Here is a 106798-nt window from a genome sequence, read left to right as displayed (position 1 = left end):
ACAAAATAGTTTCCCTCCAATTATTCAAAGAATTCAAAATTCCAGCAACTCCAAATACTAAGAATATCACTGAACACAATTCGCAATAAAAGTGTACAAATTATCATGTCTTAGTGGGAGGCATATATATATCTATAATCTGAAAAACTTAGGAGGGAAGTAAACTAACATGTTGAAATATCTATGTGTTAATGAGAATTTAGTTTTTACCTTCTACTTTTCTGGTTGCTTACATTTTATTTATTTATTTATGTATTTTTTTACAGTTCAACTTCTTTATATTACAAGATGAGGACCTGAGACACAACTGGAGGAACTATCCAGTGTCCCAGCATTCAGTGGTTGTTTACATTTTAAATGTATCATAAACATCATATAGTTGGCTTTTTTTAATTTAATAATCATATTTATTTCTTTTCATTGAAGCAATTATTCATTTATATTTGTGTAATTACTCGTTTGGTCTTAAAGCTCTTCTATTTTGCCTATTTGTCTCATCTATTTAATTTTCTCTCCTTTCTTGCCTGCTTTCTAATCATCCATTCTAGTAATTTGGAAGTTTCATTTTATTTTTATTCTTTTAGTAGTTACCCTAAAAGTTAAAATAGGCATTCTTAATACCTTTTCACTTCCTCCAGATAACACAAAGAAGACTCCTTTTAACCTCTCCTGAAGTCTTATGCCCGTTATCATATGTGTTTTAGTTCTGTGTTTTTTGAAGCTAAACTTCACGTAATGCTCATCTATTTAGCACTTTCTTTTTTCTTCATTCCTTCTGGAATCTCTGCCTTTCCATCTGGAATCATTTCCCTTTTGTCTGAAGTTTAAACTTTAGGACAGGAGTCAGCAATCTACAGCCCACAGGCCAAATCCAGCCCACTGCCCATTTTTCTGAATAGTTCATTGGAATGCTGCCAGGCTCATTCATTTACTATTGTCTATGGTTGCTGTTGCACTACGACAGCATTGTTTGAGTAGTTGTGACAGAGAACATACTGTATGGCCAGCAAGACTGAAATATTTACTATCTAGCATTTTACTGGAGTTTGCCTAACCTCTTCAGAGTTTGCTTTTGTGTTGGTCTGCTAGTGGGGAACTGTCCCATTTTTTACCTTAAAAGCTTGCTCTTTTGCTTTTCTTAATTCTAGATGGGTATTTTTATTGGGTATAGAATTCTAGGTTTGAAGTTTCTTCAACATGTGCACACCGTCTTCCTGCTTAACTTTGCTCCTGTGAAGTCAGTTTTCAGCCTCTTACTCCTTTGCAGGTAGTTGGCTGCTTTAAAATTTTGTTCTTTTTGCTCTTGGTTTTCTGCAATTTTACTATAATGTCTCTGGGTGTGGAGATTTATATATATATATATATATATATATATATATATATATATATGTTTTTTTTTTTTTCTGCTTTTAGGATTCATTGAGCTTTTAGAATCTGTAAACTTGTCTTTTGTCAATTCCAAGAAGTGTTTAGCTGTTCTTAAATACTGTTTCTCACTCATCAATTTGTAGACCTCCAAATAAGTGTTTATTAGACAATTTTCACTGTATCGTCTAGATTTCTTTACTCTGCATTTTCTACCTTGTCTTGACAAGCTGCCTTCTGGTACTTTTGTTTTCTGACAAATTTTATAGTTCACTAGTCTCCTTTCAGCTGAATCTAGCCTGCTGCTAAATCCATAAATTGAATTATTTTTTTCAGTTCTATAGTTTTTATTGAGTTCTTTCTCAAGTCTTCTGTGTCTTTTTTTTTTTTTAAATAGTTTCTGGTTGTTTGATAAAATTTTCAAGCCTGGCTATTCTTTGAACTTAGTGAACATAATTGTTTTGTAATCTGAGTTTACTAAATCTAATTATCTGAAGTTTTTTGTAGTTTTGTTTCTGTTGTCTATTATTTCTGCTGTTTTTCACTTTTGGAGTCTTGTTTTCTTGTGTGTCTGGTTATCTTTATGTGCTGAACACGTATCTGAAAAAATATGTATGGGAATAGTATAAGCCTAAGTAAGATCTAAAAAAAAAAAAATTTTAATGTTTATTTTCTTGAGACAGAGCATGAACAGGGGAGGGTCAGAGAGACAGGGAGACATAGAATCCTAAGCAGGCTCCAGGCTCTGAGCTGTCAGCACAGAGCCTGACGCAGGGCTCGAACTCACAGACTGTGAGATCATGACCCGAGCCGAAGTCGGACACTTAACCGACTGAGCCACCCAGGGGCCCCTTGCCTAAGATCTAATATCTTCCTCCAGAGAAGATTTTTATTTTTCTCTGTCGGTCACTGAAGACCTTACCGGTCAAGGACCACCGTAATACAAGCTCAAGGTCTCAATTCCTCTTGACCACCAAAATGACAAAAATCTGGGCTGAAAACCTGGCAAGGACTTTTTGCTTACAGTTCATCCTTTAGGGTGAACTTGAGGATTCTAGATGCAAGTGGATGTGGATTTTTAGAGTGCCTACCTTGAAGGGCCCTAGACTTTGCCTTTTGCATCCCTAACCCTACAAACCCACCAAAACTACAGCTCAGTTTTAATACTGAAGCTGTTACTACAAAACTGGCAAATGCCCTGAAGCCAAATATGTGTCTTTATGTGCTACATTTATAAGGGACAAAAGTGGTTCTGGAAAGAGATGCAAGAGGTACGAAGCCTGGACCTAGAGTATTAGAGATTCAAGAGATTCTTAGGAGGTAGAATCTAACTCAGTGGTGATTTAACTGAGGGTATGAAGGAGCAGAAGCAATCAAGAATGACTCCCATTTTCTGGCTTGAGCAACTGGCACAAGTGGCAGTGGCAGAGAGATTTATAGGGGAAGATGATGAAGTTCTATTTTGAATGCATTGAATTTGAGATGCCTTTGAATCATCTAAGTAGTGTTGTCTGTGAAGCAGCTGGACATACAGGTTTACAGCAGGGCTTGGCTGGAGTTAGCCTGTTGTTGATAATTGAAGCCAGGGAAAACATACCAAGTTTGAGGTAACCTAGATTTGAACCTGAGGAACATCCTAGATTTGAACCTGAGGAACAACCTAGATTTGAACCTGAGGAACATCAACATATATAAGGGATATGCAGAAGACGAAACTGAAGACAAATGGCTAGAGCAAGAGAAGAAAACAAGAATGTGAGGTCCTCGAAGCCATGAGAAAATAATGGTGAATAGTGTCAAGTGCTTCCTAGAGGGGCACATGGCTGGCTCAGTAGAACATGGGAATCTTCTTCTCAGGGTCATGAATTCATGACCCATGTTGAGAGTTTACTTAAGAAAAAATATGCTCCCTAGAGATCAAACAAGATAAGGAATGATCCACTGAGTTTAGTGACCTGAAGGTCATTTGGAAGCTTGCAAGGCAGTTCTGGTAGAGGGGCAGAAACCAGACTACAGTGGATTGAGGATAATTGGGCAGTGAAAAATGCAGAAAATGGACACATGCAACATGGATTATTAACCTCAAAATCAGTATGCTACTCAAAAGAGTGTATACTATATGACTGCATTTGGATTAAATCCCTGAGCAGGCCAAACTAATTTCTGCTGACAGCAAGCAAGTCAGTGGTTGCCTGGGAGGTGTGGGGAAAGGGAACTGGATTGACTTCAGAGGGGCACAGGGCAACTTTTGGGGGTTACAGAAAGGTTCTTTAAATTTCATGGGGTGGTTCTTACACAGATGTATTCACTTGTCATTATTCATTGGCCTGCACACTTAAAATGGGTATATTTATTATATTATACTTCAATACAGCTTATTTCATATTTTAAATGAAGAGGTAGTAACTGAAAAGGCATTTGTGTAAGAGGTTGAGTATGTTTTTAGATGAAAGAGCCTGGAGCGTATTTAAATGCTACTATATAATTCAGTGAGAGGAAGCAGTTGAAAATAAAGGAGCGAGGGTAAAAGAGACAGCAAAGTAAAGGAATGTGACAAAGCATGTAGCACATCATACACTAGAGCAGCAAATTAACACAGTGCAAAAACCTCAGTTCTTGGAACTCCCAAGATAGAAAGTTGAATAGCTTGTGGTCCAAAATCATTTCCTTCTATTTCTAAAACTGAGTTCAACTAATTCTTTTTGGTAAGACCATTAGTAAAAGGTACAGGTTTGAACATACATGGATAGAAATGGCCTGAGCAGGGGCACCTGGCTGGCTCAGTCAGAAGAACGTGCGGCTCTTGATCTCAGGGTTGTGAGTTTGAGTCCCATGTTGGACATGGAGAATACTTAAAAATAAAATCTTAAAAATCTATTTAAAAAAGATTTGCCTGAGTGAATCAAAGTAAAAAAAACCCTGTCTATAATCCAGAAGATAGGTGGCAATGGGGTTTAGAGAAGGGTTCATGACAAAAGAAGGAAAGTGTAGTAAAATGATTAAAATAGTAAGATTTTCTTTTTGTCAAGTACTCCTTATTTACTGTGCAAGTATTTTATGTATTTATTACATACAACCACCTTGTTGGCATTCCCATTTTACAAAAGAGGGAACAAACTCAGGTCAACTAATCTGCCCAAGATAACAGCTGGTGAATTACAAAAGTGGGTTAAAACCTAGGTCTCTATCACTTCAAACCCATAATAAATATCTTACCCTGGTTAGGCAATTCTGCCTCAAACTTTATTTTTTTTATAACTTTAATGTTTATTTATTTAGAGAGAACACAAGCAGGAGAGGGGCAGAGAAAGAGGGAGACACAGAATCCAAAGCAGACTCCAGGCTCTGAGCTGTCAGCAGAGAGCCTGACGTGGGGCTCGAACTCAATAGCTGTGATATCATGACCTGGGCCGAAGTCGGATGCTCCGCTGAGCCACCCAGGCACCCCAAACTTTATTGTATATAGGATACCGTAACAACAAAGGAAATCAAAACATCAACATACCCTAGTCCTTTTGCTTTCTTTATTTTATAAAAGTAAGACATCTTCAGATAATGTACTCATACCTGGTGTGCCTGGGCGGCTCAGTAGTTGAGACTCTGACTTCAGCTCTGGTCATGATCTTGCGGTTTGTGGGTTTAAGCCCCGCACCGGACACTGGGCTAACAGCATGGAGCCTGCTGCAGATTCTCTCCCTCCCTCTCTCTCTCTCTGCCCCTCCCCCACTCATACTTTCTATCTCAAAAATGAACATTAAAATAATAATACACTCATGCTCATGAAATAAAATGGGAAACAAAGTGTGTTAAATTTTTCCAGTTTTTTGATCTGTTAATTGAATAAATGCTTGTTTGACCTCTTAATACTATTGTTTTTATGTTGATCTCTTAGAAGAGATGGTGTTTGGAATGATTTATGAATAGTTCTGTTCAGATTGTACTCCTAGCGAGTAGTCCTGAGCTATGTATTCAGAATATGGAATAATGCTACGTGTAAGTCACCATGGATGGTGCTTTGGAGCCTACAAAGATGCATGAGACTGGCCCTTACTCTTCAGGAGCTTGAGTCCAGGGAAAAAGAAGCTGTAAGACGTGCCTACAAGAAACCAACCTAGGCCACAAAGTGGTCACAGATAACCACTGGTAGTTCACAGAAAGAGTAATTTCTATTCAAGAATGTTAGAAGCAAAAAGACCATTTAGGAGACTAGTTTAGTAGTTCAGGCAAAAGACTGCTAGTGCTTGAACAAGAAGAGAGGCAATGAAGAGACGGGGGGGGGGGGGGTGGTGGGATGTCAGAGCCATTGCAGAAGCAAAAACTGCTGATTGACTAGATATGGAGACTTAAGAAGAGTCGGGAATACTGAATGAAGCCCAAGTAGTTTACTCGGTCAGCCAAGTGTGTGGTTGGGAGCCCTTTACCCTGATAGAGAATTCAAGATGAGTAACAATTTGACAGATTAGAAGGCATAAGTCACTATGCTCATTCCATCTCCCTCTCCCTGGACTTCCTCTCTGCAGCCTGCAGTTGAGTGGTGGTCATATTCCTACACCTAAGGGTCAACTCAGCCTATGTTGCTAGCCTCTAGGAGCAGCGCATCTTTATCTACCCCTTCATTAACTCTCCTCAGCAACCCTATTTAATTGAGTATGCCACCTGTTTCCTGTCAGGAACTTAAAACACATCATATTTTGGTGTTTTGTACTAAAGTATGCGTGTGTGTGCGCGTGTGCGGGCATGCATAAATATAACTGTATGCTTGTATAAGGACAGGAAATAGCTGGAAAGACACACACCAAACTGTTAGCAACATTTCTCACCAGTTAACAGGGATGGGAGAGGGGAGGGACAAGGGAAAAGAAAAGGAGGCTTTTATTTTATATTCTATACCATTTGAATTACTTAACACAATAGGTTTGTATACTTTAAAAATAAAAATAATAAAGTTTTAAAAAAATGAAGAGCATCAATCAGCCTAATGTAAGAAGTTCAGTAAATTCACTGAGTAAGAATAAAACCTAAGAAACACTCAGTTGACAAAATTACAGAGAAAAACCCTACACTTAGAAACAAATTTAATGATAAATACATAGAAATGATTAAGTTCTTGTATGAAGGCAGCATCCAAGGAATCTCTCCATTCTCATGGCTCCCAGCCCTTCCCTCCAGGTTGCTGGGGCAACTTGAGACCCACCAAGCCAGCAGACTCCTCCACTGAGCGCTCACCCTTGCCATGAAATTCCTGATGAAGGGTCACATGTTCTCGAATGCTGCGTAGGAGGCAGAGATAGGTGGCAGCTTGGAAATGAAGCTCATGTTGGGCTCTGCACAACTTCTCACTGGTAACCTGGAGAAGCAGCAAGGTCACATACTTTATTAACAGCCCAGCTACAGATACAGAGCCAGAGAGATCTAATAAGCATTCTCTAGAATGGAAGTAAACTGCACAGAGGAAATATAAACATGCGTATGTGTATACTAATTACATATGTAGAGACACTCTAATTGTTGATTAGGGAACCTGACCTCTAATTAACTGAAGAGGAAGTTTACAAGGAGTTTCACAGAGGAGTTTCATTGAGTGTCCTCATATTTTAATAACTGAAAAAGTCATTTCAACACTCTTGTTTTACAAATGAGGAAACTAAAGCCCAGAGGGGCTCAATAGTTGGTTACTGGCAGAGATAGGAAACTATAATCATTAATGTCGCCTAAGGTGTATAGAACTTTCTCCCCTTCAAACAAATGAGTCTGATTTTTATATTTCTGACTTTGGTCAAGGTGGTATATGATTATCATTTCAATGAAAAGTAAAACCATTTTGTCTGAAAAATAATAGCTTTGTCCTCAACGTAACAAAATGAAGCCTTTATATATAAAATTAATATGCATCTATTCATTATAATTTACTTATCCATCTGAAAAACCCATATTCTGATAACTGTTAAGTAGCTAGAAATGATATCCATTCACAAGTCGCCAATAATTCCAAACTTGTTTTTTCTTCATCACAATTAATTCCCAGATTTAGTACACTGTCCTTTATTTGACTAACTTTGCGTTCTGAAGTTGTGAGAAAAGGAAGAAAAGGTGAGACAGAGATGTGTACATAGCTTAAAATACTTAAGGAGCCCCGTGTTTCTCTAAATGTAGATTAACCTCTGTGTACCACTGCCTATGTCAACCCCTTTGACCTTTCTTTACTTGAATATGTAGAGTTGGAATCTGAAACCTAGAAAGTGTGGTTTAAGATCTGCACATCACACATACAAAAAAAGATCTGCAGATCACATATGTGAAAATAACACTCATAAGCTGCTCAAAAAAAGAACTATCTGCTTTAATCAGTTAACTTTTTATAAGTAAAAATTTGTGAATGACCAACACCAATGTCAAACTTTTAAAAAAGGTTAACATCCATTTCTATAATAAACACCAAAACTGATAAAGATTGGAAACAAGAATTCTGTTAGTGTAGGCCATGATTCAGCTAAGCCTGAATCATGAGTCAGGACAGAAGGGTCAGCAATATATAAACAGTATATGAATCACAAGAGACCAAATGAAATCAAATGAAAAAAAAAATTTTTTTTTCTCTAAGGGAAAGGCAGAGGTTCCTCCCTAACTGAACCCCTTCAGTTAAGAAAATGGGCATAGATGGTTATTGAGCTAGCTCTGAGCCAGCAGGAAACAAACCATTCCTCATATCCTTGCTGTGTTTCTGAAACTTGTAACATGAATTTACACAAAATTTGAGAGCCTCTCTTAAGAGCAATAATGCCCCCATAAGGTGGTACAGCTATAATCATGTCATCTTAAAAATCTTAGAATGACCTTCCATTACATTTACAATGAAGTTTAATAAGTTCCTGCCTACCACAACTTCTACTTCACCTACCACACCTTAAGCTTCAACCAGTGTCAAATGTCTGTTCTCACCTCTGGGCTTTTCAGTTGTGCAGCTTCTCGACCTGGACCTCATCTTCCCCAACCCCCATTTGCTTGCAAACTCCAATTTACACACATCAGGTCCCTGCTTAGTTTCCTCCTGAAATCCTGCTTAATTTCCTCCTGAAATCCTTCTTTATACAAGGACCTCCTGTTTATGCTCTTAGCACTTTCTTATTCCAAGTGCTTTGTTGTAGGGTTCTTCGTAAACTTCTTAAAAGACAGGACCCGTGTGCATCTGATTCATCATTTTAGCCAAGTTCCCAGAAGTCCCTAACACTGTGGCCTTTAAAAAGTTTTTGAATTTTAGCCCCACGTTGGGTATAGAGCTTACTTGATAAAATTATATATATATATCTTGATATATATATCTCTTAATATATATCTCTTGGTATATATATATCTCTTGATATATATATCTCTTGATATATATATATATATCTCTTGATATATATATATATATCTCTTGATATATATATATATCTCGATATATATCTCTTTATATATATATATATATATCTCTTGATATATATATATATATCGATAAAAAGATAAAAATGTTTGAATTTTAGTTCTAACATAATGCATTCTAACTTCCATAGCTTAAAGATTCAACAGGATCCTGGTTCTCCTTTTTCCCACATTGCTCAAAAGACAGTTTCCTACCCTAAAGCCCAAGATGACTCTCCAACGTACCATTTTGGAGATAGCTTGCAACTTCCTTCAAAGCCCAATCCGTAACTCTAAAGACAGCTATTAAATGGAAGACCGATTATTTGGGAACCTAGCTTCTAGTTCTATACAAGTCCTTGCACGGGGTCCCTGAGCCTCAGTTGCCCCATTTGAAAAATAAAACATCTTCCACCCGATCTTGCCTAACGGGAATATGGAGTGTGGAGTTCACAAAGGAATTTCCCAAGGATGGCTTCCCATATGTTCATATTTATCTGCTACAGAAGGAAAAAATATATCTGGTCAGATATCACATTAATGTTGTGATAGCGCAATGTCATTACAGATCTCTAGTTCAGCTCCACAGGCACCATTTCCTTTAAATGGGGAATGAGATACAACATAAGTGAAACACGGTTCCCGCCAAATTCTTAATATTCCTCATCTTATTACAGTTATTTTCCGCCTCAAAAAATGGTTTTTAGAATAACTACCATGGGAAGGATGAGGAGAGTGGTTGATAGATGCTGCAGCTAGTGACCCTACACTCTCCATCAAGTGCATCTCTCCTTTACCAACCTCCGCCCCATCCCCTCCACTTCCCACGGCTCTGACTTTGTCCTCTGCACCTGCAAAAGACCAGCCAATGAAATCCCCGCTCCTTGGTTAGTCCCCGGGCTTAGGCGATAGACCAAGGACTAGGGCCTGGGTAAGCTTGGCCAGAACCAGGGCTGGGTGGGAGGGCCGGTTTCAGAAACGCAGGGGCTGAGGCCAGACGCTCCCTACCCCCCAGCTAGATCTCCCCCCTCTTCCCCCTTCCTTCCTCAGGGAACGGCCGCTGGAGCACCCGGACACGGGCTTCCGTACCCGATGCGCACGGAAAGCCTTCACGAGGTACCTATAGGCTGCAGTGTCGCGATAGGGTCGGCCAGTGGCCGCGTTCATGTAGCGCAACTCCCGTAGAAGGCCTCGTAAAGTGCGTGCCGGCGACCCTAAGGCCGCCATTTTCATGTCCTCGGAGCGTGGTGCCCAATGGCGCCCTACGCCCCTCTAACTCCCTCACCCCCGCCCAGCTGCTTAATGGTACGGTCGGACCCACACTGCCGGGTCCCCCCTTCGATCGCCGAGTAGTGGAATGTCTCGCTTCCCTTCTCCGCACAGCTTTACTAATCAAACGCCGAGAGGCGCCCTCAGGAGTTAAGACGGAAGCAAACGAAAGCCGAGTGTAACTGACTCGCAGGTCCTTAAGAAACACCGAGAAAGGCCGGGCTAGGGGAAAGGAGGGTCTTTGGTGACTGCGTCATTTAAGACGTCATTAACTGACCGCGGAGTCTCGAGAATAAGTGGGCCTGGTGGGAATGGATGTTGATTTGAAATACAACACGAAAGATACCCAGAGGGGATATCAGAATTCAGAGCACTGACTTTCCAGAAATCTTACGGCACTGTGGTGGCTCAGAAGAAGGAAATGGAATATGCTTTTTCTCTCAAGCAGTAGCCCAACACTTAGGAAAACGACACGTATACTTCCCATTTTTAAAAGGTAAAATTAAGTTAGCATATTTCGGTATAGTTCTTTAAGAATAGCAAAAATCCTTTTCAAGGCAAAAGTCTCACCACCCCAGATGGGACTCGAACCCACAATCCCTGGCTTAGGAGGCCAATGCCTTATCCATTAGGCCACTGGGGCTTCTGTGAGCGAGGCGCTGCAGCAACGTATTCAATTTTTTTTCCTCTTTGGTACGTCATCGTCACTTAGGTCTCCTTTTAACCTATCCTGAGAAACCACACCTAGTACCCCTATGAGTTGTGAGGCATGCTGGGAGTTGTAGTTCAGAGAACAAGAGTCCGCGTTCCAGCTCCAAAGGCTTTACCCTCGAATCAGCACCGATGCGCCGGACGGAGGACGGGCGCGCGCACGGTTTTGCGTACGCGTTTGCCTGCCCGGTAACCCCGCGCCTGCGCAAAAGCGGGCATACGATGTCGCGGAGCCGAGCGCTCGGGGCACATTGGACGAATCTCGGAGACTCGCCCTCTGAGTTGCGGCTGGGTCGGATTTTTACCGGAAACAGCCGGCCCCTTCCGGTGGTGCGGCTTTCCCACTTAGCTTGGCTCCAACACGCCGTTAGGTGGCGTCCGCAGCGGTCACTTTCTGTTTCCGGTTGTAGGGGTGAGGCCGTTTCCGCAGAGGCATTGGCGAGTTGTGAATGTGTAGCTTACCTTCTGAATTGCCCCGTCAGAGATAAATGTAGGACAGCGGGAATTTATTATTTAATTCGCTAGGAATTAGTTAATTAGAAATAATTAGTAGTTCTTTTTCTGATTCTGTTTCTAATTGTATAACTTGGGTTTCTTGAGTTATCAGCGACCTTAATTCCTCTTAAATTCCTCTTAATTCCTTAAAATTAAGATTTTAATTCCTTAAAATGTCGCAGTGGCTCTCCATTGCCCCGGAGACTTGCCTGTATCGTAACTGTCATCTCTCACTAGTCGTTTCCTCACACTCTTTCTGCGCCAGGTATCTCAACTTCTCTGTCTTCCTCGCCTCCCTTTGTCTTATTTTCTCCACCTGAAGTTTAGCCATTTGTATTAATATTTACCTTTCGGGCTTCCAGTTTCCTTGAGAAGTCTAGGTCAGACACTGCTTTCGGCCTTTGTGGTCAGTATGGTAAAGCGAAAATGATTTATTTCACCTCTGCATTCCTCTAGATTCTCTAGATGACATGTTAATCTTTCCTTTTACGTGTGGATTACCTGTGTCTCCGTTTCATTATCTTTCCCGTGAATCAGTATGCAACCGCGCAGACTCCAACTTCCCACTCTTAATAGGTCCCTCCTCCTAGGTCCCTGCCTGGAGAACAGTGGCCAACTTTAAGGTAACTTTAAGGTTCATACTCTGGCTGGAATCCTGACACCTCCAGAATCGACCTTAGAGGAAACCAGACTAGAATGACTTCATATGAGTGAATTAATTTCTCCCTGTGGCATTCATAAAATATTTATCAACCTACAATTCACAAGTATCTGATTTTAAAAGGCACATCTGATGGGGGATGGGAGAAAGGGGAGGGTGGGTTATGGGTATTGAAGAGGGCATTTTTTGGGATGAGCACTGGGTGTTGTATGGAAACCAATTTGACAATAAATTTCATTTAAATAAATAAATAAATAAATAAATATAAAAGGCACATCTCATCTGCAGTAGGGGCTGGGGAGAATGCTATCAGTTTTTCTTCTCTGAACATTGTTAAAGAGAAAAACCACAGGCCAAAAATGGTGTCGTTTAGTTAAGCCCGCAAGTCAGTAAACCAAGAATTAACACCTAGCCCCTCCCCCCCCCCAAATGGAACCTATAGCCAGTCAATGCAGAAATTTCCTGGTCAGCATTGAGACATTTACTGATAGACCCCATCCGTTCCCCTTAGGAGGGCAACCTTGCCTAAAACAATGGATTCTTAGCTAATAATTTCCTTTTTTCAACTCTCTACCTTTAAAAACCTTTCCTTTTCTGTAGCCCTTTGGAACTCCCCTATACTTGCTAGAGGGGATGCTGCCTGATTCCTAAGTTGATTAGATCTTTCAAATTTACTCGGCTGAATTTTTGTTATTTACCAATATAAATTTGTTTAACCAGCTTTCTAAAATGTAGCGAATTTAAACCAGCTCTGAGGAATTGGGAGAATGTTTTGGAAGTAGGTCTTCAATAACTTGATATGTTGTGATACGGGCAATAACTAATTGTGAATTCCTTTTTACTGCATGGCCAGGAGACTCTTCTTCTCCAGGCCATTCTTACACTAGGAAAGGGTGAATACTCATGAAATGTTTATGTATATGTATATGTAGCCATTAGTCTCCAAAGATGGCCCTCCAGCAGTCTTCTCTTCTCTTTTTATACATATGTTGCTCCCTACATCAAGAGGTGAAGCTTATTTCCTGTCCCATGTACCCTTCGCTCTCTTGAATCTGAGCTGGCTTTGTGACTACCTTGGACCAATAGAATGTAGCAGAAGTGACATTCTGGAACTTCTGTAGAACACCAGGTCTTAAAACCGGCAACTTTCACTTCCTGCTTCTTGTCTAGCTACCGTGCTATGAAAACCCCATGGCACAAGGAGGGGTACTGGGATAGACCCAGGTGAGCTCTCGTCTGACGGCACCGATTGCCGACTATGTGAATAAACCATCTCGAATGTCCAGATGTCCACAGTTTCTGCCAGTGTCAGCTGAAGCAGAGATTTGCCCTGCTAAACCCAGTCAACCCGAAGAATCATTGAAGATGATAAGATGGCTGTTGTGTGGGAATAATTCCACCAAGTTTTGGGATTACTGTGCAGCAACAAAACACCGAATCACTCTGGAAAAGTTTGTAGAGCCGATTTAGCCAAATTTCTCAGTTTTGCAGCTTTAGAAAATCTTTCTATTCCTAGTTACAGGGCTACAACCCCGAAACCCTACAGCAGAGACCAGGCAGGTAACACAAGAATAAATCAGGCCAGGTGGGCGGCTACTTCCCGCAAAGGAGCTGGACGCTTTCAGCTCGGTCTCATTGGTGTGAAGTCGGCACGTGGACCCAGTGTTGCCAGAGCTTCTGATTTTTCAATAGTTGTAAATCCAGCATTTTTATGCAGTGCCCTGACTCTTCAACGTTAGCAATCAAGTTAAAAACAATAAATTACCAAACAGAACACTTCCGTTGGCCTTACACAGCTTAGGGTTGCGAATGTATGAACTGCGTCCCGGAGGACTTCGCGGGCGATGTCCCATTTGACCTTCGCCACGATCCTATGAGGTAGTACTGATTTTTCCCACTTAGAAATGTGGGAATAATCTCAGAATAGCTCCATGGGTTAGTCAACATTATTAACTGGTCTGTGGAAAACCGGTATTCGGCCTCGGGCAATCTGACTCCAAAGCATATTAAATCATTTTTAAAGTTACAGCAGAAAAAGGATTTTTATTAAAAAGATGCTGGGTGGGGCGCCTGGGTGGCTCAGTCGGTTGAGTGACCGACTTCGGCTCAGGTCATGATCTCACGGTTTGCGAGTTTGAGCCCTGCGTCGGGCTCTGTGCTGAGAGCTCAGAGCCCGGAACCTGCTTCTGATTTTGTGTTTCCCTCTCTCTCTCTCTCTCTGCCGCTCCCCCTCTCATGCTCTGTCTCTCTCTGTCTCAGCAATAAATAAACAAACAAAAAAAAAGATGCTGGATAATTTTCAGAATTTCCTAGTAAGGCCAGAGACCAGGCTCAGAAACCTCACCCACTATCCTGCCCCAGATCTGATCCAGTGAAAACACCAGCAGGCATAATTGCCACAGCTTCACAATGCAGACACAATGACCATGGACAGGGACTGGGCGCCAGCACCAAAGCCGCTGCTCCGGGACACTGGTTTTGGCTGGTTTCTCTGCTCTCACTTGTGCCGGAATGGATGAAGTATTTTCCTAAGAGTCCCATTCTGGGGTGAGTACTTCTGATGAGCATGGCCTGGGTCATGTCCCCCTGTTTTGGTCAAGGGTGGCTGGGAAAAGCGAGTATTTTATCATTCTTTGAATTTTTAGTGAGCATCTGCCATGAGTCAGTCACTCTTCCAAATGCTGAGGAAGCAAAAGCAAGCGGAGTAGGTAAAGCTTTGATACTCAGTGAAGTTTCCGTTCTAGAAAGGGGAAGACAGACAATAATCCGGTAAAGCAAAACTTACCAAATGGTGATGAGTGCTATGGAGAAAAGTAAAACTGGGGCAGAGGATTGGGACCTGCTGCTTTATAATGTGTTCAGGGATGTCTTGACTGACTTGGTGACATTTGAGCAGAAACACAAATGGTGTAAGCATAGTCAGCTTGTGTGTGTGCATGTGTTGGGGTGGGACAGTGCCCATACTTTCTTTAAAGTCGGCTCCATGCTAAGCATGGAGCCCAACATGGGGCTTGAACTCATGACCCCAAGATGGGGACCTGAGGTGAAATCAAGAGTCAGCCACTTAACCAACTGGGCCACGCAGGCACCCTAGTGCCCATGCTTTTAAGTAGAGACCCAACCTCCATTCCCCAACCATTGTGAGGATACCATTCTGGTCCTTCAAGCTCTGTGAAGGAGGAAGGGATTCTAGGATGTTTTCTGTGGCCAGTGAAACTGTGGGAACAGACCCAGAGCGTTCAGTCTTAACTTTGCAACTGTAGCTGGGTAGCCAAGCCAGTCAGCCACATGGGAATCCGGGGAAATTATTGGTGGGAAAGAGCCAGGACCAATGAAAGAGGGTATATCTGAGAGAATATATATGTGTAGCTGCTGGCTTCCATCAGTTGTGATACTTTAGATGTGTGTCCCAAGCACTGATTTCTAATTTTTTAATGATAGTACTTTATTATTTATTCATTCATTCATTCATTCATTTATGTAAGTAAGTAAACCCTATACCCAACATGGGGCTTGAACTCACGACTGTGAGATCAAGAGTCGCATGCTCTACTGACTGAGCCAGCCAGGCAACCCCTCTAAACTTTTTTGATGGTGTATCCATAGTGGTAAAAATCTTGTGCCTCCCCCATAAGTCTTTGTATTTACTTTTAAACCATACAAATGCACTACTGCATGAATGTAGTATGTACATTAAAACTATGCACAAAACAGAATTAAAAGGATGCTTTTAAAAAATGAAATATACAATATTTGGAAAATATTTTTATTTTATTTATTAACAGTAAAAAAAGTCCTAACTTCTCTCAGTAAAGAAAGATTATTGTTTCCTTTATTGAAAACAATGCAATTCAATACGTTTCAATATTTTGAAAATGTTGGTTTAACACATTATTTGGGGCCACAGAATCACATAGTGATAAATATTTCTCAAGATCGATTCTTAAATTTCTCTCTTCATAGCATGAATTTCTTTTAAAGAGGCAGCCTGGGCCTCGTTCATCACTTTAAAAACTTACTTTTAACTCAACGAGACCCATTAGGCATGTTCGTTTCTTTCACAATATCAGCTAGGTAGGCGCTGTGACCATCAGGGGTCAGTCACCAAGAGAGAACCCACTGCAGGCTGTTCAAGCAAACAGGAACTGAGTGCAGGGCACTGGGATGCTTGCGGCACTATGGGAAGGACTGCCGGAGTTTGGGGAAGTTGCCACTAATGTTCAGCAGTTCTAAGCAGTCACTAGAAGGTCGCTGCCGTCACCCAGGTCAGAAGAATGCAGGGCGCCCCCTTTGCTCATCAGAGCCGAGCCGAGTACTGACGCGCCGGCTGACAGGTCACCTAGAGGCTGGGGCGGAGCTTCGGGTCTCCCGGGACCTACCCACTTTGCAAGGTGCTGCCAGAGAAAAAAAATAACACCACTTTCTCCTCCCACCTACAAAAATCTCACATGAATACCCTGGCAGAAAGAAATGACATCCAGAACCTGGAAGGCAAAGGAGTTTGGGAGATGTAGTTCCCGTAAGTCCAGTCCCTGTGACACAGAGAGAGCATGACACAGAGGGATATGGGAATGAGTGCGGGCTGTCAAAAAACAGACTGCAGACCTCACGGGCAGCACACTCCTGATAGCCTCCTGTCATCACAGAAAAGGAGAGCAATTGAGAAACACTTCTGTAAACGAAAAATAGCCATTTTTAAGTTTGGCCACTCTGGTAGATACTTTGCAGCAAGCGAATCACTCGGTCTCTTTGTGGTGTACGGGATTTTCATGACTACTCTGCATTACGTAATAGTTTCTTCCATGTAAAGGTATTACTTTTCATCAAATTAACCTAACTGATGACATCCTGTAGCATATCAGCTCAGTACGTTATAATACTCAGGAGCAAATGTGGCTGTTAACAGGTGAGCTGACCCGTAGATGCAGGCAGAGAGAGCCGCGATGTATCCCTCTCAACCCCTGCTGCTTGCGGACCTCCTGGCCGAAGGCTTCCTTTCCAGCATGAGATCGGTGGCAGTTCACGCAGCTCTTCCAAGAGATAACAGGACAATTGGCGGTTTTTCTTTGGTTTGGAAAAAAAAAAATAAAAGTCCAGTCTGTAAAACATTAAAACCCCGGACTTTACCCAATAAGACTCCTCACTGACAAGGTGAGACTGCCGTCAGCTGGAAAATGAGCCTCGAGGGCTGGAGGACCTGGCCAACCTCTCCATCCCCCGATCGGCTGGTCACCTCTTCAAAGGCAACCTGTTCCTGCAACAAGCCAGACTTGTATAAAAAGAAAGTAACTTTGTTTTCTCATGAATGCCCGGACAAACCTGAGGTCATGGTTTGGTCTCCCGTGAGCCTGGATGAAATTTACAGCTTTTCCAGTCTCTGCAAAGTAACAAACAGGCTGAAGAGTTGTCATCATCATCATTTCAGAAATAGTCTCTTGTTCTGGCTATCAACAGGTCTCATCGAGTGATCGATCAAAACTTCAAATGTCAGTTAATTTTAAAACTTCTTCCCTTCCCCGGCCCGGAAATCTGAGGGAGAACGGGGGTCACGGTCAGCGTCATTTTGATTTCTCACACAGGACCTCTTCCCACTCGTGGCTGTTCCGGGCCTGCTTTCGTGTGGCCGCAGGGGAAGGAGAAGGGGTAAGTCTCACGTGAGTGGCTGAGTTGTAAGCTGGCGCCGGTGTCCCCTGGGAGTAGGAGAAGCCATGGCTGCTTGTCCCACAGGCGCTTCCTCACGGGTTCTCGAGTCTCCGTCCATCACTGGGGATCTCGCACCTGTCGTCCCCCTGTGGGCCATGCCGTCTCTAGTTCCTTAGGGTGCCTGCCCCGGCCCCTCGGTCTCCAGCAGCCTCCCTGCCACTGATGTCATCTCCTCCCTCCAGGTGTTCCCTTTGGCTGGACTCCTTCTTGAAATGGCCAAACCTGCCTCCCTCTCTCAAGAAGCACAGCAAGCCTTCGGGAACCCAGGAACTTGGGGCGTGCAAGCCATTTGGAGCGCAGTCTTCTCTCCTCTTCTGTCTTCTCAAGGACCTAGCCACCGACAGTTTGTCTTCAGACTTTAGGAAGAAGTCAGACACCAGTCCCTTTGTCCCTGAAACTCCACAAGCTGTACCAAACTCCCCAGGTGGTCCTCTTGAAGCGCCCCCTCATTTGGCATGAAGCAAAGAGGGAGCACCCCCCACCCTCCCCTGCTTGGGGAGAGGGGGAAATGTCCAGCATACAGACAGCTACTTCCAAAGAAATCCTCTCACATTCTCTTCCATAGCCTTAGGTGGGTGCCGAGCTAATCCTTCCCAGTATTGAGCTAGTGCTTCCCGGGGTCCATTTCACAACCTCTTAGGGTGGGTGCATAGGTGATCTGGCTCCTCCTCCCTTTAGAATGTGGACAGATTGGCGCCTATGGTTTTGTTCTCAGCCTTTGGGGTTTCTGGTGAAACTGACACAGAAAGAGTCCCGTTTTAGTAAATGAAGTCACCACTGTCAACCCCTCCTCCTTATGGAACTCCTGTTCTTACATCAGGACACCTGATACGCTGTAGGTGATCTGCAAGAGTCTGACTTATGAAATGGACTGTGAATGTACAGTTCATATAGAATTAAGTACTAAGTAGCATATATATTATAATTTCATATTCAATATTAATGTTTGCATACTATATATTTACATAGAGAGATAATTAGCTTATGTGAATGTACAGTTCATATAGAATTAAATACTAAGTAGCATATATATTATAATTTCATATTCAATACTAATGTTTGCATATTATATATTTACATAGAGAGATAATGAGCTTACACAAAATACATACAGGACTTTTGTTTTTGACATTATGAAAGATTAGACGTGCAGAGAAATCTCTCAATATAAAACGCCTTAAGCACTGAGTGAAATTTTAACAAACACATAAAAACACTTTTTCAGAGCATGACAGAGCTGACAGCCAAGGGAGCCAGAGTAGCCAGAGGTGAGGAAGGAGGAGGAATAGGAAAATGAGCACTGATTTGCCCTGAAGATATCTATCTGTTGGGGCGCCTGGGTGGCGCAGTCGGTTAAGCGTCCGACTTCAGCCAGGTCACGATCTCACGGTCCGTGAGTTCGAGCCCCGCGTCAGGCTCTGGGCTGATGGCTCGGAGCCTGGAGCCTGTTTCCGATTCTGTGTCTCCCTCTCTCTCTGCCCCTCCCCCGTTCATGCTCTGTCTCTCTCTGTCCCAAAAATAAAAAAAAACAAAAAACAAGATATCTATCTGTTGATCCCTGGTGGCCTACAGTCGGGATTTCAATTTACTGTAGACAGTCAGAAGGGAAAAAAAGCCTCAGACTAGCATGGTGGGAGTCAGATCAAAAAGTCTTACAAAATGATGGAACCCCTAACATTGGCCTCGTTGGTGGGAATGAAAAAAATATCCCTGACTTCACCAAGAAGAGACTTTTCTGCGTGTGTGTGTGTGTGTGTGTGTTTAAGATTTTATTGTTTAAATAATCTCTACATCCAATGTGGGACTCAAACTCACAACCCTAAGTCAGAGAGTAGCATGCTCTACTGACTGAGCCAGCCAGGAGCCCTGAGACCCTTTGGTTTTAATCTCAGCTCAGGGTAGGGTAGCAGGGTGGAGAGCCTTCTTCTAAAGTTCCTAACTACTAGCAATAACCATTCACATGCATTTGTGGCTGAAATTCATCCTATCTCTGAGGCCCTGAAATCCCTAAGCTAACATTTAGTTTGAAGTGGTCCTGGGTTGGTAATGTTCCTAGGAGCTGGGAAGAAGCAAACTCAAATGCCCTTTAGAGGAACATACTTTATAAAAATCTAGGCCTTGAAGAATGCCCATAGCTGAAGTTATAAAGTGCAGGGATATATACTAAAAAATCACCAAATATACAGAAATAAGCCACTGTGAGCAAGTTTGCAGAAAATAATGACCCATGTGACTGGACCCACAGTGGGTCAAAATCTGACTCTGGTACCTGGGACTTTGCTCTGGGAAATGCTCCTGAGGCTCCCAACCCACTTCTTAAAAGCACATGCTAGGGTGCTTGGCCTCTCCCCTTGGTATATACATCACCAGCTAAAAAAGCTGTTTATAAGCCCAGGACAAAACAAGCTCCCAAGTGAAAATCATCAGATATTTGAGGAGTAGAGTCACAACAAAAGAGACGATAACTGGGACGAATCGTGCTAGACAAGCCAGAATGGAACAAGACAAAACAAGAACTTAAAAGAAGCACGGGAAAGATCCTTACTAAGATAGGAGAACAATAATAACAAACAAGCAGCTATAAGAACCAAATGGAAATAGTGGGTATGAAATACGTGATAGGTGAATAAAGCCAAAAGATTGGATAAAAACAAGAATGACTACATAGCTGGAAAATGAATAATGATCCAGATCAGCTCAAGGAATTTTCTCAGAAGGTACTGGAAGGAGATGGAAAATATGAGAGAACATTAAAGAGATGATGATGATGATGATGATGATGGTGATATGATGTAAATATATGTATGATATGTGTCCCAGGAAGAGAGGAAATAGATTTAGGAAAGGGAATATTTACAGAAATCCTAAGAACTTCTTTAAAAAAATTTTAAAGTCTATTTATTTTGAGAGAGAGAGAGAGCACAGATCACAAGTGGGGGAGGAACAGAGACGGGGAGGGGGGGGAGAGAGAGAATCCCAAGCAGGCTCCACACTGTCAGCACAGAGCCCGATGTAGGGCTCAAACTCACAAACCATGAGATCACGACCTGAGCTGAAATCAAGAGTCGGTCACTCAACCGACTGAGCCACCCAGGCGCCCCAGAACTTTCAAAAATTAAAGATAAAAAAGATTCCAATACAAAGATCTCATGGTGCACCACACAGGGTAAATATGGAAAAACTAAAACTTTGACACGTTCTAGTGAAATTTAAGACCATTAAAGACAAAAATGAAATTCTAAAAGCTAGAGAGAAGGAGCAGCTAGTCCACAAAAAAGTAAGAATTAGATTGACATCGATGTTTCTAATAAACACTGGAGACAAAACGCAATCAAGTTATGTTTTCTAAGTGATGAAGGAAAATAACCTGGAATATTATATCCAGCTAAACTCTTATTGAAATGTGAGAATGCAAAGATAATATGTTCAGACACGCAAGGCCTCAGAGAGTTTACAGCACACGGTCTCTTTGGGAACTCGCCTCGAAAAAGTACTTTTATACTTAATGTACTAAGCTACATACTATTAATTATACTAATATACTAACCACTTAATAAGCACATGAAAAGATACTCAACACCGTGAGTCATTAGGGAGATGCAAATCAAAAGAATGAGGTACCACTTCATACCTACCAGGATGGCTATCATCAAACAAACGGAAAATATCAAGTGCTGGCAAGGATGCAGAGAAATTTAAGCTCTCACATATTGCTAGTAGGGTGCAAAATGTTTCAGCTACTGTGGGAAACAGTTTTGTGGTTCCTCAAGAAGTTACGCAGAGTTACCATATGGCCTCTTAGGTACACACCTGAGAGAAGTGAAAACATCCATCCACACAAAAACCTGTCCAGTGGTCCCCCTTATCCGCAATTTCAGTCACCCACGGTCAACCATGGGCTGGAAGCAGATGATCTGCCTTCGGACAGAGTCAGAAGGTGAGGGGTAGTCGAATGCTATGCTACACTGCCTACGTCATTCACCTCACTTCATCTCATCATGCAGGCATTTGGTCATCTCCCGTCACCACAAGAAGGGTGAGGGCTGGGCAATAAGATATTTTGAGAGAGAGCATCTTCACATAACTTTTATTACAGTATATTGTTATAATTGTTCTGTTTTTAGTTATTATTGACAATCTCTTACTGTGCCTAATTTACAAATTAAACGTTATCATCGGTACGTATGCATAGGAAAACACATAGGATCTAGAGGGTTCAGTAGTATCCACGGTTTCAGGCATCCCCTGGGGGTCTCGGAATGTGTGCCACTTGGATCAGGGCTGGGGATCAGCACCGAACATGGTACCTAAATGTTCATAGCAGCATTATCCGCAATATCCAAAATGTACAAACAGCCTACGTGTCTATCAACTGATAAATGGATAAATTAAAAATGTGATATATTCATACAATGGGATATTATTCAGAATATAGATAACTGCGATATCAGGGCAAAACACATCATAAAGAAAAATGAGGGACATTCTATATTGGTGGAAAAAATAGATTAAAGAGATATCACCATAACGAACATATGTGCACCCAATAAAATTCATGATTCCTTGAAAAATTAGTAAGACTGAAGAAAACTGGCAAGACTGAAGGAGGACAAGGGAGAAGATGCGTATAAATGAAACAGAATGCAAGAGGAAAACAAAGAAAATGAAGATTATAAGAATGAAAAAATTATGAATACATTTCTCAGAAATTTTCTGGAAGTGCTGACCATGTGTCAGGGTTAGGGGGAATGTACTTGCTATAATCCAGTTCACACTTATGATCAGCATTCCCAGATAATTAGGAATAGAACTTTCTTAACTTCTTAAAATCTAAAAAAAAAAAAAAAATCTATATATCAACAACCTAGAATAAACAGCACACTTGAGAAAATTGAGACAAGGAACAAAGGAACAAAGATGTCACTTTCACCACTACTGTTTAAATAGTATTAAAGGACCAGTCTAATGCTCTAAGATAAGACGAAAGTGAAAGAATTGGGAAGGGAGATTAAACTGTCATTTTGAAAAGGTTATGTATTGATTTCAGTAATTTCGACACCCGACATGGGCTTGAATTCACAACCCCAAGATCAAGAGTCGCATGCTCTTCAAGTGAACCAGCCAGGCGCCCTGTCATTTTTTTGTAGATGATATGATCATCTTCATTGAAAAGCTAATAAAATAATCAGATGAGTTACTGGAATAGGAGAGTTCAGCAAAGTTGCTGGACACAAACTCAACTTTCAGAAATCAACAGCGTTCCTCGTTACCCACAAAAACCATGAGAGTATCGAATGGAGAAGAATATACCACCCATAAAAGCGACAACTATAAAGTACCTAGAAATCAATACACGAACAATACCTTTACGGAGAAAATTTAAAACTATAAAGTTAATAGAAGAAAGAGCAGGAAGATACATTTGTGGCACAGGGATAGGGAAGTATCTCCTAACAAGCGCCTCAACATACATGTAGACAAATAGATCAATTTGACTATTAAAAGTTAACATTTTCTGTTCAATTCAGGATGTCCTCCACAAAGTTGAAAGGGGGGTTACAGACTAAAATATCAAGCACACCTACAACTGGTAAGAGAGTATTATCTATAACAAAAGGATACAACGCGATCGAATAATAAGCGGAGATGAACAGGCAATCGGCAGAAGACGGCCTATAGCCTTTCTTGCAATAACAGGGAATTAGAGGCAACCTAGGTATCCACCTCCAGAGAAACGGGTATCTAGAACGTGGTGGATACATAGTATGGAATACTACACGGTGATAAGCAGCAACACACAGGATGTACACATAGCAACATGGACAAATTTAAGAAAAGTGAGAGAAGTAGGAAAGAGCAAAATTTATAGGCCCAGACCGTTCGTACAAATGAAATTTGTACATGCACTAAATAGCACTATTTTAGACGTGAACATGCATAACAAGGGGCACATATCAAGAGGGCACCTATGAGACACAGGGCGCTGGGGACTAAGGAAGGAAGGAGGAGCTGAATGTATAATAAAATGAGGGAATGAGTTGCTGTACTGAGTGATGGTGAACCACGTACTATGAATGGAGGCACGTGATTAACGCACTGCTTTGCATGTGAGGTACAATAAGGCAAAAAGAAACTGACACACGACACACACATGGAGTTTGGAAGTGCAGCGGCCACTTGGCCACGAAGGGAGAGCCTGAGGCTGTCAGAGGGCTATCTGTGAAATCTTGGCACTTCGAATGCCAGGGCAGAGACACGGCTAGACGGTGAGGACACCGAGTCACTGGATAAAGCTTCCCCTACTCGAGGCTCACTCTACACTACTCAGTTCTACGAACCAAAAGATTCTCTTTACTGTTGTGTTTAACAGACTTTACTTTTTAGACAAGGTTCTGGTTACTTTTTAAGCCAGGGGTTTGACATCTGCAATGAAAGAATTCTGATATTTATCCACTCCTGTACTGTAAGCTTTTTTTTTTTTTTTTTAAGAAAGATTAAAAAAAAAACAAAACCACTATGGTTTCACCTCTATAGTTTGGGAAGTTAGGAGAGCAAGAGGAAGTATGAATTTAAGAAGAAAAAAGGCAGAAGAGAGAGAGAGAATAATGTAGCCACCATTAATTAGCTCTTATGTGCTAGGCACGATGCTAGGTGCTTTCCATATCCAGTCTCTTAATTCAACCACACACCCCTCGTTGCTATCATCACTGTAGAAATAAGTTAACAGGCTAAAAGGTAAGCATCTTGTCTAAATTAGTGTCACAGCTTCAGAGCAGGGACTCGTGAACCCATCTAATGTCAGCCTGTTTTCCTTCATGCTATGCCACCTACTAGAAAAAAGATAGTGGGGAAATGGTAAAGGGACAGACACAGGGCACAGAAGAGGTAAATATACAGACAGAAAAAAACAAGCCATGTCAAGGCACACACTGACGAGGAAGGGCCATCGTTTTTGAGGCAAGGACACGCACGACACATCAGAGGGGGCATTCCTTTGAAGAAACTCATGGTCTCCCTCGCGTGTGACTCCACCCTTGGTGTACCCAGAGTCACCTCTTCTGCTTTTATTTCCAATTTTCCAAATTCCTTTAAACAAGAGATTGATTTTCCCAGGCATTTCTCAAAACTTTACTTGGATGAGAAGCAACGTCAGAGATTCCAGACCCTGACTTTGAAATCTAGGGTGTTAGGTCATTACTACCCACGCCAAAACGAACTTCCGTGTGATGTACATACACGGGATGTTACAGTTTGCCTTGTGATAGTAATCTAAGTGCTCATCAATAAAAATAAATACAATAAACCGTGATGATACCGTAAGTATGGAAGACTGTGAGCTGTCAAAAAGAACAGAACAGACCCCTATGTACTGATGTGGAATGATCTCCGAGACAACTGGAAAAAATGCTAGGTACTGTGCAGCAAAGTGCGTATGCTGAATTTATGTTAAAGAGTCAGGTACATATTTATACTTATAGCTGGAGAAATTTGTAGCAGTGGTTGCTCTGAGCAAAGAAAACAGGGACTATAGCCAGGAAAGACACGCTTTGCACTCTGTATGCCCATGTACTTGGTACTTTTTTTTTTTTTTAACCAAGTACAAGGATAATCTTTTCCAAAGAAAATTTTTATTTTAAATCAAGCAGTTCATTGTGCCTTCCCTCCAAAACAGAGCCAATTTGGGGCTCTAGCAGGATCTGAGTAGAAGAAATAAGGTCTTTTCCCTTTTCCCAGTGATGAGACAGGGAAGAGCCTCTTTCCCATTTTTCTTTCTTCCACCAAGCCCACCTGTTTCTTAAAAACAAACCAACAAAAGCCCTTTCTCACATCATCCACGTTTGTTGAAAATACATTTAAGTAAAAGGATACAGAACAAGCACTCACACCACGCCTCTGGACTTGGGAGTGTTGGTTTTTCTATTTTTCTGCGCCAGTGTGCATTTATATTTATGTCTGCTCTTTCTTAATGCCTGGATATCTTGGTCATTTCTTATTAAAAATTTTTTTTTACTTAGTATTATTTTTGTTTACTTAACCAAATCCTAACATGGCATTAGGCTGTTTCAATCGTTTACCACTGTACAGAAATCCTTGTACCATCCATTTCTCCCTTTGAATAAACTTATAAAAGCAAAGTAACTAACTCCAGCACCAATTGGTTCACTTTGCCTTTGAACTCCATCACTAGGAACTGTTCCATGCACCCGTTTCCTAACCAACCACTCTCCTGTGGCAAAGCTCAGGCCTGAGACAATTTCTTGCCTCCATGGACAGTGTCAGAAGTACTTCCTGCTGCATATATTCCACTATACTCCTTTGAAGAACCCCTTCTGGACACCTGGCCCTCGTTCAACTCTGGAAGGCTGGGAGCATTTCTGGATTACTTGTTGGCTCTCTAAAGGTTATTCTGAAATCCTTAACTCCTTGGGCCAAGTATCTTCTTAGAAACTTTTCCAAACTACAGAAATAATAATAAAACAGAACTAGGTTGAATGATGATAAAAGCTAACATTTACCTAGTACTTACTACGCGTCACCGTGATAATAAGTGCTTTACATGCCTAATGTTAATTGGAGTTACACGGAAAAAATTCCATGGTCAAAGAAACTCGGGGAAATTACAGATTTAAAAATATCTTGCTTACGATAACACCTTTAAATATGTTAATATACAAGATGGTGACAACATAGGTGAATGTAGTTGAATAACGATAGATACCTTTAGGGGCTATTACTACCAAGAATCTGCTTTGGCGTATCTGTCTTTAAATATTGTTTTTTAGTGAGGGCATTTGCAGCCTACGCTCTCCCCCATGCATGAGGACCATCCCTTTTAAAAATTCTTCCTCTTAATGATAACGCGCCAAAAATATGCATAAGTAAAAGGAAAAAAACACTCATATAATCACTCTATACTTTGGGGTATATGTCTTTTCTGTATTTTCTATGCATATATACATATTCGTTTATAAATGACAAACTGTTCAATTTCTCTCACATGTTGCTTTCTATGTCATCTTTTCCCCACTCTTTGTCACCAGAGTTCTAAGATTGAATTCTTTTTCTACTCTTTATCTTAATAATATTTTCTCCAGAGGTCTTCTACAAGTAAGGATTGAAAAGGTGATCACTTCTTGTTTGGGGGTCTTTTTTTTTCTTTTTTTTAAGTAATCTCTATCCCCAACATGAGCCTTGAGCCCATGACCCTGAGATCAAGTTGCACATTCTACCAGCAACTGAGCCAGCCAGACACCCCAAAGATGATCAGTTCTGCCGAATTCCCATATCTACATTTCAAACTTTGACCCTAGTAGTAGTATTCCTTGCTTTCTGTCACTCACACACACACACACACACACACACACACACACACACACACACACCCTATAACCCGGAGGAAGAACCTAGCAAGCCTACATTCCAGGACTTCCACAGTCTGGCTTCTACCAATCCCAGTATACACCTCACACCAGCCTCGTCTATTTCCTGACTCTGCTCGGGACATTCCCCTTTCCTTCTTCCTAGCCAAATCCCAGTATCCTGAGACCCAGCTCAGTGCCATCCAATTGACAAAATCTTCCCAGATCGCTCCAGTCCAATTTCTTCCCTGTTCTGAACTCACATGTCAGGCAGCAATGGACCACACCCTTGTGACAAATTTCGAATTGTTACCTTTTAACTTGTCATGAGACTGCAAAGTGTTTTGTCAATACCCTGAAGGTGGGGCCCCTGCCCTTTACTTCTGTATCCGATAGCGCTCAGCACAGTACAATACAGACAACATATACTCAACCACTACTAAAAGAATGAGGTATTAAAATCCAAGTTAGCCCAATAATACAACAGACACAAGAGTAATATGTACATTCCTCTTTATTTAATACAACACATAACACATACAAAAAGAAAAAAACACTCATGTAAAAGGTCCTGTCACAAAGGATAGACAGGAAACATCTACACGGAATCAAATAAGGCTCCTGCTTTAAAACAGGGATTTGCTAACTATACCTGGAATATGAGCAAGGCTGTTGCAACAAAACAAAAAAAAAAAAAAAAAAAAAAAAAAAAAATTTTTTTTCCCTGCACTGAAGGCGTATATCCACGGGGCTGATTTTCTCAATTCACAGATCCACATTTAGGAATGTTTAAGCCCTCTCACATGTCCAGAATTCATCAGGGTTTTCTGAAATGTGTGATCATTTTTTGGTTACGAAATTTACCTGTCCTTCTTTCTTCTTAGAAAATAGTGACAAGAGCTCTCTGAAAACTACAGACCGACAAGCCACCCAGAGTTTGGAAAGCTTTGCCACGGAAGTTCAAAGGGTGTGCAGAACCGAGAATGCAAAGGCAAGGTGGCAGTGGGAAGAAGAGTTTAGCTTCTGAGTCATTTCCTGGTGGCCCGCGTCCAATCAAGCACTGGGAAAGACAAAATGGAAACACCTGGGCTCAGTGCAGGGTCGGTAGCAGCAGTTTGGCCATATTCCTGCTCTCCTCAGAGCCGGAAATTAAACAAGCACCAGTTCGTCTCAAAAGAGCCTTATACAAACACACACACATACATACCCACACCCATTCACATGTCATCACCACCCCCTTTTATTTAAATTTATTATTTTTTTTACTAAAATAATACAAAAAAGGGAGACAGGTATATTTACAAAAATCCATGGCTGGTACAGTACATAATTTTTAAGACACACTAAATGCTACAATCTTTCAGGTCCTGAGATTATTACAAATATCAACTCAAAGCTGTGTTCAGGTCCAGTTTTAAAGGAGGAAAAAAAAAATCCCCAAATATTAAGTCACACACTTATTTAAAATACAGTATATCCCTTCAAGTGAGCAAAAACGCACCTCCCTACAAACAAACGCGATACAGTAATCAGTGCCTTTCACCCAGAGGAGCAGCAATTCTTTAGGCTCCTTCCTTCAAGATCGGTTGTGAAACATGTTGGCATCTCTACCAAGTGCGGAGGCGGCTAAGGTAAGAGGAAGATGTGTACCTGGAGGGAAGTTCCTCTACAGAGTGAACGTTCACTGTATAAATAAGTCCTGTTTTCTCCTTCTGTTACCAAACAAAAGTCTCTCCCTTATCAAAATGCATACCACAAGTGTTGGAAATATGTGCTTACCCAGACTAAAAATCAGAATCTTTATTTCCAATCAGTTATAGCAAATAGGTCTGCAGTTCCGCTATAATTTTACAACTGCGAATAAACTTTCTTGCTTGTAATGAAAGAGAGAAAACACCCATCACTTAGTTACCTTGGTAGACTTTGATTAACGTATTGTTTGGGGCACAAAATTTTCACCAGCCACAGATTTCATTTCCTTTTCTTTTAAGCTTGACAACGTTTAGTGAGCAAAACACAAAGGCAAGCCCCACATTATATACTCTTCTTAAGAACAGTTTGATATTTTTGATACTTTCTATAATATAATTTTTCAACGACAGCCAACAAAAGGACAGTACAAAGTTTGAATCTTTTCTATGGCTGGCCAGAGGAAATTATCTGTAGGTTGCAAACCTGCCTCTACTGGTGGAAGGGCCCCTTACTTATCAGAAGGTCTCAGACGGGATATGTAATTAATTATGTAGGCATAGCCAGGATTTAAAAAGTTGGCCATCTTTGGCCAATTTTCTAAACTCACTACATAAAAACAGCAATACTTTTATCAGCTGAGAATAACTTCTTTGTCTTTTAATGCCCCTTGCCCAAACCGGGGTCATCCTTGGTAAATTTGCAGGTTTGGGAAAGAAAAATCCTATGTGCTGCCACAGGGCACGTCCACCCTGCAAACAGCACACGACAGCCAAAAATGAGAAAAGTTTATGGTTGCGAGGACAGAAAATACAAGGTAGGTAAGATCTGACAAATTAAAGGCAGGTTGTCACACGGAAAAAGATGCCAAGTGGCTGGTCTTCGTTACTGCTGACTCTGAAATGTGCTTGGGGGTAGGTGGAGCTGTTAACTTCAAAAACAAAAGTATTTCCAAGTTATCTTGAGGAATAGTTATCTTTTTTGTATTTCAATTAGGTTTCCATTAGTGCTCTATTACGAAATATTTTAAAACTAGATTTAAGGTAAAATAGAATTATATTATTCTTAGCAAAATGGGAGAAAATAATGGGCAGAGTCTTCTGAGGAACATTAAAACTGGCAAGAATTTATATGGCCTGTGTGACTCAGGCCTTTGCAAAAGTAGGTTTATTCCAGGGGCGGTATGAAAATAAGCAAGGAAGAGTATTAGGAGAAATAAGAGCCCTGGATAAAAGTCTGCATCTTTTTTGAATAGCCTTGAAAAGTATCAAGAGGAGGCCATGAATTACAGCTACCACACTGTGTAGCAGGAGAGTAATCTAGTTTTTAATACAAGGGAGAAGAGAAAAAAAAATTCCAGTCACCAGTGATGATTCCAAATCCTGGAAATACAGACCCCCTTAACTATACTACTGAGATTTCTGGAAGTATTCTTGACCTGTTTGGGAAACAGTTCAGAAAACTGCTAACCTATTCTAAATAGAAATAGGTAAGAAAGACTGAGAAGTTCAAGAATTACAGTATGAGGAAATTAAATAAAGGTCACAAATAGCTACTTTCAAGCAAACAGTACTTTGGGAGTATCTGAGAAAAATGTCATTTACTGTCAAGTTGTTCAAAGACAGTCTCATTAAACTCCTCTGAGTTCCTGTCTGAGTCTGTGCTAGGATATAAACAGTCTCCTGGACGATGCCTGTACCGTAGTCTTCCCTTCTGAATTCAGTGGAGACACAGGAAAGATGGGCCAGGTGAGTGAGAAAAGGAGGTGAAAGTCTAACCTTTTTGCCCCAGACTCTTGACAACATGCAAGTGATATTCTAGTGTAGCAACTAGCTGATGAAATGGTTAACTTAAGAGCTCAAACTAGAGGTAAGAAGAATGAGGAAAGAAGGAATTCAACATTAAACATTCAAAGCTATTTTTAATTAGAGTCTGACCAACTGTTCAGCTCTATAAACCTGAACACTGTGCCACAGAATCTAAAACGTTCTCAGAACTGAACACTGGGACTATTTTATCTTAACAACCCAAAGACACTCCATGATTCTAACTACAGTTTTGCACCAGTAAAAGGATCTGTACTTAAGTTTTTGAATATAAAGTTCACATTTTAGGATAGAGGAACACACAAAATATCTCTGTGTTATGCTTCTGTTAATTTTCCCTACAGGAACAAACACACATTCAACAAAACCCTTATGCCTTATTTCTTTGGGTAGAAGTCATTTAACATCTATTATCTGAAGCATGGAAAAAGAGGGAAATGTGGAAAATAAAGAGTACGTTTATCTGCATAGCTGATATTTAGAGGTTACTAACTAAGGCCTTATCTGGAAAAAGCAGTAAACAACCAAAAAGTGATTTTTAAGGAAAAACATCCTATCACTAGATATTAAATGGGCCTTGGCCAGTTGTGGGAATTAACCCAGATGCTCGGTCTGCTTGGGCATGGTGCTTTCTCTTGACTCACTTGAGCTGGATAATTTCTTCCTTACGGTCTACATTCTCTTTCCTGACCCTGAATCTGTGCTGTAATTTAATTCTGCACACACTCTCTAATAATTGTTGCTTAGCATTTAGCCCTAACTAAAAATGCAGCATCCATTTTTTCCCGCTGTTGCTGTTGTTTGAAACGATAAAGGAAAATTGTAAGCCTCACTACTTAATATGCCAGGATGGAAAGTGGGATAAAATGATCTTCGTTTCTTCCTTAGAGATGAGCAAAAACCGGTTTCCTTCTACCCCCACCCTTCCCACCCGTGTCCCAGCTAAGAAGTGAATCCTGCCTCCCCTCTCCCCATTCTTCTGTAACCTGAGTGGCAGATGACTCCGCCTCCGTCGTGGGTGGAAGGAGCCTGAATTACACAGAGGTCGCCGGGCTAACGGTACACCCGGCTGACGGCGTGTAGCGCCTGCTCCTTCAGGGCAAAGCCAGAGAAGCCAGTAGTGACATGAATAGTACACAGTCTCTGATTTACAAGAATGAGGAGTTGTCCATTCCTGCTTAGAAGCTAAAAGCTTAGCTTTCCATCACCAAACAAGAGCTCTAAGGAAAGCAGACTGAGAAGATGGAAAAGTGAGACGGAAAAAACTTTCAGGATCATTTATCAACTTCAGTAGCCAATCACCCAACCTTTACCTAGCTGCAGCTCCACGGCCTTGGCAAAAATCACACATGTATTAACACCATAAAAGGCTAAAAAAGAAAATCTACTTACAATTAAGCAACTTAGTGTTATTCCCCCTCCCCACTTGTTAACCTGAAACTAACCATTTTCATCCCACCACAAATATGTTTAAATAATATGCATCTGAATTAGAATTCCAGTGATTCTTCTTTAAACTTAAAAATCATATGGTGCTTTTTATACCCATCATGGGGACACATTTTTTTAGCCTCTGCGGGAAGATGGTGATACTTTTTAAATCTATAGGACATTTAGAAAAACTCAAAGTATTTTTGAAATAGTAAAGTCTCTGATATCCCTGGGAGGTAGGTGAATATTATTATACCCAATTTTCGAATGGGTAGTCTGAGGCACGAAGGTTAAATGATATTCCCCCTGTTAAATATAGTAATTCAAGAATGACTCGCCCGAACTGAGGCTGCCAGATAAGCGCTGTGCTCTCAGGTAGCGCTACCAGGAGCCGCTGCTTGCTTGTTCGCCACCCGTCTCCTCTTCCCAATTAAAATGTCTTTAAAAGGGGGCACTTATTAGATATATTTGTACTGGGCTTTGAGGATTGGTTCAACTTAGTCTCCCTTAATGTATCATACCTGTTTTTAACAAGAAACAGATGAATCTTAGATACCGAAAATTAGGCCAGTTTGTTCAAGGGAGAAATCTAAATAACCATAAAATCAGAGTAAGCCAGATGTAATTATCTGGCAAATAAAAAGAAAACTGAAGATCTCTCAAGAATGCTATAGGTTATATGAGTGTTTACATGAGTATCTGAAGTCTTTCTGAGTTTATCAACCTTTTCACAGATATGCAGCTATATGAATTCTTCAAAAATAATTTCCCAGAGAAAAATCTGATGAACGTTTAATGTTGACAAAGTTGCCATCTTTGTTCAAAACTTATTCAGATACAACACCGAGCTTCTGACTCTAGCTGCCCATGTCTTTAGTCTTGCCTGCCATAACTTGATAAGTGCTCCTTATCAACTTGACCCACAAAAGACTGTTATTCCAATGCTTTCTCCAATAGTACTCATGCCAAGTTTGAAGGGCACAGAGCAGTGGGTTACATCCAGGATGGTCAATGAGTCCACTAAATTTATTTTACTTGAAATAAATGACTTATTATATTTAGGTATTTTTGTTAACTTCTACAAACAGATACTCAAAGGGGGAAGATAGCATCTTGTATAAAGACAGTTTCCCAATCTACCCATTTGAATTGACTAAAACAATGGAATAAACAAGCCAGAAGTTTTGCAAACACTGAAAGGAGTGTGTTTGGAAAGGATGCAATGGTACAGCAGCTACTAGTTATACACACACACACACACACACACACACACACACACACACATATGTATATGTATATATATGTATATGTATATATATGTATATATATGGATATGTATATTACATATGTATACATATATATGTATGTATGTATCTTATACATATATCCTTATACTTATAAAACAAAAAAAGGAAGAATAATATTACAGCATGACATGATGTTGGCAAGTATGAGATTCTTCCTCCTGAATCCCCTGACTTATTAGCCTGTACTTTAGGATATCTGAGAACACTTTCAAGAGGGGGAAAAAGAAAGAAAAAAAAGGCACTTAACGAAGACAAAGGCCTGAATTGAGCGTGTTTTAGAGGAATAAGCATTTTACCAGAGCTAAGAAGTGATTTACAGAGAGTTAAACTTTTCCCCTTAAATTTTATAAAATAAAATTGCAGAACATGTTTGTAATCATTTACCTACTACTGCATTTTTCTTCTGCTTATTACAAAAGCAAAAAACATAACAAAACAATCATACATGCACAAGAGAAAGTAAAAGTGCCCCTTTTGAGAACATATGGTCAGCAGAAACTATAGTGCTGAAGCACAAGGGAAAGTTCTCAAGTTTGGCCTGATTATAGATTTTTCTCACTCTTCTATTTCTAATTTAAAACAAAGCAAAACAAAACATCAACGAACCAAAAAGGCAAACATAAATTCAAAACCTAAGTGATAATAAAAAGAATACAGGGACCAACCAGTGTGCTTTTACGGTACACTCCTAAAATAAAGTATCCTAACTCTATACATGGGTCAAGTTATATGACAAAACCTCCTAGAAATGAAGAACTGTAAATTAGATTAAAATCGACCAATACAGGCAAAGTTCATGTTACAAATGTAGCAGCAAATATGATAGATAACTGGAGTTCTAAGAGATGATCCCAAGGGACATAGAGTTCTCACAATCAATGGCAGTTTGATTAACAGCAGAATTTCCATTTCAGAAAACGTCTTGAACCAAGTAGAGGTGGAAAGGGGAGTGGTAAGGGCAACCGGAACAGACTAGACGTGTCTGCCCTTTCCAACCCTGGGTAGTAAACAATTTAGATCTGCTTTGGAGGGGGTGGGGTGGGGTGGGGTGGGGTGGGTGGTTGGGGATCCTGGGTTAAAAATCTTTCCCAATACGTTGTTTTCAAACAGGTGTCAAACCCACAGTATCCAAACATGTATGTGCCCGGTTCTTCCTCCTACCTCGGTGATGCAATACACCCTATTCAACTTCTAGGATATAAAAAAAATGTAATTTGGGGTAACAACATCCATCAAAGGGGTGGCAGGCATGACAGAATGTACTAACACAATCCTCTGATTTCCTCAGAATATCGGGATTTTGTGACTTCAGATTAACTTCACTTCTTTTTCCAAAACGTTTTTCTTCAGGCTGTTTTAAAACCATGATTTCTTTTACACTTGGATTTGAGAAGCATGTGAGAAAGAATTAGAATTGAGTTATAGTGGAATTATTGCTTGCATTGACTTTGGAGGCTCTGAATGAGCTTGACACTTTGCTCCCAAACAGTCTCCAACTGAGGCTCAGCACTGCTATCTCTGAAGACAACTCTGCTGACCGTTATTGCTTGTGAATACTGAGGATTAACTTGTATGTACAGTAACAGCTTATACATCAGTGAAGGCAATTTAAAATACACGACAGTTGAAAACAAAACAGCTTAATTTTCCTGAATCAAGAATCCCGCTGACTGGGACATAATTAAGTGTGCTGATTATTTTTGCATTGGGATGTTGCTAATGCTCTTCAGAAATACACATTGCTCTATATCCTTTCCAATTACTCACCGTTTTAAAAAATAACACGATTTGACTTTTAAGTGCAAAAATACAGTATGAGTCACAAGTCTCTGTGCTAAAAAATAACCAATTTATATGGTTGTATTTAGTAAGAAAAACTGTAAAGACAGGCACCCATAAAGTATGGACACCATTTTCAATGTTATGATCTAGAAAAGAAACAGTTCTGTATTTACATCTAGGAGCTCTCTGGTCATACTTATCTATTAAGAAATATAAAGATGTTTGTTTCATTTGTACAACATAAAAGGGTCGTCTTGATTGAAATGGACGAAAGTTAGTGAAAATGTGGTGGGGGGCTGAGGGGGGGGACCAGGTAGCAGTCCTCAAGGAATCAAGAGTGAAGAGAATAGAATATCATCTCCATATATATGGACTTTTCAGAGCCAAGAGCCTTCAGATAATTTTAATGGTTAGTTATAAAATAATACTTGGGGGAAGAATTGATAATCCTGTTCTTCTCTAATGACAACCAAGAATTGTCAGGGATCTTCACGTAGCATGATTCAGAACTGATGGATTTAAGAAACCGAAATTATTCCCTGACTTACATTAGTAATGAATTTATATATAAATAAATCTTCATATGCACACAGATGAACACATACACAATTATCAGCAGGAAGAGAGATTAGTATGCACTATGACTTCTCTCCTGGTGTGGGAAGTAAAACAAAGGCTATTGCTTCCCAAAGGAAAACTCCCATAGAGTATTAGCAAAGACTTCTTTTTCCAAATTAGATAAAAGCAACAAGTATACTACACTCGAATAACTCAAGAATTGGGTAAGCTTCCCTAATTTAAAAAACCAAACAACCTTTAATTAAACATATTCGATTCAAGTCAAGCCTCGCTGCAACATCCCAATATCCTTCCAACTGGGGTTGATACAACATTCTTATGTTTTACTGGTAAACTAAATTCTTAGGGGCAAGTAATTATATCAGTGATTCCTTTGAAATAATCCTTTCCCCTTACTGTAAAAAGTTCTTGGAACTAAAGCTTTCAGTTACTTATTAACTTGTTGCTATGAAGCAAGCCAATGTGACTTTGAAGTCAAAATATAGGTATACAGATCTGAACAGATCTGTGGTAATTTATTCACAGTCCTATAGGCTATTTGGGACTTGTGCTTGTAAAAGGAAAAAAGGGCCAGGTTAATACACTTATTTGAAGAAATGTAAGGGTATAGGGTGACTTGTAATGAAAAAAGATGCAAATCTTGCTACTATCAATTTCATGCTGTTTTTTAGGTTAGTCTATTGTTATAAATGGATCAAGCTTACACCAATCATGGGTATAGTTTGAAAACATTCAGAAGCCTAAATAGGGAGAAAAGGAGACAAGACCAAAGGTGAGGGTAAAAAAAAAAATCAAATCCAATATATTCAAAAAGAACCATAAATTTCTCCCTTAACATCCTTTGTTGAGTATGTATTTGCATAAGGAAGCTATAAGAACTGAGCAGTTTTGTTATCCCGTTATCTGCAGCTTTACTCACATATCAATATTCTCAGTAAATATTAATAAAGCTTGAAGATCCCAAATGCTCCAAATCAATTTCACTACACTGGATACAGGGAGTAAAAATACACTGTGATTGTTATAAAAAATAATCCCTTATACACATAATGATCCTAATGTAATTCCTCCCTTTAAAATACTATCTTAAAAATTCCAAAAATAGATATATGCCATTTGAATGACCAACGAAGAGGCATGTGTAGTACACACTCACGCCTGTCTCTATCAACAATTAAGAATCACCTGAAGTACCACTAGCTACAAGACCAGGAGAAGTTGTGAACCGAGGTGCGGCTGGGGAAGTTTACAGTTCAGGGTGTTGGGCCTGCAGGGGCTAGGAGCACCGAAGTCGCAGCCCTACGTCAAAGATCCCCATTTCTGAAGAGTCACATTTTAACATCAAGAATGGAAGTAAGAATTAACCAGTCAATACCAGATGCACAAATCACCTGAAGGAGAGTTAAGTACCTGCTTCTGAATGGAAGATGAAATTGACCCTTTTACAAAAAGGGGACATCTAAGTTTGTCTGTTAAGAGCAACAGGCTCAATTTCTTCACTTTTAAAAATCTTGATGATTTAATAATATGTATCACTGTGCTAAAATAACTTTCCTGAAACATCTTTAGTCCACTGATTTACATGGGGGGTTGCTACACACTGGAGAAGATTCAAGTTTGTTCAGGACTTGTGAGAGTACAGGATTTCCTCAGCTACTGTCTGGATCAAACACAGGGTCGTTAATTTTGTTGTGTGGCAAATCTGCTGCATAGTCCACTCAGATAAACATGATTGTTACTCCTGACAAACTGGCCTAATTCCAGATAGACTGCCTTTTATTATGCGATTATGTCTACAAGTGTTCAGATCCAACCCCCAGGATGGATGGAGTTTACCCAAATCCTCAGATTCCTTCTTTCTCCCCCGGGGAAAAAAATCAAATTTGTACTTCTGTGGGTTTGACAACTGAGTCTCTTTCAAGTCAGTTAATATGGTCACTTTGTCTTTCTTTAGAGGAGACCACAGGTCACTAACTTTGCACGAAAGCATTTCTTCCTCCTGCACCTGGCTTGACTCAAGTAATGTTCTCTTTTCTTTTTTCCTCCTCACCACAGTGCTTGGGACGAGAGAATGTAAACATCGACAGAACAGCAGCCCTATGACCACATGAGTACTTTCCCATCAGGTAGATTCCATCAGCCAGCTGAGTGTCTCATCTCCATTGCTCGCTGGGAAGTCACTGAGATTTCCGTGGTAATTTAGTGTCCCCTTTACTTTGGCCTCCATCTGAGAAAAGAGATGTTTAATTGGGCTGTGTCGGTGTGTTATAAAAATACATATTAAAAGCAAACAGAGCAATGAGAACAATTAACGTTTAATTTCCACGTGAAATGACACTGCTAAAAAAGATAACCTTTAATAATTTACATGCTATGTATGGCATTACAGAGGTTGAGAAACATAAGAGAACTCAACAAAAAAGATCCTCTTAAGTCAAATGGCTGTGGTTCAATTGGTTTTCAGTTGAAATACTATTATTATCCATCTCAGAACCCACTGTGTCAAATGCTATGAGGATCACAAAGGAACATAAAAAAGACATAATCCCCACCTTCAAGGAACCTACCACATCTTTTGATCCCTTTAGAAGACAAAGTCAATTTCATTTTCTTGCAAGTGAAATTAAATTCCTTGCCATGACATAGCATTTGATAATTAATTCTCGATTATTTATGTAAATAAATGGGATACACTGGTAGTGAAAATTCCAGCTGAGTCTTTGTTTTGGTCCTAACCTGGCAAAAGTTGTAAGTGATAGGAAAGTCTGCTAACTGGGAACAACGGTTTCTAGTTTTACATGTGTGTTGTTTTTTTTTTTAATGTTCATTTATTTTTCAGAGAGAGAGGGAGAGAGAGAGCGTGTGAGCAGGGGAAGGGCAGAGAGAGAGGGAGATACAGAATCCGAAGCAGGCTGTAGGCTCTGAGCTGTCAGCACAGAACCTGAGGCGGGGCTCGAACTCAAGACCATGAGATCATGACCTGAGTCAAAGTCGGACGCTCAACCGACTGAGCCACCCAGGTGCTCCTTACATATGGTTTTTAGCTTTTAATTGGGAAAATGTTGATTATTGTATGTATTTATTTATATGCTGACTTATTTCTTAAATTTTAGTTAGTTGATTACTCTATTTAAAATGGGCAAGACTAGAACCCAGTGACCTTAAGAGCCAACAAAATATAGAGAAAGTTTAACAAGGTACTGCCTTAGCAAGGACAATGAAGCCTCCCACTCCTAAGCCTGAGAGAAAAAGGCAGGGGGAGGCATGAATGGTAGAGACACACAGGTGAAAAGGAACAAACTGCCGTATTACAAGATCAACCTCAAGGCTGGAGGAGACCACGTGTCACACTGCTAGGTTCATTCATGTGGTATCTAAATTACTCTGGTAAAACATAAAACAAAAAACTGCCTCTATTGAAGAAACTGCCTCTGTTGTATCAATGAGAGAGGATGATTGTTTCAAAAGCTGTATAAATAGGACACTATTAAAATAACTTTGGTGACAACATCTAAGGAATTGGTTTTTCCATTCATAATGAGATCTTATGTACTTGTGTTTGCAGGGAGAATGATGTGACCTAAGGTATGATTAAATTCATAAAATGGCAAGGAAGGATTGTGCTCAAAGCAGGTTTGGGAAACTACAAAATAAAATACTCATATTAACTGGACTGTGAGATTGTCTAGACCAAGGTTTGGCCCAAGGGCCAAATGTGGCCCACCACTACTTTAAAAAGTTGTATAGGAACCCAGCCACACTCATGCTACATATTTATCTATGGCTGTTTTCGCAATAGAATGGCAGAGTTGAGTAGTTGTGATAGATACTATATGGCCTGCAAAGCTGAAGATATTTACTGTTGAGGCCTTTACAGAAAAAGTTTGTATTATATATAAAATGAATATAGAGAAGTTATATTCATTCTCTCAAGGAGCTTGATCTTATGAAGCATGAGATCATGACCTGAGCTGAAACCAAGAGCTAGACACTTAACCAACTGAGCCACGCAGGTGTCCCTCAAAGATCATTTTATTTATTTTTTTAAGTTTATTTATTTATTTATTTATTGAGAGAGAGAGAGAGAGGAAGAAAGAGAGGGACAGAAAAAATGAGCAGGGAAGGGGCAGAAAGAGATGGGGAGAGAGGATCTGAAGCAGGCTCTGTGCTGACAGCAGACACCCCAACACAGGGCTCAAACTCACAAACTGTGAGATCACGACCTGAGCTGAAGTCGGATGCTTAACTGACTGAACCACCCAGGTGCCCCTTCAAAGATCATTTTAAATGCAGTGGCCAAAAAGAATAGTGAGATCCCAGTCAACCTGCAAAGTTAAGAGGCCAGTTGAACACTTATTTCTGTTCAAAAGATCCTGAAAATGGCCTTCAAGAATAGTATCAGCAGTCTACTGAGGTCGACTGCTGTTGAAAGCAATAACCTAGAGGTCAATATGTTATGTCCAATGTCCACTATCTAATTTCAGAGTGATCTAGCTGGGCTGCAAGTGTGTAACCCATACAGTTTGGAGGGTATTAACTGAATTACTGCTAAAAGGCAGAAAAGGTACCAAGTCAGACTTCCCAGATTTGTATCTCAGATCACTTACTACTGTATCATCTTGGGCAAGTTGCTTATCTCTAATTCAGTTTCCTGATCTATAACAATGGGGATTGTTATCAGCACACTCACAGGTGTTGTAAGGATTAAATTAGCTAATACACGTCAGTAGTCACAAGACTAACTGGCACTTAGTAAACCTTCAAAATGTGAACTATTGCAACTACTGGACATGACTTTTGTACACTGTTTTACGAGTCCTCTTCTTCGTTATCGTTTCAATATAACAAATACCTTCAAAATGTTTTCTTCAGGGGCGTATGGGTGGCTCGGTGGGTTCAATGTCCTACTCTTGGTTTAGGCTCAGGTCATGATCTCACGTTCCTGAGATCAAGCCCCATGCTGGGCACCGTGCTGGGTGTGGACCTTGCTTAAGATTCTCTCTGTTCCCCTCTCTCTGCCCCTCTTCCACTCGTGCTATTCTGCTCTCAAAAAAAATTTTTTTTTCTCCACATGTAACAAAAGGTCTCTTTACCTATTTCCTCTCCTTACAAGGAGTTTGTTGCTAATGAGGATTCAGTCATGTGAAAATCTGTTTTTTCCAACTTTTGTCATCCCATTTAGTTTCCAGAGATGTTTAATCCAATCTATAAATCTATATAAATATTATGAGATGAAAAAAATAGGTGGCTTTCTTACCATTGAATGTTTGCTGTAAATGTGTAGGCAGAGGTGAGTGGGAAAGTGTTGCTGCATGCTGAGCTCCTGGCTGTAAACCCTTTAGTAAATCTGAGAGAAAAACAGAATTGTCAGTGATCTTCTTCAATCTAACACTTAATTGCTCTTAGATAAAAAATGGAAATAGTTTAATTTATATAATGTTAAGCACAGCCCCTGATTTCAAAGTCCTCCTTAGAGTACATACATTGAAAAAATGTACATATATAAATACGTATATGCAAATAACCCAGCAAATTTGACTGCCTCTTATTATAAATTTCATTAAGATAGCAATGTGGTATAGATGGTTCATTTAAGGACTGTAAATAAATTCTGAATCCACCAATTTGATTTATTCTATATAAATGAAATTAAACTGCATTTCTTAAAGAAAATTCTGTAATCTTCACTAACTCCAAATGGACTACTCTCAATCAGTATAAATTCATGAGTTTTCCCGTTCTGTCAAACTAGGTAGGCAAGTAACTAAAAGAGCCCCACTTACTCTGAGTTAGGCTATGGTGGAAAGCGGCTGAGGTAGATCCCGAGGTGGTTGTCACTCCAGCTGTGTCCGTTCCAAAGCCAAGTAGCTCCAAGGGAAACTGGAAGGGCATGGTCACTGGAACAAGGCCACCCAGCATCCCAAAAGGAGTCACATTTTGATTTGTTACAGACAAAGGTGATGTCATGAGAGTCAGAGGTGAGGCATTAGCCAATAATGATGCTCCTGCTGTGGACTGCAGAAACCAGGGGTCAAAATACATAAGAAATCAAATCTTTAACCTGAATTGATTTATTGTATTTAATATCCTCATGGGCGCAAGACTGTGTCCTAACTCTACTCTAACAGAAACTTCATGAGACAGAAAATAAAGACCGAGGCGAAAAGTGTATTTCTAAGAGCTACCATATTGGTTTTGGAACTAATTCTCTACTCAGCTCTTCATCACCAGTTTAGACTCCTTGACTTATTTTAATGTCTATATTAACACGTCTTTCTCACCTCAGACTTCTACTTTTGCTTCTAAACCCTAGATCTGAGCCACTCACTAGCCATTAATTTCATTTAATTTCAATATGATCTTTGAAAATGATCATAATGTAATTTCAAAAGGTAATTTCATTGTTTTACCACCTTCCTGACACAATCCCCATGGTTATTGTTCCAGACTAGCATTCTCTCAGAGCCCCTAATGCAATACCCTCTGCTTTCATCATAAAGCCTTAAAGAAATGAGGCCATCCCAGATGTTCTTCCTCATCATTAGCCTTACCTGTCTCTTCTCCAAGACTAACCATCTGACCATGCCATGAATCCCACCTATGCAGAACTTTCTGGTACAAATATCTAGTATTACGCCTTTCCCCATGTTTCCTCTGCTTTGTCACATACAGAGTCCTCATGTTTTTGTTTTTTTGTTTTTGTTCTGTTTTGTTTATAACAACAGCTATCCCTGGCTCTTCCTCAACCCCTAGAAACAACCTGACTTATTTGTACTCCTTTTGTTATCAAATTTACTAAATGATACCCTCCATTTCCATATTATTTAGTTTCTCCTTAACCCCTGAAAGCTGGTTTCCATTTTCACTACTTTTCTCAACTTAAGACTCCTTAAGGTAAAAAGGTGTTTTAATACTCCTCTGCCTGGGCTTTGATGCCATGTTTATGAAAAACACATTTAAATCTGAAATATGCAAGCAGTAATTAGCTTTCACTGAGAAATTACTTAAATATACTTCATTAAGCTAATTTAATTCTTTGAACAATTTTCTATTCAGCAATAATCTGTCCCCATTTTGACTTTCTTTTCTATATGTACTTATTAACAAAAATTACAGTAAAATTTTTTCAGTATCAGATATTATTATAGTTTCTGCAACTGTGAATTTTCTTTTGTAGTCTTATCTTTACCGATTCTAAGTTTCCCTGGCCAAAAATTTTACGGTTCTAAATTTAGTCAACAAAACTGAATTCTTTGAATATTTTTTAGTCAGTAATCAATGTCAACTATTATCAGGTCTATCTCTGTGTTAACTACTCTTGCAGTAAACATTACTAATTAATAAAGGGGCTGATCTATTTTTTAGTTAATCCATGAAAAATCCATGTAAATGATCTCCCCATACTTATATGCCAATAACATATATTGATACACCAAATGTTCCATGCCAGTGCTAAACAAAAAATGAAGGATATCCTCAAGAAGGCTTCAATTCTAGTTCTACAACTCTTTCTCCAACAGCCTTCCCTTCTCTTCTTTGTTAGCTCTCAAATTTACATCCATAGTTCTGACTTCGTCACAGTTTCAATCTTGTAAGTCTAAAAGCTCAGTGAGGAATGTCACTTGGATATGGAACACTCATCAACCACAACTGAACTCATCAGCTCCTGCAATCATGCAACCCCGCCCTATTTGTCAACGGCTATCATTAATAGTCTCATTCTTTCTCAACACTCAGGCTTGAAACCTTAGTTTTTAGGCATCATAAAATAACAAGACAAGATGAATTCATTGTCAACATACTCATTCTTTTTCTTAAAAAAACTTTTTTTTTAAACCACCAGTTCCTCCAACACTTAAGTACAAATCTCCATCACGTTTGCTTGGACTTGGCTATTTTTCTTATTTTCAGGTCTTTCCCTTACTGAGCCAACCATGATATACAAAACAGATACAATTTGAAAGAATTACTAAGTTAGAAATAACGCTTGGAAGCAATTTGGATTGAAGGGATCCTGCATCAATTTAAGAATAAGAGTTCTTTTTCAATCATAATTCTATTGTAATCCCAGGATAATATGGTGCACACACTCCAATACCGTTTGCCCCAAGTAAACCCCGTACTAAGGAACATTAGATACTGCTAATAAGGAGAACTCAAGCTTTTCTAGAGGAGGCTAACTGAAGTATTAAAATAGCTGGAAAGTGTAAATTAGAGCAACTTCCAAAATTAAGTAACTGAGCAATTGAAAATGATACCATGCCATAACTAACATTTTGTGCTTTCAAAAAACTTTGATATCCACTTTTGTTTCTAAAATTAAAATGAAACATCAGATTATCTGAATGTTACATGGCATTTATAAATTTCTCTCTCTTATGAGATGGAGACCTTTCAAAAGTTGGGTATCCTATCGTTATGATTCGGAAGCATATAGGAGAAGTTGTCAACATAAAATAGGCAAATGTAAATAGGCAAAGTTCAGGATGATGCTCCATAATCAAAAATACTTCCATGACCTCCACATTTTATTTCCAGGAGAAAATATAAAAGAAAACCTTGCTCTTCCCGTGGTGGGAATTTTATATATATATATATATATATATAAAATTTTTTAACCGCATGTTTTATTTTGGTGAGTGCACCAGTGCCCCCCCCCACCCCCATTCTCCACGACACCCAGTGTAATCTTTTGGAATATAAATCAAACCATACCACTCCCCTGTTGAAGACCCTCTAAAAGCTTCCCACTGAACACATTAACACCCCAAGTTCTCATCGTGGCCTACAAGGTCCTCCATCACATGGTTCTGCTTGATCTCAGATCTCATCACCTCTCCATCTCTCCCTAGTCTAGATGTGCACGCCTACATGTCAGGCTCTTTCCTATCTCAGTGTCTTCACTCTAGTTTGGACTGTTCATTCCCCCCTATCTCCAAATGACTGGCCTGCTTATTCAATTCCCCACTCAAATGTTGCCTCCTGAAAGAGGCTTTTCCCAACTCCCTTATCTATGTTAGCAGCAATCACACTTTATCATATTATTGTTTTAATTTTTCAGAACACTTAAAATATTTTTTAAAAATTTGTGTTTTGTTTCTCTCTCTACCTGGAATATATGTTCCATGAGAAGAGAAATCTTGAGTATGATGTTCACTCTATTTCCCCAGCACCTAGAAGAGTGCCTGGCACATATTAAACATCTCATAAACATTTGCTTAAGGAATGAATTATTTTGGGAATTATAAAGTGGCAAAGACAGAATTCATAGAAAATCGACAGGCTGAAAGGTAAGAAAGAAGAGGAAAGACTTGAGCAGAAAGTTATTAAATAGAAAGAAGGTAGCGGTGATAATCTGAACCCAGAAAGATTTTAACTTCTGTTAAACTCAGGACCTGCCCTTTTCACTCTGCAAACGAACAGATAGCTGGAGATGTCTTTCAGACAGGAACTGAATGTTTTGCAAGCACGGATAGGGAGTCTCTTTTTAGTATCAGAGTGCTAGAGAAACAGGTTATCTAGAGGCCGCCAGGTTTCAATGAGAGGCTACATTAAAAACAAAAAGCCATCGGTTCTCCCCAACTTACCAACAACCTTGTTCAATTATTGACCTTTTCTTCAGTCAAACCAGTAAGACAGAACAAAAAGGGTCAGTCTGAAGGCAGGAACGCTAAGGCCTTCACATCATAAAGTCATTTCAGAAAGGAAGAAAACCAGAAGGAAGCAGTTCTTTTTTGGAAACACAAATTCTGCCATATAGGTTCCCTGATGACAAACCAGTATGCCAAGTATCTAGCTTCTCTCGGGATAAATGATCAAATACAAGAAGGATGGGGGTGGGGGTGGGAAAGAGAACTGATAGACACTGGAGATGACAAAGAATGGAGAAAGATTTAGCTTTAAATTCCTAAGTGAAGGGGGGAAAAAGCGAATTTTTAACTTCAGAAAAAAAGCCAAAAACTTGTAATAAGAAAGCAAATGAAACCATAGTTTATGAGTAGGCTCAACAGAGACAATAGTTTACATGGTCAAAGGCTGTAATTTTACTTTCAGGAGAATGGCAAAGGTATAAAGCGAGCTAAAAGCCTTATCATGACAAGAAGTTAAAAGTTAATACTAAAATGAATAAATTGTCTTCATCCATTTTTCATACTTAAAAACACACAAAAACCTAGGGGAATTAAAAGTAACTGACACTAGGAAGGAGGACCCATTTGGCAGGGAACTGGTATTTCTGTTATAAATCTCTCCTTTACTCAAATTAAAGATTAACATCAAAAAGTAATAAGAATGTGAACTAACTCTTCAGACCTTAGTTTATAACTTGAATTTTAACATGCCATCCCTAATCAGTGTTTGCTAGTTTATTTCTGATAAAAATAAAATTAATAGATAAAACATCAGAGAGTCCAAGATTTCAACTAATGAAGTATCAGTTAACTGAATTTTATTTTCATTAGAATTCTACAATGAATTCATTCCTAGGCCTACAGGGATGGCAGAGTGATGATCTGGGTTTCATTTGTTTATGCATACCGATGCTAACTTGTACTGAATAGCAGAAATATTTACAAACACTAAGGTAAACATTCTTTCATTAGATGTTCCTATTCCACATAAACAGGAAGCAGTACTTTTTTAGACAACAGAATTCTACAAATCAATAAAAGTCTTGTTTTCAAAAAACATTTAAGAACTGAAGAACACATCATAAAATGTTATGTATTTTTTAAAAGCTTGTTATGAAACAGATTATGTAAAACCCATTTTCTTGACAAGAATCTCAAACAGTACCCAGAAAATATAAACAGCGGTGGGAGGATGGTGATTTTTCTTTTTTCTGAATTTGCCTACAGTGAATATGTATTACTTCTGGGGACAGGGAACAGGGAGAAAGAATATTAAAGAAATCAAACTGGTCACATGAAGGACAAATCTGACAAAGTCTCAGAATACAAGGAGTGGCAGCAAGACGAAAACAATGACAGAGAAGATGACATGGAAAGGAGAGAGATGAAATATATGAGTGATAAAGAGTTCTCACAAAACCTAGGCCAAATGGATCAGAAAAGACAATGAAACGCATAGAACAAAATATTCCTGAGCTGAAAAAGCCACCAGGTATAAGACTGAAAGAGGTCACCATGTTTTAGGTACAGTTAACAAAACCTTATACATAAATCTAGTCATAATCCGAGAATACCTGAATTTCAAGTAAAAAAGACAAAATCTTACTAGCATTTAGGCAGAGAAAACACACATAAGGGAACAAAAAATCAGAATGGCCTCTGACTTCTCCATAATCCTAAATACTAAGCAAAGGTCAGTGGAACAGTATTTATAACACTAAGAGGGAGACAGTGACCCAAGAAGTCTATACATACTCAAGCGTGATGGCACAGAAATTATCAGGTACGCTAGAGCTAAGGGAAACTAGGTTTTATGTTAGCCTTCTTGAAAAGACTCCTTTCTTGAGTGAGGCACTCTGCTAACTGCAAGATAAATGTAAAGTAAAAACTCACAAAAGGGGAAACTGGTATATAAAAGGGTTATTGACAGTAATTTGACAGAGAGAATTATGTATGAATAACTGTAAGTTTAAAGCAAAATAAAAATTTTACTTGAAAAGACAAATGGTTAAAGGAAAAGACCCTGACAAATGTATAAATCTGTCTAAATAAAAAAATCAAAGTTAGCAGGAGAGGAGGAACTAGAACAGGGGAGAAAGGAGACAAGTGAGAGTATATTAAACTCCTAAGTTACGGCTTTGTTCTGGACTTTGACAACATACAGTTTTAAATATTCATTCTATGTGTTTTTCAACAACTGTGAAAGTATGTATGTGCTACTTTGCGGGAGGGGGGGGGGGCAGGGGGGGGAGGGGGAATCCACATCCCAACAGAAACCTCATCCACCAAGTATCCCCATTACTGTGATGTCTACATCAGGAACATGCCTTGGCCATAAGCTGTAAGAAACTATTACAAACAACTTCTGTATGTATATGGTTATTAAACTGACTGAAGAGAACAATCAAACGAGCTTACGTTTTATCACGCGAACACACAGAACATACATACCTGCACACTGGCGGTTACCACTGAAGACCCTGAGGCAGAGGATGGTCTATGTGGAGTAGACAACGGTTTAGTAGCACCCTGTGTTCCACTTCCTGTTCCCCCAGAGAGACTAGTCCTATTGGCTCCGCTTGAGTTAAGGTTGCTACCTCTGCTGGCAGGTACATTCACTGCAATTCCACTCAAGCTATTCTTCCCAACAGTTCCAGTGGGTGAGGAATTTGTTAGCTTTGAAGGGGCCTGAAGATTTTTTGTGGATGGAAGGCCCGAAGTACGACTGGAGGGCAGCAAATTCAAGGTGGGAGACTGTCTGCTGAGGTTTATCCCACTGGGCTGTTTATGGACTGGGTTGTTACTGCTGGAGTGGCTGCTCTGGGCTACTAGTGCATTTGGACTGGAAGAGCTTGGGGGTACAGGAGGCTTGGGAGTTGGGTTGGATTTAGAAATAAGTTTAGTTGATACTGAAGGCTTAGTGGACACAGAGGGCTTGGGTGAGGCAGAAGGCTTAGGTGAGGGCAAGGGTTTAGGAGATGTGGCAGGTTTTGGAGATGCGGCAAGTTTGGGGGATGCAGCCATTGAGAAGGGAGATTTGAAACCCTGCGTGGACATCTGTGACACCATAGCCTTGGCTAAATAGTTACTGGAGGTAGTGGTGCTAGGTACTGTCCTAGAAACCAGGGGGTGGGACCCTTGAGAACCATTTCCGGGTGAGGGAGTAGATAAGGGAAGGCGGTACATAAGTGGCTTATCCGAAGTCTTAATAAGCGGGGATGAACAGGAAAGTTGGGGATTATTACTTAATTTCACCACTGGGTTGGTCTGTGATTTACTAATGGTTGCTTGTAATGGAGACACATAGTTTTGTTGGACAGCTGAATGCTGGTGCACCTTTGTTACTTGTGTTAACGAAGAAGCGTCTTGGGCCTCTGATGTTCCCAGAGCGTGAGAGGAGGCAGCAACTTGGGCTTGGGAAGAAGAGGAAACATGGGTCTGTGAAGAGGAAGAAGCATGAATCTGACTCGACCTCTGTAGTCCTTGTTGAAGCAGCCTGGCTGGCAAAGGTTCCAAGGAAACTTTAGGGTTCTGAATTGAAGAACCAGCAATAAGGCCTGAAGAGATGCCAGTATGAGCTAAATCCTGGGGTTTCTTTGGTACCGGCCCTGTGTGACCAGCAATAAGACTTGATGAATGTGCAGTCTGAGAAGAATCTAGTTTTTTAGGAGCAGCCAATGGCAGCTTACTCATGATACTTGCTAACTTTTCTTCTCTCAGTCCTGGACGAGGCTTTGCAGTTGGCACGCTTATCCTTGAGCCAGCCGGAGGGCCCTTGTTCCCATTGTTGATAACAGCTAAAGCTTCAGAAACAAGATCCAGTGCAGGTGGATGGAAAGAAAGGTCTTCGTCTAGTGAGTCATCAAGGCAGATGGTCTCCTGGGCTGGTGTAGAGCTAGAACTGGTAGAGGCCACGGCAGATGTGCTAGAGCTCGTTGAAGGACCACCAACTGAAGCCACCAAGGATGCAGGAGTTTTCTGGTCCTTTTTTGGACTACACTCCTACCATAAACAGCATTATAGTGGAAAAAATTAAATGAATTATTAAGTATCAGTTTTTAAAGGACTAAGAAATTCTCACGATGATTCAAATTCCACTGGAAATCTTTATAGACTGTAAAAACCAAAATGTTTCTGAGGACAGAGCTCCTGACTGAACTGTGCTCATAAGCCAAAGCATCTGATACATTGCAAACAGCTGCCATACCTCAGTAAGCTCTTCTGAGAAGACTTAAAATTAAAACCAAGCCAAAGGAACGTTCACAATATTGTTAGTTACAATATTGGTGAAACCCCGTTCACCCTGCCCACCTACATCAGATCTTCACGTGCTATTCCAAATCCGTCTGTTCAGAGGCTATTCTCTTTTTATTCTCCTTGCACCTAGAAGAAATTCTGCATTTATCCTAAGACTCCACCCTTCTTCTATAGAATGGTTTGCTAGGATACTGACCCTTGCTTTCTGCTTCCTTGTATTTCTGCCCTCTGTACGCCCTGTGCTAGAGCCACCCAGAGCCATACGTAAAGAAAGTAGTCCATCAAACTGGGATTCGTCCGAGCATATGAAATTATGTCTTCTATTTATCATGGTAGAAATCGTTTGTAATGTATTCAACATATATTTACTAAATGTGCACTATGAGCAAGGCCATATACTAAGAAAACAGGGTTATTAGGAATTAAAATTCTGAATACCTAACAGAATATTGTCTGTTTCTTCAAAAAATTAACCTTCTTAAAATTCAAGTAAGAGAAAAGAGAATTAGAGCACAGTTTATTCTTTTTTAAGTTTATATATTTATTTTGAGAGAGAGAGAGAGCACGCGCATACAGGGGAAGGGCAGAGAGAGAGGGAGAGAGAGAATCCAAAGCAGGCTCCGTGCTAATAGTGCGGAGTTCGACTTGGGGCTCAACCTCACGAACCGTGAGATCATGACCGAGCCGAAATCAAGAGTCAGACACTTCACCACTTAACCGTCTGAGCCACCCAAGCACCCCATAAAGCACAGCTTAAAATATTCAAAAAGCAAAAGAATGAAAAAGTAACTGTTTCCCTTAAAAGAGAAATATAAAGTATCTGACTCATGTCATTTTTAAAATTAAGAAGAAATAAAACTATTACATAAAAATCATTTCAAAGTTTCTTTGATTGGTTTCTTAAAAACAAACCCAAATAAACCTAAACCCAAAGTCTTAAATTGTGTATCAATTTATATCACCACAACACTTACCTTAACCACAGTGGGGAAAGAATGGAGAGGAAGTGTCTCTACTATCACCTTCTACTGTATTACAGTAAATCAGCTGTTAAAAATGCTTTAAACTCTAACTTCTTCAGCAATTTTTCTAAGCTGCTACTCCAAAGCCCTGATTGAAAACCCCACTGCCTCTCAGAATTCTGTAGTATAACTGCATTAAGGTCAAAATTGTTAAGATATGAAGGGGTAATGCACATAAAACATGTCTGCTGTGACATGCCATCCCTCTAATTGTGGTTAGTGAAAATTTCATTTTATAAAAAAGTATAGAAACTGATGATGGGAGAATGTATCAGAATAATACTGGTAGTGTTACCAATATAAAACTGCTTTTTGAAGTAACTTTTTATTTTTTAATGAATAAACTGGCTTTATTTTTACTGATTTATCTTTTAATTTTTTATTTATTTTGAGACCGTGCACATGTGAGAGAGAGATAGAGTGCACACACCGCTGGGAGAGGAGAAGAGGAAGAGAGAATCCCAAGTGGGGCTTGATCTCATGAGCCATGAGATCATGACCTGAGCCAGAATTAAAGAGTCAGAGGCTTAATTGACTGAGCCACCCAGGTGCCCCTATTTATTTATTTTGAAAGTAAGCTCTAGGGCCAATGTGGAGCTTGAACACGTAGCCCTGAGATCAAGAGTTGCATGCTCTTCTGAGCCAGCCAGGTGCCCCCAAATTAATTTTTTCTTTATAAAAATAACATTAAATCCACCCAGCAGAGTACTGTGTAAATTTATAGTGGCAGAGATAATTGTTCAGGGTATACACTTGAGTCAAAAAAGCAAACTATCCCATTTATAAAATGTTAAGTCATATGAATAAATGAACAGGTGTTTGGACGGAGGGAAGGGAGGGTGGGTTTGTACCAGAAAGTAGGAGCTTTTTTTTTCCTGGATACTTATACTTTTTGCCTTCTTATTTTTCTGTATTGTTAGCATTTTCTTTCTTTCTTTTTTTTTTTTTTAAAGTAGGCTTCATGCCCAATGTGGGGCTTGAACTCACAACCTTGAGATCAAGAGTCACATGCTTCACCAACTAAGCCAGCCAGGCACCCCTGCATTTTCTAATGCATTTCCTTGTATTACCTTTGTAATTAAAACAGGTATTTGAGGGGTGGAAGGGTAGGAGAAACACAAATTGGCAATATAGTTTTTCCATTTGGGGAAAAGGAAAAAATAATTTAATCACAAAGACACAAACAAGCAAAAACAGGGAATTCCCTATACCATCCTTGTCAACATCAGAATTCTGATAAATTAGTCATATGTTTGAATAGATGTAAAATTTAACAAACACTTTATGAAGGGCATTAGGAGTTTAAAAATAATGTGTCAAAACAAAGCATGAACTCAACAGATGTGATGGAATACTGGCTCACCATTATTTAGATTAGAAGACAAATGAGGTATGTAAGAAAAAGAAGACTATTCGTACTTACAAAGCCTCTAATATTAAAAGTTAAGAAGGCCACAGAGAAGGATGGCCTTCTGGCCATACCTCATAAGCAAAGAAACTCATCTATTCAAAGAGATGAAGTCTATAGGGAAAGTCCAAAAGCTAAATAAAGCGTGTGGGATTTCTCTATAATTTTACTTTTCAAATGATTACAGTTTTCACTTCTAGAGATTATACCTGGTTCTTTTTCAACTGCTTTGTCTGTTGTGATATTTTTTATCCTGTCTTCTCCTTCTTTGAATATTAAACAAGTTAAATTCCTTTATGTTCGAAACCCAGTAAGTCCGTCACTTGGCCCTCTCAGGGATCTAATTCTGTCAGATGTTTCTGCTGACTCTCACTCATAGTAATTCATTTCCTTGTGTAATCTGTATTTTCAGACTGTAAGCTCATGTTTGACACAGTATATATGTGGCAAGCCTTTGAAGCCTGCTATGAGACTGCATTATTTCAAGGAAAATTTGATTTGCCAATTGCCTTGGGTTAATACTAATTCCTTTAAGTTATTTTCAAAGTTTGAGGATTTCCCAGATCTTGCAGGTAGTATAAATTAAACTCCTGAACTCCTTAAATTCTCAGGGAGGACTTCCTTCCCCTAATCTAGGACTCAGGCCAAGACACACAAGTTTCTTACTTTCTGCTGGCGAGTGAATTTTTCTAGTTCTTTCTTTTACCAAAGGTGTTACCCTTTGAAGGTCCGGGTCATGCAGAGTTTGAGTCTAATTCTCAATCTATATAAGCCCAAGAAAACCCTATCTCCTGTGCTCTGAGAAGAAATTTGAAAATAAATCATAAAGTGTTAGATGAAAATCAGCAAGTACCCCTACAGGTAACCAAAGTTTCAAAGTCATATTAACACGCTGGTAGCTTCTTTGCGTTGGGCCCTTGGGATTTCTCTTATACATCTGCAATCTCAGCTGTGCTTTTAAAGGATATTTGTTATATTTTATAGTGTTTCTAACTTGTATGAGGTTAAATCTTACAATTTAATTAATGTGTGCAAATTTCCCACTACCACACAGTCATCTATTCTTGGAAATACAGGGGTTCTAGGATTTTTACAAAGTTTAAAAACACTCTTCTTAAGAGTACACTACCTATTGATCTATGATAAATACCATATATTCTTTTCATCTTATGAATGTATTTCAACATTCCTCAATTATGACCAATTAAAGATTTGGTTCAATACTTACCTTCACTTTGGGTTTAGGTGCAGGAATCACCTTTTTCTTTGCCCTAAGACAACAGATTAAAAAGGAGGTCATTTCAGTAGCAATTAGGTCACTCATTATGAAATTCTAATCTTGCCATTACATGGGTAAATAATTTCTTATGCTATTTGGAAAATTCTATGAAGGAACTATACATATGTGTGTATTTATATATGTGTATACACACACACACACACACACACACACACTCAGTTTATATATGAATATACAGTAACATTTCCTCCAATTTCAATTAACTGGAAGAAAGGCTGAACCATTAGCAAAATATGAACGGTAGATGATAAAAGGTTTTAAAAATTAAATGTAAATAATCAAAATAAAATTAAAAAAATAACTGAAGATAGGGTAACAAAGCTGCCTGAGAAGACCCACTTCAAAGAACTGGTAAGAATTAATAATTATTTATAAGAAAACAGATCTTCAAGAAACCTCAAGCTCAAATTAAACCATAATTTGAGAAGAACCAATGCCAAGAACTTGTAAATAAGGTATTATTTAAAAAAATAAAATTCTTTTAAAGAAAATTATTTTAATATGAGAATTCAAATAAAAAATGTCAAAATGACATGAGGACAAAAGGCAAGTAAAATACCATGCAACCCTGGAAACTTTGGGAACCAGTGTGAAAAAGTTTGAAGACAAAAATCTCATGTGTTCCATAAGAGGAGAAAGTACCCAAATGTCTGTTGAATAACTAAAGGGTTAACAAGCTAAAATACCTCACACTGAGTATGTCTACTTCACTAAATTGAAATGTCATCCATTAAATTAACCAATATCTTGATTAAAACTGCCAATCTACAACTTCATTAAGGCGACAGTAATTTTCCAAGTTTTTTTGATAAAGACCATTGGGGCAAAAGATATCAGGCCCACGCATCCCATAGATTTGTACTTTCTGATACAAAGCAAAACAAGACAAAACAAAACACAAGTTAGTCATAATAATAAAGCCACCTAAAAAACTGAAGAGAGGGTCTATGTAAATATATGCTTTAGATTTAAAGGGATGAATTATTTATACCTGAATTGTAACACATTTGTGATTTTAGAACTATAGGGAAATTAAAGGCCAGAAATATTATCGACACCAATACATACACACACATATATATATACCCCCCACCCCAGGATAATTAAACCACCAGTAACAAAGTAAACCTATGTGTATGAAACCAAACTTATCCCAAATTTATACTCCATAAACAAGAATAGCAAGAACCAAAAACCACAATCAACCCAACATAACTCTGATAGTATACTAACAAAGTGTCCTTCCTAAGAGTTGTAAAAAATTCCATTATAATTGTACACAAGGAGTGGGGAGTTTTGTAATGTTACCCGGTTGTTAACCAGACCTCTTAGAATATTGAATTACAGTGGTCTGTAAATTCTCAGTGACTTGCTAATTGTATATTTTATTAACTCTTACTATTACACTTCTATGGTGCAGAGAAATAGCCCTAAGTTGTAGGTAAATATAAAATTCTTGTTGAGTCAACCAGTATTCACCCAAAAATATAACCACAAAAAACCCAGCTTTTTACTACTGCCTACTAGGATCAGAGACTTTTCTTTAGTAATCATACCACTAGGGAAATACCCAGTTTTGAACAGAAGGGAAGGGCATGAAAAATAGATTAATTTTGTAGAATGAAGCACTCTGCAAGGCAAGGCAGGGTAGGTATGTGTAAGAAACTGTCTTCGAAGGCACAAAGCTACAGGTTAGCTATGCTGATCATCATTAAGAGGGAAAGAAAAAAGACACAAAATAACTGGAGGGAAGAAGGCCCAGGAACAAAGGAAACCATCAGAGGCTTCCTGTCTACACGGCTCCTAGCCGCCAGATCTCAGGCCAGCATAGATTCAGGTGTTTAGAGACTAGCCTGAGAACTATTAAACAGATAAATGTGGTCTCAGGTCAACAGAAAAATGATTCTTTTTGAAAAAAAGGCAGTAGTAAAATGGAGATCGTCTAAATGTACATTTAAGTACTATGTTGCCTAGCATTTAATAAATAGTACTTTTGTTTACTAAAGCACATAATGTGAGTAAAAACAAATGAAGAACTATGGAGTCTGTTTTACTCACGGAGCAGAAGTAAGATGATTATGTACACTCCGACTTTCCTTAAAAAGCATTCTGCAAAAGTTAAAAGGACACAATTATTTTTGTGTAACAGATAATGATAACCACTTTCTCATTTTACTCACATGGTTTTCAACAGTCTATTACTTGCTTATTTATCAAATGGAAGTTATAATGGCACAGAGTAAATTCAGTAATCTGTCTTACAGGGAGTTTTACAGAAGATTTATTTATTTAAATCTTTTAACAGATCAAAAGATGTTTTCTGTTGATTTAACTGGTTGCGACAGCTGCCTATCTTAACATTCTTAACGCTTTATGGTTTAAATTGGATGACTATGCATTTTTGAGACACCACTCTACATTGACTATTGACAACAGAACCCAAGGTTGAGTGTCTCTATTTCTACACTCTCAATTTTGTATTCAGCTCTAGGCTTATCTTCATGATACCTATGTGAAGTCCCCTCCCAAAGTTTATAGCCATCTACCTCTCCACCCATTTTCTCTATTAGCAAAGTCAGGTGCAAAAAAAGAGAAAGTGGTTGGCAAAAAAGTCACCTTTATGTGTATCTCTGTATCTCTACGTCCCTGTGACTAACCATTTTGTCTTTTCAGTGCCTGAAGTTTTCAAAGCAGAGATCATCTGAGAGGACTATAGAGAACGCTAAACACACTAGGTTCTTAGCAAAATGAATGTCACATATCTGTCTCTATACATGTATCTTTAAACACAGCAACAATAAGAAAGTAAAATGAAATCTAGGATGTCATATTTCTTACCTTGCCTGCATCCAGCCCTTAGGCCACAATGGTTTCACCTCTGTCTCCATAAAGGATTTAAGATAATCCTCAGCGGACTGGCTTTTATTTGGCTCTAACTCATAGCATCCCAATTTGATCTCAACAAGGTTACATAACAAAGTTCTAAACAGATTAAAAATATATATTTATATATAAATCTGACTGCAAAATTGTGGAAAAGTAAGTTTGAAACAGATTTTTTTTAAGCACATAAATCTGACAGCAATAATAAAGAATATTATCTCAAGAATTCAGATGACATGAAGATAAATAATTTCTAACACACATCACTCATTGCACTACAGCCAAATCCCCAATATGAAACAATTTCCTTTGATACCTTTCATCTAGGCACCAAAGACTGAAAGGGATAGTCCTGCAACCAAACCCTCTATTTGGGGTACAGAAATATTGGTCAAAAAAGATGACTGATTACAGATGTACACAGAGTACTTCACCTTCTGAAGCCAATATGACTGACTTAATAATTAGAAGATTAGTTTATAGAAAGTAGCATATGAAAATAAAAGTGAGAGCACTCTAAAGATACCAGGACCAAATCAAACTTCTCTTGAATAAATTTTTCCTACACACCAATTTTTGGTTGCTGCCAATCTACTCTTCCATTTACTATATACTCTTTTTATTAGAAACCTTAGTTCCGCATTGTCCATTTGGTTAAAAGTGAAGGCTTTGGTTAAATTTTACCTGATGGTGTCATTCCAGTGGAATTTCTTTCTTGGTCCTATGACACGCTTCCCCGGTTTCTCATCATCATCTTCCTCGGATCCATTTTTCTCTCGTTCTTCGTCTGTCTGCAACCTAAAAATGAAAAAGATTTTATGAAGCCAAGTTCTAACCCAACAGTGCCTATGATATGCTCCAGAGACACCTGTTAAATTGCTTAACTGAATGTTAACTCAAAAGGCAGAGTAAATAATCTACCTTTATACATAATATTTTGAAGAGCATCATAAAGTAGTTTGGTAAATTAGGTCTTCAAGCTGTGTCATTTAAGGGCATGATTACTTATCTTTGAGTTCAGAAAATACTGACTTCAGCCAGTTAAATTGGGTGACATGGGAAATACCTGACCAGTGCCAGCTCTTGCTTTCATCACACCCATCCACTAAATCAACAGAACTTTTGCTTTTGACATCAAAGCAACTGAATGGGAAGTGTTGTGTCATTTAGAAAATATTCAATTATACTGTTTCAGTGGCATATGTGGATTTCTATTTGGTGATAAAGTCCACATAAGACCAATCCCTAAGAGCTAAAAATATTTCTCAAATGCAAAAGCCAGTCCAAACAGAAGAGGTACATACTTGGCACACTTAGCTTGACTGCGAGCTTGGCAGTCCTCCTGGTATTTAAATAGCTGTTCAGGCATGACATTGCTAACAGCCAGTTTCAGTTTTTGCAGAGGTTCTCTTAAACGATCATCCTGAGGGGAAAAAAAAATACTACAAGTTTTTTTAAATACATTTACAAAAAATTATTTTGCAAGCAGATTCTCAAAAGACACTAATTATAGATTTAAAATGTAAGCATATTTAAATATGGACATTTCTTCTACAACACTCAGTCTTCAGGAGGCACATTGGATATAAAATTAGAATGACCATACTTCCCAGGCAGCCAACAAGAATCCTAGTTTGTGCCTGGTAATTACCCCAGCATAATTAATAGTGTTCCTTACACTTGTTTCTTTTAAAAAAATGTTTTATTCGAGTAGAGTTGACACATAACATATTCCTTTACATTCTTAAAAATGCCCCACGTTTGGCCAAGAAATTATACAGACACTTCAAATGTCATAAAAAATTAAGTAAAGAACAAAATCTACACTATGCAGACTACTACCGGTTGATCCCCATTTTGATGGGGTACCATGAGAGGAGATACTGCTTTGCAACACTAGAACACATAATTTGGTTTGGGTGACAACCGACTGGATGTTGGCATCCTGTTCTTTCGTTTATTGTTACCAATTGTGACTTATGCTGCAAGCAAAGTTACACGATCAAGGTCAAAGAGAAAGAGGGAACTGGAAGACTCTTATGTTTTCATGCATACCAGTTAACAAACATTACTGCACACATTACAGTGCCTGCTACAAAATCCTATTAAAAGAAATGTGAACGTCCGGTATCAGGGTTCCTAGGTGATCACTTCCTAATTCTGTAGCTGCGACTATCTGCCTGGGAACAACCCACCTATCCATCAGCAGTAAAACAGACACAATAACTGGGATGTATTAACAGAATGGAGCGGTGTACACACTGTAGAGCAGTACAACTGAAGTTCTCCACAGGTAAAGACATAGCTAAATCTGAGGTACATAATGTTCAGTGTAAAAAAGCAAGCTGCAGAGGAAAAGTATGGAGACAGGATGACTCCATTCATACGGAGCTCAAAAACATGCAAAATCAAATAATATAGTATTTAGGGATTAAAAGTATACATGACGGGGAGCCTGGGTGACTCAGTCAGGTGAGTGTCCAACTTCAGCTCAGGTCATGATCTCACAGACAGTGGGTTCAAGCTCCGCATCGGGCTCTGCGCTGACAGCTTGGAGCCTTGAGCCTGCTTCCGATTCTGTGTCTCCCTCTCTCTCTGCCCCTTCCCCGCTCATGCTCTGTCTCTCTCTCTCAAAAAATTAACATTAAAATAAATAAATAAATAAAGTATACATGATAAAACCACATGAAGAAAATCAAAGGTTAAGATAGATGTCTTCTTCCACAGGAAGAACAGGAATATTAAATAACTTCAAACATCAAATCTGAAATGCCCCTTAGAAAATATTTTATAATGTATGAAAAGTTGTTCTCCTGCCTCTAATTCCTTTTTTTACTGGTACCCATGTCTGTCACCTGAATGTATGGCAGTGAGCTCTAGCAGTCAATGTCTGAAGGAGCCAGGCAAAAAAAAAAAAGGAGCCAGGTCACACAACATCTGTGACCTCGAGTAAATTTCATTTGTTGATTACTCTGCTTTACGTTGAGGAAGAACTTACAGTTTCTGAATTCAAAAGAGTTATTTTATTAACAGAAGTATAATACCTACAATAAAGAATTCTATGCCAATCAGCTCTTAATACTAGTGGCCCTGGGCACCATGTTCATTCCCCCACCAGCTATGGAGGCCCTTGGCTAGCCATGTTGTGCTGTGTGACTCCCAACCTCTGGCCAGAAAAGTTTAGGTTGACCCAACATAGTATAATCAGATTTCCTGATCCAAAAACTTGGATTGGGATGAGAGGGTTGAGTCAGTCTCTGTGTGTGGCCTTTCTATAATATAAAACCTTGAGAATGAAGTAATCTTATTTTCAGATGCACATAAAAGGATAAAAATAAGACACAGGGAGAGAAAAACAAGAGCTAATCCAAATTATCAGTTCCCATCCCTTTCTGGTTGTTTTTTTGTTTTCTTTTGTTTTGTTTTTGAGAGAGAGAGAAAGAGAGAGTGCGTGTGCACATGAGCAGAGGAGGGGGAAAGAGAGAGGAGGACATAGGATCCAAAGCAGGCTCCACGCTGACAGCAGAGAGCCCGATGTGGGGTTCAAACTCACGAACTGTGAGATCGTGGCCTGAGCCGAAGTCAGATGTTCAACTGACTGAGCGACCCACGTGCCCCTTGTATGTACTTTTAATTCCATCAAATACCTTTATTAATAGAAAAAAAAATGCCCTTTCTTGTCTTAAACTGCATTATTTCCTATTACTTGCAAGTTATAAATATTTAAAAAATAAATAATCAAATAAATCATAAGGGAAAAATCATCAGGCAGTGAAGGTACTGAAAACCACCTTATATGGAAGTGAAGGAGGGGACATAATACAAGCTTTCAAAAACATGAAAGCCATGAAGGTGACAAATAATTAGGTTTATGAATGGACTCAAAGGCAGAATCAGGACCAATAGGGTGGAAAGCACCTGGATATGTCTCAGTGCACAGAAGAACTTTCTGATATAATGAAATAAGTTTCTGACCCTGGAAGCATTCAAACTTAGATAATTACTTGGTGGTGTTTTAGGGGAGAAGAATCTAGCAAAATATGGATGATTACACACAAAAAAATCTCCAAGTTTACACGTAACCCTGTGATTCTTTCTCAGTTTTTATAACGTAGGCATGAACAAATCTGTACAGATCCATTTCAGTAATAAGAAAACCGAGTTATAAATCTGTCAGATATTTGTTGAGGGCAAAGTTGTATCACCTGTGGAACTGACATTAATTTACCAGTCCAGGAATCTACGCCTTAGGAAACATTCTCGTCTAGCCTTTTCAACTGTTGAAAAGTAATTTTTTTCAAGAGATTCTCTATGCCTTTAATAACCTCCTATGGTTATTCAATACATACAATTAAGAGTATAAAGAAACTAATATGCAAAAGTCCCAAATAGAAACTAGTCTCTTTATAGGTTATAAAACTCCAGATACGGATATTATTGATCCTCTTCTTACCTGGACGTTGAGATGTAACTTCTTTAGACGTTTCACCAGTGTTTCTTTATTGCATGGCACAAAAGCTTCAAGATGGGAGTAGACACCACTACGAATGACAGGGCCTAGTTCCTGTAGCTGTAACTCAATGCTGAACAAAAACAACAACAAATAAATAGTACAGAATTTCTTTTAGGTACTAATACATAAGCAAGGAGGTAAAAGCAATGACTCTTCTCTCGTTTTATCTTTCCACGATTTCCTAGACAGTATTTTTCAAGGAAAAAAATATACAGAGAATTTATATAAACATAAGTAGTCTGGTGACTAATTTTTTGATGAACAGGGACAAAACCTACATTTTTGGGTAAAGCATAGGAACTCCATTATTAACCAAAACCCCATTTCCTCAAAGAGATAGATATTCACATCCCCTCTCCCCCAACCACAACTGCTAAGCTAGAGAGTCACATAGTTTCAATGAGTTCTTAGAATATTTTTTCCTTAGAGGTGTCTGAAAAAATTGCAGATCCAGAAGAGGTAAAGCTCTTCTGGCTACACATACAGACTGTTTTATCCATTTGTCTCCCTTATTATGCCTGCCTTGCACAAATTAGATACTTAATAGTTGGCTCAATTTATTCCAATTCTTCAGTTCCTGTTTCCATTTATAAATTAGTTTTTTAGATCAAAAATAAATTGTTAAATGGGTATTTAGCCTAACAGTTATTTAAAGAAGGGGGAAAAAAAAAAAAAAAAAAAGGAAAAGAGTTTTAACAGCCACCATATTCCCAGCTGGACAAGTCTACCAAGAAATAACGGAGGTTTCTCCCAAGATGGAAGACACTAAATCTGGCAGCTGCTATTGTAGGAAGATAGGAACAGATACTAATTTGAAGGCCAAGACTTAACTGGAGCTCTTGGCAACAAACTACATCCAAATCATCACATTCTATGATAGGACAACGTATAGATAGATTTAATAAGTAATTCTCATAAATAGATTCAGTTAACAGCTTTTGGGGAAGAAACCCTGCCTATCAAATATATCCATCACTTAGAAGATACACTGCAAGTTCAGAAACAATGAAATGTGGAAAACTATGCCCTTAGCATTGGCAAGAGAAAATGCTTGGTATTAAAGAAGTCAAATACAATATACAAATAGAAAAATGTTTAGGATCTATAAGAACCAGAAGGTCAAATGCACAGGATCATATGGGAAACAACCATTACTGTCATGGTTCTGTGTATAAACATTTGGTTAAATAAATTATGCGTGAAGCTTTATTAGAAGTCTAGACTCTGGGTAGGAGGCTTTCTATGCTTGCCCTGTTATTAAACGATAGTTGAGGCTGAAAATAAAATAGAAACTCCAAGTAGTAAGAGATTTCAATTAAGAATAGATTGACTCAGTGACATACTTAAAAAAATAAGTGGTTTCCAAAGAGGGCGAAACTCGAAAACAGAAGAACTGACTCCCTGCTGCTAAGCCAATACTAGGGAAAAATCAGAGAAGCATATTAACCCTTAAGGTTACAGACTATACTGGTCTATCACAAATATATACAAAATCCTACCTGACAGCAGTATATTTTAAACACACATCCCTCATACAGTTATTTATTTATTTTCCTAAGAATTACAATCTTCTAAGGTCTAAGAAGTATCTGTAGATGACTAAAAACACATGCCAATCAAAGTTTGAATTTCAGGTATTTTCACATTTCAGAAAAATAAAGGTTCTCCCAAAGCAATGAACTTTCCTGAGTCTGACCCCTTCTCTCTACCAGGTTTCTTGTCTTTTCTTTCCTTCTTTAAGTAAAGTCTGTCCCCAAAACAGATATCCATGCAAGAATGTTACAATGACTGGGTCTCAAACCTCTGATAATAAATTATAAGCACAAGATTACTACAGGCTCTAAATGGATAAAAATATACTGGGACCACCTGCTGATAATGCACTGGAGGACAAACACTGGATTTCCTGAGTATATAAGTTTGAAACCCACTTTTATATCCCCATCTGTATGTACAAGGCTCTCATTTGCCTCTGAAGAAGGCTCAAAGAAACACAACATAGGAATCCACAGCTGAAGCAATGGCCAACTTTATAAAAAAGATTCTTCTGGCTCAGGAATGCTTAGTCTTACCTATATTTTCACACAAAATTCTAGAAATACAATCATTTCACCATAATTGATACATAAATAAATCTTCCCATCCCATCAACTCCCTCTTTTTAATAACTGTTTTTTAAGTAAGCTTTACACCCAATGTGGGGCTTGGAATCTTGACCCCAAGACCAAGTCACATGCTCTATCAACTGAGCCAGCCAGGCACCCTTCTCCCTCTTTTTAAAAAACAGAATACAGGGGCTCCTGGGTGGCTCGGTTAGTTAAGCGTCCAACTTTGGCTCAGGTCATGATCTCGCGGTTCCTGAGTTCAAGCTCCATGACGACGTCTCTGCAACAGCATGGAGCCTGCTTTGGATCCTCTGTTTTCCTCCCCCTCTCTGCACCTCCCCGGCTCATGCTCTCTCTCAAAAATAAACATTAAAAAAACCCAACAAAACAGAATACATATCTTAGTCAATCAGTTTAAAAACACTAGTAAAAGAAAACCTAAGTCCAAATAAATTCGGAATCTAGTAAATTTCTTTTTTTCTTTTAATTTTTTACTGTTCATTTATTTTTGAGAGAGAGAGAAAGAGCACACGAGCAGGGGAGGGACAGAGAGAGCGGGAGACACACAATCTGAAGCAGGCTCTAGGCTCTGAGCTGTCAGCACAGAGCCCAATGCGGGGCTCGAACTCACGAACCATGAGATCGTGTGACCTGGGCCGAAGTCAGACGCTTAACCGACTGAGCTACCCAGGAGCCCCCGGAATCTAGTAAATTTCTTGAATTTTTCCTCAAATATTTCAGATACCCTACCGATACTATCCATATAACAGAACCACTGAAACTAGTAACTGAAGAAAGACTTAGGGAACAGTAACCCAAACTCAAAATCGAAAATTTATTTTATAGCAAGAATTCAAAAGATCCCTCCTTCCCTGAATGACTTTATTCAGATGGGCTGGTTCTAGTGTTACCTCAAGAACGCCTGGTGTGGCATAGGTTAAAGATGTGGTTCCAAGTTCGTTTTTCCAAATGCAAAGTAATCCCTCAAGAGAGTTAAGGAAAGCTGTGGCAGAGGATCAACCCCCTCACTTTGGTAACCTTCCTTTATGTCAGAGAGGGTGAGACAGACAGGCCAACTGATAAGTCTCTTCATACTGAGATTCAAAAGTCAATACTCATTCATGAGCTCCTTAAAGGAGCGTCTAACAATGAGGTGGCAGACAACAGGGCTCACTGCAAGTGTCCACTGGGATTGGTAGTGCCTTCCCAGAGCATCTGTTGAACAGAACTCAGGTTGGATTGAGATCACAGGCAAAGAGCATTAAGATTTTGTTAGCAATGTCTGCTTGAGGTAAAGGAGGAAATGGGGAGGATCAAGTCGGCATGCTGTATATTTACTGATCCAAGTCAAACTCAATTAGGCAAAAAGAAAAAGCGTTCCCTATTCCAATAAACTTACCTCCCTTTCTCCCCATCATAAAGAAGCAATGGTGAGGCAGAGCCAATACATGTGAATCATTTCATGGGAATTTACTACTCAAAATAATCACATGCCATATGCCCTTAGAAGATCAACTCTGTCCAAAGAAATCAGGGATATTTAGGAAAGTGAGAACAGAGGCCAGGGGGCATAAATAAGTGACTAAAAGGGAAAAAAAAAATAAACTCTGAGCACTAGGGCTTGTAGAACTGGAGGCACACTCTGTGAAATAAAAATAGGGCTCCAAAAAAATTAGAGGATTTAAGACAGACATGGAGAGATTAAGGAGTCTGCTGGGGGTGGTGGGGGCATCTGGCTGGCTCAGTGGGTAGAGCATGCGACTCTTGATCTTGGGGTCGTGAGTTTGACCCCCACATTGGGTGCAGAGATTACTCAAAAAAAGAAAGAAAGAGCAAGAAAGAGAGAAGCCTGTTAATGGAATGTTGATACTCTGCTTATTTGAGATGTTAGGTCCCAAGGATGGTCCTTTGTTTCTCTCAGGAGAGAAAAAGAGGGTCCCTCTTACAGAAGAGTAAAATAAAAAACAATGGTCTCAGTCACAGGAAAAGGACCTGCTCTAGTAAACTTAGGGCTCTCAAGTGGCAAGAAAAAGAAGAGCTAGTCAGATTCCTGACTGTGGAATCTGGGACAGCTCTGATGAGTAATGGTTACACTCTTCATTGAATCTGGGGTGAAAAGAGAGCCAGGTAAAAGTATCTGGCACAGACAGGAAACATTTGCCTTGCTTCCAGGCAGACAGAATCAGTCTGAAAATCCCTGGCTAAAATGAAGAACAGGAACAAGAAATTCCTGTCACCATACTGGTGGCATACTAGGTTTAGGTGTTTCATGGGTCCATGGGGGACCAGAAAGATCTTTTAAGTATTCCAGAGAAAAGAGAGATTGTACTTAATTAAAAACAGTTATCAAAACAAACCAATCCATCATCTTTTATATGAGAAACTACCTTCATTGTATATTTAAAAGACAAGCCTCACACAAAGTAGTGGAAACACTCCTTGTTTCTTTGTATATAACACTACTGAACCACTAAGAGCAGGCATACATCATTTTCGTGAAAGAGGATTAACGTGTGCTGTTTTCTCCAGGATTGTTTTTTTTGTCCAGTTCTGCTTGCAGCAATCAATTACACACTCAAATGCTATAACCAATGGTCAGAATTCACAAGCCGTTAGATTTATAAGGACAGCTTATTTGGCCACAAACTTAGAACATGCAGCTTTGTTAATATCAAACTCCAGCTGAGAGTAAAAACTGTCACTAATTTAAATACAATCTGTATCATATGTCGGCCTTCAGCCTCCCCCTCCCTCTCTTCCTTTTCTCTTCTCCACACTGCCTCTCCCCTACCTCACAACCAGAATTTCTTTTTTAAACCATACTTTCCATTTGTCTCCAAATGTTTGTCTACAACCTTGCTAGATACCAATGGAATTATTTTTCCCAAGTCTGAATGAAAATAGAAGGAAAATATACCAAAATTAATATGACCACTCAGAGCTGTTCCAGAAAGACACTTTCATAGAAAGTGACAAAAAAATACATTTAAATCTAAAATAGTATTCAACCTGTAAAGTTGTAATCAACTATAGTTTTAAATGAGTTCTTAAAGTTTAAATAATTTTTTAGGTTTTTTAATCAAAGAAGAGAATTACTTACTCCAGAAGAATATTATTCATATCCTGTGTAAAGAATTTTTTCCTTCCTTCTTCATCAAAAAGTTTGGCAGCCTAGAGAAACATAGGATTGTCAATACCGCTTTCAACACATTATTTGTTTCCATATCTATTTAGGAAAGAATAAGCTTCTAAAGGGTGAGGCTACTGTGATTTACTTCCCTTTGGATCATCCATACTCAGTTTAGTACCTGACATGAGTAGGCAATTACAGAGTGTTGAAACAAATTTAGCATATATACCACTGTTTTCTATTATATCTGTACTTAATTTTTCTCAATCTTTATAAATTAACAAAATTATACATACAAGACTTAAAAAAAATTTTTTTTTGTTTTAATTTTGAGAGAGAGAGAGACAGGGAGACAGAGCATGAGCAGAAGAGGGGCAGACACAGAATCCGAAGGAGGCTCCAGGCTCTGAGCTGTCAGCATGGAGCCCTATGCAGGGCTCGAACCCATGAACCGTGAGATCATGACCTGAGCTGAAGTCAGATGCTCAACTGACTGAGCCACCCAGGCATCCCAAACACAAGATTTTTTTGTGCTTTGAGTATCTTGTGCATTTTGACGATCCATTGCTTTATTAATCACTGCTATGATCTCCAACATAACAGAAAGCAGATGGCTCACTTTCTACAGACACTGTCTACAGAAGATCTGTCTGATATCCTCTATTTTATACACATTATCATGTTTAATCCTCATAACAGCCAATGACATTGGTATGACAGCCCCCATTATACAAACAAGGAACCTAAATCTGTCAGAGGGTTACATGACATGCCCCCAATCACACTACTTTTTTTTTTTTTTAATCCTGCCTCCTTCTCCCTCCCAAATCACACTGCTTAATAAGTGGTGGACCCAGGACTCAGACCACAAGCCCTCTGATTTCAATTGTGCAACATGACCATGCTGTACAAAGATACTCAGCTAACTGCAGTCAGTCTAGGTTCTACCTAATTACTAATAACAAAAAAATTTAGCCAAGATTATTATCAAGGGAGAAGCAAATATTAATGCCATGAGCTTAAGAATAATATTTTCATCATTATTGTCACCTTAACCAGGTGCCCAGAAACCAAGGGTACAAACCAAGACACTCTACCATAAGCAAAATTTACTGGGAAAATCACAAAGGATGTTGTTGAGATCCATGAGATGGAAAACATCGAGAAATCTGATCTAATAATCTGAGCAAGCCATATGCTGACCACGTCAACCCATCAAGTTATTTGACAGTTTTACATGTAATAAATAGAAGAAAATTTCTAAGACGTGCCTTAGTACTTATTAGAAAGAATGAAAACTGCGTATATGCAGCGGGCAGAAATACACGAAAGCTATAAGGAAAACTAAATGTCAAGAAAGAGAATCAAAAAAAGTCAAGAAGGTGAACAGTGGAAGAATATTACAAAGTAAGAAAAGAGTCATGAGAAGCAACTCCTTATCATACAGACATAAGCATATAAGCCAAGGATGAAATCTCACCTCCTAAAGAAAAAATACCATCTCATATTTCTTTTTTTTTAAGTTTATTTATTTACTTTTAGAGAGAGAAAGCATGCACGAGCGGGGGAGGGGCAGATAGAGAGAGAGAGAGAGAGAGAGAGAGAGAGAGAATCCCAAGTGGGCTCCGTGCTCTCAGTACAGAGCCCAGACACGCGGCTTGAACTCACGAACCGTGAGATCATGACCTGAGCCAAACTCGAGAGCCGGCTGTTTAACCAACTGAGCCACCCAAGCACCCCTCCATCTCCTATTTCAAAGAAAAAATAGAAGTCACAGATACCAGTAAGTGAAATCAAACTTCTTATTGATAATTTCCTACCAATGGAACAGATACATTAACCCTGGCAGGGCTACCACAGAGACAGAGAATAATTTTTGGTATGGAAGACAATGCTTTTACAAGATCGTAACACACTTATTACTAATCAGTTTTGTTTCTTAAGTGAGAATGAACGGCATATAACACAGAGGCACAGTGCCTGCTACGGAGCTCCATGGTTCTGCCTTCAAATCATGACTCAGACACTTAAAAATTATGTGGCCTTGAGCAAAGCATTTAAACCTTTTGAACCTTGGTTTCCTCGTCCATTAAACGGAAGAACACTACGTACGTCACTGGACTGTGGGAGGACTAGACTGCACAGTAGGTGAAGCACACTGAGCGCACTCACAGGGCTGCCTCCTGACTGGTAACTGCTCTGGGACACCCGGCAGTACCGTCCGTGCTCAGGACAGAGTACAAGTTTTGCTAAATGAACAGCAGCTATTATTATTAATTACATCTTGAAAAATGTGGATCGCATCACTAAGCACTTTTTCAAATTTAGAAGAAACTAAAGATTTTAGGAATGGGCAAAATGGCAGAGCAAAAAGCCCATACTTTGGATTGTAGTTAAATTTCTACCACTTACTACTTGTGTGGACCTGACCAAGCTATAACCTACCTCAAGCTTCTGAACCATAAAAAAGAAATAAGACCCATACTTCCTACACAGAGTAGCTAAAAAGGTTAAATAAAAAACCCATTTATTACCAAAACTATAGAAACTGTATACTTTTCAAAAAATAAGCACAGAAAATAGCAAAAGAATGAAAACAAAGGAGGAAGTAATAAAACAGAATAAAAAAGAAAATGACAAAGATCAATTACATAATTATAACAACTAGAAGAAGTTAAAATCATTTGTTACAGGAAAAAGACTCAAATGAGGTCCATAAACAGATTTCCATTTTTACGCTGCCTTATAAGAGAAAGAGCTAAAATAAAGAAAATCAAAGAGGTTGAAGGTAAATGATAAGAAAAGCTATACTATGTAAAAATAAAAAGTCCACAGTAAATCAGACAAAACTAAATTCAAGATGAAAGGCATTAATAGCACAAAAAGTCACCTCCAAATGATAATTATCACAAAAAAGATCTAGTCATCAAGAATTTTATGGGTCAAACCACACAGCATAGAAATAAACAAAGCAAAAACTATGGTACACACAAGCTATAACCTAAGAAACACTAGCAATAAGGGCGCCTGGGTGGCTTAGTTGGTTAAGTGTGAAATTTTCTCCCTCTCTCGCCCGGTCACGCTCTCTCTCTCAAAATAAATAAATAAACATTTTTAAAAAATTTTTAGAAAGAAATATTGGCAATGAGATACTTTAACACACTTCTCTAGGGGCGCCTGGGTGGCTCAGTGGGTTAAGCGTCTGACTTCAGCTCAGGTCATGATCTAGCAGTCCATGAGTTCAAACCCCGCGTCAGGCTCTGTGCTGACAGCTCAGAGCCTGGAGCCTGCTTTGAATTCTGTGTCTCCCTCTCTCTCTGCCCCTCCCCTGCTCATGCTCTGTCTCTCTCAGTCTCAAAAGTAAATAAAAACATTAAAAAAAAAGTTAAAAAAAAGTAACACACTTCTCTAAGTCTTGGACTAATGAAGTTCATTAAAATAAAATAAGGGTAACTAAATTAACAGGGAATTACAATTAAGTCACAAGTTTAGAAGAAATGCTAAAGAATAAAACAGAAAAAATAACAGAATTACTAAATAAAATCTGTGGGCCAGTTACTGAAAAAAATAGATAAATCTAATATTCCCCTAATCAGATATTTAAATTTTAGGAAAAGTTAAGAGAAATAAATACAATAAAAAGATTATTAGTAAATTTTAAAACATGACTTAAATTGGATTACACTAATCCTAGGAGAAAGAAGCAAGTTTTGAACAGTCCATACATTACAATCCCATTAATTATTTTTTATAATAATATAACGTTTGCAAATGCATGGATTAAAATCCAAAAAAATACATAGTTAATAGTGGTTACCTCTGTTGGGGGGTGGGGAATGAATGTCAGATTATGGGGAATCTTTCCATATGTATGAAATACATATTTGGTGTTTTGGGGTTTTAATTTATTTTTTTAGTAATCTCTACACCCAACACGGGGCTCAAACTCATGACTCCGAGATCAGGAGTTGCATGCTTTTCCGACTGAGCCAGTCAGGTGTTCCTGAAATATGTTTTGTATTGTGTGTTTTACCTTTGTAGTCAGGGAAAAAAGGGGACTAAAATATGGCATGGGCTCAAATATGGCACGGGTTCAAATCCTCAAGTAATCAAGAAGGGCATTTTAAGCTAGATTTGGCGTGTTATTTTTAGTCAAAATACTATCTGCTTGAGATTAACTGGGTAAGTGTGATGACATTTATCTGGATTTGCAGCTAGTTAAAGATTATGAATCCAAGCCAATCTAGAGACGTACCTGATGGGACATGCTAAAACCTCAGCTCTCAAGTACTAGTGGGAACAATGCATGCTTACTAAGGGTGCTGAGTAGCTACAAAGGACTAGTTGGAAAATCAACTATAAAAAAACCAGATGTCAATACAGTCTGGACCACGTTCAGGTACACTCCTGCAGTGTTACTATTTCCCCTACCTTCCCTCTGTTGTGTTTACATGATTTTCTTTTACAATAAAAATTATATTTATGAAAACTATAAGGTGAAATGAAATAATAAAACAATCACCCATATCATGCTAGAACTATAGCTACACCTACTTCTACTTAAAATCAAAGGCCTATAAATATAGCCAATGCCTGAAAGGAAATACAGAAAATTAAAAATTGTTTATATGGGTGTTGGGATTGTGGGTTCGTATTTTTGCCTTATAAAAAGCATTTATTGTTATGTTTGTGTGGCAAATAAGAAACAAGGGAATCATTACACTTACTACACGGAGGTCTTCGATGCGTTTTTCAAGAAGGACAGGCAGACCCTCTGGGAGTGTAGGCACCACCTTGGGCATAACCTGAGAGGCATAGGTTGGCTGGGTGGTGTTTCCATTCTCTCCCCCTGACTCAGAGAGGGGGCTACCATCAGAAGCAGCATCCAGTAATCTGTCAAAGTCGAAATCATCTAGCATCTCTAGGGCATTTTCAGCTTCCCGAAACAGTTCGTGTTCATTTGTGCCAACAAAAATGGGGAGGTCCGGATCAGCAGTGTTCAGATTTAAGTCCGAGACATCACTTCCCAATGCTACGGCAGTGGAGGGGGTCTTATTCAGAGAGGACGTCGTTAAGTTCATTGGGACTTTGGGGTTAGGCTCCTTCTTCAATGCATCCTTCTCTTTCTGAAATTTTCGTATCATGGCAGCTAGAGAAAGAGAATCTTTATAACGTTTCTTCTTTTTTTCAGACTTGTGTGAATTTAGAGCCACAACTCTGTGAAGAAAAAAGGGATCAGTTAGGCTGTGTAGGATTTTACTTTAAAGCCCATGTAAATAAGGAGGCACAGATAATCAAAACGGTCATTTGATGGGTGGGAAAGCAAATTTCTTCTTACATCATCCTTTTACAACAGCACCTTCATCATCATCTGGACTCACTTGGGAAAGGTCAAAAGGCAAATGGCCACCAGAGTGAAGAAAACAAAAGGACAAAAGTCAACAGAAAGAAACAAAACTGAAGGTAACTCAGGATTATTAAAGTCTATGAAGTCAAACTAACTACTCTTTTTGGAATGTTCACATTCTTTAGCACATCTATAAAGTAGTCACCTAAAGAATTAACCAAGTAAAGAAATGCACTTATGAGGTGTGTGGGTGGCTCAGTCGGTTGAGCATCTGACTCTTGATTTCACCTCAGGTCATGATCTCAGAGTCGTGAGATCGAGCCCCGAGTGAGGCTCTGCGCTGGGCATGGAGCAAGCTTAAGATTCTCTCTCTCCCTCTCCCTATGCTCCTTCCCTGCTTGTGTGCAAGTGTGTATGTGCACACGCACGAGAGAGAGAGAGAGAGAGAGAGAGAGAGAGAAGGAGAGGGAGAGGGAGAGAGAGAGAGGGAGAGAGAGAGAGGGAGGGAGAGAGAGAGAGAGAGAGGGAGAGAGAGAGAGAGAGAGAGAGAGAGGGAGAGAGAGAGAGAGAGAGAGAGAGGCAGAGAGGGAGAGAGGGGGGGAGAGAGAGAGAGAGAGAGAGGGAGAGAGAGAGAGAGAGAGGGAGAGAGAGAGAGAAAGAGAGAGAGAAAGACAGAAAGAGAGAAAGAAGAAAGAAAGAAGGAAGGAAGGAAGGAAGAAGAAAGAAAGAAAGAAAAAAGAAAGAGAGAAAGAAATGTACTTGAGAAAACAGAATTGCCTTATAAGCAACCAGAGAAGCTCACACAGTACACCTTCAAACTGGTACCCCAGGTGGTTTGTGCTACAAACTGCCAAAGAAATATAAAATCTTTCTAGACCCTATTCTGCCACTACCTTCTGATCATTTTCACCTTCCATTCTAGGAACAGCCATGTGAGGCAATCACATATGTGTGATTTTCTATGACAACTTTCTCCCTACAGGAACCATGGGGGAAAAGTGTCTCAGTGTAGTTAACACTTTTCTCTAGAAATCTTTTCTACATTCTATGGCATACACGCTTCTAGGTGCACTACAGAATCGAAACTATCACTTGTGCCTTGAGGGCAGGCCCGTGTTTTATCTACTGTTATATACTCCGAAACCAGAACAATGCTTAGTATATAAAAGGTATTTAATAAGTGTGTGTTGCATGAATAAGCTACAGATTTCAGAAAATAACATATCCATTAAAAGGCATTAAAGAAATTTACTTGTAAATAATGAGAATTTAAAACATGCATTAGTAATATATATATGTTTTTTCTTAATTAATGATTCAAGGTTCACTAAAATCTCATGCTTAGGAGAGAATAAATACCTCCCTACATCAAGCTTTTGAATACTGATAGCCCAAAGTTCAGATGCACCTCCCCTGGTGAGGAAGGGAAGAAAATCCAGCCTGTCACAGTTTCTGTCCCTTGGTTCTCCAAAAAAAGGCCATGGAAAAGTAAGACCAACTGGTAATTTTATGGACGCATGGTACAAACATTTCATTCTTATGACTTCAGTCTTTCGAGAAATTCTACTTGGTATTTAGAGGTGATATCATTACCTAAAGTCACAGGTGTTAAAGAAGAGCTAAATAAATGACTTTTTAAATACTAAAACAACTATAAATCATTCACACATAGACTACTGCCAGTCCTCAATCCCCAGGCATCTAATAAGTTTAGTTTTAGCACAAAAAGATGAAAACAACTTGCTCAACGTCTGTACCATCTTTTCAAACTGGTTCTTGTCGGTAAAAAATTTTAACGACCAAAATACTTAATGAACTAATTTGTAAATCTGATCTAAAACACCATGAGTCTCTAACATGACAAAGCCTTCTATTTTTTAATAAAAACTTATACTTAATACATATTAATATTATTAAAATGTAAGTTAATGGTCATTGACACTTTTAAATATAGTATTAAATTAGTCCCAGCTAAGCTGGGTTAATGAATGCTAAATAGATCTTTCCAAAAGGGCAGCTAGTCATGCTCTGACCCTAGTTCCCTTGGGATGTTTAATTTTACATACCCCAGTTGTTTGGGGACTTTTTTCCTTGGTTTCTTCTCCTTTTCCCCTTCCTCTTTCCTCTTCCGCTTCTTCATCTCAATATCATCTTCTTTTATTTTGGGAATCTGCAAATGATAAACAAAGTATCGCTTAACGGAGGATCAATGCTTTACTCGCTAGATTAGCGATCTAGCATCTAGGGCAGTGTTTTTTCTCAAAGTTCAGTGTGCATTAGAAGTGCTTGTTAAAAATGCAGACTCTTGGGGCGCCTGGGTGGCGCAGTCGGTTAAGCGTCCGACTTCAGCCAGGTCACGATCTCGCGGTCCGTGAGTTCGAGCCCCGCGTCAGGCTCTGGGCTGATGGCTCGGAGCCTGGAGCCTGCTTCCGATTCTGTGTCTCCCTCTCTCTCTGCCCCTCCCCCGTTCATGCTCTGTCTCTCTCTGTCCCAAAAATAAATAAAAAAACGTTGAAAAAAAAAAAATAAAAAAAATAAAAAAAATAATAAAAAAAAAAAATAAAAAAATAAAAATGCAGACTCTTGGGGTCTATGAGCACTACCTGTTTTTGTTTTTGAGTACTGCCTAGTTTTTAACAAACATTTTGGTGATTCTGGCACAAGTCAGTCTTTGGATCACGCTTCAAGAAACACCTAAGGACACACTATTCACTTCCTCAAACTATATATATCTTAAATAGAATTAGCTGTCTCGGGAAAGCTAATGTCTACACCAAGTCTTAACCTACCCTAGAAACTTACCCTTATCCCCCAAACAGTAGATTATTTGACCACATATGGAGAGAGAAGTCTTAAAAGAAAATACAATTATACTATGATGTAAATATCAATTTTCCCTATATCTACATAGTTTTACTTCAAAGCAGGTAAATAACTACAGATTTATTAAACAATGGTTAGCATTTTACTTTTCCTCATATCCACAAGTAAATTCAAAAAGTATACCGTATTTATTGAACACTCTCATTACCATTGCAGTGTTGGATAAACTCACTTTGGGGGGCTTGTGCTTTTGGTTGTCTGTAATATCTTCTTCTTCAGTATCTGAAGCTTGGCGAAACTGCAGAGTGCCAGTGTTGATGTAAAAGCCTCCATATTTTGTTGTTAGAGAAGCAGGAACTAATTCGTCATACTATATTTAAAATAAAATGTTTCAGATATATCCCATTATTAATTCTACAAATACATCAAAGAAATCCAATCACTATGTCAGCATCCTTCCTTACATCCTAACTATAAAACTGACTGCAATGAGGATGTTTGTGGAATAAATTTAGAAAAAGTTAGTATCTAGGATAAAAATGAGCCCAGAGTACTCAGTATATATAAAGAAAGGAAATTCTGGAATAATGAAGCAAATCCTCAGTATATCCATCATCTGCTGAGAAAAATTTAAGGATCACTGCTACTATTCTTAATGACAAATTTTTTTTTCAAACCTTTATTTATTTTTTAGGTGATCTCTATGCCCATCGTGGGGCTCGAACTCGCCCCCAGAGATCAAGAGTCATATGCTCTACTGACTGAGCCAGGCAGGTGCCCCAAAGACAAATGATTCTGATGAGAAATTGAAACAAGTTAAAACAGATGACTAAACATACAGAAAAGGAATAAATTTCATTTCCTACCATATCAGTATATAATTTTATTCATAAGATTATAAATAACAAAGTTATTTCTTATGTCTTAGCTCTAAGCTTTTAAATGAAGAAAATTGTTTAAAAGTTTAAAACATAAAATAACATACGTGTTTAAAAACGCAACAGAAAAATAACTGCCCAGTTCAGTAAGCATACACTATAATGAGCCAGGTACTTTGCCTGGATCAAGAGCAAATTGTCTAAGTTAGATAGAAGGTCTGACCTAAAAGAACACTTAAGCTGATGTCCTCTAAGCTTGGATTTTTAAAGTTTATCATTTCTCACCTGATGAAAATGGACAAAAGCAAACATTAAATGAGGGTCAATCTTAACCAAATGTTGGGAGTCCATAGTGGCTGAGAAAAAAGGAGCGAGTTACTTATCTAATAGAAGCAAGATACCTGCTACCTGAGGTCCCCAGAACTCTACTTTATAGGTTCTTCATATTTTATATTTTTAAGAAAGGCAGATTTTAAGCAGATCCTTTGCACTGGACAAGGAATATAGGGAATATACTAGTTACCGTAAGAACATTGAGGCTACATGCAAAAGTTTTTGCTTTTAACCTGTATCCTTTTAAATTAAATGGTAAATAGAAAAAGAATTTCCAGTTTAATCATACTGAGTCAAAAAAAGGAATGAATCCCTTTCCTGTTGCTGCAGTTGACGGGCTACTATAAAGATCTATGGGTAAGACCTTCGGAAAGGGTCCGGTACTATCTGTAAGCAAAGGAGTGAAGAGAAAGAATTAGAAGTGAAAAGACTTTGTAGTAATTATTTTGGAAATGTGTAACTGTGACAAACATTACTTTTTGCTTACACTGCTTTATAATTTACAATGCTTCTTCATATAAATTATTTCACTTGGCCCTCCTGATACCTTTGTGAGGCAAAAAAGGCATTTTATAAGTGAAAAACAAATTTAGAGAGGATAAGAACCCCCAGAGTAATTTTATAAGCTTATGGTAGAGGCTCTGGCTGTATCCCAAACCATCCACTACATCATGCAGTGGGAAACACATTCATCACCACGTTACATAGCAACATGGGTGTGTTCAACATCGGTCTGCTGCAGTGTTTCCTAAGCTCTCCCTATCGGAACACTCTCCAGGAGAACAAGCTCTTTATGCATATTTAATTTAGCCGTCCAAGTAGAATGTGTTAAGAGGCAATGGAACGCTGAACTTGAGAATCAGAAGGCCTGGATTTAGATCCTTTGCCAATGATTAGCAATTGTGACCCAGAGGAAATCACTTAACATGGATATCTTGGGGTTGTCGAACAGTGACAACATCACTTACTTCACAACGTTCTAGTGAAATTTACAAGAGACAAACTAAATAAAAGTGTTATTCATGCCTGGTATTATTATTATTTATTAATAAATAAAGAAAAACATTTTCTTTCAGTCTTCACAAAACGTGGCAGCATAAGTGAGACTAAAAATAATCTTTAAAAGCATTTATTTTCAGGTATTTATAAGTGGTACATGATTCTGAAAATTAATTAGAACCAGATTATTTTCACTATCAAATAATTACAAACAGTGAAAGCTTACAATCAATGAAAAGAACAGAAAATCATTTGGTTGGATAATAATTGTCTTATGTCTGAATTATCTCATAAGAACCCAATAAGCTGTAAGAATAACAATACAAAATTATTTTGCGAGTCAATAAACAACCTGTAATCTAGTTCAATTTCCTCTTACTAAACAGGAACCTACCTTGTCCTCTAAATGTCAGCAACTAATAAAATAATTTTTGTTCAACAACTTTTACATACAAAACTTACCCTTATTTATTAAGGCAGTACTTTTCAAATTTTTTTCACCACAACCCAAGTGGGAAATATGTTACACATCAAATCCCAGTGTGTACACACACACATAAAAAAAACTCACATAATCTACTATGATTTACTATGATAGCTCCTATTCTATTCTACTTCACTTTTGTTAAAAATGCTGGCCACACTCTCTAAAGTGATATGTAATCCAATTATGGGTTGCAAAAGTCAGTATGAAAAACACCATATCCAAATATTCTGACTGTAGCAGAGAAAGCTGAGCAATGCTAAAAGATTTGTCTAGAAATCTTTAGAAACCGAGTTGAGGCTAGAATCTAGGAATTTTGACTTGTATTTCAAATCAAGGTCAAGACTTTTAAAAACATCCCATGCCCTAATCTACAAAAAGGTTTGTCAACCTTTCTGGTAACAAGAAGGCTTCTCTACTCCAAAGGGCATTGTCAATATTTTACTCCTATAGAACAGGCTGCCTGGTATGGTAAACCAGTTTATGTCAGAACACTGAAACAACTCAGGGTATCCAGTATGCCTCCTGCTGGAAGTTCTATGATTCTCCTACCACTATATGCCTTATCATCATCTAGACAACCAAGCACTGTAGTAACAGGAAAAAGAAATACTAATTTGTGGGTAGTACTACAATGTTTACCTTGGTGTCCCTTTCTGTGTATTGTAAGTAATCACTGAACAATGCAGAGGATGCCATAAGTCCAGGGTTTGTTTAGATTTCTCCAGTGCACTGAGAAGAATGTAAGAACATACACCTTACCTACCCCCAAACACAATATGCCTGCATTTGTTTGCTATGTGATCAATGGATTGTTATAGTCCTTAAATGCTCTCCTAAATTCCTCTTCATTTTATAAAAGAAAGAAGATTCCAGGGAAAAAGCTGTAGGGCTTGGAACAAAACAGATAGGGTTTGATAAAGGCTGGCATTCAATCACCACCACTGTACTAAGGCTTGGCAGTAATAAAAAATGAAGCACATTTTAAAGTTGTCTGCCAGATTAACTTCAACCCAGTAGCTCCAATCTTCAAGTTCATATGGGTCTTATCTGGAAGCCATTTGAAATTACACCTGCCCAAGTCTGGGAATATCAATACAAATTCAAGATGTAAATACCCTTAATGAATAAACCCCACTGCTAGAAATTTATCCTGTACATACATTTGCACTCTCTAATTATCTTACATAGTTATTCAAGTACACAAAGATAAACGTACACAGATGCTCAGCTGCTCGTAAGCACATAAAAAAGTAGAAACAATTTAGATGGACGTCAATAGGGGATTAGTTAGTAAAAACAAATACTGAACTATTTTAGTAACTTTATCCTTGACTTCTATCCCAAACAAAGAATTGCTGCTATATTAAAGATACATTACTCACAGCCTCTGAGTTATCAATAAATGGGTCTGTCTCATCATAGCCAAAGCCTATATCAATTAAATCTTGTAGCCGATCCTTCCGGTGTTTACGGGGTTTCCCACCCTGCAAAGAACAGATACGTTAGACTGATATCAGTACTCATGCGGTTTCCATAAACTTTAAAAGTACCTATCAGAAGAACTCTAAATAATTTCTGTAGATAATCCCCCCTCCAAGAAGTTGAATTGAAATCCCCCCCACCTTTGAATATAAGTTGTGCTGAGGGACTTGCTCCCAAAGAATAGAGTATGAAAGTGAGGAGACTAATTATAGTGAAAACCTGGCCAACATGACCTCGGCCAGGTGATCAAGTTCAACATCAACACGGTAAGTCATGTTGATAGCATGTACTCTTGATACGATATGATAAAAAATGGCACCTTTGTGGTCTTCTCTCAAAAGCCTATAATCCGAGCTATAGGTTCATCATGAGAAAAACAACAAACAAACTAAACCATGTCCCATTAAGGGATATTCTACAAATAACTAACCAGGATTCCTCAAACTATGAAGATAATTAAAAACAAGGGAAAATCTGAAAAACTGTCAGAGTTTAGATGAGTCTAAAGAGATGTAATGACTAAATGTGATGTAGTATCCTGTATGGGATCCAGGAACTAAAAAAGGGCACTAGGGGAAAACTAGTAAAATCTGAATAAAATGTGGAGTTTAATTAATAGTAATATACCAAAGTAGGTTTGTTAGCTGTAACAAATCTACTGTATAGATATCATCATTCATAATATGTCATAGGAGAGAGTGGGTGAGAAGTATATGGGAAGCCTCTATTATCTCTGCAACTTTTCTGTAAATCCAAACTATTCTTAAAATTATTTTTGTAAACACCACAGGATTATACACATCAGACATACAAGAAAATGAAACACGAGTGCATGCAAAAACCGGTGAGTGTGAATAAGGACTGAAGGCTAGTTAATTGTAGTGTGCCAATGTCAATCTTCTAGTCTTGATAACTCCAGTTATGTAAGATATTACCACTGGGAGAAACTGGGTGATTGGTACAAGGGACCTCTCTGTATTGTGTGTGCAACTTCATGTGAGTCTACAATCTCTTCAAATAAAAAGTATTTTAGGGACACCTGGCTGGCTCAGTCAGCAGAGTGAATGACTCTTGTTTGTTTGGGTTTTTTTGTTGTTGTTTTATTTGAGAGAGTAAGGGACAGAAGATCTGAAGCTAGCTCTGTCCTGACAACAGTGAGCCTGATGTGGGCTTTAACTCAAGAACCACGAGATCATGACCTGAGCCCAAGTCGGTTGCTCAACCAGCTGAGGCACCCAGGAGCCCAGAGCGTACGACTCTTGATCTCTGGATTGTGAGTTCGAGCCCTACGTTAGGTATAGAGATTACTTAAATAAACAAACAAACAAAAAAAGAAAACAAAAAAAAATTTTTTTTCTTAAAAGAAAAAAAATGTTTTTTTAAAGTAAAACAACAACAAAATAAAAAGAACCAGTTAGTATACATTCCATTATTCATGTCATACTTTCAGGAGGTTTTAAATGGTTGATTACAGTTATAAAGAAAACATTCTACGTCAGGTATAAATGGTACATGTACGGTAAATGGTATAGATAAGCTCGTTTTAAGGAGTTTAAGTGGACAGGAAACCTAATACTATTGTGGCACTGCTGAAACAAGTGTTTAGTTTAGTCTCCAAAACTCATTTTAGATATTCAACCATACTCACTCAAATTTAACTACTCTAAGTATCATCCTAACACCTCCATGACCCCTGATTTTTTTACTGAAGTGGGTCGTGAGTGAGAAGATGCTCAGAAAGAGGAGAGAAAACACCAAGTGGTAAGGATTCTGCCTAACATGCTACCACTGAGCCAGAGTAAGTCCAGCAGAAAGCATGGGATGCAAGACGTAAATCTCTTATTCGGTTTCAATTCTCAGTGAATAGCTCTCAATGGAAAGTGTGATTCTAACAGTGAAAGATGGATAAGTTTTGTGAAACACTGCCCTTAAACAAAAGCAAACTGCTCTATCTTATTTCCATGCAAAGAAATAATCCATTCCAGTGATTCAGGGAAAAAATGGTTATGCTGGACTTGCTGAGAAGTCACCAACGTGGTGACATCCTTTTCTAAGTAATTTGTAAAAGTAATCCTGATTCAATGTTATATTTTTATTACATCCAGATGTTAAAAAACCTAACCCCCATAAGCTGTAACTTCATTGTATGCTTTTCGGTGACCAAGACAGCCCTGTTACTATACCACTACCGCCAAGAAAGTCATTATAGTGTGAGATAAAGTAGCAGTTCCCGTATTTTTAGATTTTTACAATTAGGTAAATTTTAAAAACAATTTTGGAGACCAACACAAGGTGGCAACCCTTCTCCCCCCCACCCCCACCCCCAAATAGAGCCATTAAAGGGCATAATCTCAGAACAACAAAAATCCTTCTCAAGAAATACTAGTTCGCAGGGGCGCCTGGGTGGCTCAGTCAGTTCAGCGTCCAACTGCGGCTCAGGTCATGATCTCACAGTTTGTGGGTTCAAGCCCCGCATCAGGTTTTGTGCTGACACCTCAGAGCCTGGAGCCTGCTTCAGATTCTGTGTCTCCCTCTCACTCTGCCCCTTCCTTGCTGGCTCTCTCTCTCTCAAAAATAAATAAAACCATTTAAATTTTTTTTAAAAAAAGAAAAAAAAAGGAAATACTAGTTGGCAACATTAAACATATACATACATAACACACACACACACACACACACACACACACATATATACACATACACACATATACACAGCATGTGTGTGCTTATATACAACACATGTAATAAATTGTTCTTATTTTTTTCCATTTGTCAGGTCTGCAAACTGGGACCCTTACAACTAGTTTATAGAACTACAGTTAGAAGCAGAAGTTAAAAAAAAAAAAAAAAGACAAACAGAAGGAGGTATTTCTAGGATAGTTACATACATGCAATTAAGCATGAGAGACTATTTCACCCAAAAACCAGACAGAACTCGAAAGAGAATATAAAAACGCACAGATACATGAAAACTAATATAAAAATATAGTATATTTTTATACTATATAAAAAATATAAAAACAAATGAATATTAACCCTGTTACATATTAAATATATTTAAAGTTATGAGAGTTAACAACATAATAAAGGCCATATATGATAAACCTACAGTTAACATCATATTCAGTGGGAAAATATGGAGACCTTTACCCTAAGGTCAGGAACAAGACAAGGAAGTTCACGCTCACCACTTTTACTCAACATAGTACTGGAAGTCCTAGCCACAGCAATCAGAGAAGAAAAAGGAATAAAAAGCATCCAAATCAGTAAGAAGTAAAACTTTCACTATCTGTAGATGGTATGACACCACATATAGAAAACCCCAAAGACTCCACCAAAAAACAACTAGACCTGATAAACAAATTCAGTAAGGTCTCAGGATACAAAATCAACTTATAGAAATACACTGCATTTCTATACACTAATAATGAAGCAGCATAAAGAGAAATTAAGAAAACAATCTCATTTACAATTGCATCAAAAATAATAAAATACCAAAGAATAAACTTAACCAAGGAGGTAAAAGACCCATACTCTGGAAACTATAAAACACTGATGAAAGACACTGAAGATGACACAAATGAAAAGATACGCCTTGCTCATGGACTAGAAGAACAAATATTGTTAAAATGTCCATACTACCCAAAGCAATCTACAGATTTAATACAATTCCTTTCCAAATACCAAAAATATGTTTCACAGAACTACAGTAAACAATCCTAAAATTTGCATGGAACCACAAAAGACTCTGAATGGCCAAAGCAATCTTGAGAAAGAAAAAGCTGGAGGTATCACAATCCCAGATTTCAAGTTATACTACAAAGCTGTACTGATCAAAACAGTATGGTACTGGCACAAAAACAGACACATAGATCACTGGAACAGGATACAAAGCCCAGGAAAAAATCTCACAATTATGTGACCAATAATCTTCAACAAAGGAGGCAAGAATATGCAGTGGGAAAAAGTCTCTTCAACAAATGATACTGGGAAAAATGGACAGCAATATGAAAAGAATAAAGCCAGACCACTTTCTTACACCATACACAAAAATAAACTCTAAATGGATCACAGACCTAAATGTGAGAGCTGAAATCTCAAAATCCTAGAAGACAGCACAGGCAGTAGGTCTCAGACATTTTCCATAGCAGCATTTTTCTAGGTATGTCTTCTGAGACAAGGGCAACAAAAGCAAAGATAAAATACTGGGACTACATCAAAATTAAAAGCTTCTGCACAGCCAAGGAAACAATCAACAAAACAAAACAAAAAACAACCTACTGAATGGGAGAAGATATTGGTAAATGAAATTATACAACTCGACACCATAAATAAATAAATAAATAAATAAATAAATAAATAAATAAAACAATAAATAAATAAAACAAATAATCCAATTAAAAAATAGGCAGATGACACAGACATTTCTCCAAAGAAAACATCAAGATGGCCAACAGACACGTGAAAAGATGCTCAACATCACTCATCATCAGGGAAATGCATATCAAAACCACAATGAGATATCACCTCACACCTGTCAGGATGGCTAAAATCAAAAACACAAGAAACAACAAGTGTTGGCGAGGGTGTGGAGAGAAAAGAACCCTTGTGCACTATTGGTGGGAATGCAAACTGGTACAGCCACTGTGGAAAAGAGTATGGGGGCTACTCAAAAAATTAAAAGTAGAATTACCATATGACCCAGCAATTCCACTACTGGGTATTTACCTGAAGAACATGAAAACATTAATTCAAAAAGATTTATGCACCCCTATGCCTACTGCAGCAGAAGTTAAAAAAAAATTTTTTTTTCGCTATTTTACAATAGCGAAATTATGGAAGCAGTCCAAGTGTCCATTGACAGATGAATGGATAAAGAAGATGTAGAGTGTGTGTTTGTGTGTGTGTGTGTGTACATACATACATATGCTGGGATATTATTCACCCATAAAAAAGAATGAAATCTTGCCATTTTCAACCACGTGGATGAATCTAGAGAGTATAATGCTAAGTAAAATAAGTCAGAGAAAAACAAATACCATATGATTTCACTCATATGTGGAATTTAAGAAACAAAACAAATGAACAAAGGGAAAAAAAAGAGACAAACCAAAAAACAGACTCTTAACTTTACAGAACAAACTGATAGTTACCAGAGGGAAGGAGGGTGGGGGGGATGGGTGAAATAGGTGAAGGGGATTAAGAGTCCACTTATCTTGATGAGCACTGAGTAATATATAGAATTGTTGAATCACTATATTGTACTCCAGAAACTGATATAACACCATATGTTAACTATACTGGAATTAAAATTTAAAAATTAAGTTAAAAATAAAGTTATGGGAGTTAAAATCGACATACCAGGAATGTAAGAATAAACATAAATCAACAACAATGTTCAGAAACCTATCCTAGTAGGTAAGAATTTAACATGAGAAAGGCGGCATTACAACTCAACAGAGAGTAATTAATAAATCAAATAAATGGAATTAAAGATACTACTTTCATCTATCAAATTATAAACTGGCAAAATGGAGAAGAAACAGGACCACTCAAGCACTGCTGGTAACAGTATACCATGAAACTCTTCTGGAAAGCAATCTAAAAGCATCTACCAAGAATTCTGCCATCCTCTTGTGTTTCTTCTTTTTGTTTCTTTATTTTCCAAACTTTCTATAAAGTATTAATGTCATAATGGAAATACAGTAAAATAATTTTTAAAACTCTTTACCTTATTTGACCTGATAATTCTATGTAAGCTTATTTCAAACCACTACTTAGATTCAAGAATATCTGTTAAGAACTTATGCCATAGAAAGTAACACGCTAGAGTGCCTGGCTGCTCCATAGGAAGGGTATACGGCTCTTGATCTTGAGGTCATGAGTTCGAGCCTCATGCTTTAAGTTGTACAGACTACTTAAAATAAATAAATATTTTTTTTGAAAAAGAAAGTAATATGGTAAATGTCAGAAAGAATTTAAAAAATTTTTTTAATTGTAAAAAATTACATAGTATACTGTTACCAGCGGTGCAGAGCCCAATGCAGGGCTCAAATCCAAGAACCAGGGCTCAAATTCATTAACCAGGAGATCGTTACCTGAGCCAAAATCCACAGTCAGATGCTTAACCAACTGAACCACCCAGGTACCCTCAGAAAGAATTTAAATTAAGTAGTAAAAATCCTGTCCTGAACAATCTTAAAACAAGACAATCTACTCAAAAATTAACTGAGTACCTTCCAAGTGCCAGCCTTCGTGGATTTTATAGTACTGTAGACAGGAGACAGATTACACAAATTACAGTAATGATACACAGTAGAAAGGAAAATATAGGTGGTACCAGACTTTTCTAACCGCGGTCTTAATCAAGGCTTTCCGTAGATATTTATGCCCGGACAACATGAGTAGAAGGATCAGAACAGGAAGTGACTAGACAAGATTAGTGCTGAACAAAATCACTCCTGTTGTGGTGGGGGATGAGCAAAGATAGGGAGATGGGTTAGGAAGGGAAGAAATGCAGAGATGTGCAAGAAACTCCTAAGTTACTGGGGGCATAAAATATGTATTTAAGCAGCAAACATGATGATGACGACGACCAAGATGATGATGGCTACCACCCGCTGAGTGCTAACTTTGCACCAGCGCCTCTTCTAAGTGTAACCATCTATTATTTCACATTTGACAAATGGGAAAAGCTAAAGCTTGGAAAGGGCAAATAACTTGGCTAAGATCACACAGAAAGTAATTGAGCTAATCTTCAAACTCATGACTATCTGGCTCCAAAGTGCCATTCCATTAAAAGTTCTATAAGAGAAGTTATAGAATCTCTGGGGTCATTTTCCTACTTGGAGACCCCTTAAAACTCAATACCAGAAACTGAAACCAGTGTCCCCACTGTCAGCCACCTCCAAATTAGCTCCTTCCACTTGAACATTCCCATTTTATTCATCCTGTTTTTCTGCCTTAAAACTTCAGTGAGCTAAAATTAAAAAGACTCATGATACCAAATGTTAACAAGGATGTGGGGCTACTAAAACTCTCCTACACGGCTGGTGCGAAATGAAGACCCATTCTGCAAAACAGTTGACAGTTTCTTATAAGCTTAAACGTACACTTCACATATGACCTAACAATCCCACTCTTCGTATTTACTCAAGAAAAATGGAAATGTATGTTCACCCAAAAAGCTATATGCCAACGTTCAGAACATCTTTATTCATAGCAGCCAAGAACTATGGCTTACTATGCAGCAACACAAGGGAAGGAACCGCTGACAACATGCAACCCATGGATGAATTTCAAAAGCATCATGCTAAGTCAGAGGGGCCAGACACAAAAGACTTTAAGATTCCCAGAAACCACAGAAACGCTAGAAACCACAAAATAAAAACAAATAAAAAACTTATACTGACATGAAGTAGGTCTGAGAATACCAGGGACCAGGAACGAAGGGAGAGGATTATCTATGGAGAGGTAAGAGGGAACTTTCTGGGTTCTGGGGAGAACAATTTAAATGAATGAATTGTAGGTACTTACCTTTCAGAAGTGCTGATTTTTAGAACTCCTCATTATTCTTTCTACTTCAACTCTCTCCCCACAAACCTTTGTTCATGTGGTTTTTCACATCTGCAATTTCCTTTTTATTCCACCTGCCATTGCTATAATCTCGGCCACTATTTTTCACTTAAATGTGGTGAATGCCTTAATTAGCCTCTCTTCCCTCATTTATCTTAGTTTATCCTGCATTATACCATCCAATTAATACTTCTAAAATATCATTTCGTATCATTCCTCTGTTCAAAATGCTTCAGAAGCATCCTATTATAAAATAAATCCAAAACCCTTAATAAGGCATTAAAGGCATTTAAACTACCTTTCCAACTTTTTCTTACAATTTTCCAACTTGAACACTCTGATTCATTCAACCTATCTATCCACTCTCCTCCTAAACACACTGAAGTTCATCTTTCTTCTGCCTTCCCCTTATTGGGAATAATCTCTTACTCCTCTCTGAATTTCCCCACCCTTCCCAGCTAATAAGTTTTAAACCCTTCCTCCTTCATGCTTTCTACTTAAAATCAAAATGATCTTTTTCTACTCTCCTAACATTTTTTATCTAAGGACAGCTAGCTAACTGCCTCTAAGATTTACCTAGGGAAAAACTAAAAAAACAAATAGGTTCTGTTGGAATGGGCATGATTACACATAACTTCTGCATAACTAGCACAAATAACTTCTGCATAACTAGAAAGATCTAGGAACATTTTAGTCTAATCAAGCTGATCAGGAGTTACCACAGGAAGACATAACTGCTATAACTTGTACAAAGGATGTACAGGTGTAAGTTCTTCACCAACCATCCTATCAATCATAGCATCATAACAATAATAAAGGTATAAATTACATATACTGTGACACATCCATTCAATGCTAATGGTCATTTAAAAAATTTTTTTAATGTTTATTTATTTTTGAGAGAGAGAGAGCAGGAGCAGGGGAGGGGCAGAGAGACAGGGAGACACAGAATCTGAAGCAGGTTCCAGGCTCTGAGCTGTCAGCACAGAGCCCAACGCAGGGCTCAAACCCACAAACTATAAGATAGTGACCTGAGCCGAAGTTGGACACTTAACTGACTGAGCCATCCAGATGCCCCACTAACAGCCATTTTAAAACCATGTGGTAGAGGAATATTTAATAGTACGGAAGGCTATAAAAGTAGTTTACCAAATGCTATGTATAGTTCAGGCTAGTCATAGAAAAGACAGTATTCACTAAGCATTTGAAAGTGTTCAGCTTAGGGGTGCCTGGGTGGCTCAGTCAGTTAAGCGGCCGACTTCGGCTCAGGTCATGATCTTGCGGTCCGTGAGCTCAAGCCCCACGTCGGGCTCTGTGTTGACGGCTCAGAGCCTGGAGCCTGTTTCAGATTCTGTGTCTCCCTCTCTCTGACCCTCCCCCGTTCATGCTCTGTCTCTCTCTGTCTCAAAAATAAATAAACGTTAAAAAAAAAAAATTAAAAAAGGAAGTGTTCAGCCTAAACTGGTAATTGTGGAGATGACACTAAAATAACAAGATCTTGTTTTCTTGCTTTTTTTAAAAATAAGATCTTTTTTAATTCTCATACAAACAGTAGGATCTCATTTATGAAAAACACAACAATATATGTCCATAAATATATGTAAAAAGCTCAAAGAATCACAACAAGCAGATAACCATGTTTGCTACAATGGAGAGGGGGATACAATTGGAGACAGTCGTGAAGGAAGATTTTGACTTAATATGTATCGTTTGAATTTCTCCCCCTTTGGTAGGAACTAGAAAACCTGCTGGATGAATTCTCAAAGAGCTGTAACACTGTGAATTTGTTCGTAATAACAGGAATGTATTCATATGCTACTTAGACGATTAAAAATAATTTTCTTAAGTGCAAGAGAGTACATCTGTAAGCAGACAAGCATTTTTAAAAGCCCTGAAAGGGCTACACATCCAACTACTAACAGTGGTTATGCTTGGTAGTGGGATTATAGATGATTAAGTGATTTTTACTTTCTTCCCTTTTTTATCTGTATTTATGTATTCTTTTACACTGAACAAAATCTTTTGAAATATGTAAATGCTTACATAAACACATCTCTAGAACAAGAAACTCAAACAGTGATTATCTCGGGCGGGGGGGTGGGGTGGGGGGGGAACTGGTTAGCTAGGAGTTAGGAGTAGGAGGGAGATTTACTTTACATCATATTCCCTTCATATCTTTTGAGTTTTTGTCAAGTACATGTACTACCTATTCAAAATTTCTTCATCTGGCCCACCAAATGTTCAATACCATTTGGGTTTTCACTCCTTACATGGTTCTGCTTCCTAGTCCCACTTCAGGGAAAGAGCTTTGGACAAACCTGTATTAGACACTGCGGTGCCCAAGTAGCTCTTTCTCAAACCCCTCCCCGATAGCCAGGATTTTAATAGTCTCTCCTCTACCTATCAATGGCCTTCTGCCAAAGCATTTACAGTCAGGCACATCCCAGCTCCTTCCTTCATCACAGAGGCCACCAGAGTACAGTTTTCTGGCCTCAATTCCCTTTTCCTCATCTCCTGGTCTTCCTGGAAACAATTCTCTCTTGGCTTGCCCTCCGCCTCACCTCCTCTTTTCCATTCTCCACCCTCTAGTTCTCTGGCTCCCCAGTTACGCTCAAGTCCAGTGATATGCAAATGGTATAAACTGGAACCAAATACTAGACAATTCACAAATATTAGAATTTCACCTAATTCTAAGGAAATCAAGATACATTGGCAAAGGATTATATTATAGGGTCTTCCTGAATAGGCCTGTTTTGAACTGGTCTCTTTTCCAGCAGCCTTAGAAAGGATCCTCCCTGCAGTAGAATCAAAGTCTTATTTGATAAATTTTCCAGACCTTAGCCGTTGTTAATGTTACACAGTTTACACAATAAATGCATCCTATAAAAACACAAAACTTATTTTCCAAATTAAAAAAAATAATCTTGAGTTTTGCTACATCTAAAATGAAGAATCCCCTTTGAATCTATTCCCCTAGATCACTAGTTTACTATGACTCAGAAGAAAATGACTTACTGAATCATTAGTACCTGTTTAACCTGATAATCAGTATTTCAAGCCAATGCTGTCTGATTACACTGTAACACTAAGCTGGAAAACAAACAAACAAAATGTTCTTAGTACAGGATCCCACCCCGGTCACCTCCCTGCCAATTAACTCCAGGTAATAAGAAACCTAACTAATAAGCAACATTCATTGATCACCTATGGAAGACAGAGGAAGCATGACAGTGAATGCTAAGACTGCAGTCTTTTTTTAATGTTTATTTATTTATTTATTTTGAGAGAGAAGGGGAGAGAGAATATACCACTGAGTGAGGGGCAGAGAGGGAGGGAGGGGGGGGGAAAATGGGGTGGGGGAGAGGGAAAGAGAGAGAAAGAGAGAGCGAGAGAGACAGAAAGAGAGAATCCCAAGCAAGTTTGTACCGCCAGCAGAATCTGATGTGGGGCTCAAACTTACAAACTGAGATCACTGAGCTGTGAGAAACTGAGCTGAAATCAAGAGCCAGACACTTAACCAACTGAGCCACCCAGGTGCAATCTTATAACTGAGAAGAATGTAACTCCTGATCACCAAGCTTCTCTATTTGCCCCAGCCTGGTCACAACCTTATCATTCTCCACTTCCACTGATTTCCTTAACCCGCCCATAGAAAAGAGTAGAAATGTAAGTCAGTGGAAAGACACCCAAGAGCTGACTTAACAGCACAGATATAACGTACACAGATTTCTTGAATCGGCACTTAGGATATTGGGCCTTCCTTCCAAATACCCTAAAACTGCTCATTCTCAATTGTTCCTAATGGTTTCAGGAAGCTGAAGAGAATTTGTTTAGCTCAAAGAGGTCAAGGAACTGAAAAGGCATGTCATGACAAGTGATTCCAATTGGTAACTCCAATAAAGAAAACTATTATTTAAGAATTCTTCCTTGCCCCTCAACACGTCTCCGGAGGCAAGGGAAACAAAAGCAAAAATGAACTACTGGGATCTCATCAAAATACAAAGCTTCTGCACAGCGAAGGAAACAATCAGCAAAACTAAAAGGCAACCGACAGAATGGCAGAAGATATTTGCAAATGACATATCAGATAAAGCGTTAGTATCCAACATCTATAAAGAACTTATCAAACTCAACATCCAAAAAACAAATAATCCAGGGAAGAAATGGGCAAAAGACATGAATAGACACTTCTCCAAGGAAGACATCCAGGTGGCCAACCGACACATGAAAAAATGCTCAACATCACTCATCATCAGGGAAATACAAATCAGAACCCCAATGAGACACCACCTCACACCTGTCAGAATGGCTAACATTAACAACTAAGGCAACGACAGATGTTGGCGAGGATGCAGAGAAAGAGGATCTCTTTTGCATTGTTGGTGGGAATGCAAGATGGTGCAGCCACTCTGGAAAACAGTATGGAAGTTCCTCAAAAAACTAAAAATAGAACTACCCTCCGACCCAGCAATTGCACTACTAGGCATTTATCCACGGGATACAAGCGTGCTGTTTCGAAGGGACACGTGCACCCCCATGTTTATAGCAGCACTATCAACAATAGCCAAAGTATGGAAAGAGCCCAAATGTCCATCGATGGATGAATGGATAAAGAAGATGTGGTTTATATATACAATGGAGTATTACTCGGCAATCAAAAGAATGAAATCATGCCATTTGCAACTACGTGGATGGAACTGGAGGGTATTATGCTAAGTGAAATTAGTCAGAGAAAGACAAAAATCATATGATTTCACTCATATGAGGACTTTAAGAGACAAAACAGATGAACATAAGGGAAGGGAAACAAAAATAGTATAAAAACAGGGAAGGGGACAAAACAGAAGAGACTCAGATATGGAGAACAAACTGAGAGTTACTGGAGGGGTTGTGGGAGGGGGGATGGGCTAAATGGGTTAAGAGGCATTAAGGAATCTACTCCTGGAATCATTGTTGCACCAGATGCCAACTAATTTGGATGTAAATTTTTAAAAATGAAAAATAAAAAAAATTTTTTTTAAGAATTCTTTCTTGCCCTATATTTAAGAATCTCCCAACCTCAGTCTGTTTTAAAAGGTTGTTATTTTATGTTTTTATTACATATGTAGTACCATATATTGTTGGTCTATAGAACCTAAATTTCTGGTACTTGTGCTTCACAAAAAGAATTTATTTTGTGGTAGTACAGCAGATTTATCCAAACTGCTTTACCCAACCCTACCATGTTGATCTTTAGGGACCAGACCTAACAGAAGGCCAAAACAGAGGAAAAACAGCCAAGGAAGTTCCCAAGGAAGCTGTAACCCCTCATAAAGTGTCGATGATTATCAAATAATATGAGTCACTGATAAAATTCTTAAACCTCCCAGAAAGAGTGCATAAATGTTTTCTAACATCCACTTGTGTCCGTCTCATATTTGAGGCCACTTTTTAAGCAATCCATAATTATTTTAAATAATTATGCTTAAAAAAAGCATATTTCCTTTTCACTCAATTGAGTAGTATTTACTAAGAAGTCACTCATTGGAAATTATACAGTTATTCCAAATATTGCCATTCTCTTCTTGCAGCATTATTTATAATAACCAAGTTATGGAAGTAACCTAAGTGTCCACTGATACATACATGGATAAAGAAGATATGGTGTGTGTGTGTGTGTGTGTGTGTGTGTGTGTGCGTGTGTATATGTATATATATACACACACACACGCACACACACAATGGAATATTACTCAGCCATAAAAAATGAAATCTTGCCAGCTGGGACAACATGGATGGAGCTAGAGAGTATAACGCTAAGGGAAGTAAGACAGAGAAAGACATGATTTCACTCAGATGTCGAATTTAAGAAACAAAACAAATGAACAAAGGAAAAAAGAGGCAAACCAACAAGCCTCTTAACAACAGAGAACAAATAGATGGTTACTAAAGGGGAGATAGGTAGGGGGATGTGTGAAATAGATGAAGGGGATTAAGAGTACACTTATCATGGGATGCCTGGGTGGCTCAGTCAGTTGAGCGTTTGACTCTTGATTTTGGCTCAAGTCATGATCCCAGGGTCATGGGATCAAGCCCCACATCGGGCTCTGCCCACAGACCACATGCAGAGCCTGCTTGGGATTCTCCCTCTCGGCCCCTCACCTGCTCACGTTCTCTCTCAAAATAAATAAACTTTAAAAAAAAAAAAAAAAGAGTACACTTACCACGATGAGCACTGAGGAATATATGTAACTGTTGAATCACTATATTGTACACCTAAAACTAATATAATACTGTAAGTTAACTATACTGGAATTAAAATAAAATTTAGAAAAAAAGATGTTGCCATTCTTTAAAACATATCAGGGCAAAATCAATTTTAAAAAGCTTGTATACAAAAAGAAAATCAAGACTTTATAAATATACTTTCTTATTAAAAACAGTATTAACTCCATTTGATCAACTGATTTTATTTTTCAATTGCTTTATTTATAAGATTGCTGAAAACTACTTTCCTATCATCAAATCTACCCTTATCCTCTCTTTTAAAATAAATATGAAGCTATCAGGGCTCCGAGAGTCCAAAATCACATAGAGTTAAATATCAAATGTGGCATTCAAAATCTATATGGTAAAGTAAGTGAATTTTAAAGTCATAATGTGACTTCAGAAATGCTAATAAATGTTTGGCTGAATACAGGTCTTCCTATTCAGAGAGTCATTCAGATTCAAAGAGCTGAGCAGCTGAGCCCCTGCAAGGCACCAGATATTATGCTAAGCACTTCCATTTAGATTATTGAATTTATATCCGATTCTAGGATACCATGATCTTTCAAGATGGCTAGGGTAACAGAGTGAGAAAAACCACTAAAAGAAATCTTCCAACCACCACAGGTTTTCCTATGCCCTCGAAGGCTCAGAGAACAAGTCTGTACCCATCAAAGCGAACCTCATTCACTGATGTAGAGTGTATACAGCCTCAGAAAAAGCATACACAATCTAGAAACCATCTAAAAACTGAGTTGGAAATTCAGGATATTCAGGAAACTAGGACATCTAGCCTAAACATTTGGAGCCTTAAAATTGAGAATGAGGAAAGGAACACAAACCTCTTTAAATTGTATCCTGCTTTCTTCCTATAGTAACCAACAAGAAAAATTTGGAACCTATGGAGAAGTATCAAAGGTTGGACTTAGCTATTTAATAAGATTTATATACAACAACCAATTTAGTATGCTCTAAGTAAAATGAAGCACTGACCAGTTACATTCCTCTTTTCCCAAGATAACATGTAGCAATTAATGCTGAACATTCATTGTTACATTACCTAAAAGGTAACAGGACACAGGCAATAAAAAGAGGACAGAATAGAGGGAAAAAACAAACCATTTGATACAGGGTACTATGTTTACAATTTCACAAGTCCTATAATTTCCATTACTGCTTCTCAACTACTGAAATTGTCTCCATCCCTTCCCCCAAGCAACTGCTGCAAGACAAAGGACACATCCTGAACTCCACATTGTCCCTCCTTTTCCCTCAAGTGGCAGCCAGCTCCACTTCACACAGCTCCTTTCCAGCACAAGGAACCGCCACACACACGCACTCCAGACCACAAGAAGCCCATAAACTTGCCTCAGCCCTCCACCACACCACTCAACTTGTCACTAACGTTGCTTATAGACCCAGCCACCACTCAATGCATCTTATTATTCCCCCGTATCATGGAAACCCCCAACCGAGTTTAACTTGCTCCGTTCTCTGAAACTTCCTACAAATGCATTCTCCTCCACAACGGAAATGGCAGGCCCTCCCACCTGTACCACCAACCACCCAGCTCACAGAAGACAAGGGGCAGATGTGAAAGTACATGGACTGATAAGTTAAATAAATCAGAAAAAAAGAAAGAGTGAAGCAAGTATACCAAGTCTCCAACTAGGGCCTGAGAGCTGGATACGGCCCACAGATGTATTGTTTAGTCTAGTAGGTGTTTTAACTAGAAGCCAACATTTAAGAAATATTAGAGGAAAATCCAGACTTCAGCCTTCTTTTGAGAAATGTAAAGATGTGACAACCCTAAGCCCAAGTCCCCGCAAAGTAAGAAGCGCTACAGCTGACAGGAGCTGTCCCCTATTCCAGACAACCCCCCAACTTTACTGTTCACGTGGCCTGCTTCGCTGGTGGATCAGTGGGCATCTGAATTTGCTACAGGATACTAAAGGAACTATTGGACAGTAAACTACAGTCAATAAAGATCTTCAGTGATTAAGAGTGACCTTTTGCGAGAGCCTAGCACCGTACAACATATCTCCTCCCAGGTCGCTTTGGCCCGATGATTTTCTTAAAGGGTTCCAAATACTTTGTTGCGGTCTTTACGAAGACTGTAATAACTAACTGTCTGTAAATGGTGATTGACCGTTTGGAGAATGACCAAAGATAAAGGCCATTTGGAACAGAATGCCTGAGCTAAAAGATCAAAATCAGTGGGGCAGTCAAATAATAGAGGTTAAAAATCCCATGCATGTTTATATCAAAAAGAATTTATGACATGTACAATGAGACGGAGCAGTTCTCCACGAGACTGACATGTTTAAGTAGTATTTCCTATTGAGATAGCACCTTAAATATTTCCCACATTAAAAATCTATTTTTTCATCTGACGCTGACAAAACCCCTGTGCTATAAATATAAAGTTGGCTACACAGATCTTGTTTTCCCCTGACAGATACCAAAGCATAAAGAAGCCAAGAGGCTTCACTAAGGTCGGCTAGTTAACATGGTAAAGATAGGATGAGAATCCAGCTGTGTTAACTCACAATCCTGTGCTCCTTCCGCTTCTTACCCACTCGATATCCTATGATGGGCAGAAAAGTTATTCCAGGGATTACAGACAAATGTGGTTTGACAGGAGACTGGAAGAATCCATTCAATGACTCTGCACCAAGGTCTCCAAAATTCCTTCCAGTTGCAAGAGCGGAACTGGCCTTTCTACTCACTTTCAGATCCCCAGAGTCAATCACTTCCACAGGCACTGCTTGCTACTCGATGTGTGTGTCTATGTCTTGTCTTCCCAATTATTCTGAAAGTTTCTCCAAGAGAAAGCAACTATCATGCCCCTTTGTATGCCCAACGTAAATCCTCAAGTACTTTATCATTTATACACAAAATTTAACAAAAAAAGTGCATCTCTCGTTCTAAAAAGCAGAGAGCTAGAAGTAACCTTAAGTGATTTTCAGAAATAATGACAAGGACAACTAAATTATATGAAGGAAACAAAAGTTAGAAGGTAGCTAGTTTCATGTTTTATAAACCTCCAAATTAAGTCCTCGTTTTATCACCAAAAAAAGTTTTTTTAAGGACATTAAAAAAAAAAAAAAAGGAAATGTAACCTTGGTGGGTTAACATTTTGCAATATTTTACATATACTATTTAAGGCTTTTTACTTGAAATATAAATATACATAAAACATATACATAAATATAAGTATACATACAGACATCCCAATTTGCTACCTCTCAACACCAAAAAAATCTTTGCTGTTTATTTTTTTTAATTTTTTGTTAATGTTTATCTTATTTTTGAGAGAGACAGAACATGAGCAAGGCAGGAGCAGAGAAAGAGGGAGACATGGAATCCAAAGCAGGCTCCAGGCTCTGAGCTGTCAGCACAGAGTCCAACTCAGGGCTCAAACCCACAGCCGTGAGATAATGACCTGAGCCAAAATCAGACGCTTAACTGACTGAACCTCCCAGGTGCCCCAAATCTTTGCTGTTTAGAAGTGATCTTTTGTGACAGCCCGGGGCCTAGAGGTGGATAAAGTATCTTCTCCCATCACTTTCAACCTGACGATTTTCTTAATTAAAAGGGTCCAAATAATTTGTTAAAACATACATACTGAATACCCGTAATACTCATGGCACATAAAGGCCTCATAGGGTAGGACATTTTAAATCTCTACTTAGAAAGGAAATACGAGGGGTGCCTAGGTGGTGCAGTTGGTTAAGCATCCAACTCTTGATCTCAGCCCAGGTCGTGATCTCGCAGTTCGTGGGTTCAAGCCCCGCACTGGGCTCTGCGCTAATGGTGTAGATCCTGCTTGCGATTCTGTCTCTCCCTCTCTCTGCCCCTCCCCTGCTTGTGCTCTCTCTCTCTCAAAATAAATAAATAAACTAAAAAAGAAAAAAAAATTTTAAAGAAAGGAAATAAGAGAGTAAGTAGCCACAATAAAAATCTAGAGAAGAAATATAGCCCATTAATTTGAATTATAACAAGAGTAATATTTTATCCCTGCATAATTACAGCACCTGGATACAACCCAGTTATTTGGAACTCGATTTTACACATCAACCACCTTCTTCAGAATATTGGTTTTTCCATGGCAAGTACTATCCAAGAGCTCCCCAATAGGATTTAATGCTAACTCTGAGGCAGTACATCATACACTGAGTCACAATACTTATAGGATCATATGCTAGGAATTCTTCCATTTGCAAAGGGCAATTCTAATTCTTAGTTCTATAACCTATGGAAAAAATAGGCACTCCAATGTAGTATTAGAGGAATGGAAACTGGCAACTTAGAAACTGGTAATTTGGTTAATATATACCCAAACTAAATAAATAAATGCATATATCTTTTGACCTAAAAATTCCACTTCTAGGAATCTGCCCAACAGATAAACTTGCAACTCTGTGAAATACCACGCGACTAAGTAATTTACTGTAGCACTATTTACAACAGCAAACTTTTGGAAACAATTTAAATCATTTGGGGACTGGTTAAATAAACTGTGATATGTCCATACAATGGAATACCATGCAACCCTGAAAGAGAGAGAGGGAGGGAGGGAGGGAGGGAGAGAGAGGGAGAGAGAGGGAGGGGGAGGGAGAGAGGGGGGGAGAGAGAGAGAGAGAGAGAGAGAGAGGGGGAGGGGGAGGGGGAGGGAGGGGGAGGGAGAGAGAGAGAGAGAGAGAGAGGGAGGGAGGGGGGAGGGAGGGAGGGAGAGAGAGAGAGAGAGGGAGGGGGAGGGAGGGAGAGAGAGAGAGAGAGGGAGGGGGAGGGAGGGAGAGAGAGAGAGAGAGGGAGGGGGAGGGAGGGAGAGAGAGAGAGAGAGAGAGGGAGGGGGAGGGAGGGAGAGAGAGAGAGAGGGAGGGGGAGGGAGGGAGGGAGAGAGAGAGAGAGAGAGAGAGGGAGGGGGAGGGAGGGAGAGAGAGAGAGAGAGGGAGGGGGAGGGGGAGGGAGGGAGAGAGAGAGAGAGAGAGAGGGAGGGAGGGGGAGGGAGAGAGAGAGAGAGAGAGAAGAAAGTTCTCTTTGTATTGATATGAATAAATCTCCAAGTTAGAGTAAATGAAAAAAACAAAGAACAGAAGGACCCCCAAAAGCATTATGCGCCTCTGGGAGGTGAGATTATGTGGGTGAACAAAAGAATGAAAGATTTTTCACTCTACACTTTTTGAGTTCTGAACCATGTAAATATATTGTCTGGTTAAAACATTAAATTTAACCAATGTATCAACTTGCATAAAAAAGCCATAGGGGGCGCCTGGGTGGCTCATCAGTAGAGCATCTGACTCCTGATTTTGGTTCAGGTCATGATCCCAGGAAGGTGGGATCAAGCCCAGCAGGGAGCCTGCTTAGGATTCATTCATTCTCCCATTCTCTCTCTCTGTCTCTCTCTCCCCCTATGCCCCTCTCCTGTGCTAGCACGCTCTCTCACAAAAAAAAAAAAAAAATCGTTGGGGCACCCGGCTGGCTCAGTCAGTAAACCATGGGACTCTTGATCTCAGGGTCATGAATTCAAGTCCCACTTTGGGTACAGAGATTACTTAAAAAATCAAGCCATAGTACGTCAGAATATATAACGAGAACACCATATTTTAATTAAACACTACAGTTTACATAACGACTTTTGCTATTCTTTCCATCAAAACGCCCGCCAGTCCATCCCCAAATTATTATATAATTACAGAATATAAAGCCAGAAGGAGCTTCAAAGAGTCTTCAAAAAAAGAAAACTGTGGCCCACAAAGGTTAAATAATCTCACCAAAGGACAATTTGTAGGTGGCAAAGTAGGGCCTACAACCTGATCCACATCCCAAAGCATTCTCATACATTTCCCTCACCCCAAATACATTCTTCATTAGCACAAGGAGCCAACTAGTGTCAACCAAGATCCTAATTGAATCTGGATAACATGAATGACAGGGCTAGCACCACCTGACCTCCTATCTCTGTGAGACAGTTTTCAGTGCTTACAGGGGAACCCGAAAGGGGTCTTGCTTTTCATGGGTTATGTTTTAGCAAAGTGCCATGAAGTCAAGTCATAGGATAAACATCAGGAGTGAGGAGGGGAGAGGGCTTTCCTACAAACCCAGTTACTAGAAAACTTGAGGAAAATGTTAAGCAATTTCACAATCAGGTCATTAGAATTTATTTTTACATTAAAACCAATACCAATCTATTCATGGCACAGAATTTAAAATGTACATGAATGTTTAAGGTAAACAAGAGACTTTCAAAGAAATTTCATGCTGCTTCTGATTGATTCTGATCCCCAGGGCCTAGAAGTACACACATTCATTCTCTTAAAGTCTAAAGAGGCATGAAAACTGGAGACATACTACACCAAGGGAATTAAAGTGGTCTTTTCAATGGCAGTGGAAAGACAAAGGATCAGAGCTGGACACACATGGATATGTAGCTTAGTTCCTGCCACTGTGTGATCTTGAGCTCAGAGCCTCAGTTTCTTCATGTGTAAAACGCACTCAGTATTACTTAGTATGTGGTGTTATTATAAGGATGGGAGAAAATATAAGTTAAGCAGGGTACCTGGACTCTATAAGGAGTGCAATTTATAAGAGCAAAATAAGGTTTGCAGTGGGTATTATAAGCCCTCCCAACCAGTCACAGGTGGAAAAAAGGCCAACAGGGTAAAATGACCTAGTGAAGAGTATATTGTACTCACATATTTCATTTCAAACTTCTTAGCCAACATTTCCACTTCTTGCCTCTCTTGCTGCTCGTCATTAAATGGGTCTTCTGTGTGAATGGGCTTCTTCTGATTCAAAGAAAATGGGAAAAGAAATAAAAGTATTAGTACTGCTTCAACCAGAGGCAAATACATCCTTAAATTTAATAATGAGAGTCAAAATTTCCAAATATTAACAAATGAGTTAGAAGCATTAAAAGTAACCAGAAAGAGGGGCGCCTGGGTGGCTCGGTCGGTTAAGCGTCCGACTTCGGCTCAGGTCATGATCTCACCGTCCGTGAGTTCGAGCCCCGAGACGGGCTCTGTGCTGACCGCTCAGAGCCTAGAGCCTGTTTCAGATTCTGTGTCTCCCTCTCTCTCTGCCCCTCCCCTGTTCATGCTCTGTCTCTCTCTGTCTCAAAAATAAATAAATGTTAAAAAAAAAAATGCTAAAAAAGTAACCAGAAAGAAATGTTCATCTGTAGCAAAATAACACTTCAGTTTTAATGGATTCTTACACATTCTCAAGTTTTTCGGTGAACAGCTCAACAATTCAACTTGTCTCCTCCTACAGAATGATCTATGGCCACCATGTCCAAAATAAAAAGGCCAAAAATCCCCCAAGAAAATTAGATAAAAACAAAAATCCCACTTATAACTCTAGTTTGAGATCTTCCCGACAAAGATAACTGCTTTGGTCAGGAAATGCTTCTCAAAGGATCACCTGGTTATTCATCAGTGTCCCCGCTGATTTATCTGCCCTGAGCTGTCACTAGAGTATCTGTAGCTGCTACAGCCTTCTGCTGAGGCCGGGCATCAACACTCTACCTACATCACCTACTTTTGTTGGTTTAATTTTTTTTAACGTTTATTTATTTTTGAGAGAGACAGACAGAGCGGGAGCATGGGGAGGGGCAGAGAGAGGGGGAGACACAGAATCCAAAGCAGGCTCCAGGCTCTGAGCTGTCAGCACAGAGCCCGACGTGAGGCTCGAACCCACGAACCGCGAGATCATGACCTGAGCCGAAGTCCGACGCTCCACCAACTGAGCCACCCGGGTGCCCCAACATCACCTACTTGTTATCAATGGGTAGTCATTCAGGGAATACATACTACCTTCAAACAAAGCTAGAAAAGTGAAGTAGCTGCGAATAGATTACATTACCATGGCTTCCTTCTAGCAGGGGAGAATCAAAGTTTATTATAATACATGGTTTTTAAAAAACCACACAAACAGCTCGGATCCCACATTTGCCATCCATTTACCGAAACAAACAAAAACATAAATCACATCCTTTACTCAGGTTTACTATTTTAGCAGGCACATTTCATATATATAGTTTTTCAGCACAAAAAAGGGGAAACAAGGAGCTGCATATGCATCAAAATTCTACTTGTACCCAATTATGAACAACTGACTAGAAAGTTAATTTTTTAAAAAAGGAAGGCTAGGTATTTTTACTGAGGTAGTATTTTCAGGAATTAAAGATAAAGTATATTACAAGTGAAATATTGGATACAGATTCAGCTGAATCTGAAGAAAAAAATTCAGAAGGGACAAAGGTTTGCACACTTTGGAACAGAGATATTTCATCCTGGGTATAAAGGCTGAGGTTTGGTCAGTCTAAAAACATGACAGAAAAATATGAACAGAATTCATACAAAACAATTCATCAGACCTAGGGTATAAGAATAAAAGGATGCTCTTAAAGCTTAAAGAAGCAATCTTAGAATCAACTTGTAAAATTATCTACTGTAATGAAGTAATATATTTACAGAATCCTTTATCCCAGTAGGAGTTACCTGTGCAAAAAATACATATGACCTGAAAGGAATAATTAAACCAGCAGGAAGAGACTGATAATGAAATAAGAAATATGAAGCATGTCCAGGATATAGCCCTAACCTGAGCCTAAGGACAGAGAGCAACCACCATGACTGCCATTATGAACTTATGCTTCAAGTCACTGTGAAGTCTAAACACTAGGTCTTCCTGTTGGTCTGACCCGTTTTATATGTGAAATATAAACACACGGACATATATTTTTAATAAGAATCACCTTATGTGCCATTTTATAAGATTTTGTGTAGACTTCATAGAGACATCAAAAATAAATCTCTTACTCTTGACAGTCTGTAAAAATAAATTTAAGAAAACTGACTCACTCTCCTTTCACAGTTAAGAAATCAACCCCTACCCACAATCAAGGCTCTAAGTAAGCTTTATGGTTTTCCGATGGAAAAAAAGATTTGAAAATCAGTAAATATCAAAATTATGAGCTACCCACAGGCATGAACATTATAATAATTTTGTCCTTTGATGTTAACTCATTAACACCATTTTCGGATCTTTCACGTTACCGAAAATATGCACTATGACAATGGGATACCATAGAATTCTGTAAAAGTATAACCATATTAACACCATAATCATTTTTTTCCTTTTTTAAGTTTATCATTTTGAGAGAGGGAGAGAGAGAGGGAGGGGGAGAGAGGGAGAGAGGGAGAGAGGGAGAGAGGGAGAGAGGGAGAGAGGGAGAGAGGGAGGGAGGGAGGGAGGGAGGGAGAGAGGGAGAGAGGGAGGGAGGGAGGGAGGGAGGGAGAGAGAGAGAGAGAGAGAGCATGGGGTGGGGGGTGGGGCAGAAAGGGGGGGGGGAGAGGGAGGGAGGGAGGGAGGGGAAGGGAGGGAGCCAGAGGGGGAAGGAGGGAGAGGGAGAGAGAGAGAGACACCTAAGCAGGCTCCACCTGTCAGCACTGACCCAATGTGGGGCTCAAACCCCACCAACCGTGAGATCATGACCCAACCAGAAATCAAGAGTCGGACGCTTGACCAACTAGCCACCCAGGCACCCCTTTTTCTTTTTATACTATGTGTTCAATTAATCACATTCACAAATGGATGCTCTAGTTAACTGATTCCCTCGTTTACTAAAAGTTAAACAAAAATTACTTGCATAGCAATTACTGCCAGAACTTATATCTAAACTGTACTATTTCCCTTTAGCCAGAAATGGTGAACACATTCATCTCTGAGGATAGAGACAATTGCCATGCCTCAGTCATCATCCCGAACCACCTCAATCAGGGCTTAGCAGTCCACAGAGATAACAAGGTAAGGGTTTAGCTAACCTGCGTCCTTATAACCTAACAAGAAGGGATTTTGTTTTTCATATTTTGCCAACATACACTCATTTAACTGCGCTTTGCCTCATTAATAAAAAATAATATGCAAAAATTCTGTTTGCATTCGGTTAATCAGGGTTTTACTATTCATTTTGTATCTATGAAGGGGAATGATTTATTTATTTATTTTTTTTTTAACGTTTATTTATTTTTGAGGCAGAGAGAGACAGAGCATGAACGGGGGAGGGGCAGAGAGAGAGGGAGACACAGAATCGGAAGCAGGCTCCGGGCTCTGAGCCATCAGCCCAGAGCCCGAGGCGGGGCTCGAACTCACGGACCGCAAGATCGTGACCTGAGTTGAAGTCGGACGCTTAACCGACTGAGCCACCCAGGCGCCCCAGAAGGGGAATGATTTAAATGTATCCCGATAAAGATGGTATTCACATGCGACACAGATTTATACCTACACCTATTAACTAAAATCTTATTCAGTGATAGATGGCTATTTCAAAATTTAGAATCTTTTTTCTTTTAATTTTACACAATGTCTTTTCCTTGCCTTTCTACTCAAACTCTGCTACACAGTAAGTTTTTCAATTACAAAAACTCAACATTAAAACTATTTTGAAAAGATTATAACATCCTTAAAAATAACTGGACTCTCCCTGAGGGAAGAAAAACCAAGTTTGGGAATCACTGCTTTGCAGATCAATTCTGTTGGTTTCATTTTGCTTTTTTTGTTGGTTTCTATTGCTAGGATTTCCTTTCATGGAAATATGACAACCTCATTTAAAGAAATGTTTCCTACAATTCCTTTAAAAATATGTTCATTGGGAGTTATCATAGGTAAATCTGGCAAATCTTGGTTGCAAAGGTGCATTGTATAAACCATGGGGGTTTTTTTGTTCAGAATACAACAAATGATACTTGGCTGAATATACAAGAAAAAGTGACCAATGTATCCCAAAATTGAGAGCATAAACAGAAAAACTAATCTGAATTATTCATCTTTCTCCTATTACATGAAACTAGTAGTTCTGATATTATCAGGTTAACAAACAAGGTAGGGGGTCAAAATTAACTTTTTTTGGTCGTAATTAAAAGATAAATATCTACTATTACTTTGTCATGGAATGAATATCATAGCATTAAGAGGATCAGAACAAATCCCTATTTCTACTATAACTCTCGTTTTAGTTCATTTTGGCAGGATCCTCTAAATTTTTTTAAACTATACAATTTTAAGAAGTTTTGTTTTATTAACAAGTGGTACTAGTATGGAAAGAAATACTAATAAAATTACATACAAGCACTTTGCATTTGCGTCCTCATTTGCAAAGTGGGGACAATGGTTCCTACCTCAAGGAGCTCTGCTGGACTGATTCCATAAGCCATACACCTTACTCAGACCTGTGTCTAGCACGCACATAGGAAGAATTCAGTAAATATTAGCTACCATAATGTATTTTTACCCAAATATGATGCTTTTCATCTGTAATGTATGAAGTAGATTAGGGAGTCAAACAGCAAACTTACTTAGATGAGAAGATCAAATACAATTTACTTGAAAAATGCTCCAATCCAGTATTTTCAAAATTATTTTGGAAAAAAGAAACACCAAATTTATAAAAAGGAGGGGTACTAAAGTGAGTCTGAAGGATAAAATGTTATGTGGACATGGCCAATATAATCTCTACCCTTGCCAATTCATTTAGGTTGCAAACATTTAAAATGATTTGACCTAGGGGCACCTGTGTGGCTCAGTCAGTTAAGCGTCTGACTTCAGCTCAGGTCATGATCTCGTGGCTCATGAGTTCAAGCCCCGTGTTGGGCTCTGTGCTGACAGCTCAGAGCCTGGAGCCTGCTTCAGATTCTGTGTCTCCCTCTCTCTGCCCCTTCTCCCCCTGCTCATGCTCTGTTTCTCTTTCTCTCTCAAAAATAAACATGAAAATAATAATAATAAAGTGATTTGACCACACAACAATATTTACAAATAATGATCAAAAGATTCATTGGCCTTAAAATAAACAAAATCAAGTGACATTAATATATTTTTAAAGAGTCATTCATCTCAACTATAAAGATAGTTGAGAACAAAAACAAAACAAATGACTTCTTGAGTCCATTAGATCTGTACTGAAACAAACCTAATAAAGAGCATAACCTCTAAATGACAGAGGAAATTGTTCTTACTGCTTTTACTCTATCATTTCCCTTTCTAGTTTACTTCTAAAGACCACCAAAACCTACAATAAAGATTACAATTAGCAACAAACCTCTCTCCTATCTTCGTTGTTCACCAGTTCCATCAAAGGCATACCTATGGATTTTCAACAGTTTCTAAAAATTCAAAGCTAAGATGTTTTTCATTGTTCTCCAAAAATCACCATGGCCAATACACCATCCTCCAACGCGGACCTATAAACTAACGATAAACACTGAAATAAAAGTATGATGGTAGGCGCCAAAGACACCTTCCCATTCAATTACACTAAGAACAAACTATACAGAAAACAAAGCTAAATAGGTTTACCAATAGCAACATGAGAGAGGAAAATAAGTAACCAAATAACCCACTTCTTCATTCCTAGAGCGGAATCCTTAGTCTGAAATTTTTCAGATTACTTTCAAATCCCCTTCAATTAAGAGAAATACCCAACGTTCGCAAGCACACCTCAGAGCCAAACATAAGAGTGAAGAGGACGATGTCGAGGGGTTACACTATCTCTGGGCTTCCGACCGGGGGGCGTGTCCCCCAAGGTTTTCTCTTCCTTTCTACCGGAATGACTGCTGGAGCTCCACAAGGAAAACCCAACCACGTAACTTGCAGAGCTCCCAGATTTTGTATGGGGAGCAGAAAGGAACATAAATTCTGAGGTCCCGAAAGCTGCAGAGGAAAACCGGCTCCGAGCGGCATTCGGAGCAGGCGAGCGAGGGGGGGGTCGGCGGAGCCGGGTGGGAGCCTTGGCCAACCCTGGGGAGCAGGGGAAAGCAGCACCGACCACTCGTCCACCCTCTCGGCCCCTGCCCCCGCCAGCCCACCCTCCCAGGCGACCCGAGACGCGCAAAGTGGGCGTCGGAAGGTGCCAACCACTGGGAGAGGCGGACGCGTCCTGAGACTCCCAGGGTCTGGGGGGTGAGGGAGGAATCTTCTGTACCCGTTGTTCTCCGCACAGCAGCAGCTCCGGGTAACTGAACTCCACGCAGCTCTCGTCGGTGGGATCCTTGAGCACCAGCTCCAGGCGCACCGTCTCCCTCGGCGGCCTCTGCTGCGGCTCGGCCCGGGAAGCCGTCTCCCGCGGCGGGGGCGGCTGCAAGTGCAGCTGAGGGAGCGGCGGCGGCGGCGGCTCGGGCCGCGGGGGCTCGCGCTGCAGCGACATGGGCGGCTCGGCGCGGCTGACCTCGCGCTGGGGGAGCGGCTTCTCCCGCGGCGGGGGCTGCACGTCCGACCGGGGGGCAGCCTCCCGCGGGGTCGGCTGCTCCGCCCGGGCCGGCTCGCGGTATGGCTGCGGCTCCAGCCGGGGGGGCTCGCGAGGGTACTCGGGCTCGCGTTCGGCCCCCGGGTAGTCGGCCTCGCGCCGCCTCACCGGTGACAGGCTAATAAACGCTACTCTGCGTGGCTCCGCCATCCCCACTGTTCTGGCCCTGTGCCTTCGCTCGAGCCGGCGCTCGGTTCTACGCCGAGTTGTTTGCCTGCCCGCCCTTCCTTTTGCTTTCCGTCGCTTTTCTTCCCTCCACCACCCTCAGTCGTCTCTGCCGACGCCACCGTGAGTGCGGACCGTGCCCCCTTCCCAGCCACTATGTTCTGATGGGCTCCACCGCCATCGCCAGGGTCGCCGCAGCCGCCATGTTGGATACCCCACATAAATAGAAGCAGGCCGCTGAGCGGGCGCATGCGCAGATAGGAGACGCTCGCGTCCACCGTCGTGGCTGCGGCTCAGTTTTCCTCTTTTCCTCCCAACAGTCTGGAGTCCAGACAGGTCAGCGGAAGTGACGTAGTGGCAGGGCCGGTTTCCTTGGAAACGGAGACGCCGTCTGCGCCCTTCCTAAAAGGGAGGGGTCTGGGGTTTCCCCAGCTTCCCGTTTGCACCCGGAAACCGGAGGCGCGCGTGGGGCTCAGCAAAGAGCCAGCGTCGGGATGCGCTTGGGACTGACCTAATCATGGCGCTGGGTCCCGTCCGGCCCATTCCTCCGGCCCTCGGCTCTAATGAGCTGGGGTTGTCAAGCTGCTTACTCGAGGCGGAGACGGAGAAAGGGTTGAGGGACGCGAGGACCAGCTGCGGTGCCTGCCTGCCCGGCGCCCCGCTGCCCGAAATACCGAGGGAAGAAAGGAAATGGCTAACTCCAGCCGGACTCGCCCTGCGGCTTCCCTCCGCAGAGCGCAACACTGACTCCCACAGGCCTACCTCTCCTCGACCGACTGCTGTCGCCCGGCCACGGTGGGGGTTGTGTGTGGCACGGTCGTAAAATGAGCAGTAACGTTTTGCAGTTGGGTAAATGAACAGTTCTGGGCTCGTCCACAAAGTCTAAACTGTTGAAATTAATAGAAAACTTCTCAGGAGGATTTGGTGGTATTTTAGAGAACGTACTCTCTGCAAGTGAAATGCTGAATGACCCATTTCGGGGTGGAGGGGAGCCTTGTTTGGGAACGCCTTGTAGGCACACGTGTGATAAACTAATTGGAATCCAGATTTAAAAGGAGGAGAGTTACTGTCCATTTTAATCCACGAACCAGAAAGCAAATTTGAGGCCCTCCCCCCTCCAAATCCTGAAGAGAATTCACGCCTTCTGTTAAATCCATTAACCGGATTAACAATGTTACCACGAACTCGCGACCGTTTGATTGAGTCAGTATGACGTCTTAGACACTCAGTTTTTTCCTACAGAGTAAGTTGTATGGTAACTCCTATCCAGTAGCCTCCACAGCTTAGCTCAGACAGCAAACTGGCGGTCTGTGGGCTGAATCGTTCTGCAGGCGTGTG

At 39.3% G+C, this 106798-nt stretch overlaps 2 protein-coding genes, 1 non-coding gene and 1 pseudogene across 4 annotated transcripts; all 4 read right to left on the bottom strand.

Moving 5' to 3' along the window:
• Positions 1-6423: 6423 nt before the first annotated feature.
• Positions 6424-10139, bottom strand: FMC1 (formation of mitochondrial complex V assembly factor 1 homolog). The gene is made up of 2 exons (XM_042926231.1): positions 9853-10139; positions 6424-6712 (listed from the first exon to the last, which is right to left on the bottom strand). Exons 1-2 carry the CDS (start codon positions 9994-9996, stop codon positions 6509-6511), a joined length of 348 nt encoding a protein of 115 aa, XP_042782165.1. The 5' UTR covers positions 9997-10139; the 3' UTR covers positions 6424-6508.
• A 463-nt stretch (positions 10140-10602) lies between these two features.
• TRNAR-CCU lies at positions 10603-10675 on the bottom strand. Its single transcript has one exon. It is a non-coding gene; the product is annotated as a tRNA-Arg (tRNA).
• Positions 10676-27457: 16782 nt separating this feature from the next.
• On the bottom strand, positions 27458-105630 carry UBN2 (ubinuclein 2). 2 transcript variants are annotated; one of them, XM_042926087.1, is made up of 18 exons: positions 104975-105630; positions 98691-98783; positions 78072-78173; positions 74225-74362; positions 73236-73339; positions 70550-71039; positions 65793-65863; positions 60528-60657; positions 57379-57497; positions 56759-56872; positions 56030-56173; positions 55250-55300; positions 53120-53162; positions 47656-49206; positions 41359-41590; positions 40833-40922; positions 37626-37802; positions 27458-28021 (listed from the first exon to the last, which is right to left on the bottom strand). In XM_042926087.1, the coding sequence occupies exons 1-17, from the start codon at positions 105443-105445 to the stop codon at positions 37753-37755; spliced, it is 3993 nt and encodes a 1330-aa protein (XP_042782021.1). In that variant the 5' UTR covers positions 105446-105630; the 3' UTR covers positions 27458-28021; positions 37626-37752. The 2 variants fall into 2 exon arrangements, with proteins under 2 accessions (XP_042782021.1, XP_042782015.1); XM_042926081.1 differs by having other exon boundaries at positions 28004-28021; positions 36761-37802.
• Positions 87456-87525, bottom strand: LOC122214678 (annotated as a pseudogene).
• Positions 105631-106798: the final 1168 nt, after the last annotated feature.

This window comes from Panthera leo, chromosome A2 (assembly GCF_018350215.1).
Source record: "Panthera leo isolate Ple1 chromosome A2, P.leo_Ple1_pat1.1, whole genome shotgun sequence".
NCBI lineage: Eukaryota > Metazoa > Chordata > Mammalia > Carnivora > Felidae > Panthera > Panthera leo.
This window is presented reverse-complemented; position numbering and strand designations above follow the sequence as displayed.

Bases quoted from the DNA above. Each gene is read 5' to 3' on its own strand.
- FMC1 (XM_042926231.1), bottom strand. From the start codon at position 9,996: ATGAAAATGGCGGCCTTAGGGTCGCCGGCACGCACTTTACGAGGCCTT. The intron at 6,713-9,852 runs GTACGGAAGCCC...CTGCTTCTCCAG, and splicing joins AGGCTTTCCGTGCGCATCGG to GTTACCAGTGAGAAGTTGTG.
- UBN2 (XM_042926087.1), bottom strand. From the start codon at position 105,445: ATGGCGGAGCCACGCAGAGTAGCGTTTATTAGCCTGTCACCGGTGAGG. The intron at 71,040-73,235 runs GTATGTAAAATT...TTTTCTTCACAG, and splicing joins AAAGTCCCCAAACAACTGGG to AGTTGTGGCTCTAAATTCAC. The intron at 37,803-40,832 runs GTAAGAAAGCCA...CTCTTTTCTCAG, and splicing joins TTTACAGCAAACATTCAATG to ATGGAGGCCAAAGTAAAGGG.